The 101,130-nt window shown below is 33.4% G+C and overlaps 11 protein-coding genes, 1 long non-coding RNA gene and 1 other non-coding gene across 17 annotated transcripts; 4 read left to right on the top strand and 9 right to left on the bottom strand.

The window, feature by feature from the left end:
- Nucleotides 1-958: 958 nt before the first annotated feature.
- LOC122589573 (calnexin homolog) lies at nt 959-3,910 on the bottom strand. Its single transcript, XM_043761876.1, has 6 exons — nt 3,756-3,910; nt 3,505-3,574; nt 1,726-2,852; nt 1,552-1,623; nt 1,357-1,473; nt 959-1,243 (listed from the first exon to the last, which is right to left on the bottom strand). The coding sequence occupies exons 1-6, from the start codon at nt 3,861-3,863 to the stop codon at nt 1,136-1,138; spliced, it is 1,602 nt and encodes a 533-aa protein (XP_043617811.1). The 5' UTR covers nt 3,864-3,910; the 3' UTR covers nt 959-1,135.
- A 3,158-nt stretch (nt 3,911-7,068) lies between these two features.
- Nucleotides 7,069-8,925, bottom strand: LOC122588326. Its single transcript, XM_043760436.1, has 3 exons — nt 8,908-8,925; nt 8,656-8,807; nt 7,069-7,365 (listed from the first exon to the last, which is right to left on the bottom strand). Exons 1-3 carry the CDS (start codon nt 8,923-8,925, stop codon nt 7,071-7,073), a joined length of 465 nt encoding a protein of 154 aa, XP_043616371.1. The 3' UTR covers nt 7,069-7,070.
- Nucleotides 8,926-10,649: 1,724 nt separating this feature from the next.
- Nucleotides 10,650-18,788, bottom strand: LOC122589298 (pentatricopeptide repeat-containing protein At5g61800). Of its 3 annotated transcripts, none has more exons than XM_043761575.1 (2): nt 17,046-18,788; nt 10,650-10,985 (listed from the first exon to the last, which is right to left on the bottom strand). In XM_043761575.1, the coding sequence occupies exons 1-2, from the start codon at nt 18,541-18,543 to the stop codon at nt 10,783-10,785; spliced, it is 1,701 nt and encodes a 566-aa protein (XP_043617510.1). In that variant the 5' UTR covers nt 18,544-18,788; the 3' UTR covers nt 10,650-10,782. The 3 variants fall into 3 exon arrangements, 1 of the variants encoding a protein (XP_043617510.1); XR_006322249.1 differs by lacking the exon at nt 17,046-18,788 and adding an exon at nt 11,090-11,503 and having other exon boundaries at nt 10,897-11,010; XR_006322248.1 differs by lacking the exon at nt 17,046-18,788 and adding an exon at nt 11,090-11,503 and having other exon boundaries at nt 10,899-10,985.
- Nucleotides 18,789-19,113: 325 nt separating this feature from the next.
- Nucleotides 19,114-19,195, bottom strand: TRNAS-AGA. Its single transcript has one exon. It is a non-coding gene; the product is annotated as a tRNA-Ser (tRNA).
- A 4,422-nt stretch (nt 19,196-23,617) lies between these two features.
- Nucleotides 23,618-27,302, bottom strand: LOC122589507 (calcium-dependent mitochondrial ATP-magnesium/phosphate carrier protein 2-like). Of its 2 annotated transcripts, none has more exons than XM_043761807.1 (4): nt 26,695-27,302; nt 25,205-25,978; nt 25,040-25,130; nt 23,618-24,188 (listed from the first exon to the last, which is right to left on the bottom strand). In XM_043761807.1, exons 1-4 carry the CDS (start codon nt 27,116-27,118, stop codon nt 23,996-23,998), a joined length of 1,482 nt encoding a protein of 493 aa, XP_043617742.1. In that variant the 5' UTR covers nt 27,119-27,302; the 3' UTR covers nt 23,618-23,995. The 2 variants fall into 2 exon arrangements, with proteins under 2 accessions (XP_043617742.1, XP_043617741.1); XM_043761806.1 differs by having other exon boundaries at nt 25,202-25,978; nt 26,695-27,299.
- Nucleotides 27,303-28,251: 949 nt separating this feature from the next.
- LOC122589235 lies at nt 28,252-31,479 on the bottom strand. The gene is made up of 6 exons (XM_043761494.1): nt 31,386-31,479; nt 30,602-31,221; nt 29,853-30,102; nt 29,539-29,694; nt 29,203-29,445; nt 28,252-28,656 (listed from the first exon to the last, which is right to left on the bottom strand). Exons 2-6 carry the CDS (start codon nt 31,195-31,197, stop codon nt 28,522-28,524), a joined length of 1,380 nt encoding a protein of 459 aa, XP_043617429.1. The 5' UTR covers nt 31,198-31,221; nt 31,386-31,479; the 3' UTR covers nt 28,252-28,521.
- A 3,882-nt stretch (nt 31,480-35,361) lies between these two features.
- On the top strand, nt 35,362-43,450 carry LOC122588325. The gene is made up of 12 exons (XM_043760435.1): nt 35,362-35,504; nt 36,385-36,997; nt 37,313-37,562; nt 37,647-37,802; nt 37,885-38,127; nt 38,531-38,653; nt 38,915-38,979; nt 41,297-41,854; nt 41,928-42,177; nt 42,272-42,427; nt 42,559-42,801; nt 43,203-43,450. The coding sequence occupies exons 2-11, from the start codon at nt 36,417-36,419 to the stop codon at nt 42,769-42,771; spliced, it is 2,595 nt and encodes an 864-aa protein (XP_043616370.1). The 5' UTR covers nt 35,362-35,504; nt 36,385-36,416; the 3' UTR covers nt 42,772-42,801; nt 43,203-43,450.
- Nucleotides 43,451-44,150: 700 nt separating this feature from the next.
- Nucleotides 44,151-45,918, top strand: LOC122589959 (carbonyl reductase [NADPH] 1-like). Its single transcript, XM_043762288.1, has 4 exons — nt 44,151-44,348; nt 44,724-44,982; nt 45,131-45,325; nt 45,440-45,918. Exons 1-4 carry the CDS (start codon nt 44,233-44,235, stop codon nt 45,833-45,835), a joined length of 966 nt encoding a protein of 321 aa, XP_043618223.1. The 5' UTR covers nt 44,151-44,232; the 3' UTR covers nt 45,836-45,918.
- Nucleotides 45,919-51,697: 5,779 nt separating this feature from the next.
- On the bottom strand, nt 51,698-53,564 carry LOC122587341. 2 transcript variants are annotated; one of them, XM_043759477.1, is made up of 5 exons: nt 53,262-53,564; nt 53,087-53,145; nt 52,119-52,236; nt 51,942-52,037; nt 51,698-51,830 (listed from the first exon to the last, which is right to left on the bottom strand). In XM_043759477.1, exons 1-4 carry the CDS (start codon nt 53,498-53,500, stop codon nt 51,959-51,961), a joined length of 495 nt encoding a protein of 164 aa, XP_043615412.1. In that variant the 5' UTR covers nt 53,501-53,564; the 3' UTR covers nt 51,698-51,830; nt 51,942-51,958. The 2 variants fall into 2 exon arrangements, with proteins under 2 accessions (XP_043615412.1, XP_043615410.1); XM_043759475.1 differs by having other exon boundaries at nt 51,698-52,037; nt 53,262-53,563.
- Nucleotides 53,565-57,594: 4,030 nt separating this feature from the next.
- On the bottom strand, nt 57,595-61,349 carry LOC122586940 (probable beta-1,4-xylosyltransferase IRX10L). The gene is made up of 4 exons (XM_043758973.1): nt 60,977-61,349; nt 59,890-60,278; nt 59,239-59,480; nt 57,595-58,348 (listed from the first exon to the last, which is right to left on the bottom strand). The coding sequence occupies exons 1-4, from the start codon at nt 61,083-61,085 to the stop codon at nt 57,835-57,837; spliced, it is 1,254 nt and encodes a 417-aa protein (XP_043614908.1). The 5' UTR covers nt 61,086-61,349; the 3' UTR covers nt 57,595-57,834.
- A 9,728-nt stretch (nt 61,350-71,077) lies between these two features.
- On the top strand, nt 71,078-73,954 carry LOC122588641 (CRAL-TRIO domain-containing protein YKL091C-like). The gene is made up of 6 exons (XM_043760797.1): nt 71,078-71,536; nt 72,399-72,660; nt 72,738-72,774; nt 72,868-72,973; nt 73,505-73,615; nt 73,696-73,954. The coding sequence occupies exons 1-6, from the start codon at nt 71,348-71,350 to the stop codon at nt 73,810-73,812; spliced, it is 822 nt and encodes a 273-aa protein (XP_043616732.1). The 5' UTR covers nt 71,078-71,347; the 3' UTR covers nt 73,813-73,954.
- Nucleotides 73,955-81,928: 7,974 nt separating this feature from the next.
- Nucleotides 81,929-85,111, top strand: LOC122589228 (floricaula/leafy homolog). The gene is made up of 3 exons (XM_043761487.1): nt 81,929-82,418; nt 83,255-83,655; nt 84,716-85,111. The coding sequence occupies exons 1-3, from the start codon at nt 81,929-81,931 to the stop codon at nt 85,109-85,111; spliced, it is 1,287 nt and encodes a 428-aa protein (XP_043617422.1).
- Nucleotides 85,112-87,370: 2,259 nt separating this feature from the next.
- LOC122590100 lies at nt 87,371-88,193 on the bottom strand. Its single transcript, XR_006322403.1, has 2 exons — nt 87,825-88,193; nt 87,371-87,718 (listed from the first exon to the last, which is right to left on the bottom strand). It is a non-coding gene; the product is annotated as an uncharacterized LOC122590100 (long non-coding RNA).
- Nucleotides 88,194-101,130: the final 12,937 nt, after the last annotated feature.

Here is a 101,130-nt window from a genome sequence, read left to right as displayed (position 1 = left end):
CAGTTCGAATGGTGCCTTGTTTTTATGTATATGTTGTAAAAAGAAAAAAAAATAATTTCTGAAGCCTACTAATGCATTCTTCCAATTTCCTTCACTTTTCTGCAATTTTATGTAAAACAAGTTGCTATAAACTTTGATGTTTAACGTACTGTGAACCTCGTGCTAGCAGACTGATTGGGTGGTTACTGGACGGCATATAAGAACATTGAAGGTTATGGAAGTCAACTTGGCATGCTTTGTAGCCCGAAAAATGCAGTATATTCTTATGGGAAGTGATATTTGTACCACTGTTTTTGATAAACTTACCAAAGCTATGCATTACCGGTTTGTACATTAAGCTATAAAAGTTGTATATTGTGGTACACCAATCAAAAGTGGTGGTACGAATAACATTTCCCTATTCTTATTGGACAGATGGCGGTGTTACCTTACACTTGATAGCAAATAAGAACACCAAAGGTTAAGTAACTTGATGTACCTTGCAGCCCAAAGAATGTGTCACATCATAAGTAATGGAAATCGTTTCCTCCCATATGGAAAGCTTTCTAAACTTTTCAAAAGTCACATTGATTAATTAGCTATCCTATAAAACTTTATCTGTAGCACTCAGTTTTTGAGTTTAGATAACACAGTTTATGGATAAATGAGACACTTGGGTAGACCACTACAACTAATTAGACCAAAACTAGAAACTAAATGGATAAAGATAGACTAATCCATAAAAGACTCCGTAAGTAGTTAAAATCCTTTAAACCACCTATCAAACTTGATCCGTTCACCCCCTAAATCTGCCCAATTCCAAATCATGGCCAGTAAGGGTGGTCATACTGATCCTTGAAGGGAATCATTTCTTCTTAAGTTTTCTGTATCACTTACAATCTAGTTTCACATATGTCTAGAAATGATCATTTAGCTCAAGTCAGCAACAGCTCACACTGAAACAATTTGGGGAGGCATCTAAAGAACAACAGTTTTGTCAAATTCTTATTTTGATCAAGCCCTCTAGTTTATGTAAAAATAATCAACAAAAATGGGGAAAGAAAACAGCTTGTAGTTAAATGAACTCTTCAGCTGAAACTAATGCCTTCTACCATGAAGCTAATCTGTCCGCTGTCTCTCTTTCTTCTTGATATGATCAGCCGTCACGCCTTGTAATCCTTCTTCGTTGAGCACCTGCATCCTCACCTGTCTCAGCTGTTGACATCTTACTTCCATCTTTCTTTGGTGTCGCATTTACCTTTGCCTGACAAAATAACATTAGACGTTAGAAGAAGGTTAAGGGTTGATTTTGCTAACAGCGGTTTATATAAAAAAATGGAAGGTTTATTCAGTAAAAGAGGTTGCTTTGCTACTCACTACTTTCTTCTTGCTATCTATCAAGATCTTCAGCAAGGGACTAACGATGACAATAGCAAGTGAAACTATGATGCCAACTACAACGCTTGGTTTTTTCTCCGCCTCTTCAATAAGTTCCTTCAGAAATAGAAACTAAAGTTTCAAAAACTTGTGAGGAGAAAACAAGGAAAGCTATTAATGATTCTGACGACTTACAATAACCTTCATCTTATGGCCACTCAAGATAGGCAGATCAGCAATCTTGTATAGCACATCAAACACAGATTTCTGCAATATCGTAATGTATATTATGAAAAAAGTGTTAAAAGGACTGCTACTGATCAAAAGACGAAGAAGGTTCACAACGTTAATTTTGTTCGAGTGAATTACCTGGATACCCTTGAGACCATCAATACTTGCTGCTTGTTCCTCTGCTGTTTGATTCTCTTTCTCGACCAAAAACTTTGGCTTCCATGTCGCATCCCTGATTGATGCGGCGGTCTGCTCATTGCTTGCTATCAAAATGTTGTCAAACAAGATGCCATCTTGCATTGTCCATATCTCAATACCAATGGCAGCAACAGGCTCCAAGTTAGGCTTGTCAAGTTCAAAGTATTCTTCGTTTGGTATTAAACGAGCCTTCCAAATACCCATGTAATTAGGATTATCGATAAGAGGAGCATGCCATTTACCCTTGTAATTCGGGTTCCTCTTCATTGGTCTCTTCCACTCTCCACAACCTGGTGCGGTTTCACATTTAGGGTTGTCAATCTTGGGAGCCTCCCACTCCCCATCCTCCTCATCATCCCAATCTTCAGGCTTTTCTGCTTCTGGATCATCAATTTCGTCTGGTTCCTCATCTAGCCATCCTTCAGGCTTTTCGGCCTCCTCATCTAGAATTTCCATAGGTGCATCCTCATCCCAATCGTCGGGCTTTTTGGCATCCTTGTCAGGAATCTTTTCCCTTTCATCCCAATCTTTGGGCATTTTATCTTCTGGATCAGGAATGGTAGCTGGAGGTATTAATGATGGCTGAAAATCTTCATTTGACATAAGATTTACTTTCTTTTTCTCTTCTCCATCAATCAAGATACTCAACTCACTGTCAGGTTTCAATATGGCAGTGTATACATGGGTCATTTTGTCTGAAGGGACTACAGGCGGCATATTCAGATGGTGTTCAACATACTTTCCAGTTTTGGGATTCTTGTGATTTAAGATGAAATGGACTTTATTGGTGGCACCACATTTATCAGGGCCAAACATAATTGAGTAAGGAGATGTGTTGTCAAATTCTTTGGGAGTCCAGCCAGCTTCTTGCGGCCGCAGATACTTTAAATACGCACCGCCACACTCAAGACCGTTTTGAAGACGAGTTTCAAACTGCAGAATGGTTGTTTGATCGTTTAGGTTCACGGGTATGTCTAGTTCCTTCACAATTGCATACTTTCTAGCCTTCTCTGTAACAAGAAGCCCATAATCATCATGACCTTGGCTCTGTGAGTGGTTCCATACACCTGAATGACCATTGAATGAATAAATGACAATATTAGATAAAAAAAAAGTTATGAATGTTCATCAAAAATCGCTATTGAAAATCAAATTCAACATAATAACATTGTAAATCAGATGCCCGGGTCCAAATTCATTGCACACTTTTGAATTCAAATACGAATCAAATGATATCTAGACAAAACTATCTGAATATTTCTGTATCTAAATTAAATAACGGCGGAATGCAGATTGTAACTCAAAGTCCAAAATCAAATCTGAGTAACTAACGCGAAAACAAATCGATCATCACAATTTAAACACTAACTTGCATGTGCTCATATACATTAATTAACTGGATCTGCAAAATAAAATACAAAACTTGCATGTATAATAAACATATGTAGTAACACGTACAGTTCCCATTGAGTTTTAAAAACGTACATGCCTTAATCAGATTGCATATATATTATACATAGAACAGAAAGATAACATATATAGTCATGTCGATCGACAGCAACATTATTTTTTATAAAAATTTATATTCGATTTCAACAATGCATGTCATGTCACTTTTGATACAGCCAGACCAAAGGCAGGCCTGTGTTGATCGTTCGTTCTTCCACAAATAAATCAATAAATGAAACAGTTACATACAAAAGATCTTTTATACAGTACCTTGGTAGTCTTCATTTTCAGACACAATCCACCTATCTTCAAACGATTGATCAAACGACTCGTAAAACATCTAATAAAAAAACAAAAAACACAAATCTTTAATTTTCGATTAGAAACTAACATATATAAACCCACAAACACAAAACAACACACACACATTGCGCGCATTGCGTATTATTATTCATTCATATATGGATAGATAGGGATATATATATGGATCTGGTTGATCACTAGCTTAATTAGCTACTCACAGTAGTGCCGGAAGAAGCATGTATCTTGAAAGTGAAACAACCCATCATGATCATCAAAACTAACCAAAACAACTGCAAGCAAGACATTTTTCGTTCGTATTCGTCCATAATATAATTCTCTCTCTCGATGGATGAAGGACGATGAAAAATGTGGAGAGATGGATGTTGCACTTTGTAATTTGCTTATATACTTTGTTTGTTCTGTAGAGTGAGTGAACAAGTATTACTATTAATTATTATTATCTATACATATATACAAATTCATAATAATAAAATATGGATCTGGGTAGCCAGTTGATATCGAGTGGCGCGGAAATCAATCAATAAAAAATTGACACGTACATCACAGTCCGATATGAACGGTTATGATTCGTAGAATGCGCTTTGTTGAGGTCCACGATCATAACGGGTCGGTTTCATAGTAGTGAAATTTTCAGAATTTACTGTGTCGGTATATTTATTGTACTAACTAATTTGATTCGGTAATAAAATTAAATTAAACAATAAATACATATAATCTAACTTTTTAAAGTTAGTCCAGCTTAAAAATGACCTAAAATGCTACAACAGATTAAACATATTCTTAGCTAGATAGGCACTTCACTACGAGAATTGAGAATGGTTTAGTCTTATTTTAGATGAGGAGCTATTTAGGAGTTTTTTTTAATTTTTTTAATTTTTATAAATCTAACAATACGTTATACGTATGTTGTCTTATAACCCTTTCGACCAAGTTGACCTGTTTTTATAAAATGTAAATCATTAAGGGAGTGTTTGGTAGGAGAGAATTATAGAGAATGAAAATGTAATAGAGAATGGAAATAGTGAGAAAGAGAATGAGTATTTGGAAAGAGAATGGATTCCGTTGTTTGGTACCCACAAATAATGAATATATATAAAAAATAAAATTTTAAATAATAATACATTTATTACATATAAAATCTTCAAAAAAAAAAAAAATTTTTTTTTTCCATTCTCACCCATTCTCTACAAATATCACCCATTCTCTACAATTTGTAGTGAATGGAGAGAATGTAATTGATTCCTCTTTCTCCTTTCTCATTCCCTTTCTTCGTCGCAAACAAACATGGGAAGTCTTTCCCATTCCCTTTCCCCCCTTTCCATTCCATCATACCAAACACCCCCTAAGTTCAACCGCTATGTCTAGGACCAATCCGTATTTAGTATGATAGATATATTTGAGTATTTTTGTAGGGAGTAACTGTTAATTTGGGTTTAGTTTTCCCTTGGCCTACCCTTTTGTTTCAGGGTGGGGCCGCCCTTCCTCCTTCTAATCTGGCCATTTTCAATAAGGAAGAAACCCATAAACTAGGTCTATATCTAAGTGTTTTTGACTCTTGTTGAATTTTAACATTAGGGAATTATATAGATGTTTTTAGGCAGCCACTTATCAGTTAGGTGACGTTTGTTTTCGACTTAATAAATTAAGTCATGACTTAATCAAAAATACTTAATCCATTAAGTCATCAAATGTGTTTGTTTCTTTGACTTAATAAACAAAAAATAACTGTATTGACTTATTTCATACAGACATTACTTATCCATTCAGTCACTTAATTAATTCAGTTACTTAATGGTTAAAAAAACAAACAGGCCCAGAACACTAAAAAAACAATAATAAAAAGAGTCAAAGTGATCAATGGAGAAAAAAATTGGAAATATGGTGTTGACATATTCTAGTTAATTAAGATTGTGATATCAATAGTATTGGAAAAGTTTCACTAATGCTGACAGATACTAATGGGGCACTTAGACTGTATGGATGGAGTGGTGGCCCGACGCCACGACGCCACTCCTTGCTGCCTCACTGCCGTCCGCTACACCGCCCCTAGGGGCGGCAAATGTCAAAAAAATTAAATGCCGATCAATATTCATCACCTTGTAACCATGCGGTTTTCAAAAATTTGTATCCGTTACTAGCCGTACGTTTGAGGTTATTTAAATTTTTTTTATTTAATTAAACTTTTATAAATACTTCATACTTACTCCTCATTTTTATACTTCTGTCTTCCATTTTCTCTCTATATTTTTCAAATTCACTCATTTTACCTCTCTATAATCAAATGGCTTGAACTCGGTCCGAAGAAATAAATTTGGCACGAGCTTGGGTCGAGGTTTCTGACAACCTGTTGTTACGTAACTACCAAAAGGAACGTACGTTTTGGTCGAAAGTGACCTATCTTTTCTTCTCTTATGAAAACCAACCATCCACATATCGAAATTCAGATGCGGTGGCCGCTAAATGGCACCGCATGCACAATAACATTTATGATTTTGATATGATGTTCTACCGTGTGAACGCGGGTCACAACGATCAACATGGTGCAATGGCCGAGTACACGAAGGTATTTCCAAACAGTTTTCATCACGTGTAGGAGTGGGAAATGGTCCGCCATAATCCGAAGTTTAAAAAAATTTAATCGTTTATGTTGTAATGTTTAGAATAATTGTTTAGTTATATTGTATGATGTTTGCAATAATTTTAGTTGTGTGATGTATGAAAGAAATTAATAAAATTGTGTTTTCTTTAATTTAGTAATTTACAAGTTTTATTTTATAAAAGTTGTTAAAAGAAAATAAATCTAAAAGTTGCCTCAAAGGAGCCCCGTGCCTCACTTCAAGAAAAATAAGGGCCATCTCCTTGGAGAGACACCACCGTCCCTGTGTAAGGTGCCCCAATGCCCCCTCACTTCTTATAGTCTTACTATAGAATGTTAACTTCAAAGTTTCAAATTACCATTGCAAACCGTAAGAAATACAGTTTGAGTGGCAATGGCATATATGCCTTGCCTTGACACAAATAAGTCGCACGAGTTGACGGCAATATTAACTGTGGATGAATTGTTAATTTGATTGAATCACATCACACTACACACTTTGGATACTATGACTTTGCGAGTGAGTGAAGATAACAAATGATCCCAATTAGCCGAACGACGACTTCTACTCGGTCTCGAGATGAAATATTTATTAGTGTGTTTCGTATATGACCACTTCGTCGCATTAATTCAAAATATATACAAACATATGGGTGGATGGGCTTTTCTCTCAAAACCACAAAAAAGAAATAAACTAAAAAAAGTAGTAGAATACTCTCTAGAAACATCTGTCGATCTTCAGTGTTTGGTGGGTGGGGGCTCAACAAATGGCTTTTTCTCAACTTCCACTCCAACTGATTTCAACGACTCGAGTTGCGGCTTTGGGTGCCTGTTATTTCCATACACATTTTTCGTCAATTATGTAACCATCTCTAGCAATAAAATAAAATAAAAATAAAATAATACTCGTAATTAGTTACATGGCATATGTATCTCCACGGATAGGATCAGGCATGATCTCTTGGCGATCCGCATCTTGGACATGTGCAATCTTCCTAAAGAATGACTTTTTGATGAAGGCATCGGACTCTTGAGCCACCTCATCAGGATCCACTAGCTCCGGCACCGTCTCCCGTTTCGACTTCTTTACGTAGACATTAGGGGAGTGTCTTAGTTGATGTGTAGCCGTGAACACCCCAATGCTAACCGACATCATTATTAACCCCAGTGATATGTACACCGGTGCATACGCCCCTTTCACCGCAGCGGGCCTATCATAATTATTATAATTACATTATACCCCAAGTTAATACTAATTAAAATAAATCATACGATATAATCCAAATTAGTGAATTTCTATACAAAACTAGGTCTTCTATATTTAAAAATGTTGTTTTAGTTATATGAATATTTATAATAACTTTTAACAACTATACATTATTTAGGCATGTACATATAAATCTATATTATCATTAAATGGAAATTTTTACATTTATTGAAATAGATAAATTCAAAATATAACTCTTATTATTTATGAAAATCTCTGCATTTATATAAAAACATACGTTATCAAATATTCATCTTAACTATCACATATTATACTTCATGCAATACTAATGAACATAAAATGAAGTTAAAATGTAAATATAATGTAAAATCATAACGATCTTTTATTTTTTGCAAAGTGATATGTGACTTATTAGAATGTCATCACTCTTTCAAAGAAAATAGTTTCATAAAACTTACTTCATCAAATAATAAAATTTATAAAAGTTGAAAAGCTTTAATTAGATATAGTTAAAAACCAAATTCAAATTATAATTAGATTACAAAGAACAAACCTATGATTCAAATTACGTTGAATTCACCTAGTAATTGATAATAGTTTTTATAAAACGTAAAATCACCACCACGAAAAGGATAAAAAACTATATTACAATGTGTTATTTTGGATAGTAAAATTAAAAAATAAATAATTTGAAAACCAAATATTTTTTAATTTTAAAAATAGATTTTAAATTCATACGGTTTCTATTATAATATAAAATGTGATTTTTTACTTTTATTTTTGTAAGATTTTGTTTATATATAGATTTTATTTTTATTTAATTTAATAGTTTTAGATAATATAATTTTGTAGATTTATATATTGTAAAAAATATAGAGATGCCGACCTATGTGACAATTTTTAAAAATAGCTTTAAATTGTAAAAAGTTTTAAAATATTAGGATAACTATTGTTTTAATATTTATATAGATAGACCTATGTGACAATTTTTAAAAATAGCTTTAAATTGTAAAAAGTTTTAAAATATTAGGATAACTATTGTTTTAATATTTATATAGATAGATATATTAAGGAGATGCTAGCAAATAAAGTTATAAAAACTGAATAAATAATCTAGTGATTAAAATCAGTTCATCAAGAGGGGGGAATACCGGATACGTGTCTAAAATTAGTGTTTGTTACTTAATTTTTTATTTGCTAATTTATAGTATAAAAGTAATAAATAAAGGCTATCTTTCGATCAAAAATTAAGTAACATATGAATTAGTATTACTTTGGTTTGGGATATTGGTGAGTATAGTCATGATGATGATCATCAGCAGCTGCAGGGGAATAAGCCTTCATTTTTGGGCTGGTACTCCAAGTAGCAAATGTTGTCGTTGTTCCTCTTGGCCGCATCATCGTCATCATTGATTTCACCAAATTCTGCAAATTTTAAATTACCACCAACAATAATTACTAGTACTTTTATTTATGAATACTCGTTTTAATTAAGACCTTTTCTCAAATAATTAAAGTTACTTACAGTAGCTCTAAACGCCATTCTTTTTTGCCGGAATTTTATATTATGCGAATTTGTAAGTATGTTTAATTTTTTGGATAGTCCGTTTTAGGTTGGTTGTTATAGTACGTACAGATTAGAAAGGTATATATATGCGATGATAATATAATTTGTTGTTCGTCGTTATATGTTGTACATGGAAATGGAGGGACACGTAAATTCGAGAAGGGACAGGTGGCGTAGAGTGACTGAGTACACCGTTAAAGGTGGATAACTCTGGAACAACCACGTACGTCACACTGTGCCTTGATACTTGAACCAACTACCAAATTCATCAAAGGGTGGACCAACTATGACCAATAGATTATAATTCGTTTCATGAGGTCGACCCTTTCCGGCGAAATTAAAACGGAACACGACGATAGGAACTCTGTTGGTTTACAGACTTTAGCATCAAATGATAAGGTTGGAGATGCTCTATATATGATGATCAATAGCTCAATAAATCTAAGTTTACCATAGTCGATCGATAACCAATTTTTTCAATTTTACTCATACAATCAACATCATGACTTTTAAAAGTCAAAATCCGAATAACCAATTTTTTCAGTTTTATTACAAGTCAAAATCCGAATAACCAAGGCTACTTGTTATCGTATTCGATTGGTGTTTTACAAAACGGCAGTAATCCGTACAGTACCAATTTTAAGTCATATAACAACAAATATACATTAAAAATTGAAATTGCTACTCAACTATAACTTATATCTCGTTATTAAAAGTTTAATCGTTTTTTGATTCATTAATTTTTTTTGAAAGTTAGAAGCAATACCATTAAGTTTTTGAAAGGTTACACAAACCTATCACCTACAAGAAAACATTCATCAGTTAGGTAATAATGTTTTTTTTCTTTTTATATAAAAAGTGTATGTTTTTTTCTGTAGTTACTTGATGGAAATCCTAGGTATAATGAGTCTAATCTATTTGTCGAATACTTTCGTCTCTTGAAATATAAATCAAAGTTCAATCCTTGATAACAATATAATTTAAAATTATTTGATGTAATTTAACAACATAGTATATTTTCCATCAAAAAAATGAACAATGGAGTTTTAGTTAATCGAAAGGTTTAGAGTCTATGGCGGCCTATTAGAACTCTCTATAATTAAGCACTGCTATTTATTTTGAACATTCAGTTGAAATACGACATTAGCGATACCTCATTGTATCATTAAACATTTGATATTGAGTTGTATATGACATTTGCAGCCTTTTTGTACTAGTTAGTTGAAACTCTTTTAATAGTTTAACCTACCTATGTCAGTGTAATTAAACCGAACCATCTTTTTACATAAATTTTCTCTAACTAAAACCAAGATACATTGAGATTATTTCCTGGATGTGTAATAATCTATTAACATTTAGGTTGTGTGTTTATAGTTGATTCACACTTTGTTAATATGTGTTGAATTTGTTTTCCTTCTAAAAATTATTACAATTTTGTTAAGGATTCAGTTATTTTTAACAACCATATATTATATTTATATCATATTTACGTTATTTTTAAATTGTCTCATATATTCTTATGCTAAGACTTGAATTTGGTCTTTTTCGCAAGCGGCGTAAGTCTCTATACCAAGTGGGTTAGTCCCATCTTGGTGGACCGACCTGGTTATTTGGGTTTGGGATCAAATTGTGAATCACTAAGAAGGTTTTTTCAAATTCCGATTCAAGTTTTGTCCAATAAAACAATATTTCTCTAGAACTAGAAATAAAATTCATAAAGAGTAATCTAGCCATAGTTAATACATTTGAAGTTATAATAATTAAAACAAACAAATTAGAAAACACAAGTCAAAAACTGTGTTCAGTTATGAAACTATATAAGATATTACTGAATTACAAGATACAAAAACTAGTAACACCTACGATAAATATCATCAGCATATGATGATAGGCTTCAAATGATGCTTCACTTTTACGAGGGGTATGATTTATGGTTCCACCTCCGCTTCCCCTCCCCCCTGTTTGTCCCTTTGCTAACAATGTCATATCATTTCTCATGAATTCTCTGTTGTTATCCAATGTTGTAGTCTCTGATCCTTCATATATAGTATACCATAACATCTTACATTATAAAGTTGTTCATATGTTAATTTAACTTTCATTAAGATACTAAAAGAGAAAGCCTAAGAAGTTTAATTACCTCCAGATTCTTGAACTAAAGATAGACTTTTTGGACATTCAATCCTTGTGTTTTCAAGGGCTAGTCTTGATGAGATTTGGGTTGAAAGGAGGATTATGAATAAGCAACAAAGAATATTTAGCTTTGTTTTCTCCATGTCGGTTGGTTCACACTAGCTAGACGTAGATGCATATATAAGCTTAGATATTGATGGCATCTGATTCTATTTCTTAACTTTTGTCCTATGAGTTATACTTAAGAAAAAAGACACCAAATCTTGACTTGATTATCACTTCATTCTCAGAGTTGAAAATTTTATTCAAATTGGAAGTTAGAAGTCATTGTTAGGTTGCATTTGGTTCTCTTTTCTTTCTGGTTGTGAGGCATAAAATTGTTCTACTTCCTTTTATTGTTGCTTATCAACAAGCTACAAAGTGGGACATTTTTGGAAGACACCAAAACAAGCACAGAGAGTTTGTGATGAATGTAAGAGAATAGGATACCACTTTTTTCAAAGGTAAACTTGAAGCTAGCTATGAGTTTTGAGGAATAAGAGGTGTGTCTTAACTCTTAACAAGTAATCTTAAAAGATTTGTAAAGGAAGTTGTTAAAATAATTCACATTGCAAGCAACAAAGGCACAAAGTTGAAATGAAGTTGTTGAAACTTGATACGCGAAAAAGGTAACTATTAATATCCTAAGTAGGTGCTGGGCCCTATAACTAAATGAACCCCCATATTAGCCGCAAAAGGCAAGAATTTATATCCATATTAATTGGTGGTTGTTTTACTTGAGGATATTCTTCTCATTTTTCTTCGTGAGAGTTTGGTTTTTTGAAAAAGGAAATATTGTTTTGAGCCTTACCTTTGTTTCAAAAAGCCATTGCTCATAATCAATAATGCAATGGTTTTAAATCTTCACCTCTTTCTTAATAGAAATGTCTTGCCGCATGAAGTCTTCTCCTACACAAGCTAATATACAAGGTTCTATATTTGAATTTTCATCTTTAAGTCATCCTTTACATATCCAGAGTTTTCCGCCAAATATTCAATTCTCGTGGTATCAAACTTTTCTTCTGGTTTCTAAATCATATGTTGAACTGCCAAATTACCAAGCTGGATGATCAATTAAAGAAACTTTAAGATTTCTAAAAGATCTAAAAGTAATAGCAAAAAAATCAATAATTACTTAATAAGTATATTATTTGGCCATAATCTAGGTTTTGTTCATCAAATAATTTATTTAGAGAAATTATCACAAATTGTCCCTGTGATTTCCTCGATTAGCATTTTTGTCCCTCAACTTTTTTTTTTATCACTAGTCGTCCCTGTACTTTTCAATTTCATTGCCATTTATCCCTGTCAGCAACAGACGTCAAAAAAACTCCGTTAAACCCCTCACGTGCGTATCACGTGAGGGTATAATGGTCAATTTCGTAACCACATGGACTATTTGTGATAATGATATAAATCATACTTATACAAACACCCTTCTTCCTCCTCCTCCTTTATCTTGTTCCTTTTTTCAGCCACTACCATCATCATTCATTCTTTCTTCCTTTTAAATCTAACAACAAACCCACCAATAATTTCATACATATATACACATATTTCCTACATACCTTAATACAATAAAAATTTCTCATAAAACAATTCATCACTAATCATTTTGAATATCTCACAAATGCAATTTTGCTAAATAATCAGTAACAAAATGTGAACTTACACTTTCAATAATCAGCAATACCTTCATTTGATAAATAAATTACCAATCGTCATCCATAAAAAAATGTAGACCTTAATCATATGTTACCCCAAATTCACTTTTTTGATCCTTTCCTTTTACAATCAACTTTACTCGCAACATTTGATGATGATGACGATGATGATGAATCAGGTAAAAATTGGAATTGAATTTTGATTTGGGTTTCTTTCACACTACTGTAACTTGCAATTTGAATGGTGAAGGAGGTGAAGAAGGCACCGCCACCAGTAACTCCGTCGTCCGCCGCCGTAAATTAAGAAATACCTTTTGCTGGTGTTTTAGAAAACTAAAACCTAGATCGATTTTTAATGTTTTAAGCAAATGGGTATCGTTTTTTCGATGTGGGTATTGTAAAAGTTCCACCTTTTTTAGATGATTCGCCGGTGGATGTTAGTACGCCGGTAACTGTAATCAAGGAAGTCGCCGGAAAAAATGGCGATGAACAAGAAAAAGAAGAAGATATTAATCAAGGTTTGATTTCAAAATCACCTTTCTTATCAATCACAGTAAATTGACTAATTAATCATAGTTAATCAAACCTTGATTAATCACAGTGAATCAAACCTTGATTTCAAAATTAAGAATAAATAAGAATTTGCTTCCATGTTCTTGTTGGTTATGATTTGCACCTATTCAATATCAATGGCACTTCTTTTGCTTCTTTCAATTCTTTAACTTCATTTCTTTCATTGCATTTAAATGAATGTGGAGAGATAAGGAAATGGGATGGATGTTTTAAGCAAATGGGACTATGTTTTTGATATTATTGTGAAGAGATAAGGAGGTGAATGTAATTTATGGGGAAGGAGAAATAGTCTCTGTGGTTTGTTTTTTGTGTATGTGGACGATTTTACCCTCACGTGGCAAGCACGTGAGGGGTTTAACGGCTAAAAAGAGACGGACGTTTGTAGGAGGGATGGCTGACAATGAAATGGAAAAGCCCAGGGACACTTAGTGATAAAAAAAAAAATCCAGGGACGAAAATGCGAATCAAGCAAACCATAGGGACGATTTGTGATAATTTCTCATTTATTTATGATATTGATCTATTTATTATTATTTCTAGATTTATAAGAAATATTGAAGCTTTTCAAATTGATTATCCAGCTTGATTATTTGGCGGTTGAGCATATGATTGAGAAATTAAAGGAAAAGTTTAATACCAACAGAACTGAATATATGCGGACGCCTCTAGATATGAAAAGAATGTCCTTAAGGTGTAAATTCATGATAGAACCTTGTTTGATGTCGTGTTTTTGACTTAATTTGGGTTTTATGACTTTTTTTGATGGCTGTAATGAGATTTAGTTCCGTTAAATTCACTAAGGAAATTCATAAAACCAAAAATTAAGTCTGAAACATTACATCAAACTAGAGCTATATCTTAATCATAAAGAAATAGAAACTAAATCTTTACATTCACTAAGGTAATTCAGAAAACCAAGTTTGAAACTTCGAACAACCAAATTCTAATATCTTAAATCAGTTGAAATGAAACCTTCCAATTTCCTTGTTAAATTGTTGTTTATAGATACCGAAAATGTTACCATCTCTTGTGGTGGGAATCTCTTGCTCGGGATTAATGATGGAGTCATTTTGGAACCTCATGTCCTTCTTGAAGAATTCCCCGGAACCACTTATGTACAAGGTTTTATCATGTATTTTCACATCTAGATCATGTTTTTCGCATCCGGGAGGTCCACAAGATACCCACTTTGTTGGTAAAAAAGTTTTGGTGTGCTTTCTTAGTATCATATGTAGAAGTGCTACTTCACTAAGCTGAAGCGTCAATTTAGCAACCCTCGGAAATACTAACTTTGACCTAGTAGGAGAATCCCTAGGGTTGCTAAGTTGATGCTTCCGCATATGAAAACACATAAAGCACACCCGTAGTTTCTTATCAACAAAGTAAAGTATCTTGTGGACATCCTCGGATACAAAAAACATGATCTTAATGTGGAGATACAAGGTAAAAACTTGTATATAAGGGATTCGGGCCGGGAGAAGACTTCCTCGGGTGAGATATATCCATCAAGGAGGAGGTGAGGATCGCAAATGATTGCATTATTGATCCCGAGTAAGGGATTTTCGAGACAAGAGATGGACAACCGAAAGCAACATTTAATTTCTGGTATCTATAGACAAAAATCTTAAAATGAAAACAGGGAGGTTTCATCTCAAGTGATTTGGGAGATTCAAATTTGGCTATTTGATGTTATGTTTTAGACTTTGTTATGGAATTTCCTTGGTGGTTTTAATGAGATTTCTGTTTCTTTATGGTTAAGATATTAGCTCCCTATCAGATGTTATGTTTCAGACTTTATTTCTGAATTTCCTTGGTGGTTTAAATGAGATTTAGTTCCGTTTCTTTATGGTTAAGATATTAGCTCCCTGTTTGATGTTATGTTTCAAACCTGATTCTTGGTTTTATGAATTTCCTTGTTGGTTGTAATGAGATTTAGTTTTGTTTCTTAATGGTTAAGATTTTTTTTTAAGAATTTATGTTTAGCATGTTATCTTTTCCTATCAGTAAAGCATCTTCATTTGGATTCTCGTTGTGTCAATTAGTTTCCAAAATTCTTTGGATTTCAAATACATTAATCGCAGTCCCTATGCCAAGATATGCCCAAAAGATCGATCTTTCTTTTTCACCCTTTTCAAACTTTCAATGTCACTAATACATCTCACTTAGTAGTTGTATACGCTAAATCCATGTCAAATTTTGAGAGATATTTGAGATTTGGGCTATACAGATCCACATGCTTCAACGTCTTTGACAAGTGAACCATTGATCTGTCTTTCAAAATATTTCCCACATCTTCACCAACATCTTAATTTCTTGCTATCTCAGCTCCTCAATCACCAACCATTGTATAGGGTTGATACATCGTTTCTGTATGCTACTCATGATAGCCCCAAAAACCTACCTATCAGCAAGTACAGAACTACAGAACTACAGAACTATACAGATGGTCCTTTAGGCCATGGGTAGTCACACTTTGCTATACACGGATTTGGTGTTCATTAATAGTAGTCAATGTTGTTTTTTTTTTTTTTTCATGGTTTAGTATATTTGGATGGCTGTTACATTTTTTTTTTGTGTGTGTTTCGCCAATTTCTTTGTGGGGTATGTGCGTTCAGAGGTCTTAAAGTTTGGTTTAGATTTTACTCGGCTTATTGGAAATTTGGTTTTGCTTCGTCTCATTTTCTTCATATTATTGAGGCAGTGGGTTCTTTTGGTTACATGATTTTTAAGTTCCAAGTTTTTCCAATAGTTATCGAGTTATAGGGATTTAAATTAAAATGGATTTCACACATATATAGACACTGCATGGTTTGGTAATTCAACATAACATGACAACAGTTCACGTTTTTTTTTTTTTTCATTAGATAGATCATTAATCAAAAGTGTACATATTTAGTAGTAAAAGTGTAAAGCATGTGAGCAGTGTATAATTGTATATATCATCAATAAGGGTTTTTGCCTTGTTTCAAGTGATAGTCTCTATTCAATATCTATTTTCAAGTGATAAATATCTATTCTCAAGTACTGTATGTATATATGTTTACATTTATATTTATATTTATATCTGATTAAAAAAAGAAAACTATATATATATGATCTCGAGTCAATTTAAAGGTTTCTGTCACTTTTACAGCTTGAAGAGAGACTTGCACTCTATCACCTCTATCCTTGAGACACAACTTAATACAGATTTGATTGTATATGATTTGTGATAACAACTATTATGCCTCATACATTCTTTCTCTAAGCATGATGTAATAGCATTTCGGTATTGTCTAATTACTTAATAAAGGTGATGGTTATTGATTAGTGATTTCTTACCCAATGTTTTGAATGGGCAGATGGAACATTGTTTGACCATATATCTTATTAGGACTCTTTTATGGCTTAATACCTAGCTAGCATCAAAAGTCATTTGGAAGCTATGAGTTCCAGATTCATGCTTATGCAAGTACCAAAAACCAAAGCTTTCTATTAGGCCAAAACTTAATTGAAATCCAGAATAACAAAGTTAAAAGTATTAAAAACCTATTATCAACTCATCTATACACCGCCCTTTTATAATGTCCAACCCTGCTTATGTTATATATCAAATTGATTAACCCTAAAGTTGCATTTCAAATTGGTGTTGTCCAATACCATTTAAAACCAAATAAATGTCATCAGTTTGAGGATGCAAATCATCACCTGCTACAAACTCATGTGTAACACCATCTAATTGGATCGCACTGCAACCAGCATTCTTGTTCACTCTTCTTGAATCCCTCAATCTTCGTATTTTTGTTAGATCATCCCAACGCTTTGCATTTGCGTAAATGTTAGCCATGGTTGAATAAACTCCACCATCTTCAGGACTTATTTCCATAATATGCTCAGCAGCTTTCTCTGCAACCTCAACATTTCCATGAAGTCTACACCCTCCAAGCAAACTTCCCCAAACGAAAACATCACCTGACATTGGCATGTTTTCTATCATCTCCAATGCTTCTCTGATCAAACCAGCCCGCCCAAGTAAATCCGCCATGCATCCGTAGTGTTTAAGCTCTTTATGAACTCCATAAACAGCTTCCATTTCGCCAAAAAGTCTTCTTGCTTCATTGGTAAGACCAGCGTGGCTGCAACCCACCAACACACCAAGAAAGGTCACCCCATCTGGTTTAACTCGGTTCTTCAACATTTTACCGAAATAACTTAGTAACGTCTCACCATGACCATGCATAGCTAACCCAACAAGCAATGCATTCCAAGTAAACAAATTTTTATCATTGCTAGCTTCAAATATGCCCATAGCCGTCTCTATAGACCCACATTTAGCGTAAAAGTCTACCAATGCGGTACACAAGAACGAATCTACATGAATCTTACTATGTATAATATAATCATGCACTTCTTCCCCTTTCTCTAACTTTCCCAATCGTCCACAAGCCGACAGAACAGAAACCAACGATATATTATCAGGACGAACCCTTAAACAAATCATTCGATCATAAAGTTCCAAGCACTCATCATACTGTTTCATCTGCGCGTAACCAGCCAACATAGTGCCCCAAGTTGCTGCATCCCTAACACCAATATCCATCCTTTCAAACACACCACGAGCAGCTTCAACGTCCCCAGCCTTGACAAACCCATCAAGAATCACATTATACGAAACAACATCTCGCTCAGGACTTTCATCAAACACCTTATACGCATCACCGATACACCCACAAACGCAATAAACCCGAACAAGATTATTGCACACAAAAACATCCACCAAAACCCCAAACTTCAAAGCTTGGGAATGAACAGTTTTACCAACAGAAACCCTGCGAAGCTGCGCGCAGGCTTTGAGTACAAAAGGGAATGTGTGGGTATCGGGTTGGATTGATTTTCGGCGCATCTGGGTGAACAAAAAGATGGCATTTTCAGGGGAGGAAAGGAGGGTCTGGGAACGAATAATGGTGTTGAAACAAAAAGTTGATGGGTTGGGGATCAGGTTGAAAACGCAAAGTGGGTAACGGGTCGAAACGGGTTGGGTAACGAGTGAATTAAAAGTGGTGAGTAAGTTAATTGGGGGGAAAAGATGGAGGGAAAAAAGGCCTTTGGTGATGATTTGGGCATGGATTTGGTGGATATGTTTTATAGTTTTGCATTGGTGTTTAAAAATGTGTATTAGATCTGTTGTTTGTTTGCAATATATCATTGGCTGCTTATTTTTCTTTTAGTCTCATGTTTAGTAGTACTTAAGTTTGATCTTTTTAGGATTTGGATATTAAGATTTGGTTGTAGGATAAGATGTTTTTCTGTATGTTGGTCTCACCAATTGACAAACATCTAATATAAGTGGAGTAGTGTTTGGCTCATGTATTAGTCCTATATCCAAATCGATAATCTTTGGATTTGCAGATAATCTTGATTGGGGTTGAGTTTTCTATAGGAATGATTGATATGATTTATCATGGAATCACCATTTATTAGGATACTTGAAATCACGATGTTATAAGGTTTAACTATATAGATTGGTATGGCATTTGAAAGTGTTCTTTTTTTAATTAAAAAAAAAAAAAAGAGACAAATTGGTTTTTGTTTCGAACAAAGTAGACTGATTCACCCGAAAAAAAATAAATGTCGAGTATAAGATGGAGTTTGTTAGACGTCTTTAGGTTGAAATGAAAACAAAGAGCTTAGCCCAAAAAGGCCCATAACAGTTAACGAAATAAAATCCCAGTGAAAGATGCTAAATTGCGAAACTATTATATGTATTTATAAAAATCGTGGACGGCAGGATTCGAACCTGCGCGGGCAAAGCCCACATGATTTCTAGTCATGCCCGATAACCACTCCGGCACGTCCACTTTGATGTTTTTAAAGTTCTAACATATAGCTAATATTCGGGTATTCTGAGTTAAGTTAAGATAGAATAAAATTTAAATTAATTCAGTTAAAATAGGCTTTATACATTATGATAAACGATATCTTTACTAATGTGTTACTCCTTCCTTTTAATTGTATGCATATGATGATTTAACATGTTAATGTTAGTTATTCTTTCATTATACATCAAAGTATCAAACCAAGTGTATAAATAAATTAGAGAAACATATCATTATATTGTGTGTATATAATTAGGGAAAAACAACTTGTTAAATTTGGTTTTCTGATCAAACAAATAAAATTATACGGACTAATACAAAAGGAAACCATCAAACCTTTTGTAAAGAACGTGTCCTAGCTTATCCATTAATTTCCTTTAATCCATCATTGCCAACAATGTGTGATGTGTCCATGTAGTGGATAAGCCTTTGATTTCACTTTCTTTATCATGCACAAAATTTTCATTCTTTCTTTACTCACACACTTTTAATCCAAGAAAACTATTGAATAATGAAATGAAAAATGATTATTGTATTCTCTTCATCAATATCTTGTTTATTATAATAGTAGTTGTGGATGGTAAACTTTTTTTATATAAAAAAAGAGATTATTTTAGCCTCTTAGGTCAAGTGTTCATACATATAGGTCAAGAAGGAGTTGTGTCACCCACTAATTAGTTTACTCAAGACCCACACCAAAGATTCTTTCTTTTGTATCTTTCTATTGTAAGTGACGTGTTAAACAAAATATACAACTATGAAACCAAAAAAAGACAAGACGTTTCACGAGAAAAAAAAAAAAAAAAAAAAAAGATATTGGTGACAGGAGTGATCTAAGAAAGAGATCTCGAAAGCAAATGCTCATCAAGATTCTCTCTATGGATTGTTGATCAATAGTGATTAGTTATAACCGGAACTATAAATATATGAAACCGAGATAGAAAAATAACCACTTTATTTCTAGTTTTTAAAAACTATAAGAATTTGTGGTAAGCGTTGTATGTTTTGGTAAAAAGTCGCCACAGTCAGTCGGTCACACAACAATAACTAGTAAGAAGTTGGTGAAGACACTAAAGATTCTTTCTTTTAGATTCTTAGGCCTCTCCTTATAAAGACTGGAGTCTTAGAGAGTCATGACTGCCACATCAGCAGGACTCCTTCAAGGACTCTCCCTGCCTATAAAACAGCTTCTTCAGAACTTCTTCGTCACATCATCATTTCTTTTTTCATTTATTTAATTAATAAAACACCATTCAAATATAATAAAAAACCACATTTTATTAATAACACACAAATTACATTATTTAAAAATAAAAGACAACACAAAATTAATAAAACATAGCACTAGAAAAAAAAAAAACACGAAATACATAATCATTAAAATTATTCTTGGGTTAACATTAAAATTATTCTTGGGTTAAAATTATTCTTGAAGTTTTCAGTTATGTTGGTCCAGACACTTCTTTCGGTTCCTAGGTTAACATTTTCACCCTCTTGTATCTAACACCTGCATAACAAAAGATCTTCTGGTGTAGTCCACACTTGTTTTGGCATTTTGAAGCTGAATGGTTTGGAGAAATGAGTTGATATGGTGTTTTGTTGTTGATTGATTGTTGTAAAATGATAAGGTTTAAATAGATAAAAAAAAATAAAAAAATTAAAGTAGCCGTTGGAAACAAAATTTAAAAAAAAAAGGTTTTTTTTTTACTCGCTCGTACGCTCCCTTGGCCCCACAACGATTGTCTTCAAGAGTCCTCACGAGGGCTGAAGTGAGGGATGCAGCTTCCAGGACTCTCGCTACCAACAACGTCTTCCGTCTTCGGCTCGCAGGACGCATGGAAGACTCTCTTATAAGGAGAGGCCTTAGTTGTTGATAATAAGTTTCTTGTTATTAATAATTTATACACCACTTAATAACTCATCTAATATTATATAATAATCTTGATTGCTGAACTGACAGTTAAGCTAAAATTTCTTTTATTGTTGATGATAATGAGATAACTTCATGAAACAATGAAATCGAAACAAAGAACAAAAGAATTAAAGAAAGCCAAAGTGCATGTCTAACATATTCCGTTTTTACATTAGAAACTAATGTTTATAGATAATTTAGGTCAAAAAGAAAGATGTCACCCCACTAATTAGTTGGTTAAGACAAACATCAAGATTCTTCAATTGTGATTCTTGATTATGATGAGTTGGGTGGTCCAAACAACTTACACGTCTATATCACCTTTTCATTATTCTCCTCCATTTTGTTGCTAACCACTTTAACTTAATTGCCTTTCCCCTTTGTTAATCTTCTTTTAAGACAAACACTTTCATCACATCTTCATCTCAAATGATTTCTTTACTGTCGGTAGCTTTAAGCTAGATTTACTCTATAACACATTCTCTAGATCTCTCTAGCTACAAAGTATTTAGCTTTTTAGAGACCCAAAAAGAAGTACGAGTAAAAGATAAGGGTATGACAACTTTACTACCAGTGGTAATCACGTTTGCAAGAATAAGATTTATATATATAAATCTTTAGTGGTGCATGATTATAAGGCCAAATTTGAGAATAAAGACAATGGGGGACCATTAGGAAAATTCCATTATCGGCACGTACGGTCTCTTTCTCCTATTCACTAAATGACTAACTACAACCCTCGTGCTTATATATAAATATATATATATATATATGGTCATCTCTAAATGCAGACATAACAGAACCCCATCAAATATAGGCGAATCAAGGATGTGGCGAAAGAAGAAGAAGAAGAAGAAGAAGAAGATGGCAGTGACGATGATGACAAGGACTCGTTCCTTAAGTGCATAATAACAAAGCAATACCTTTTCTTATTTGATCTTTTCATGATCAAATGGATTAGGGAAAAAGGGAGGATAATATTAAGAGGCAAGTCATTCAGGCAAAGGGAAGGTGATGCCTTTCTTCCAGCAGTTTTCTTGAAATTGTTTTATGTTTGTATTTCTGTTTTACGTTTGTTTTAAGTGTGTTTAGATCATCGATGATCTCCTTGTAATTTGGCATGTTGTACTTCTAATTTGGTTTTCTGTGGTTGGTGATGTATTAAAATCAATCCATGTGAAATCATAGTTGTCTTCCTCCCTCAGCATCATTAACCAGCAGTTGTTTTAAAATTTTATCGAACTTGCAAAAACCTCCTTTGTGTGTTTGATTATGTGCATATATAGTAATCCTAAAGCCACGATCTTCCAAATGCAAGACATGTTTGTCCACATTACAAGTGATTTGAGCTGTGTCATGTTGCTCTTGCACTTTGGAGATGTTTAATGGTTGGGCCTTTTCAATTGTAAAAAAGTCAGAATGTATCTCAAACTCACCTGACTATGACATTTAGTCAGCCAGAAATTGATGGAAACAAAAGGTGGTGAAGCCTGTCTTGATGATTAAGCAAAAAGAATAAAAAAATAATAGGCAAGAACTACATGGAACACGGGCCGAATAGCAAGGGGTAGAGTGGTACACTACAATATAGAACAATGGTGTTCGTATACAAATTGAAATACCCAAATGGTTTTAAGACTATGTACAAACATGGTGTAGACGGAAGAAACTATAAGGTACAGTAATAGACAATGTGATGAAGCTGAATGACATCCAGCTGGGTCACACTCGTTCCTAACCGTCAGTTACAGCCTCTCTTGGTATTTAAGGATTATAATCATTTAAAAAAATCAGTTTATTGTTTAAAACTAACACACCATAAATTTGTTCAGATTAAGACATGACCAACAAGCTCCTTGATTGTTAAGATACCTTGACACCACAAGCAGACTGGTTAGACTATCAAAATATTAATCATTTACAAAATTTGTGTTTACCATGTGCATAATATTTTTTTTAAAAGAAATTGATGCTTTTCTATAAACCATACACCTCCTGGTCCTCTTTCCGGGTTTGTGACGGGCCATGTGAAAAAGTTCCCTTCAAGTTATATGGTATGTTAGTATGAAGATGCTTAGGTGGATCGTGGATGCACTAAAAGGGATTATTAATCTGATATAGTGCAAGAGAAAATTAAATATATATATATATATATATATATATATAATTTCAATAATGTTTTCAATTTTTAAAGTAATTGTTACAGTAAAACATACCAGTATCATGAATAAAATTTCCAGACAAGCTACTGATTTCTATGATTCATATGACTGTTAGAAATCCACTAGCTCATCTGGTGTTAAGCCAGCCACACATGCTTGAGGCTGTGTATCCACCATGGCAGCCTTTGGTAACCCTGTCAAAGAAGCTTGACAATAACATGAGCAACAAACTCGTTTTGCAGAACATCCAAATACGGCACAATCCAGCACCAAAATCTTAAATCAATATTGTTTAACGAACAAATGAATGAACGAATATCGGAGGGCCTATTTTCCTAACAATTGCAGATCATCCCATTGATATCATTAAGCTCAACGAATATCAATTACAAGAATGCAAATATTTCACAATTCAACATGTATTGATATCAGAAAAAATTAGCAAGTTGCATTCAACTTGCGCATGACCTAGTGTAAGTATACATGGGTCAATTATCTAGTCCCCATAAAATAGACAATCATGAATAAAGTATACCAGGAGGCAACCTCTCGCTACAAAACCCCGCTTGTTCTCCAAACGGGAAATTAATACCTATTATGTAACTCAAACAGTAGTCATTACTTCATCAACCCGTATCTTATTTTTTATTCTTATATGTCGTCATCGTCAGCATGTCATCAGCAGCATTACCATAATTTTATGCACAATCATTCAAGATCTAAAGTGTTTTTCATGGCTTCGTAAACCAAATATGTAATGCTAGCTGCTGGTACTACTTTGAGAAGATTTGGAAGAAGTCCTTTGTAGAAACCTCTTGCACCTTCTTTCTGATAAGTTTTCATGAACACATCAGACATCCCTTTGTAAGCTGTCGATCCACCAGGGGTTTGTGCTTGCATCCTAAAAACCACAATATCAAAAACCTTAATGATCCTTCAAACAAAGGGTGATAAATATTGGCAATTGTGAGTAGAGATGCCAAACTTGACGGGTTAGCAACATGTCAAATGTTAGTTCACCCAAAAATACGTTTTACCCAAAATTTTCTTTCTAGCCATCTTAAATTTATAACATCACAGAATCACAAACCTACGAACTTCATAACGGAAGTGAGCTGACGATCCTCCAAACATATGAGTGACAACTACTGACAACGTGGCACTAATAGCAAAAGGGGTAATTTTCGCCCAAATTGAAAACTGGGTCATAATCTGGCGTTTCTTATCAGGCTATTATATGGAAAACTGTGTTGACCCACTAGGCCACTAATAATTTTGTCCGATGATCATAGTACTGAATATAATTGATACAGACACTGACCCTTAACAATAATAGTGTAACTTTTTTTGAGCATTAAATAATTTTGAACCTCCTCCCAGCACACACACCACACACATATTGCCACTGTGAGTACTTTAATACTTTAGATACAACTATTGTTTTTAGCAATATATAATAAGCTTTCGAAATTGCAGAACACATTTGTTTTTATAAACTTGAAAGATAAAAAAAAAAGCAACTAAACACAGAACGATTTGACCTGATTTTAAAAAAAATGGCCCATTCTGACCAAACAATTTTGATCTGAACATGTTCCAACCCATTACCGAACATGACCCATTTCCCACCTCTGACTCGTACTTGTGAGCATCATGGGAATTGGTTTTAAATTTAATGCCCCAAACTTTAGACAGTTTGTGAGCTACTGGTATTAACTTCTAATGGCAAGAGGAAGGTGAAACCGATGTAACCTGGTCCTGACAACTTGTAGGGGGTATACAAAGGTGGCTCCAAGTGCTCCCGAAATCGTCCCACATCCCAATTGCACCAAAGGACCAGGTTCTGCATGACAATTATTAAAAGAGTTACATCGAGCACTATCACCAAAATTAAAGGAGGCTATAAGATAATACCACTGTCCTCGAGAATGTATGATCTTGACATATCCTTCAAAGTCTCATAAGCAGCTAAATCAATTCCGGCATAAGGAATAATTCCAAAAAGGGAAGGTACAATCCCTCTATAGAAAGCACGGGGTCCCTCTTGAACCCATATGTCCTTCGAAAGCTTTCCCAAACTAGGAACCCTCCCATGACCTGAAACAAAAGTCTGCAAACGAGTCTTCACCAGATCCATTGGATATATAGCAGTTTGTGCAACCGCACCTGCCAGACCACCAGCAATAAGCCGCCCAGAAGTTCCAATATCATCCTTCCCTTCCCCTCCAATAAAATTTTTCAGCAATTCATAAGTGTAAAACTTTATAGCACTTTCAGGGGCAACCTTAACGACATTTAATCCATTACCCCTAAAAAATGACAAAACCCTGCCTTCTTTCCACACGGTCTTAATTGCAGACGCAATTGAAGCATTAGAGGTCTGAACTTGAAGCATCACTTTGAGGCGATCAAGAGGTGCAGTTGCTGTCCGGGAAGCAGCCCCAGCAACCCCACCGGCTATCAAATACTTGCTCGCGTGAACGTGTTTATTAATGCCCGCCGGGATTACTGCTTGTTCTCCGATATCTACAAGATAAACCCTTTCCCAGTATTGGTAGATGTTTTCAAGAGTTGCTTCGTGAGGATATAGAAGAAGAAAATCTCTCCACTCTTCATAAGTTATGATTCCATTATTATCTTTATCAACACGTTCCACAAAGCTAGCTAGTTCATCATCATCAATTTCTATCCCTACAAACGAAAAACTGCCATGGCTAATAAGATGAAGACAACTCAATGAACTAGAACCCTTTAAAGCATCCGAACATTCATAAATTATAAGTAGATTAACCAACATTTAACATTGCTTTTTTACAACACATTATATGAAATAGACCAGCCAGATGTAGATAATCAGCTATTACAAACATGCTGCAGGTGTTTGGATGTGCTTATATTCTTAAAACTTGCAATAATCAAATAATTAGAAAGGACATATTTGCAGGAAGCTTCAAAATCACATGTTCTATCCACGCAAACACATACAAATCACTTCACTTTTTTTTTATCAGATGCTCTGCCAAACCTGTTCTAACTATTTGCATTTTTTGCAAACACATTAAGCTATATTTCACACTTTGAAACCTAGTTTATCAGTCACACTATCCTAATCAGTCTTTGTTGCAGCTACACCTAAACCGATCATTTCACATTTTGATCCCTAAATTATCATAATCAGGTTCACTGTACACAAACACGGCAATCAGATAATCACTTCCAATAATTATTCCCAAACAAACACATACAAATCCATAATGCAACTTAGCCAAAACACATTAGCCCCATTTCACCTATATCACTATCTACTCATATACATAAAATAGTAAACTAGATACAGCAAGCACACAAATACATATAGACACATATAAATGTGTGTATATATAAATATAAAATATGAAATGGAGTACCAGCTTTAAGAAGAGCATCAAAGAGTTCTTCAGGCAAGATACAACCGTTGTGTTTAACATCAATATCTTGAAAAATCCTATATAATTCAAGCTCTTTGAGATCCATGTATTTCCTGAACTCTTCATAATCAACTCTTCCATCTTTATTTGCATCACAAACCCTGACCAACTCTTTCGCATACGCCGGTATATGTAACGCCGCTAATCCTATTTCAATCTGTGCCGAATCTATATACCCTGTCTTTGATGTATCGAAGAAATTGAATAAACCTCTTAACCGTGACTCACGTTCTTCTTTCGTTTCTCGTGACGCTAATAACACGTGCTCTATTGTTACTGGTCCTTTTTTGTTCACCGGATTACAACATTCCGGCCGCCGGTGGTGGTGGTGGTCGACGGAATGTTTGATCGCCGATGACGCCATTATTATTTAATTAATCAACACTGACATATACATATATTGATATTATAGATATAAATATATATATATATATATATGGATTTGAAGGAAGAATCTTTGAAAAGGATTAAATTTGGAAGAAAAAAAAAAGAAGAGATTTTCGGGTCAACTAATTGGAAAGACCCGAGAAAATAGAGGGTGGCATAATGTAGAAAAGAAAACAGTTGAAGGAAAGAAAACACACACGCACAAACTTTTTGTGCGTGTGTGTGCTGTGAATGTGCAGGTGTGTGATGAGTTGGGTGTGAAACAGTGAGGGGTCAATTAAAAGGGAAACTTTTTTTATTATGAAAAATACTAATTGATTATTAATTTTAGAATCGTATAATATATGTATGCTTTTCAATTAAAATAGTTAATGTCAATTAGCGGTTGACAGGCATTTGAGCAACATTTATATTGTTATTCTTCCATGTTTCTTCTCTCTTTACCATTTTCTTTTTAAGTTGTTTTTTACTGGCCAGGAACCCGCATGACGGTATTGATGGCGACGGGTGGTGTCGATAACGACGGCGATTAGTGAAATAATGGCAAAGATGTAAAAGTAATCGATGTAAAAGTGGTAATATAGTTATTTTAAGAGTTAAAAGGTTTATGTTAGATTAGTGAAATAATGGACAACGATAGTTTGGATAAATAGAGTTGAAAGGTATTTTAGAGATATTTTGATTAGATGCAATGTATGAATTGAAAATGTATTAAAAAATAAATATATTTTTGGCTTTTTAAAGATAAAAAATTAAAAATGCACGAAAAATAATTTGCTTATAAAAAAGTAATTTTTGTAGTTGCCACAAAATTACTGAACTTACACGGGGTATGTATTACACACAATCCAATTCTTCCAACTAAACTTACATCTACTATTGTACTGTAAAAATCAATTGACCTTATATCTTGAAAACCTTTTCGACACAAATGTTAACATTGTCAAACCTTTTTTTTATTTACCTTTCCATATGTACCAACCGGCTACGAACATGATAATCGCCTTCTTTCTCATACCAACATGCTTATACAACTAGGTAATACCCTGCTAGTTTACTCCGATTCCGATGAATAACTAATTAAAAAGAATATGTAGCTCCAACTCCAAGTAAAATAATGTACATACTATTATTACGGAATATATATAGAAGTTTGATTCAACCTATACAACAAAATCATCATTCTTGATCTAATCTACACGATTACAGTGATAAACTGCGAACCAAACTTTATTTCATATTAGTGATATATCCTTATTCCTTATAACTTTTAACATACATACTTACGATCATAATTAAATGATTTAGTTTCTACAAACCAACAAGGCCAACATAGTATAGCATGCATCCCCATCATTTCAAATCAGAGAAGAAGGTTGATTAACTTGCAATAGACTGGTAGCCCTCCTCAGTTTGTTTGTTTCTCCGATAAGAAACTACAATAGCAGCAGAAATTGCCAATCCAAACAAAGCTATTCCCCAAAAGAAGATTGGAACCACCGACTGTTGTTGAGTCTGCAAACCAAATCCATGGCAGTTACGACATAGATAAAGATAAATTAAATGGTGCATACAAAGAGCCAGTTTTGATTCGTCGGCTAGTTATATAATCGAACAATCCTTTAGCTTCAAGGATGCTAAGCACCCTCTAAGAATTCTAAATGCTTTTTATGATGCTATAAAGATACTACTCGTATATACTAAGAATGTTGGTGTTATACTTCTAAAGTCCTTAAGTCCAGATGTTGATTTAAAACTTTTGAGAAAGCTGTGAGTATGACCTCGAATTAAACTCAAATTGAACCTCTTTCGTTTAAATGTAATATTTGTGAAAGCCAAACTTCTCTAGTCTCGGTTCTATGATAATTACAATATTTCTTTTTCATGTTAGAACAGAAATTACTTATTTGCTCATAATCAGCATAAGATATGTAAAAGGTATTACGCACAGATAACAAAAGATTAGACTAAACTTTTCGTCATTGCAATGATCAAATGACTGACAAAAGCAAATCAATTTATTTGCAAAACAACAAAATGAATAAAGGGTTGAAATCTTACTTGAATTGGATCATTCATTTTCAAAGAAGGCTCTGCAACAAGAATGTAGAAGAGGCCCATGACACCTATATGGCTCTTTTCGCTGCTGTAATTAGCCTCCAGAGTTAGAACTTCACCTTTGGATATCTTCACAGAACCTGGCTTAGGATAACAAGTCGACATTCCTACAATGTAACCGGCTTCATCTCCAACCCCATTTCCTTGCCCATAAATAGATTGAGAAGAGCAAATAACCCGTCCATCCTAAATAAAGTGAGGAATGGATTTGATGTTTGAGACAGGAGCCTATATATCTATACAAACATAACCCCAACTCTTAGAAAATCATATATTTACCTCTCCATACAATGCAGAACCTATTCCGCCACTGTGGAGGTGAGCAACACCATAAACGACATCACCAGAACTTGGAAAACCGGCATTTGACCTTCTAGTGCTAGTGAAATCATTATTAGTCACTCCAGTGGTAGATTGTTCAATATTATACTCAATCTGTACAAAGACAGTTTCATTACATATCAAGATTGTCAATAAGCTTAAGGAAAATTAACAAGGCAGATAAAAGTTTCAAAAGTTTTAACATAATTAAGTTGAACTTCCATAGGTCTATCAGTTTATGTCAAACTGTAAAAAGTGTCAAATTAACTTACAAGGCAATCATGGATTCCAGTGTTCTGCCATGTATCAGTGACGTCAAATATGAAGATTTTAACAGGTACAATGGAGTCACTCCAATCAACCCACTTAACAGTGTACTTCAGGTAAAGGTTTCGTTTAATGCTTTCGAGTCCGTTTTTCACTTCACATTGTGTTCCATCATAGCAACAGTATAACCCACCCTCATAATCTGGCTTCAGTGGACGACCATATTCATCCTCCGTTACATTATATAAGTGACATCTGCATTTCAAAAGCATTAACATATATAAACACCACATATATATATATATATACTACCTCCTGTCCAGTCCAACTTAGTGTAAGTTTTGCTTTAATACATTCCTAAATGGGCTTATTGCTTAAAAAGTAACATGATCTCTGTTAATCATCATATAGATTCCTAATTTCCATCTAAGTCGAGTTAATTATGAAACAAAAACTTGTTTTGGGTGGGGTCATTTTTCTTACATTCCAAAGTACAAACAGGTGAGAAACAACACATCAAATAGTTTGGCCGTGTTAGATATATTTTGGTTTTAAGTGACACCCAGAAAAGTTGTTACCCAATTAACAAAGTTATAACTTAATTACCTAGCTAATATATATCAAAGCGTTTGAAAGACGTAATGTTACCTTTCCATGAGTGAAAACCAAGAGAAATCAGACCAAACTAAAGTTATCTTTATTAAGCACGATAATCACTAACAAAACGCTTTAAACTAACTAAAAATCATACGACCTGCATTCGGTACATCCTTTGGCATCTACAGTACCACGAGTGTCAATTGCATGGATATTAACCAGCCATTTCTCTTCATAACCAGCAGGAACTTCAAGTGGGTTCCCAACTTCAATTCCATAAGGATCAGGAACATATGTGGACGTTTTTCGTGTTTCAGACCCCAATCCAAAAAACTGAGTCAGACCATTATTGCATACTCCAGAGTTCCCAGCAATGATCACATCCGATTGGTGAAACCCGAGTTTACCACCATTATTATAATTCGGATCTTTGATACCTATTCGTTGGTAATATCTTACTGCAACCCAGTGGTGGAGATAAGTTTCTTGAAGTGAAACAGGGTTCCCTGCTTCATCAACAACTTCAGCATTGAAACTTTTTAGACCGATATGACCTTTTGGGAACTCGACGTCGTAGTAGTATTTGTTGGACACGGATCCTGGGTGTTGGGTTATCTTAGGTGATAAATACACCATTGATTTCACCCCGTTTTGATCAACTGTCACACGAGCTTCAGAATTTTGAGCACATATTGCCAATAACGCGAAAACTAGTCGTACCAACATCAGACCTTGCTGACTACCAGCTAACATCGTTAACCCTCGACGTCAATTAATCTGTAACAGATAAAAAGTTATATACATAAAATATATACGATAACGGTTTCTCATGTAAAATCTTGTATATATACCATGAATGAAACAGACAACATAATTCTAAATAATAAGATCACCAAAAAGATAAATGATATATAAATAAATAGAAAAAGATCGAATTATACTTGCAAAGAAGGAGCTGAGCTGAGTGTGATCAAATGATAATCAGGGCACGTGAAATCTCTTTTGCGAAACATAGAATGTAAGAACTGATTGATATTTAAAAGTCAATGTTATAAGATAAAAACAATGGAGTGATGGCAGCGCTTACGCCACTGATTACAACGCTTGATTTTGATTTGTTGAAATGAACAAGAGAAAATGTCTTTATAGTTAGTTATAAAATTGGTACGTGGCTTGGAAAGAAATATATGATGAGAATGAAAGTTTTTTATTAAAATATATACTAATACTAATGTTTGTATTTGTTTGAATGTGAATGTAAGTATATGTGTGTGGCCGAATGGTGTCTCGTGAAAAAGACGAAATGAAGATAGATAAGAATCGACCAATTCGTAGTCGACGTGATTAGGAATTTATCACTCGCGCGTATTGATATTGTTGGGCGATGTCAATGAAATAACTAGGATATTTTATGAAACGGATATCCATGTAGACGGAACGTAGTTAAAAGCATTCATCCATTTATATCCATGTTCTTATGGAACATGTAAAAAGAGATATCTTTTTCTTTTTTTTTTTTCCTTTTTTTTAAGGTGAAATTTATTGGAAACTTCGTATCGTGATTTGACAACGGAAGGTCTAGCATATGTTGTCTTAATCGGGTCTGTGCTAGAAAGCTCCCTCGAAGTAGAAATGTCTATATTAAATACCCGATGAGGAAAACCCCCTACTCCGCCCGAAGGCACGACGATCAATAGGGGTAAACTCTGCCCCCTCAGACTTGAACATGGGTATACCTAAGCCAAACCCTCATAAAGGGACTTCCTTATATCCCCCCAAGGCTTGAACTCAAGACCTCATATATAAGAGGGTGATATTTTAACCATTGTGCTAATGCTCAAGAACTATATGTAAAAAGAGATATCTCAAAAATAATTTTATCAAAGCAAAACCACATCTTTAGATATGTAAATATGGAGGATTGTTCATATGAATCCTTGATTTATCCTCATCAATGGATGAGATTAATCCTCTTCTCCCTTCTCCTTGCCTTCTTCTCCAGCCACCGCCTCCTTCTCTACACCGGTGAGACAGCCGCATGCTACTACCTCCTTCTCCGGCGAGACAGCCGCCGTCACCACCACCTCCTCCTTCTTTTTCGACCACTAGCCAAGGTGCTGGCAGCAAGGGCGGAGCCCGTACCGTATCAAACCGCCACCATCTCTTGGATCATCGCCTATCAAATCCATAAGATTCCCATATGCGTCCCGTCGGAGATGATCGCTGATGTGACCAATTTATACCCATCGCCCACATCATTATTGGCCTATTTCCTATGTATTTTAAGTCGTTTTCGTATGCATTTGGCGCGTTTATGGTGTTTGTTAGTGTTTACAGGCTCTAAACAGGTTACGCGTTCATTTGGTGCAATTACGAAGGGTTATTGGCCTAGAAGTTGATTTGAATGATTGAGAGTTGATTTAAGTGGAAAAGACGGCGAAGCTCGGCTTGTATTCGAGATCGAAAGAAGTTTTTCTTGCACAAGCTATGACTGCGCCGCAGTGGATGGAGGCTATGCCCACTGCGCCGCAGCCAAATCCCACAGAATGTTATAGAACTAACCCCACTGCGCCGCAGTGGGGATGGCGATGAAGAGACTGCGTCGCAGTCAAGGAAACAAGAAACCAAGACATGGAATCAGACTGCGCCGCAGTGGAGGGTTCGTAAGCCCACTGCGCCGCAGTCACCTTGAAGTCAAAGTCAAAGCTACCTCACTGCGCCGCAGTGAGGGGATGCACATCTCACTGCACCGCAGTGAGTGCACGGGATCTAAAAGGTTTTGGACGAATTTTGCATCATTTTTTGAGAAGTATAAATAAGAAACATAACCCTAATTCCCAACTTATCAAAAATCTTTCTAGGAGCTGTTCTACAAGGGTTCTTCAATCTCCAATCAAGATAATTTCTTAGGCGGATTCGTTGAAGATTCACGAGCACCCATCTAGATCGCATCTACTTACTGTCTTGCAATTTATTTTTCATCAAACGATTGGTACATCATGTTTCTCTTGTATTTAAATTATTATTGGGGATTGATCATGAGTGGCTAAACGTTTAATCATCCACCTTGATGAAACGAGACGGATAATGTGATTGCAATATTTTTAATTCAAAAGAGTTTATTTAATTATCATTGTTCGTGATCTTGATGATTTTAATTCTTTTTATTAATTAATTTTGATATTGGTTGCATATAATTCTTCGTTGGTGGTACCAGTTGAATGTGTATGTGATTTTAAAACAGTTACTTGTCTATGAGTAATTATCACTAGTTCATGGTATGATAGTAAATATCATTTTAAGAAAAGATTAATTTTGTCAACGTGATTGATAGCGGTTGGCGGTACCACGTTATTGTCACATAGGTGCAATTGATAATTCGATAGTCAATAAAACTAATTGTTGGAAGAGTTGTCTTTGTTCTGGTGGTACCGGCTTGGGTAATTTAACTAGCAATTAGGTGATTTGGTATTTTGTTCACGGTTGGTGGTACCACGTGAGCACCTTAATCTTGTCACGATTATTTTTAAACTCTAGAGAATTTGTTCTTAATTAAATGCAATCACATTTGAAGTCGAGGGAAGTCAAGGTTGATGGCTTTTAATTATATTGTCTGAAGTTCTTTTTAATTTTATGCAATTTGACTTGCAAATCAAATTTTACTTTAGTTGTCAAGAGAATTTTCAAAGCAATACCCGTTTTCCAAACCATTTCATAAGCAACTAGTCATTTCCAATATATGAGAACGAACTCGGACTTATCTCTTAACTATATTACAAACGATCGGGTCCACTGCCCGTGAGTGCATAGTAGTGAGTTTTTAGGTAGTTCTAGTTTTATAAATTTAAAACTCGATTTTGCACATCAATCGCCGAAGATACTAGCGATGTCGCCGAAGATAATCTTTTCATGTGTAAGCTTAAATCTCATCCATTGATTGTTGTTGATTTAATGATTGAGATTAGATCCTTGGATTTCACTCAATTTCTTGGTTTCTTGTGAATACTACTCTGGAGATATGTTATAAAAAACTTCACTTTATAACTTTACTATGATCAGTATATACACCGTCTCATCTTTTTACAATCAAAAGTTGTTATTTTATATATTGACTATAGAATCAAGTGTTACATTTTTTCTAATTTTAAAAAAACAAAAGTCTCTAAACATAAATATTCTCAATGACAATACTTAAATATGCAAAAATTTTCAAATGAGGGATAAACATTAGGTGGGGCACTGAGTAGTTTACTCATCTCATATTCAAACCTTGAAGAAGTAGGATCTTCTTTTTCAAAAATTTAAATTTAAATCGATATCTACCCGTCGAGTGTTTTTTAGCACAACTCCGATCAAAACAACGTATAATTTGGACCAATGGAATTGGTTGCAGTATTTAACCTTGAGAATATCTTTTTGTATTCGAATCTCACTTTACCGTTATATAAAAAAAAACCCAACAAAAAACGTATAATTTACTCCTTCCTAGTTATATACAACGGTCTAGTTTTTCTTTATTTAGGTTGGGATTCGATTGCGACACTTATCTTTACTAACTTCTAAAACATTTGTTTTCTCTAATTTTTTATTCAAATAAGTATGTAATTGATAATTCCATAATCCATTTTATTTTATTCACTAATTCAAACATATGCACCTAAACATATAAATACTCTTAATAAAATTATGTATAATATACTCTTTCAACCTTTAAAATAACTAGTTCTCGTATATTACTAACTTTTACATAAAAAAAACTTTTACATTAATCTGTTAATCCTATGCATATTATGATTAGTGTTCATACACTCTATTATTACAGTGGTAATCATATGGTATATTCATAAAAAACACATGGTAACTAATGTGGTTCCCATTAATCATAGATCCTGGTGTTGTTGTTCCATGCTACACCACTAGATCACATCTTCCCCAAAATATATCTCACTTTTTTTTTTGGGTATGGGTACCTCAATATATTGCCTCGCTTCCAACAAATGGTTTGGCAAGGTTAGGCCGCCTCAAGTCGTTAAGTTCAAAGATTTCCATCGGATACTCAGGTACCCTTTTATTTCTGTTTTTATTAATTAGTGTATAGTTTTCTAGTTTAGTGGTACCCGTGTTGGCCTATCAACAATATATCTCTAACATATTATGCAGCAATTGGATTAACTAGTTTATTTTTTTATTTATATATGATAAATACTGTATGTATATAGTTTTGGATGATAAAATCTGATTACTGTGGGACCTTGTTTGAAAAAGTTAATCAGCTTAATTACCCATACAACTCCATATTAGTAGCTTAAAAGGGGCTAATGAATCTAAAACACATTTTCCTATCATAATCCCTTCATTCTTTCAGTTCGTATATATGCTTTGTACCAAGAGAACATTGAATTATAAAATAAAGACTAGAATATCTAAGGTAATCCGTGGTATTATCTTAGGTATGGCACGCGGGTTCGCCTCAAACTGTATGGCAACACTGCCACCAAGGTCATGGGTCGGCATCACGGGTTGTGAACCTTGCCTGAAACCGTGATGAAATTCGATGCTTTTGAGGTGTGCGAGGGTTTAAACGAGGGTTGGAGGTTTAAAAAAAGTAAAATTGAGGTGGCAACATGTGATTGGTAGAAATGAGTGTGGGTTGAGGGGCTGTGATACCAACACCCAGAATGCAATTCAGAAATGGGAATATATATGCACTATTTATAATATATCGCTAATTATTGTATTGTAATTTTTAGTTGTTACCTAAGGGACTTTGACCTACAAGTATTCGAGATAACCCTATAACCAAGATTTGTGGGTTCGTTGTGGACAAGTGTGTAGATATGTGGTGATACGTGTGTTATATTTGTCTTTCAAAGCAATATCCTTGATTAGTTAGTTGTTGTGGTATAACCAATATGAATGGAATTTTATGTTATTTTTTAGATTAATTGAAGGCAAGTGTCAAAGTCTCAAAGATGTCACTGGGAATTCGAGTGCCGGTTTTCTTATTAGCTATCCTGTTATTGGCAATGTGTGCTCAAAATTCTGAAGCTCATGTAACATTTGAAAACGGGTTGAAATCCATGGTGTATTTATCACCTAAAATAACCCTACACCCTGGTTCTGTCTCAAACAAGTTCTACTATGACATTGAGTTCCCAAAAGGTCATATAGGTATCAAGAGTTTCGATGCTGAACTTGTTGATGAAGCAGGGAACTCTGTTCCTCTTCACGAAACTTATCTTCACCACTGGGTTGCAATAAGATACTACCAACGTATCGGCATTAAAGATATAAAATATAATGTTAATCTTGGGTTCCGCCAATCAGATCACATTATTGCTAGAAATGGTGGAGTATGCAAGTATAGCCTTCCCCAGGTTTTTGGATTAGGAGCTGAAACGCGGAAAACATCCACATATGTTCCCGATCCTTATGGAATCGAAGTCGGTAATCCACTAGAAGTTCCTGTTGGATTTGAAGAGAGGTGGATGTTTAATATCCATGCAATTGACACTCGAGGCGCAGTAGATGCAATGGGATGTACTGAATGCAGGTATCATAATAAAAAATTATATATACGCCGGTAGCCTTTGGATCTGCTGGTATCATTTCCCCACTGCATATACTTTGTGGGCCCCTGTGGAGGACTTTTACTAGAAATAGGTCATAGGTTCAAATCCGTTCCAAATTCCACAAGGTGGTACCCAAAGTCAGGTGTTCATTGCCCGGGGCTGGTCCTTGGGGAAGGGTTGGTTGAGTCCAAAGGACCGCGTGGTTAGGGTTTCTTTGCTGATTTAAACCTTTTGCTAGAAAAACAATGATACAGACAAATAATGCAATATATGGTTTTATGTTATTGCTAATGCAGATGTAACTTATACAATGTAACAGAGGATGAGTATAGTCGTCCTTTGAAACCAAATTATGTGGGAGGCATTTTCTGCTGCTATGATGAAACACAATGCAAATTGAAAAACCATGTTGAAAGTGTGCAAAGAAACCTTTACTTGAAGTACACTGTTAAGTGGGTTGATTGGAGTGACTCTGTACTACCTGTTAAAATCTTCATCTTTGATGTCACTGATACCTGGCAGAAAACAGGAACCCATGATTGCCTAGTGAGTGATATTTTGACATTAAGTCATTGAGATCTCAGCATCTATATAGAAATATTCGTAAATAAGTAAAGGGTTACACTACAGGTCGAGTATGATGTTGAACAATCTACCGCTGAAGTCACTAATAATGATTACACCAGCACACGAAGATCAAGTGTGAGTTTTCCAACCGGCGGTGATGTCGTGTATGGTGTTGCACATCTGCACAGTGGCGGAATAGGTTCTGCACTATATGGAGATGTAATGCATACAATTTCTAGACTCGGGTTTTGTTTCTGTAGTTTATGTTCAATGGATGCTAACAAGTTTTAACTATATTCAGGATGGGCGGATTATTTGCTCGTCTAAGCCTATATATGGGCAGGGAAACAGTGCAGGAGATGAAGCTGGTTACATAGTTGGAATGTCCACATGTTATCCTAAACTAGGCTCAATGAAGATAGCTAAAGGCGAAATCCTAACTTTGGAGTCTAATTACAGCTGTGAGAAGAGCCATACTGGGGTTATGGGACTCTTCTATATTCTTGTTGCAGAGTCTTCATTAAATTTGAGTGATCCAGTTCAAGTAAGATTTCTACCCTTTATTTTTAATATTGGGACAAGCAAGTAAAAAATATTAGTCTTGTTTCTTAATTTAAAAATTTAATATTGCAAGTTCAGTTGTCCTTTTTATATCTTGTAGATACTTTATGCTTCCTAAATTTATTCTGGAAAATGTTTATACCAACATGGTTTGGGGTCAAATTATTCACAGTTTTTCAAATTCCAAAGTAATATATAAGAATTTCACGACACATGTAACATGAACATTTAGAGTACAAAGTCATCTTCTTAACATCAGTGTAACATGTTACGAATGGCTGGAGAAGAAAGTCTTTGTATGCAACATCTGTCTTTTGTTTTTGCATAGCATGCAGTGTGTTATATTTTAAATATATTTGTTGTAACTTCCTTGGATTGGTATGCAGATTCATGAAGAATCAAAAGTACCTATCTTCTTTTGGGGTGTAGCCGTGTTTGGATTGGCGATGTTTGCAGCTGTTGTAGTTGCATATCAAAGGAGGCAAAGTGAGGATGGCTATATTTCTATTGCAACTTGAACAACTTTCTTCTCTGATATAAGATGATCTGCTGCGATGCCACATGACTGGAACTGGTTGGTAAAACTATTAGTACATGAACATGCATAGGTGAAGAACTTGGGGATGTATCTCTATAGACATTAGACAGTACAATAAGGTCATTCATGTTAAATTGTAATACTATATGTTTTCAAGCCAAAATGTTCCTGCAAATATAAGAAAAGTTTATAAAAATGGTATTTTTGTGTAATATATTTAAATCTTTTGTAGAACCAGGGGCATATTTATTTGAATTTGCATCTGATAACAATGTGTGATACGTGTCTGCTAGAACAGTACATGGCCAATTAGTTATTAACATTAACAGTGCGAACAAAACAATTGCTTAATGCTAGTTTTACTGACAGAAACAATGTGCACACATGAATCATCTACATTAGGTAGGTACCGAATCCTAAATATATGCATGTAGACTGAGCTGTTAAACAACGGTAGTTTGCGAATTTCATGTTCAACCTTCGGATTTAGGTAACAAAATACTGCTTGAATACCTCTATATCAGCAATCATCCTATGTGGCCCAAATTTAGCTTAGTTGTCACTATTATGGGCAAGGAAACAGTCCAGGAGCCGAAGCTGGTTACATTGTTGGATTTCCACATGTTATCCCAACCCAGGTGTTGGTGTATGAATCTCTTTCATTTTGTGAGATCTAAAAGTTGTTGTAATTTCTTGATTTGGTCTACAGACTCATGAAGAATCAATAGGGCCAATCTTCTTTTGGCATGTACCGGTGTTTGGATTTGCAATTTTTGCAGCTGTTGTTGTAGCTGCTTATTGAAGAAGAAAGCAAACTGAGAACGGGTACTTTTCTGTTGCACTGAACATCTTCTTTCTTTCATTCAAGATGATGGAGATGCTCTGCATCATAAACCTTACTGTTCAATGACAACATATGCCTTGCGCATAAATATGTGAAAAACATAAGGGTGTATTACTAGGGAAAAAAATTCAGCAGGTCTAGTTTATTAGTGTAATTAATCTTGTTGATTATGTTAAGGATTATAGTATTGCAGTGATTATGTTAACCTCTGTCTTATTCAAAATTAATTATTCCAGTATCCGACCCATTTCTTTCTGCAAATATCCTGGCTGGCTGAAATTTCTGGTTACCAAATAGTTAGCTATCAAAAAAATGTGCAGTATATTATGACAAATGTAGGAAAAAAAAGAGTAGATAGATAGGAAGGGGATTCCCTCAAGTTAGACTAACATGATTAGTCATGTTAGGCTAACCTTGGCCCTTGGATGAAAATCAATGGTCAAGATTCAAAAATAATGATTGAATCTTAGCCATTGATTTTCAATCTAAGGGTCAAGATATCCCCAACTTAACTCAGGTTATAAAAATAACTTGAGAGAATCTGTCTCCGGATGTATATGTATAAATCCACCACAAACCTGTCACCGGACCACCATCCTACACACCACTAAACGGTAGTTTGATTTTTTTTTTTTTTTATCAACTTGACATGTTAATTCAAAAGTTGACTTTTGACTTTAATGATCAAATCTAATCATTTTTAAAAGCTTTTTCATAAAAAAAAAATACAGGGAAATAATGGTGAATAAACTCGCTCGTTATCGGACTGGTCCAACAGAAGATAACGTGGCATTATGGTTAAAAGGACATGGAAAACGTCAAAACGATATAAACCTTTGACCTTTGTTTTCATGTTGCATGTGTCTCGCTACTTAACTAACGGAGACAATAAAAAACTAAAAGGCAAAGTTATCGTTTGCAAATTTGTATTCTCTTAATACTAAACAAAATTATAACTTTTCAAACCAGTTCTAGAAACTAAAAAATCACATCATCTATCTATCTTCCATCTTTTTTTTTTTTTTTTTTTCATCTTTAACAGCACTTCGTTCTTTTATAAAGTGAAATAATAATGGAAAGAACATAATGATTAAGAGAGTGACAGTTACCAATAACACTTATTTAAATACTCTTTTTGATTGTTCAAACAAAACATGTCATGGAGTCATGCATTGGTCACACACTTCACACTACTCTCACAATAGTCAACTTTGAGATCTGATTAATTTTAGTTTCAGCTGTGTTTCCATTGCTTGTCTTATCTTATCTCACTATCATATAAATATATAATATCATATATATGTATAGATTTGTCTATGAGTCTATCTATATATGTGTGTGTTAATATTGTTGTATCATCATATGATCATATCACAATCAATAAACAAGCTCCCCCAAAAAACCTACAACCATTCTGTCACTACTTTGGATTCTCTCTTGTGTATTTTTGTCGACCTTTTCCTACAACCGAGCATCGAACTTACTCGAAAAAGTTGGACTCTCGGTATGTCTTACTTTTGGTTTTTTATTAATGGTATTCTGTAAAGTCTGCTGATCTGATCAGATGTGGTTGTCTCTTTAATCTGCATGATATATTGTCTTATTTGCGTATACTCTTTCACTTTGTATATCTGTTTGAACAAACAATGTGAAAATTTTACTATTAACAAGTAATATTAACATATGTAAACACATAAAATTTTTAGTTTTTATGGTAGAGCCGAAATAAGTAAAATTTCATTTTCTTTCATCAGATTAGTTAAGTTGAAGTAATCAAGGATCAAAGATGTCACATGGTACTCAAGGTTTCGTGTGCTTGTTAGCTTTTGTGTTATTGGCAATATGTGCTCAAAGTTCTAGAGCCCGTGTGACAATTGAGAAGGGGGTAAAATCCATGGTGTATTTATCACCTAAGATAACCTTACATCCGGGTTCTGTTTCAAACAAAACATACTATGATATAGAGTTTCCGAAAGGACATATTGCTATAAAAAGTTTCAATGCTGAAATTGTGGATGAAGCAGGGAACCCTGTTTCGCTTAAAGAAACGTATGTCCACCATTGGACTGCGATAAGATACTACCAACGTAAGGGCGTTAAAAATCTTATTATGGCTGGGAATTCTGGATTATGCAAACAAGGTCGCTCCCAGATTTTTGGAATGGGTTCAGAAACACGAAAAACATCTACATATGTTCCTGATCCTTATGGAATCGAAGTGGGTAATCCGCTTACGGTTCCTGCTGGTTATACAGAGAAATGGATGTTTAATATCCACGCGATGGACACTCTTGGTGCAGTGGATCCAATAGGATGTACTGAGTGCAGGTATCAATATGATATCGAATTTGTTACAGAGTCTAGCATATAGTTTCTGATAACTTTTTCTTAAAAAATGCAGATGTAACTTATATAATGTGACAGTTGATAAAGATGGTCAGCCTTTGAGACCGAATTATGTGGGAGGGTTATTCTGTTGCTATGATGGAACACAATGCAAAGTGAAAAATGGGCTTAAAAGTACTAACAGAAACGTTTACTTCAAGTACACAGTTAAATGGGTTGATTGGAGTGATTCCATAATACCTGTTAAGATCTTTATACTTGACATCATGGATATCTGGCAGAACACAGGAATCCATAATTGCTTAGTAAGTTACTGAAACTTGATTAACACCTATTTAGTATAGTTTCCACGTTTTGTCTCATCTTGATGATCAATTATTAAAATGTTAAACCTTACAGTTTGAATATGATATTAAACAATCTACCACTGGAGCTGGTACTAATGACTCCATCAGCACTCGAAGAGCAAGTGTGGGTTTCCCAATTGCTGGTGACGTCGTTTATAGTTTTGCACAACAGTACATAGGTGGAGTAGGTTCTACTCTATATGGAGAGGTAAAGTTTTTCTATATTCATAATCGTATTGTAACTGGGTTTGAGTCAAAAGTATCTAGCACAAGTAACATATAATTTTTTGTTACATATCTGCAACACAATTTAAAGCAAATAATGTTGACTTTATGCAGGATGGACGGGTTCTTTGTTCGTCTAAACCCATATATGGGCAAGGAAACAGTGTGGGAGATGAAGCTGGTTACATTGTAGGAATGTCAACGTGTTATCCGAAACCAGGTTCAGTAAAGATAGCCAAAGGTGAAAACCTAACTTTCGATTCTAACTACAGCAGTCAAAAGAGCCATACTGGAGTTTTGGGCCTCTTCTATCTTCTTGTTGCATAGTCTTCTTTGAAACTCAATTATCCGGTTTAGGTAAGAATTCCACCCCTTATTTTTAGACTATTTGAGTATCACGACAATTAAATTGACACATATGTCAAGTCTAATGTTTGAAATTTTGTTAGATATCTAAAACACTTTTCACAAGTTATGTTGGGCAAATACTAAGATAAGTAGTCCCTTTGTCCACAAAAATAACAGAACATCTATAGTTTGACTTCAAGCCTTCAAGGTAATGAGGTCAAACTTAATGCGTTACAATTGACATGGATTTCACTATCTTAATCTTTATCTTATCTCGATATCTTGATTTTTAATATAATAAAAGAAGGTTGTCCTAATCACTAATTAGCCAATCATAGCCTTCTGATTCCTCACATTAGCCTTTGCTTATGTCATTAAGTGTAATTTTCTTATATCTGGTACGTCTGCAGATTCATGAAGAATCGGGAGTAATGATCTTTTATGGGATGTAGCCATGTTTGGATTTGTAATTTCTGTCACTAATGAAGTTGTATATCGAAGAAGAAAGCAAAGCCAGGATGGGTACCTCTCTATGGCAACTTGAGCAACTTCTTTCTGTGATTTTGAGATTACAGTTGTTTGACTTTAGTTTTACAATGAATGTGTGAAAGTCATACAAAAAGGTGTATTACTACTATATAAAGCTTGGTTAAATTTATCAGTGTCCTCATGTAGTTATATGAATGATGAGTTTGTAATATTCGTTCCATATCTTATGTTTTCACATAATAAGTAGCAATGTCCTAATATTACAATTTCTTTTTAGTAGTTAGCTTGTTGATAACAGCCCCCTTACTATTGTTAGCGTTTTTGCCATTGGGATAATTGTTTAAAAAATAACTTTGTAGGGTCTGATAAAAATTGTGTCTGTGAGACAACTTGGCAAAAAATCGTTCTTAGTAGTGTTGAGATTATGCCCAGACCCACCAAGCTCGCCACTTCCTTATCAGGTAAGCGATGAGGGGAACCAGTGACACAAAGCGACAAGACACTGCATATGGTTTTTGAAGGCAAAGCGACGAGCACTGTCACTTACGAGACCATTGGGAGCCCTCTTACATATATTGAGAAGAATGATTGTGGCCCATACATTTTGTTACTTGGTAATTTCAATTGGGCTCTAAAATAATTATCGTAAGTTAAAATCTTACGGAGTATATTGTACCATAGAAATATTTACATATATTCATGTATCTAGTAAAAATAGAGCATATTCACCGGGGCATTGCATGGATGTTAATGGTTGCATGAATAGATACCTTGTGATTCTCTCATCCTCAAATTAACCTCCTTTCTTCTCCCTCAAGAATACAGGATTATATGCATATTCATATTCGAGATTTGATTCCACTACTCTCTTTCTTTTCTCTCGTGAATTGTATATTAAATGCAATTTTATAATTGAAAGTTGATTCGATTTCATCTGATCTGATCAATGCAATGGCAGATTCTACAGAGAAACCAATGGATAAAAGGGAGAGAGCTAAAGAACGTAGAGAGAAACGTCGTCAAGAGATCTCTCTAATTCGATCTATTCCTTATTCAGATCACCAGAGGTATAAGTGCATTTCTACTTGATTCTAGTTAGATCACATAGCCATTTTGATTTATCGGGACGTGTAGGAGAGTGTATAGAGGACAAATGGACAATAGAAATTAAATATTAGTTTGAATATATAATTGCTTCCCATAGAACTCAATTTTTAGAAAAATTGTTGGTTTCATTTTGCTGGATTTGTTTTGCTACATTTTCGTATAATTTGGATCTGGTGTTTCTCTCTTTTATCTAACAAGTTCATGCATTAAAATAGTATGAAGGTAAAGGTAAAAAAAAAGCTATTACGTTCAGTTTTCGTATATGATGTGCATGTTTTGTCAACTTATCTATGTGCACATAGGGTAAATGTTGATTCATAATATGTAAACATTAGGTGGTGGTCTGCGGAAACTATAGCTGTGGTAACCGGTGCAAATAGAGGAATTGGATTTGAGATTGCTCATCAGCTGGCATTGCAAGGGATAACAGTCGTTCTTACATCAAGAGAGATTGCTGTTGGTGAAGAATCAGCAAAGGTCCTACAAGAAGGCGGCTTGAAAGTGGTCTTCCATCAACTGGATGTTCTAGATCAAGAATCAATCGATACCTTTTGTGCCTGGATAAAAGAAAACTATGGTGGTATAGATATTCTGGTAATAGCAGCAATTGTCACACCTCTTTTGATAGTTAGAAAAATAACTTTTTGAACTTGAACATTTAATTCAAAAAAAAAAAAAAAAGAACAAAGAAATCCTTTCTATAGGCATTTCTTGTAATAATCAATGCAAACTACTTGTGCAGATTAACAATGCAGGATTCAACCATAATGTCGGGTCAGAGAATTCTGTTGAATTTGCTGATAAAGTCATCGCTACAAACTATAATGGCACCAAAAATATGATTAAAGCCACCATCCCATTGATGAAGCCTAACCCTGCAGGTGCTCGAATTGTTTCAGTAAGCTCGAGACTAGGAAGACTTAATGGCAGGAAAAATGTATGTGTAATCTTTCGTCTTTCTCAAACTATATTAGCTTTACTAGATTATTTGTTCTTATGATTACTACTTATTTACAATGCAATACATTTAATTAATGAATTTTGATATTAGAGAATTTCTGATGATGAATTGAGACAACAACTAGAAGACCCTGACTCAATAACAGAGGAGCTAATTGATGGAACAGTGAATAAGTTCCTGGAACAAGTGAAAGATGAGAGTTGGACCTCTGGAGGATGGCCTCAAAACAATACAGACTATTCACTGTCAAAACTTGCAGTGAATGCATACACAAGGCTGGTGGCCCGGGAACTTGCAGATCGACCAGAAGGTGAAAAGATTTACATCAACTGCTACTGCCCAGGTTGGGTCAAGACTGCCATGACTGGTTGGGCAGGTCAGATTACACCTGAAGAAGGAGCTGACACAGCAATATGGCTTTCCTTGCTTCCAGATATGCGTATAAGCGGCAAATTCTTTGCTGAAAGGCGTGAAATACATTTCTGATAGTAGTCACCTTGAAGTATGCCATATACACCTTCCTTGACTAAAGAGCATTATACGTGAAAGCTAAATTTGATTTAATGATCCTACTTTTTGATCTGTAAACTTTGTAGATGATTTGAGAAGAAGAAACTTGTTGGGCAATCAGAAATGTTTGTTCTTTCTGGTGTAAAAATTATTGTAACACTTAGAAGTGTCATTTTCTATTATTTAGACCTCGTTTTGTATGTGACTATTGGAAAAACTTGAAATCCATTGTAATCCCTATAACTCGATATTATTGGATAAACTTGGAACTCAAAAATCATGAACCAAAAGGACCACTGCCTCCACAATTTGAAGAAAGCCAACCAAACTTTAAGCCAGCTGAACGCATACCCACAAAGAAATTGACGAAACACTAAACAAAAATGAAACAGCCATCCGAGTATTAAGGTCTGAAACACATCAAAGAACGTCTGAAACCAGAAATTAAGGTCTGAATCACATCAAAGAAGGAGCAAATATCTTAAAAACTGTCAAATTTGAATCAGTACCCACTAAATGCACTTGACGACATATCTCCCAGTTTTCTTTTCGAAAATTTTGTCTTTATCAACAAGAAATGTAGCTTGAAGTTGTCCATGTCTTGTCTCGAAATGCCCCTCCTCCGGATCAAAGATGCAATCATTCGGGACCTTTACCTCTTTGTTGATTGAAACATCTTGACCCAATAAGTCCTTCCGGGCGCCAGTAATGAACAAAGTTCGTTCTTGGATCTCCACTTTAAGATCATCCTTCTCATAACCGGGAACATCCACCAAAAATACAACTTTGTAAGGAAGGAACCTTTGCTCTGCTTTTGTTATTTAGGCAACTTAATTCTTCTAACTTAATGTGTTTTCATGTTTATTAGGACCTTGGGTGCTACTTGTTGATGAAGCAGGGACTAAAGCTGGATTTATAAGAAGATGAAGCTTTGGACTACTGAAGAAAAAAGATGAAGAATAAAGGGTGTCTTGTGTAACTTTGTGGTCTATATATGTAACCTTAAACCTATGCCTAGGTTATCAGTCATCCCCTAACATTCTTTGCGCCTCTTTTTTAGCCGTTATAGTATTTCTCTTTCTTTCAATCAATCATGTAATCGTTTTGGGGATCTGTTCAAATTTATCTTGTAATAACTCTTTTTATTTCTATTTTAGTCATCTAGCTTCTTCGTTAATCATGTGTTTCAAGCTTTGTTTCAGTTTATTTATCAAATCTTCTGTTATTATTATCAAAATCTATATCAGCTTCAACTAATTTTATCAGCTTTCTCTGTTATCAAATGCTCAACAGCCAGATCACTCAGCTGGAGGATCATTGAGGCCAGTGTCCGGATTTCTAAAAGCTCTAGAAATAATAACCATAAAAATCAATATTAAAGCATATTATTCAATGAAAAAAAATACTCGTAATCCAAGAATCACATGATAATAAAGAAACACCTATAAATTTTGTCATGTCATCTTCGGTAGAGGCTAGCATGGATTCAAACTTAAGCTGCTGCAGAGCATCGATGTGTTCTTTTCTTAAGCTGCTGCATGATTTCAAACTTCGGTAGAGGCTAGAAGGGGTTGAATTTGCAGAGAAAGTAAAAGAACGGGATGTCACCTTTTGAGCCATAGTAGGGAATCCACATCTGAGACTTTTGGCAAACATTCTGGTAGCCATTTAACTGGAACAAAATATTCAACAATTTAGATCATTACCAACTATGATTTCGAACTCTATTAACATTGTTTATGAAAAAATAAAAAAAAATTTCCAATTGAGTATTTATTATAGCTAACATAACATATAATGGTAATAAACACTGTCTCTCTTTTTCGGGGTATTTATATGCGGTAAGTATATGGGAACACTCTGGTCCCATATACCATCTTTGTACCAAGAGCGCATACTGCATAAAACTCATGTCCGGTAAGGAGGGATGGCAACGGGTCGAGGTTAGGTAATCCCGGACCCGATTACCAAATATTCGTCCCAGACCCAGACCCGATAAGTCCCCGTTTACGTAACAACCGTTGGGTAATAGTTTCCCCACAGATAATCGGGAATCCATTAAATTATTTACTACTTTGAAATCTTTTTAGTTACTAAAAAATTTTACGCGAAATATACAAGCAAAGTAGTAAATGAAGAATCTACTGTGGGGATACTATACGTAAAATATATATTGAGCTAACGTTCACAGACATTTCAGTAGGTTTTTGTGCACTTGGTGCAATGACATAATCAGAGAGTGTGGTTAAATTGAAAGTAAGAACAAGCATCTTGTGTAAAAAATAGTGCGGAGTATCATTACGTAATGCCATATGGGTAGATGGTTTGGGGCGAATTTTGAGTGTATGGGTTGGGTATGCGGGTTTTCATCTAATACCATCCCCGGACCTGAACCCACAAAGAAAACTAAAACTATCCTCATACCCGGCCCTAGACCCGTAAATCCAGACCCGAACTAGAAATGTCGGGTTTTGGATTTCTCCATTGGAGACGTCTTTTTTTTTTTTTGTCACCCCTACCGTTAAGTCACCATTCTCATATATGGATAACATGATATAGTTTTTCCATTTGCTTGACAGGTTTTGAAACTATAACCCCCGGTCTTCATTTGTGGACACATATGATCACACGACGGTGATATGGTTTCACCCCATTGCTAGTTTGCTACCGTCTCTCTTTTTCCCAAAACAGATAAGTGGATTGATGTATATCAACTTTATATTAACATATTAATGTATATTACAACTTAACAACTTCTGACAGAAAATATACTCACACACTTACACAAAGCGTTTTGCTCTCTAACTTTCTGATTACTTGATTAAAAACAAAAGGGATAAGTATCTTGTAATGTAACAAACTTTGAACGAATGTCTATAGTAGGAAATAACTAAAGTTGTGTGTATTGTATGTAAACACCTCGAAAATAATGTTTATTGTATGTAAGAAAATGTATTCAACTAATTAAAATCAGACAAGTGGCACCCCTATATGGTTGTCACATATGTTTTCTTACATATAATAAACATTTTGTAAAGTTGTTTACATATAATACACAAAACTTTAGTTATTTCCTACTATAGACATTCGTCCAAAGTTTGTTACATTCCAGGAAACTTAAAATACAGAGACTTATATAGGAAAAAACCAACGTGCATGTCTAGAACTATTGTTGGAATATGATCACGTAAAATGAACGTATGTCTGAAAAGTATTTAAGTCTACAGGGTCACACCTCAACGTGAATGTAACTATAATTAATTAATATATTACATGTAATTTATTAATTAATTTGATCACGAAAAACTAATGGTCGTCTATTAAATGTTAATAGTTAACGGTACTTAACTTACGGACTTAACGGAGGAGATAATTGTGATTGGATGAAAAATTAAGAAACCCTCTAGAAACTTCCTAGAGGGGGACGACCAACATTAAGGGTTTTTAGAAAACCCTAAACTTGTTTTTCAAGTAAATCTTTAGCTATAAATACAAACCAATTCTTAAGGTTTTTTACACACAATTATTAAGGTTTTCTAAAACCCTAAAATTCTCTCCTCCTCTCTCTCTCTTGGCTTCGGCCGATCCTCACAAACACAAAGGGTTTCAGGTTTTGTTTGGTTCGTGTGAAAGGGTATTAACAAAGGGTTGTTTGTTCGTGATCAAGTACTAGCATACATACATTCCAACGTTATGTGTGCAATCGTAGAGAGGTTAATTTAAACCTTTTTCTTGCTTTAATCTCTCCAATTTAAAATACATATTCTATACTTGGTTAATTAATTAAACTGCATAAATCTTATCTTTCGTTGTACGCTTTATGATTTAATTTAATAATAGTTATATAACCCAACTAACTATGTTACCCACAAGGCCACAAACATAAATTACTCCAAGTAAACATAAGAGTCGGTCAAATAATATGACCACTTCCTGATGCCAGCTACTTGATAATTAAAATACTGTAACTACTAAAAACACAACCAAAGTTCACGTGCATTATGATAATTAATTTCAACATATCAAACTAACTCCAAACTCCAAAGTATCCAGTTTGACTCCACGATTATAGCAAACAAGAACGTGATAAAACATTAAGACGATGTGTACTTATGCACAATAAATCGAAAGAAATCCAAGAAAGCTGGCTATGCAAAGTTATGAATCCAATACTAACTATTTAGGCTAGATGCAAAGGTAAACAAAGCTTTTCCATTCAGTCATCCTATAAAGTGTGCATGTTCTGTCGAACTATGTTTATGTACATAGTGTAAATGTCGATATATTTTATGTAAACATTAGATGGTGGTCTGTGGAAACTATAGCTGTGATAACTGGTGCAAATCGAGGAATTGGATTTGAGATTGCTCACTAGCAGGCATTGCACGGGTTAACAGTTGTCCTTACATCAAGAGAGACTGCTGTTGGTTAAAAATCAGCAAGGGTCCTACAAGAAGGCGGCTTGAAAGTGGTCTCCATCAACTCGATGTTTAGATCAAATATCAATTGACACATTTTGTGCTTGGATAAAGAGATTACGGTGGCAGCACTACTCACACCGGCCTCTTTTGATTGTTAGAAGGATACATTTTAAACTCGAACATTAAATTCAGAAAAAAAAAAAAAAAAAACTCATGCACCATCCTTGCACATCATTCACAAGATATAGCTTCTCCACTTGCCTTTGGCAATTAAGTTTTGAACCTGTGACATGCAACCTTCATCTTTGGGCCCATGTGATCATATGGTGGCGAAAAAGATGTGTACGGGTCAAAAACCGGCCCGAACCCTACAAACCCGTGACTCGCAGATGCACCAAAACGAGAACCGTCACCCGGCCAGTTACCCTCTCGGGCAGGTCGGCTCGCGCCAAATGTTAAAACTATTTTATGTTTTACTAGCTAATTAACCCGGGTTTAACCCGGTCATCTCAATCAAAGTTTTATAAAAGCGCATTTTCGCCACCGAAGTTGCGATAGTCTAAGAGCACCCGTCTCCTCAAAATAGTATATCTTATAAGTTATAATTAGTTTATTAACTCGCATAATATGTGAATAATTAAAAATATGTTATGATAATATTATTTAGACGATGAAACTTATAAGACAATGTATAATTTATTAGAGTTTTTCTCTAAAAAATTAAAAAATATATATCTTTAAAAAAAAATTATAAAATAACAAAAACAAAAATGCAATAAATTTTAAGAATAAAAGTGTTTATGACACATAAGTAAATTAAAAAAAAAAAAAACTTAATATTAAGAAATAATTTAGATGTGACAAATAAGCAATATTTATGGAATGATGATGTCACAACAATCATCTTTTATTTAATATAAAGATAACGATTATGTTTATATCTTGATATTTATCGAGTATAAATATATATTTTATATTTGTTTACAATTCGGTCATTTATTTGGTGTATGCAATGAAAATATGGATAACCTCAACTAATAACTTCTATCACCTAGGTTTTGATTTAACATGGGTTAAATGGGTCAACAGGACCAACCTATTTATTAAGTGGGTTCACTTTAAGTTGGGGTATATGAACCCGCCAAGCCGTTAAATCAAACACGATACTATTGCCACCCGTACTATAACCATATCAGATTCAGATAGCAAAGATTTATGGTGCATATTTTCTGATATAACCGATTTCTTTTGCCTAATACAGTAACACCATAGTATTAGTGATGGAAAAGGAACATTTATAGCATATCTAACTTATTTTCAAATAGACAATAGCATAGTTCACATAACATCATATTATTTTTTAAATCCACATGTATAGTTGTTACATATTAATATATGATATACAACAACAAAAAACTGTCGGAAAGTATGATATTTTACATTTCAGATATGACATGTCCATCTTTTTTCGTAACAAATATGCTCGTCACCTAAATCGGACATTGCTCTAAAGTATTTATAACTGGGTAAATCATAATCATATGAGGTTCCTGGATGATAGCCAGATTGTACAAAATCAATGAGATCAAGAACAGTTCAAAGAGGCAATCAGAATCTACAAAAAATGAAATAAGAATACAACAGTTCCTCCAGCATCGCACCTTTCTTTGGAAAATCACTAGAAAGCGCTATTGAGATAGAAGTACAAGCCAACAAGTGCTACGGCCCCAACTGCAATTGCTATTGGCAATGCTTTCCTGGAAAAAAAATTAGAAAATTTTGATGAGTGTTGGTTCTTAAGTTCTCTGTGTGTGTGTGTGTGTATGTTTGGGGTTTACCCGATGGCTTCATCTCTTTGGAGTTCAGCTTTCCGGGCCTTTCTAACATCCGTTGAATTAGCATTTTTAGTCACCGGAGGTGTGTATTCCCTAAACCTTCTTTTTGGGGCAGCACAAACTGCAATGGTTTATACATTTAATACCAATAGAAAAGAAAGATATATGGATCCATGATATGCATAACCTATGTGCGAACTAGGTATTGTACAAGCTAAGTATTTAACTCCGATTCAAGCAAATTGTAACTTGAATCCTAGTTAAATACTTGTTCATAGATGACCTTTTATGGTCCACAGGTGGCAACTTTAAACCATTTACTTATGAACAGGTTGATTGGGGTCCTGTATGGCTTAACTATCACGAGTAAAATACTAGCTAAGAATGAAACAGGTTGACGGGTCGTACTAACTCGTTGCAAAATCTATATTAAAGGCATAGAAGCTCCAAAATCATTTTATTAAAAATAAAGAGTGATCAGATTCGAAACCAGTTACTAACTGAAAAAAGCCACAATTTTTACCAGAAACGATTCATATCAACTCAACACGATTTCACGCATGACAAAAGTACCCCTTTGACTGACTACACGACTCATCTAACCTACCTATGTTCCACTCCTATCTCTACATACCCATGTCATACCACACGATTCACATGTTTCAGTCCTAATTCGGACTTGAAGCCACAACGATTAACCTAAATACCACATCATTCATAGTAATGGGCAATTAACATCTGCAACACTAGTTTACTGTAACTTGAATAAAATTAACTAGAAAAACAACATTTTTGCCCCAACTCATACATGTACATATGTAATCATGGGTCTAACAAGTATAAAGTAGTGATCATTGACTCTATTAATTTATCTTATTACAGTATTTAAAATCACAACAATACAGAATTACAAGTGACAAGTAAATATATATAATGCTTGTATTTAAAAATATTACGAATTCATTTCATACCAGGGCAAAAGTACTTATCAGGAAGCTTCTCAAATGGGGTTTTATCATTATATATATACCTGCAACACTCATCCAAAAACATACACACGTACACAAAATTTCATAAGAAAAATATAATCAAACAAAATTAATACACACAAAAAGTGGGTCATAATAATTAAATGAATTACCATACCCGCAGTCACGACAAATGTAAGCTTGCTTAGAGGCAGCTCGCATAGCAAACTTGGGTGGTATTGAAGCCTTGTGACGAGGAAGCAATAACTGAAGAGACGGCGAGAGATAGAATGATGAGTTCATAATCGATAGATTGGCCGGGCGACGAAGGCCTGCATTGCTGCCACCTGTAGCGGCAGGAGATATAGAAGATGATGATCGGGTAGTTGGTAGCCTGAGTGGCGTTTGGAGAGCCATACTTTCTTTTTGGATGGATGGCAGGAAGGAGATGGATAAGTATATAGAGATATAGATATAGATTCATGTACTGTATTGTCACGACATTTGGGTGGGTTGGATAAAGCGTGGAGGCCATGCTCCCCACACAATTGAATGTGGAAGGGGATTCTCTCAAGTTCTCCCAACTTGATTAAGATTTTGATCCTTAATTGAAAATTAATGGTCAAAATTTAAAGTTAATGATTGAATTTTAGCCCTTGATTTTTAATCAATCAAGGGTTAAGATCCTCCCAACTTGACTAGTCAAATTGGGAAAACTAGTCAAGCTGGAAGAACCGGAAAGAATCCTCATTCATTGAATGCACATCTTTTAACTTTTTTGCTTTCCTTGTATTTGAGTTTTTCTTGTTTGTTTGTTGCTTAGTTGACTTCTTCTACGTATATGTTTCTTTAATAATCCTCTTAAAAGTTTTACATTTATTATTAACCGAAAGGAATCAATTTAACAATATAATGATACTTCCACTTTCAATTCTTCTGAATTTTTAAAAAGAACTTTTCTAACTTTGAATCGAAATAATTGTGTTTGTGTTAAATGACATTTGATGAAACTTATATCAATTAATAGTGTTTTTAAGTATTTTCATTAGTATAACTTTTTCACCAAGTCTTATCTAACATAATATATATATATATATATATATATATATATATATATATATATATATATGTACGAGACATAAATCAAAAGAATGTTGTCTAAGTGACTTTCATTGTTTTGAAACGGACCTGGATTTAAGCAATGCTTTTACAGGAACCCTTTTTATTATTTCAGTTTACAATTCCAAAGGAATGTTGTCTGACTTTTTGTTTTACTTTAGGTTTTTCATAAGAAAACAAAAATTTAATTATTACTATTACTCGTATGTTACAATGGCGGAGTGGAATTGTAATGTTGGGGTAAGATTTGGTTCAAACTTCATAGCCAAATGCTATTTTCATTTTAGAATAGCTAATTAAACCCGGGTTTAACCCGGGTCATCTAATTGAAAACTTTACAAATAAAAATACATAATTATCTATATTATTTGTTCATACATCATTTGTTTAAAAAACTCCAACGATAACACTTTGTTTAGATATTTAAAATATGGGGTTAAAAGAGTATCATATAAAAACATGAATTTAGTTAAACCTTATTAATAGGGAGATGACATTACATTAACAAAATTAGTATATATCAAGAATTCATGTAAGAAAATATTGAAAAGCCATGTAAGCAAAAGATGATGTCATAACAATTTTAATAAACTATGTTGTCTTAAGCAGGTCCACGCTAGACAGTCCTCTCACTCAATACTATGTACGAGAAAAACCCCTTTAATAGGTCGTCCAAAAACAAGACTATATATTAAGAAGAAACTTTGCCTACTCAGACTCAATTTCGTCTCCTTAAATCTGAACCCTCACAGAGGGACTTAGTTACAACTGTTTATTAACCAGTGGTTTAATAAAATTATATCTAACTTATCTAATTCAATTTTAATAAGATATATATGTTGTCTTATCCATAAAACTACAAGGGTATTCACATAAAGCAGCAACGGTGGTAGCGAAGGTGTCATGGTGGGGTGCCGACTAATGACGACAACAACGACGGGTGAAAATTCCTTATAAATTGCTTTAGAATTAGTATTTTAATTTGAAAAACTTATAGTAATTACTTATCTTGATCAATATGGACATGCTCAAGCGGAGCTTAACCATACTTTTGCACTTCAATCTATATTAACGTCTAATTTATGATATGTAATTATTCGCATCAATTTTTACCGTTGTTTTTATTATATACATCATAGAAAAATCACTAAGTAAGATATAAACGTGCAAGGGGTATAAACTAGTAAATATATAATATAAAGATAAGTTATACGTAATAAATTAATTTTATAAGTAAATAATATTGGGGGCTCATTGTATTGTATCTATATAATAAACTAAACGGGGTAAAATGGAATAATTTTCCTATATACACCCACGGTAGGGATAATTAACTAGGCCGTAAATTTTCGACATATTCATTCTATGGGGAAAGCAAAGAGAAGTAGGAGAGCGATCGGCCGCCCCTGCCCACAGCAAGGAAGAGATGTCACACGAGACGTTCCGGAGGAGCTGATCCAATATATTCAATCACTGTTGCCCGTAAAATTAGAAGCCGCTCGCACGTGCCTTGTGTCAAAGTCATGGCTACACGCTTGGTCTACCATCCCTACCCTCCGGTCAGCATGAACAAATTAAAGATCTAAATACTAAATTATAGGAAGTTGATCAGCCGCACTCTAAGAAGGTATCGTCGAGAAAACATACCCATTGTAAGTTTTGATCTTCACTTTGACGTCTACGGCCGAACAGATGTTTATCTGACCCATAAATGGGTCCGCAAAGTAGCAGCTTCTAGTAAAAGCTCTACTCTCAAGGAGCTTTACGTACCTCACGCTCGCTTTTCCTTATCGTGATTCGTATACGTTGCCAGATGAGATATTTTCCCCTGAAAACCTGCATACCATGAGTGTAAAACAAGCCATCGGCATTAGGTTCAGCACCAGTCTTTTCATGCGGACCTGCAGCTTCAGCAATAACAATATCAGAATTAGGTGCGTGAACCTCCGGATATTAGAGTTGGTTAGAGTCCACATAAGCGAAGAGGTGCTTGATAAGATATTCTCTACTTGTACCTTACTTGAAAAGATCAACCTTATGTTTCTGAACAAATACAAGACCCTCAAGGTTAAAAACGTCCGTTGTCTTCAAGAACTGAAAATTGCCCCACGTGCTGGATGTGGTATTCTGGAACTCTCTGATGTCCCAAGTCTTCGCTTGTTTGATTTAAACTTACCAAGGGTCGTGTGGGAGAAGCGTCTATGGGTCAACAAAGACTCATTCGGAAGCCTGAGAGAATTATTTATAGGTGGTTTGGTCATTGACAACGGGACATATTCACTTCCAACAATACCTTCCCCGTTCTCGAGATTTTGACCCTTCATATTCACCGTAGCGACCTGAAAATCTTGGATGTCACTTGTCCTTCCTTGCAGAGATTTGTCACACGATTCCAGCTGATAAAGATAGAAATTGTGATACAAGTTTGTTCTCCACGTTTAGTTTTTTTCAGTTACACAGGTGAAGGGATGCCAGGTCTCTCGTTTCCAATCGTTGTTCCTAACCAAATTGTACTACGACTGGAGCTGGAGGATCCCGTTGATCTTTCTTTTTTTCTTAACATGAGGGGAACACTCAACTTGTCAAGCAACTTCAAATTCATGATAGAAAGTTGTTCTGAATCTTCTTTGTTTACTCCGCCATTTAGTATAGGTGATGTCAGACTAAGGGTCACGTCTCCGGCTACAAATGTTCAAAGACTCACATTTCATTCAAACTTCCGTTTGGATCCCTCACCATTACCAGATGCCTTTTTATCGATTTGCCATCCCAAGTACGTAGAGGCATATGGTAGTGATACGATTCCTACAGTCATCCGTTGCCTAAGGAAGCTAATCCCAAGGAGGAGGGTGGTGGAAAAGAAAAGCCAAAAGGACTACTACTACTACTGTTGGTCACACCTCAAAGATGTTGAAGGAAGAGCTGGTGGAACTCCGACAAGTACCTGGATAAGTGTAATTGACAGGCCAATTCCTGATAACTGGGATTCCGGCTTGTTCAGATTCATTTGGCGTTAAGTTCCTGTAGAAGCTGCTCATCCACGAGTATATAATTTAATTTGCTATTTAAGTTGATTATCTATCTAAGGTATTTTATCTGCTTGGATACTTTTAAGTGAACATATTTGAAGTTGTTGCAAAAGAATTCATGTGTTAAAATTATTATACTTACATAATCATGATGTGTGCTTATAATAGTTACTTGGTTGTAACTTTATAAAGTTGTTTTGAGCCGTTGTACAATACTACAGGTCATCACAAATATGATAAACAAAATACTAATGATAAACAAATATGATAAGGTAATTGAGTGTCATTTAAAATTTTCACACAACCTTCCCTATATATATCAACATGTACCTACAATGTCATTCATGCCTTCACATCTTCCAATGATCATCAAAAGAAATACATTATGTCAACTATGAAAGAATAAGAAAAGAAGGAAGAGTCCATAATATTTGATCATATCGCTCAAAATCAACTACATTATACAATCAAACAAAATATACCCCAAAATCCCCGCACTGCTAAGAAGGACCACTAGTACACATGCCTATAAATTTCAAGAGTTCAATCCATGCTTTCGCTCATAATAAACATTCTCACAAGTCAACTAAAACATACTATGAGCTACCATGGTTTCAGATCAGCTAGAGGACCTGCAGTCCAATTTAAGACCTTCTCGCCTTTCCTCAAATAAACACTCTTATCATGAGGCAGCTTACGGGCAAGACCGTTCAAGATTTGATGGAAAGCATCACCTGGTTGTGCAGGATGCGGGAATAACATGGCTTGTTTCATCGAAGGATTAGCAAGTAATCTCTGCTTTCTCAATATAACTTCTGTTGGAATTGATGTCAAGATGGTGTCTAAATTAGGAACATCTTTTTCATCCACATAAACTCCAATGTCTTCCCATGGAATTGCATCAGCAAAAGGCAAGACAATGTCATCTGCTATGATAACTGGGATGCAACCAAATATCACTGCTTCAACAAGTCGTGGACTCCATGGGGCCCATCCAAGTGGACATAAGCAAAAAACAGCTCTCTGCATGTCTTCATAGTATGTTGTTGGATGTTCGGTTGAGATGTCAAAGAGAGGGTTATCTTTGAAGTTTTCCCACACAGCTGCTCTTGCTCCTCTGCAAGATCAGAAAAAGGACGTTTTTCATACCAATGCACAAAGACAGGAGATAAAAAAAAACTGCTGGGATCTACCAATCCTTTAGATGTCTATTTCTGTTGTGTAAATCGTCAGTTATAGTACACTACTAGAGGTAGAAAGATGGGCAAGGTGGGTGGGTTGAATAGCGGTTGACTTTTGTATCACAGGACAAGCAGAATTTATTGGAAGCATAACAATTTTGTCAGATTTTCAAGGAAAATATGAACAATTATTGCATAAACTATTATTAAAAAAAACAGTATAGATGAAAAAGCTTTATGTGAATCTATAAATGAAACGATTAAAATGGTTATATGCTTTAAAAATAAACTTTGGGCGGCTTCCAATATGTTTGACCCATTATGCTTTTATATTTGACAAATGAGATAAAACAGAACCAAAACCAACCCATTAAATAAGTAAACGGGTACAGTTACAAGACCCATATTCCTTCCGTGGACATCAATATACGAAAGTAAGGTGGTACCTCCGGAAATTTTATTAATCACAACATAAATTAAACCTAATGCACTTATATTTTCTGATAACAGGTTAACGTGGTTAAAATTTAAGAGAACAGCTAAAAAGAACACATTGAATGGTTTAAAAGTAACCCAAAGTTATTAGAAGTGTTAACATTCTCCTAAATTGCTTAGTCAAAAAAAAAAACTGGATCACTATTCTAATAATAGCTTTGTAGCCATATTTATTACATGAACACTAATGTTATATATGAAATTCAAAAACTTGTTGTCTGGGTCAACTTTTGTATTGAAGAACTCCTAAAAACTTTACCCATTACTGATCCATACAACCATCTCATTTTTATTATGCACGGGTGGTTTTAAGAATACTGCAGATCCATACCTTGCATAATAACCACCTTCAGGATCGTTTCCAACATCATAAAACAAGCCTCTGAAGTAGACAAAGATGGATCGAGGAATGCTTGGAGGGATCAAATGAGATTGCATCTTTTGAGGAGGGGCATATGGTGGCACCGTGATTGAACCATCTTTTAAGCAAACATGATTTCGTTGCCCAAAAGTTTGAACCAAAGTAGCTCGTTGAAGAAGTGGAAGAATCCCTCTCTCAATAGCCTTTTCTTCCTATAACAAGACCATAGTTTAAGGGAATAAACACAAAAAGAACATTTTAAAACTTCAAAAAAGTTAACTTAAAAGATTTAACTAAAATGAAATGGACCAAATGGGTCAAACGGTGTGAAAGTCATCCAAAATGTATTCAAACCTTCTGAGATGCTCTATCAAAAAACTTCTAGATAAATTGTAATAGGCAGTAATATCGTTTTGTAGTCATATTTAACATTGAACAAGTTAACTATCTATAATGTTACTCCGTATTATAAAATGTGTTTGAGGCCAGCCTGACCCAACCCCTTTTGAGCCACACCTTAACAAATTTCCGGAATAGACCCTAACCCACATTATTATGTGACCATCCCACGCATTTTTCCACCCTAATTGACAATATAATAAGAGAGTCCAAAATTCATACTTGATAATGAAAACAAGCACCAAAATCATGTGGTACAATGAAGAAGTGATCAGCGCCTTCAGTCCTATTCCAGTAAGGCCAATTAGAAGAAATAAGTTGAATTGCACTTCTCATCATACGTGGTGATTTGAAAGGTAACGGCAGGCCATTTGGTGTTAGGTCACAGGTGGTGTAAACCGGGGTATAAAACCAATCTGCTTCCTCAGGATTCAGAGTTCTAACAGGACTTGATAAGAGGAATCTATGCATATAGATTTCAGCAGCAAACATATGGTTGAGACATCGAGGGTCCTTTTGTAAAATTTTCTTGTTGTATTTACTCGGTAGCTCATAAACAAAAACTTTCAGCCTTCCAACTGGATCATCTTCCAACACATCACCAGCGCTACCTATATCGCACACATTGAAGTAGAATTAGCACAAAAACAATGATTGATTACGGATCATGAGCATCACAAGGACATCCAACCTCAAGTTGACTACTTGACTAGGTGTGTGAATTCACGTTTTGAACTTCTTATCACAATATACTTGACTAGGTGTGTGAATTCACGTTTTGAAGAAATTTATTTTTCAAGCTCAAATTGCTAAGATGGGTTAACTGAGTACATGTGACTATTACTGATAATTTTCATAGTCCATTATACATAATACTATAGCGATGAAACAGGTGCACTATCTGCAACAATATTGATTATCCTATGCTACGTATAAACATTAAAAAAGAAACTTCTTTTTAACCATGCTTAAGTGTCTATTAGTCCTGCCCTACCTCACACCATTAATTACGAAGTGACAATCAATGTGGGTTTACAAAAAGAAGACATTACTAAACAAAAATGTACTATTCAAACCAAAAGCAAATAACAAAAGGAATTAAAGAAGCATCAAGCCAATGATTATGTGGTAGCATACTAACACATGAAGAAGTTAGAAATCACATCAAATCCTAGCTAATGGGATGTCAGATCAATAACATATACTAAATTCAAATAAAACCCTAATCTTCAAATCTAGCCTTACTTACTTCCAATCATGAATTTACCAAAAATCCAACAAACAAAAAGAATGAAAAAGGAAAAATTACCTGAAATTCTTTCAGTTTTTTGACCTTTACGAAGCTCAAAAGCATCAAGATTCAACATAAAATCAGCAGATATAAGCGCCAAAACAAAAACCCAATTCCAAGTTCCCATTTTTAATAATGGGTGTACTTCAAAATTCAAATCCAAGAACAAGAAATGAAAAATGAAAGGAAATTATTTACTTAAATGGTTAGAGAGAGTTAAAGAGATAGTTGAAATGTCATTAGACAAAGTAGTTGTTGGGGATGAGAGAAAAAGACCCTTTTCTTGTAAATTAAATTTTTCAAATTAAAAATTGAAGGATCTTTTTATAGATATAGAAATAGAGATAGGGGAGTATGTGAAAATTGCTTAAAGAAACAGGGAAGAAGGAAGAAGAAGATGAAGAGAATAAGGAAGCATCTAAAAAGGTTGGTTTGGTTTTGTTTGGCTATCAAAGCTGTTACATTTTATTTTCTGCTAGCTGTTGTAACATCTTTATACATCATTAAATTATTAATTACACAATGAGCAATGAACTAATGATACTGAGATATAAAAATTAACTAAAGTCTTTAGAAAAATATGAAAATATAATCCGTTAATTTTATTTTGATCATCTTTCAAATTATGCTAGATATCATTATCACATGGATAAGGTGATGTTTAAGACTTTAAGCCATCTTTTAAAGTAATTTATAGAAATATTATGGAACCTTACATAACTAGCACGTTACCTGCGCAATGCGGCGGTGGTCATGACAATGTCGTTGTAGTGGGGGCCAAGTGTTGGTGGTGGAGACGGCGTCGAGTGGTGTGAATAATTGATGTAAATGGTTAATGAAAATATATTAAAAAATAAAGGATTGATAGTGTAAATTAATCATTAATGTTATAGAGTAGTGTATGTTGAAATATTTTAAGAGGTACTAAGTGAAAATACTACATATTTTCAACACTTCCATAAATAAAAGGGGTTATTTCTTTTATAATATAGTATAAATATTATGGGTTTTTTTTATCATAATTTATTATTTATACAGTCATAAGTATGTTGTATGTTGAGTTCAATGATATTCCTATCACACTAATTTATACATATGCCACAAATATAGAATACTCACAAGTCTGTCTATTGATGGATTTATTGTTGTTGTATTGTTTTTGTTACTGATATTGTTTGGATAAGTTATTGAAATTGTATTATAATTATATGGTATAAACTTAATTTTTTTTAGCTCAATTTGGCTCAAACCTGTAAAGTGGTAAAAACCGACTAAACCAAAACAAAAAAATCCAAACCGAAAAAACCGAAAAAATCAAAACCCAATGGTTTTAGATTCTATAGCGGTTTGGTTTTCGGTTTTAGTCAAAAACCGATCCAAACCAAACCGTACTCACCTCTAAGTTACAAAATCAGATATTGGTAAACATGGGTGGAGATCTCATGTATCTTTTGCTTTGTAGCGGGCCTTGGGGCTCTATCCACACTTTTTGCTCAAGACTCTCTCTATAAATTCATTTGTTATAAGCATCTTGACTGGATCGGTACACTTTTATAGCATTTCGAAAATGATCGACTCTAGAAAGAGAATTTGGAGTTGGAAGTGCAAAATGAAGACTTATGCCAGTTTTTTTAGCTTTGTTATCGAGTCTCGGTAAAATACTAAACCAATCATCGAGTTATTTAGATTCTAGCATTGCAAACAACTTGCGCATACTTGTATGATTCAGTTTTGAGTATTATTGTTGTTTTTCTTTCGATTTAAAAAATAAAGCTTAAGCTCAAAACAACCAAACCAATATACCACACTAGGTCAGTGGCAACAATCACATTGAAAACCATATCATACCTACTAAATATCCAATAACGAAAAAGAAAGAAAAAAAACCATAAATTTGAGACTTGAGAGATGATAAATTTACAATACAATATAAAAAATTTGAAGAACTTTACATCATATTATATGTGGTATGTTTATCATTTTTTTCGAAACGCTCTAAAGGTGTACATCATATTAAAGGTGTACATCATATTAAAGGTGTACAAATATGAAAATACATACAATATAAAAAAAATTAATAATGTTTACTTTATCATTTTACAATGGGAAGTGATCGGTGAAAGAATTGCCACATGGGATTCGGGGTCGGCATAAAGCGTCCATAGAATAAAAACGATGTTGAAAACTTGAAATGGCTCGACGGCCTTGGGCCGAAATTTGAAGCAAATTGCCAAGTTGCATTTTTACGATGTATGGGCCAATATATCAGGCCTATATCTGATTGTTCTATTATAGAATGCACCATGAAGGATGGGCCTTGACTGTTAGGTTAACTTCGAGGTTCTAGACTTCTAGTCTTACAAAACAGAATTTGTAGAGAAAAGGAATTAATTTTTAAATTTCCAATTCAAGGTTATTTATGAAGCACAAAACAAATGCTCGAAATACAATGCGTAAAGACTCGGTTCAACTTGTAAGAGAGACTAGAAATGTATCCGCACAATGCAACAAGGTAATTAGTTGTCACAATACGAAACATCATGGGGGATGACGGTGTTGTATGAGAAGTACTAACTTGGCGTCCATGATTTATAGGATGGGATAACCACATATGATGCCTTTAAACTTTTGGTATGTCCAGGTAGTTAAATTGTCTAATAAATTAGGCTTGTTTAGGTTAAATCGGCTATATTAGTTGATGCAGTGCCTTTTAAATAAAAAAAGTTTTGCTAAATGCAACCTTAAGTGATGTAGTTAAAAGGCATTAAATAGTTGTATACTTACCATAAAATTCAGAGGTGATCTTTTAATATGGAAGGTACAAGTTTTTTACGCACGTTAAGCGTGGATCCATTTAGGAAAACGTATGTTAAACCCTCCACCACGAGTACTCCACACCTTTCAAAGAAAAAATTAAACTTACAACTAATATTAAAGTTTAAGTTATTTTCTTTTACGGCCAATTAAGCCAACATCGCGTACTCAATGTCTTAATAGCTAAAGGAACCCACCAACCGACTAAACCCCAAACGCACGTAGCTTTGAGCTCAATTAACTCTACATTTTGAGCAAACCACCCGTCTGAAAGTCCACTAATGATATCAAAGTGGTGGCCAAAACCGTGACAGTCTTCTTTCATTTAAGTGTACTCCTACTTTTACAACCCACATTATTTTTGATCTAAAATCTTACCATTTCATTTTCATTCTTTTCTCAGTTAATCAACCCGACTTCAATCTGGGCATGTTAATTAAAATTTTAAAATTATAAAATATATTAATATATATATATATATATATGATGTTTATACTAAAGCATTATGACTTGATATAAATCTAATAATTCAACTAACACAATAACTATATAATTAATAAATCACTAACACAATAATAATTTTTAAAATAAAAATGACTACTGCATTAAGTAAATTAAAAAAAGACAAATATTATCTAAGAGAGATTTTTTTTTCTTTATATAAATAATTGATTTGATATAAATCTAATAATTCAACTAACACAATAACTATATAGTTAATAAATCACTAACACAATAATAACTTTTAAAATAAAGATGACTACTGCATTAAGTAAATAAAAAAAGACTAATATTATCTAAGAGATAAAAAAATTTTCTTTATGTAAAAGGCTTTTTCTATTTTATAAATATGACATCATAATTAAATAAAAAAAATTTAAGGTGAACTATGAATTTGCCACATCAAAAACTTTTTAAAACTACTTATAGAAAACAATATTATTTTATTATATAGAGAGATTTTGTTTATTTTGTTTGTAAAAGAAAACCATTAAAATCTTATTTTATTTATTTCATTTTACTACTTAAAGTTTTACAACTTCACTCTTACCAATTGTTGTCAATTTTATTCCCACCATATCCGATATTATTATTACAGCCTTAATAAATATGTATATCATTAGTCTTTATTTTCTGAAGGTCACTACCGTTTTACATCAAATATTCATATACATTTAAATTATTTACCTATGTCAGTTGACGTCGTCACCCCAACCAAAAGTTGCCCCTGCCACCATTACCAATCACAACCACTATACCGTCGTCACGTTATGCGGGTTTTTTTCTAGTTCTCTTTTACTTTTTGATTATAAGATCAGTACCGTTGGTTACCCATAATTAGAAAAAGTAGAGTTGGTGCAACTACATATCGGTATGCCATGTATGAGGATTAAAACTAAGACGTCTGTGGAAGGGGTTGGTTTTTGGGTTATCTAACAAATGGACCATCATTTTGGCAATCCACGTTACATATTTCCGACATATTTATTTTGCTAGTTATATACTGTAAAGAGTTGTTTTCATATTATGAAGTGATTGATAAGACCTAGTGATTAGATATATACTCGATAGAAAGGAAAAAGAAAAATGATCACTATTCAATAACCTGGCTCACTATAATTGCATTTGCATATACAGTACATGCATACATATATTTATTTTTTTTCCTGATCTATAATTTCAGTTTTTTTGAGAGTAAAAAAACAGAATGGCAAATGGTTCAAGTTCACGTATTACCTATATTATCTTATACGGTTAAAAGTTAAAACTACCACTATGTAACGTACTTTTACAAAAAAAATTATTTTGTATATGATTTTTTTTTAACAAACACATCAATGTACTTATAAAATGATTCATGGTCATTTTATAGTGTAATTTTTATACTTCGTTGTACATTGTACGTGTACTCGTGGTACACAATGAGTCAATCACGAGTAACACACAATAGTGTGCACTCAGTGATCACACTTAATACAACTATATGAGCCCATTACGAGCCAACCACAAAGGTGCTGTGAGTGGTCATACATTCATACGTCTAGGTAATGTAATCTTTTGATTTTACAATTTTTTAATTTAGATTTAAATGATAGTACTATTGTTTTGTTAATTTTTTTAACGTACTACATAATTACGATTACTACATACTCAATTCCAGACTATACACCATTCTCTAACAATATACTTATCAAAAACTGGAGATAACTATGAAAATCATTTCCTTTGATTAATTCTACACCTACATTACTTCAAATGAATGCCCTTTTTAGTTTTTTAGCTAAATCTATTCAGATCTAACTTATTCAAGAAAAAAAAGTGAGATATAGAAATATCGTTAGATTATGTCACTGGTCGGGACTTCAATACAGATACCATCTATACGATATATATAAACAAACTACCGCTCAAAATTTAACACTCTACCTTTAAAATCTCTAATTTACCCTTTTAATCTATACTATCATCAAACACTTTATCCCTGAAATTCCAAAAATACCCTTAAAAAACGTTATGCGTATCCCTTCTATCTTTCCTCAAGTTGCTCACATAGTATACCAAAAAAACACACATGCGTTACTGAATTTAATAATAAATCAACATAAATAATGCTCACTCTAAAACAACAACGGTGGTTTGCACTTTCAGTCAGACTAAGAAACACTTGAGTTGTATCATACATTCATGTAATAATACGATACCACTATTTAACCATCGTTTTTTACCTATGCTCCGCCGCAGCGCGCGGGTACAAGACTAGTACTAAAATAAAATCATTTAATTTGATTGCATTATTATGCCATATTATATATATATATATTATATATATATATATATATATATATATATGGCTACCATAGCCAAGAGAAAAAAATCATTTTAAAAGTAGATCTTGACCATTGCAAATATAAAGAAAAACAATCTAAGCCCTTGAAATAAAAAGTCAAAGTCATGGTTTTATAAATATAGAAACTTGGTCAAATTCCTGTATAGTCTACGTGATTGACCATTAAACATAAAATTTAGATTCAAATTTTACTAATACATGGAAAGTATATTATGAGTTTATGTTGTCTTGAGTTCATAATTTTGCATTATAGATGGAAATAAAATTTCGGTGAAAGAAAAGAAATAAATTATTCAAAAGTTCATGCTAATCAACTTCACTTTTTATTATTATTAACTACATTGGTGCCTGCACAATGCAGCGGCGGTAACGGCGACGGTGATGGTGTAATAAGTAACGTAAAAGTAATTTTATTGCGGTCGAAGATGTGATGAATTGTTGCGTGAGATATGAAAGGTGGGAGGAGGGGGAAGAATTTGAGTTAGGATTTTTGCTATGTGTTTCTGCGTGAAAGAGAGATAAAGGTTGAATATTTTTTCAGGGCATTTTAGTCACAATCTATAAAATATAAATAAAGATATATTAAGATGGAGGGTAAATGTATTATTTCAAGTTTTTAAAATTAAGGAGGTGAAGGGGTTTGTTTTATAAAGGAGTATAGATAGTTTTAATAGTAATTGTGTTTTTTAGACAAAGTTTCTTAATGGTAATTACCTAAGTGATGGTGTAATTAGTAACGTAAAAGTAATTTTATTGCAGTCGAAGATGTGATGAATTGTTGCGTGAGATATGAAAGGTGGGAGGAGGGCAAGAATTTGAGTTAGGGTTTTTGTTATGTGTTTTTGCGTGAGAGATAGATAAAGGTTGAATATTTTTTAAGGGATTTTAGTCACAGTCTATAAAATATATATAAAGATGTATTAAGATGGAGGGTAAATGTATCATTTCAGGTTCTTAAAATTAAGGAGGGGAGGGGGGTTTGTTTTATAAAGGAGTATAGATAGTTTTAATAATAATTGTGTTTTTTACACAAAGTTTCTTAATGGTAATTACCTAAAACTATTAAAAACTTTAAATAAAATTAAGTAGATATATATAACTCGGTTTCGAGTATTGGGTTTTTTATCTCAAGGGGTTTTCCATGAGTAGTGGTTGGAAACTCAGCAAATCATTGATTAAAATTGTCTCCAATACGTCTGAATCGAAACTAACATTACAAATATATAAATGCCCAATCTTCATTAATATCACATTTAAGTCTAAGAATGACAAAAATACATGCATCTGATGGAGAATGTGTTACTCAAACTCATTTTAATAGGGGAATCTCTGAGTTGACCGAAGGATGGGTACGGGTATAAAGATGTAATTTCATTCCCCGACGAAGATGGAGACAGAAATAGAAAACCATAGATCCCCGATCTCCATACCCAAACCCGAATAAACTATATATTTTTAATAAAATCACATTATGTTGTTTAAATTTATTAGAATCACTTAAGTATAAAACTTCTTTATTTAAAACTTTGTATGTATGACACTTTATATATCATTTATATAATTTTTTTAATATGGAATTTAACGTAAGATTATTTTATCTATACTACTATATAAAAATTATATACCCCAAGTTGAAAAATTTACATTTTTAGGACATGCGAAATTATATATGTATATATATATATTGTTGGTAGAACATAGAGAAAAAAATCATTGTAAAAATAAATCTTGACCATCGAAAATAGCTAACTAATCAATCCTAGCCATTCAAATTATAAGTCTATAAACATGGTAACTTTCAAATTAGATTAAATACAACAGTTCAACTAACGGAAGGGACACGACAAAACATTTATAAAGTTTAAAAGTCAAATTACAAATAAGGTAAGTCTTAAATTATATTAACAATGCAACTATATAAAGACACGGCATTTCTTATTAACCTTTGTCAAAATTCCTAATTAATACTTTCTATCTTTATAAATAAGTGGAAGATATTTTCCATAACATTATAAATACCAAAAACTTTTTCTTCTCATTTCAAATCATTATATTAATTTTCTAGCAACAACATGAAGATCGAATGTTTATGTATTTTTAATTTCATATTCATCATAAGATATTATTGTATTATATATTTATAAATATGTTGTTATTCATGTATTTTTATAGGACTTTAAAAACATCAAACACTTCAATACTGACAAGAAAAATGAAGTTTCATTTCACTTGAATGACGACATCGACTTGAAGAAGGACCTCACCTTTTCAAGTAATGAGGATTCGAAAAAAGAAAGCGATGATTCATTGACAAGGAAGCGAAAGCGTGAGGCAAACTTGGAAGCAATGAAATCGCACGAGGTTATCGATGTTTTAAGATGTTAATTTTATATATATTCCACGTTTCATTTATTTTATACATTTGTTGTTTTGTTTGTAGCCTCATTTAATTACAAGGCCACATCTACAATCGAACCCATGACTTTTGTCTTTAGAGACAAAGGCTCCAGCTACTGACCCAACCCAGATGGTTCATAAGGAAAAAAAATGATTGCTTTTTCTAAACATACAAATTCATACAAGTAGCCTAGAAGTACTTCATAGTGGACTATTCGTTTATTAGTTTGGAGTATTACGAGAAGACAAACTAATTATCATGTATAAATATTTAAAAAATCACACTTTATTAATCACAATTTGACCACCTGTAATAATCACACGGATTGTTATTACAGATAGTTTATGCTAACTAAAAAAATTTCCATGCTGAAGTTTATAGCTAAATGAGAAAAACAATAAATGTTTAAAAAGAAAATGAGGATAAAAAATGGGTATTTTGGTGAAAGAAAAAAAATAAAGAATCAAATGTTCATGCTAATTGGTACTAATAGTCACCTCAATTTATTTGGTGTTAGTGCCTTGCCGTGATACATCTATCATCTCAATTCAAAAAAAAAATATCAACCATAGATCCATGTTAAATTCAATTATAAAAAAAAAATTTCTTTCTGAAAAGCTAATACTACATCATTCTATTTTATCCCAAGAATTTCCTCAAATGTCTATATCAATCTTTCAAAATCTTTTATGTTATTTTAAAGATCTTGATTGATATCAAACTTGCATTCAATATTCATATAACATAAAATTTTGGATTTTGATAATATAAGTAGGTACAAAATAAAAGATATTAAAATCGGCAACTAATGATAGATTAAATCAATTCCATTTATTAATTGATACTATACTATATAGTAACTGATAATAAAGTCAATAGGTTCGGGTCAATGGTTTTGGGTTGGCGGATAAAAATTTTCAAACCTAACCCAACACACTAGAAGTTACTTATGAAAACGGATGAACGTAATAACGGTTCACTTCACCAAATGTCGACTTAATTTATAATGCACGGGTAAATAACTTTACATAGAACAACTACTAGAATAAATATATAAATATAACTATAATATAATTATAACGAGTTTAGGCTAATGGGTTCGGGTTGGTGGGTTAAAAATCACAACCAAGATCTACGAGCCCGTCAACCCGAAGCCAACAACCAACCCAAAAGAAATCGAGTTGGCAAGTTAAATAAGTTGGTGGGTTGATTTCAAGTCACATGGGTCGGTGGGTTGGCAGGTTAAATAGTTTGGTGGGTTGATTTAGATAATATGAGTTAGTGGATTAACGGGTTGATTTCACTAAAAATAGGTTGTAGGTTGTGAGATCAGATGAGTTGGTAAGTCAACCTATTAAAATTGGGTTAGGGGTTGATCTTTTAACCAAAAATGTCAACTCGACCCAACCCAAAAAACTCAAGTTGACAGGTTAACATATCAGAATTCAAACCCTAACCAAATTTTTGGGTCGATTTCAAGTCGAACTTCGGATAAGGTCGAGTATTGACAATTTTAATACTTATCAAACCGACTGTATATATTTTACATCAAAAAGTATACAAGATTTAAGACTTTATTTTAACATACACTCGATTTAATACAATTTTGTATTTTGGGGTAAAAATTATAAGGTTTATTTGATAACCCGGTCACCGATCGGGTATTAATCTAGTTTACATTCAGACACTCACTTTAATGGCTTTGAATTGAATAATTAAAACATTCATGACGAATGTAATATTTCCCGGTAAGTAACTCCATATATATCCCAATTGAGGGATAATTAACATTAACATCGTTGTAACTAGAGTCTAAATAAAAAATAATGTAATTATTATACTCTAACTAATCAGTTATAAAATACAATATATTTTAACAATTACGCACTTTTCGATATAACAAATTTTCATTTTTTTCTTATTACATGTACTTAGCTTATTGTATATATTTGACCATATACTTATAAGTCTTGATTGGCAGCCGATTGACTAAAGCCATATTTTGTTATATATAGAGAGAGACGAGAGCTTAAGTTTATTCAATAATGTTCGAAGGCTATTGAAGTCAAGTCACATGTGTTTAATTAAGCCTCAAGGGTCCACCACAAATTTCATTTCGTAGTCTTTGCCAACGGCCAGCCGGGCCAAGTCATAATATGTGATGGGTCTGGTGTACATTGGTTGTGGTACACTAGGCAGCAGCTAATCAAGAATTCAAGTCGGTCTCACTTTTGTACATTTTTTCTTTTTAACTTCACATATATATAGATACATATATTTGTAGCTATAGAAAAAATAGAGAGAGCTTTAAACAAGTGAAGTGGAAAAGATGGAAGGGAAATTATCAGTGGTGAATCAGCAAAAAGAATGCAAGATCATGTATGCAGAAAAAGAGAAAAAGATAGAGTGTGTTGGTCTGCAGAATAATAATGATATTGGAAGCAGTAGTCATGATCAAGAGCACAAGAAAGTTGTTCAAATGAGAGCTTTACTTGAAAAAAATGATCCCACTTCTAAGGTGACTCTTTTTTCTCCCTCTATCTCTCAAAACTCACACACACACATACACATAGTAAAATGTTATGGATCAGAACAGGATCGAGTCTAGAGTGATGGAAAAGTTGTTTAGATTCTATGAAGATCATGATATTGTTTTATATACGTATATATTTTCCATCATATATATGATGTGGTTGAAAACTCTTAAAATATTACTCCCTCCGTCCCAATTTAAATGTCATAGTTTGACATTTGTGGTCTTTCATGGTTAACTTTGACCGTATAGAATTTTATTTGTGTTATGTAATACTTGATGTAATATATAAGAATCGATTAAGTTTTCAATGTATTTTATAATGATATACCTTTCGTCACGTATTATAAAACACAAACGATAATATTAATGATCAAAGTTGTGATAGAAAGACTTTGATAGTCAAACATGGACAATTAAATTGGGACGGAGAGAGTACTAAACAGTTGGGTCATGATCCAAATTTTCAGGGAGAAAAGTCTATATGCTGACTAGTACTGTTAAATGTGTGAACTTTGACTATAAAATATTATCAAATCATGAAACCCAATGACAAGAATAGTATTTTTGCACTTTATTTCTGGTCATGGTAGAGTCCACAATGGCTTGTTTGCAGCTTGAAATATTATAAAGTTAGGTTTGCCTTTGGTGGAATTTCAAAAAATTCATAAATTAGTCAAAGATTATATTAATTGGGGCCTGTGGGCTGCTCAAATTATATTTGACATCAGTTGAAAGACACTAAATGCATGACATATGGAATTTTTTTAGTAATTGGTATACTCAAGGAGAAACTAAAAGCTTTAAAACTGTTTTTCAAAATTATTTGACTTGAGATGTATTCCAGGATTACGATGATGTGACGCTAAGAAGGTTTCTTCGTGCCCGTGATCTGGACATTGACAAAGCTTGTACTATGTTTCTTAAATACATGAAATGGAGGAAAACGTTTACTCCAAATGGACCCATTTTTGCATCTGAAGTCCAAAACGAAATAGCACAAAACAAGATGTTCATGCAAGGAACGGATAAAAGTGGACGCCCGATTGCAATTGTGTTTGGCGGTAGACATTTCTGCAACAAAAAAGGCGGTCTAGAAGAGTTCAAACGTATGCTTTTAAACTTATAAGTTTTTGATCAAGTGTTTTAATATGCTATTTTTTGATCAAATGCAATTGAATTGCAGGATTTGTGGTCTTTGGGCTAGACAAATTATGTTATAGGTACTGTTTTTTCATTCTTTTTTAGAATCCAGCTTACACATTCTAAATTTAGATAACGATAAATAATCAAATATATCAAAATGGTTATATCAGGATGACGCCGGGACAGGAGAAGTTTGTGGTTATTGGAGATCTTCAAGGATGGGGATATTCGTGTTGTGATATTCGTGGATATCTTGCAGCACTGTCTATCTTGCAGGTTTGCAAGCCTGTTTTGTAAAACTTATCATCTTTTATTTTTAATAATTTATATCAAATTTGCAGTGGCGGAGTTAGGGAATTTGTTCGGGATGGGCCAAATCAACAATAATAAGTCAAAAGCCATATAAAACCAATATATCAAGTTTAATATACATATGTTGCATGTTAAAAAATCGAAGTACAGAGTGGGCCACGGCCCATCCTACACCTAAGGTGGCTGCAAACTGGCATAGAAAACGAGTTCTACCTAAACAAAGTTGGAAAGGTCATGTTAAGCTGCTGGAAATTCATCATATTTGTGTGATTATAACAATAACTTACCAATATCGTGGCTGATGAAGGACTGACTTGTACTAGTTACCAGACACACTTGACGAACAACCCTCACATAATTAAATATGCACCTAACCACCACCGGCCTCGCCCCTTTTTCTCTTCTAATAATAGCATTCATTAATATATACTAGCTAAATTGGGTAAGATGTATATATCAGGTGGTTATGTATCACTGTATTTACGTTTATGACAGGATTACTATCCAGAGAGGCTTGGGAAAATGTTTATAGTCCACGTCCCTTACGTATTCATGACCGCGTGGAAGATGGTTTATCCCTTTATCGATGAAAAAACAAAGAAAAAAGTTAGTCCTTTTTCTATGAAGTGTGAGCAGATTGTATAGAACTATAAAACTAATAACAATAGTATCTATTTATGTTACAGATTGTGTTTGTTGAGAACAAGCAACTAAAATCGACGTTGATGAAAGACATTGACGAGAACCAGATTCCAGAAACTTATGGGGGCACTCTTAAGTTGGTTCCCATCCATGAAAACTGAAAACCAATGTGTGTGATTCTCTTATTAATTATAGCTATATATAGCATCTTAAGGCTTAAGCTGAACTATGGTGTATCAAAATGATGATGACACATTAACTGATTCATATATATATATATATATATATATATATTACTATTAATCTGCAAGTTTGAAAACTTACTCTGTTGCGCTATATATGTAACTATGGAGTGTATTCTGGACTGATAAGGGCTAACATAGCAATAACAGGCGATCGAGTTTAAGTTGGATCCTTTTTTGTTTTTGACCAAACGCCCCTAGACAAAGTCTAGCAGAATATCATTCACACTGTGCAGGTGCATGTGTGTGCAAAGTGTTAACTGCCCAAGTGTTGAAAATCGAATAACTATACCTGTACGGCTGTACGTATGCTATTTGGGTTGTTCGTTATTATGTAGTTTTTTAATCCCGTCTTTGGGTTACCCATTTTTTAAGCCCATATATTGACCTTTAGAAAGCCCATCTTTGGTTTGCCCATTTTTTAAGCCCATATATTGAACTTTAGAAATCCCATCTTTGATGAAATTTGTCATGTTGCGAACTATATTTGCCTATTTGGGTTATATCATTGTATATTTGGGTTTTCAAAGCCCATCTATATATCATCAATTTATCGTATGAAAGGGCAATACGTCCAGTTTAGCTATATATTTCCAAACCAAATTGATATGTTGCTCCTGTAGTCCTGTTCGATTTGCTGGTAATAATGATTTAGAACATATCATATTACACAAGTTTCTCCTTGTCAGATTTTATAATATGGTTGTAGTATCACAATTTACAACAGTCCTTAAAATTAAGATGTCCATGGCTTCAAACCTTGATAGATTAACATCTTGGTTGTGGGCTTGTGGCCTAAGAAGTTAATCGAAAATAGTCACGCAGATACTAAAGTTAAGTGGCTCACATTCGAGTCAACAGCCGTCTACTATAAGCAATCCGAACGGAATAAATATCCTTTTCTATTTGATTTTGTTTCAAAAACGTTGAAAAGTTAAGTGGCCTAACAAAAGTAATCTAGCTTTGTCCTATCTTCTAACTATATCATTTGTCACATCTTAATATTAGAATGATCATTATCATAAAACAATATTAAACAAAACAAAACTATTATGCAAAAATTTGAACTTGGGATATCTTCAGCTGTTAGCGAACACTTTTTACCACTAGATCACTAGTGAGACAATTGTGTATTACTAATTTGCATATATGACACATATCTTTAGAATTTTATTTTTTGGCTTACTAATTTAAAGCAGGATGTGCCTACAAGGTGTAATAGGCTTAGATTAGCATGCATGGTGCAAGTTGTAAAAGTCGTCTTAGCAATCAGCTAAGCCGCCTTAATTTACAGTTATTATTGGTTTATTTATAAAGCTAACCAGGGTAGATTACCCTTTACCCAAAAAATTTTAAAACAGAATCCATTTTTGGATCCGGTCCAACGATATGTACCAACTCACCGTTCGTCGCATTACACGGGTGCCCTCTAAATTTTTTCATAGAAAGAAAGTAAAAATTTTAACTTTTTTATTGATAGAGCAATGAAAAGATCAAAAGAGAATGATTCATTAACATTCATATCCAACCAATGTGAAAGCTTTAGTTAGGGGTTGGGGGGGAAGCAGTTTCAGTGGGGTTTTACTCCCTCCGTACCCAACACTCAATAAACCTCTACATACCCATCTCGTACACTGTTCCCTGTCAGTGACGTGTCAATCTGTCATTGGCCACTGACTCACCATTGATTCTTCCCTACCCTCTGTTGACCATGTATATTGCACCACCCTCCTCCTCCTACACCATCTTGTCTTCTGCCCTCTGATTTCCTGCACCCTATCTATCTATACTCATCCCTTTTTCTTTTCTATAACTTTTATTTTATAGGATTAATCACAAGAAGACTAACGTCCTTTTTTATTTGTACACGGTTTCCCATTATACTTTTTTATCCGTACACGGTTGCCCATTATACTTTTTTATCCATGAGTTTCACCCACAAACTTTTTAATTTTGTACATGATTAACCATTATCTTCATACATGCTTCTCTCTCGTATACATTTCTTCATATCTAGTTCTCTCTACAAAAAATACCCAGATCTTAAAAAAAAAAAAAAAAACAAATTAACGTCAACCAAATTTTATTAGAAAAAAACCCCATCAATTTATCTGCATGAGATACACAACATATACATTAACCCACTTATTCACATAACTCAATCTTTCTAAATGAATCTTCTAAATCCATGCTCCAAAAGTATACGGTCCAAATAAATACAATTTGATATAACAATATCTGTAACAAATTTGTGTTGCTATCCAATAATAAATTAGAAAGAATCATTGTAAGGCAAATCAAATCCAGCCATGGGGATCAAGATGCGACCACACCAACACTGCCATCAAGATCCGGCCACATACAAATCACCACTAACCCTAATTCAACCACTCAGATTTTCATCTCCAAAGTTGTTATTCAGCCATATAATCATCGATTCATAATGGTTCATTCATCCCTAGTCTAATTCGAACAGCCACCTAATCGATTCTTAAAGGGTTTCATGATAATTTCGAATTGATGGGGGTTTAATTAATCACATCGTGTTACTGGTTGTGAGTCGTCATTATTGAGCATATTTCTAGTTTTCTTCTCCTTGTGGTGTGTATGTGAATCGACATATTGGTTGTTTTGTGGATTGTGGAAATTTGTTGATGGGTTAGATGATATGTATTTTTTTGTGAATTTGAACCGATTGATTGTGTGAATGTGTCGGTGATTCTTTTCGACTTGTTTGCTTGAATGTGATATATGGATCGAATATATGTTTTTGTGAATATTTGATTTGTATGGATTTATGCTTACTTGAATTATCATTTTTTTTCTAGTAGTGAAGATCTGGGTTTTTTCATTGTAGAGAGGGAAAAAGGTATTAAGAAATGTATTCGAGTGAGAAGCACGTAGGAAGATAATGATAAATCCTGTACAAAATTAAAAAGTTTGTGAGTAAAACTCATGGATAAAAAAATATAATGTTCAACCGTGTATGAATAAAAAAGTAAGTTAATCTTATATTTTATCGATTCATGAAAGAGGTCACGTTACTTTTTTTTTTATAAGATTTCTATCCAAAACTTATCTAGTAATATTATTGCTTTAGTTATTCATGTGATATATAAAATCTTTAACTTTGAGTATTCTCCTTCGGGTTCAATTAAAAATTACACTTTTGAAGTCGTAACAACACGACCAACAAAACATTGCATAATGAAAGTTTTATTATAATTTAACTAGCTAATAAACCCGGGTTCAACCCAGGCTGCTTAATTAAAAAGTTAAAACAAACAAATATATAGACTTATGTATGGTTCAACCTTGTTTACTTTTTTCGTTTGCTGGGAGGGGGTTTAGGGGAGTTCTTACACATATCGCTTGTAATTGTTGGATTTCTGCTTGGTTGTATGCACATGAACATGTTTATAAGGTTTAAATGCCCTTTTTACTATGTATTGTCCATTTTGCGCTAAAGTGTGTAATGTGGTGTCTGTTATTCTTCTCTAATTGTAATGTAGTCAGACGATATTCGACCGACATGTATGGTTACTAAACTTTTTACACTATCTATCTTTTGTCTCTTTTTGGCCATAAATCATTTTGGAAACAACCTTTGTACCTTCGTGTAGGGGTAAGGTTGTCTACATTCTACCTCCCCCAAACTCGACTTTTGCCGGATTGGGTATCGTTGTTGTTGTATGTAATTTGTTGTTAATCTATTACGAGTATATTTTTTGATATGGAGATGCAATATACTTATAAAGATGAAAATTAATATATAAACTGATTAGGGTGATTAAAAAGTAAAAAGTAACTAACATAAATCAATGATAGATATAAAATTAAAATTAAGAGCTTAAGAAAAATAATTTGTAAGAAAATAAAGAGCTTAAAGAGTTTTTGAAAATAAAGAAAATCAATTATGACATTATAAATTTGTAAAAAATAGCTTAACAAAAAATGTTACCATGTCACCTAAGGAAAAAGTTCTAGAAACAATTCTCTTTTATTAATATAAAAGATGAATGAATGAAAAAGTTAGGTTACATTACCTTTTTTTTTAAATAAGATTTCTAGCCAAAACTTATACTAGTATTTTTGTTTGCTAGCAAATAGTTACATTTATAACTCACAAAAAAAAATACCATTTATCTACTTACATTACAATTGCTTTAAATATTCATGTAATATATAATGAGATTGGTAACGCATTGATAAAATCTTTAACTTTGAGTAATCCTCTGCAATGCGGGTTCAATAGACCATAATTAAAGTTGTATATAAGCCAATATAATGACTATAGTCTTAAAATTAATTATTCCACTCCTGCTCTATAAATATCATCATTAAGAAACAAAACACACAAGGATAAGATCTAATACATGAATATCATCATTCAGAAACAAAACACACAAGGATAAGATCTAATACATGAAATTGCCCTGTATAAATGATATTTATGGTAAACGTATTATCTTAAGTTTATAGAAACTAGCTAGCTACGAAAGAAAATATATAAACGTGCATTTCCAATGCAAATTTTGAGAATTAATTTTTTTTTGAAAAGTGAGAGAATTAATTAATACTCGTAATATCACGCATGTAAAAATTAATTGGCTCAAAGACCTTTCTTTTTTCTCCATATACGAGAGGAAGTACCCGCGCGTTGTAGCAGTAAGATGGTGGAGGTGATAAATCATAGAGTGTGATAGCCAAATGTCTTAACCGTACGGGTTCCGTCTTCGAATTTAAAAATTCGTCAAAAGTATATCGAGTGACATCTCTAATGAAAGAGCATGAAATTTTAAGAACACTCATATAATTTTGATAATTTATCGATGTACGGTTTTTGAGATAAAAGATTTTGAATTAATTGGATGAATAAATGATTTATAGAGGAGAAAAAAAAAAATTATTGGTTGAGATTTTAGAAAAGAAAAAGGATAATATATTTATTTTAGATAAATATAAAATTGATAGAGGAGCATTTTAGGAATGTAAATATTGAAACTTAAAATTTAAGTAAGGACTTTTTGTTTTATAATATTTCTCCATATATATAAATTAAAGACTAACTTGGCCCAAACTTACCCAAGTGTTTTGATCAAACTTTTTTGTGTTGTGTACTGATTGTAAGAAAGTCTTCTAACACTGCATTCTTGAGTTTTTGTTTTAAAGAAAAAGAAAAGAAAATGTAAGAAAATTGATCTTTTTGCATTCTTGAGTTTGATCTCTTACAAAAAAAGAAAGTGTAAGCAAGAAAAAGTAATGGTTTTTACATTCAAAAACTTTTTTGGCAATATGACCTGATTTGGATGGAAAAGAGTTTTTCCCTATCCTGTCTTCCCCTATCTAATCTTATCCTTTCTTTTCTTTAAAAAAAAAAACTCAAGAATAGAGCGTAAAAGTTTTTTATGATTAAGGGTGGAGTGCGTATAATAAGTTTTGGATAATGATAAATCAACCTAATTGGTGTACCTAAAGATGTGCCTAATTGTAACATGGTGACATGTGGAAAAATCAGGGGGCAAAATTAGGAGAGAAAATTAGTAGAATCCATATGTCAAATTCTTAGGTCATGTTTGGTTCACAAAATTTGATGGAATCTGATGGGATTGGAATTGAATTCCATTCCTTAGTGTGTTTGGTTGGTTAAAGATGAAGGAGTCGCATTCCGTTGGAATGTTAACATTCCCTCATTTGATGGAATCTCCATTCCTTGGGGATGGGGGAAGGAATCTCATTCCATCCCTCACTTAAATCTTCAAAAAATCAAAAACATTTCGTCAAATTCCATTCCTTCATATTCCAATTCCTTTGAAAGATTCCATTTCTTCCAAAAATATTCCGCGAACCAAACGCGTCCGGTCTTAGGCATATCTTTAAGCACGCCAATTAGGTTGATTAATCATTTTTCATAAGTTTTTAATGAATGAATAAAAATGAGTGGAAAATGTTTCATTATTTAGTTTGGTGAATATAGGATTAGTGGGGAAATGAATGATGGAGAGAACAGTGGAAGCAGGAAAGTACCATATGGTGTCATAGGTAGCATGAATTGAATTGAAGAAAAAGATGGTATTCATGGGATTGGATGGACAGACAGGATACAAAAGACAATTGAATTGTTGATCTGATAGTAGCACTCTCTACTATTCATCCAAGTACAACCCTCCCTCAATACTACACACTTTAATTTAATTAGTTATTTATGATTACTTACATATTTCTTTCTCACTTCAAGACAAAAAACAACCCAACTCTTGAACACCCGATTTACCTTTCATCTTATGAAAGAACCATGATTAAGCTCTTGCACGTTGCTAAAACATTTTCAGTTAACGATATATATTTTAGTTAATCAATTGATCATAGATCAACTTGTAACGGCACCTTGTGATCAACTCATAAGATGAAGACTAAAGTCACTGGATCAAATCTTGTCAAAGGCAAATGGAAAATATATCTTGTGTTTCATTTGTGAGAATGGTGATGAATCGGACATGAGTTCAATACGGTATGCGCTCTGTTACCAAGATAGTACATATGGTCAGAACTCAAGGTTCCCACTTTCCACCAATTTACTTTTTCAAATAGGGAAATGATTTATCCTCCTAATATAATAACCTAAAAATCCTCTTAACTTTTAGATGAAGACATGTGGAAAAATCAGGGGGTGAGATTAGGAAAGAGAATAAGTGGTATCCACATGTCACCATCTAACGCTATTAGGATAATTTTTAGACTAATTTATTAGGAGGATAAATCATTTTTCTTTTTAATATTTACACTGATATAATATGAAAAAAGCATTGTAAGGATATGAAAATTTTATTGGGTAATATAAAGAGATAAACTCATACATTTTACCTTTTCAATTATTAATGCTTCATAATTGCATCAATGTAACACTTAATTAATTATACACCGACCAAAACACTGATGTTATTCTGCTTTCTTACAATTTGGAGTAATTACAAATATAACCTTTGCAATATTTAGATTGTTAAATTGATATGAACCATTATGTATGTTGGTATTTGAAGTCTTGTTAAGTACTTGAGTATATCTAACACAGTCACGAATAATTAAGTTACATTGATCTAAGAGGTAGCCCGGGTTATGATTCCGCTAAATTCATGTAGTTAAAATTTTTTGAAAAATAATTTATTTTTTATTGGTGTTACAGGTCAAATAAATATGAGATACCAGTCTTGTAACCAACTTTAAACTTTTAAAACATTTTTTTATCAATAAAACTTATAAAGATGTATCTGTATAACTAAATGATAAAGAAAAACTACTAAAAATGGCAAAAATTCTTAACATACATTAAAAATAGCCAAATATCTGTTAAAAAATGTTAGAAATCGTAAGAATTTAGTTACTATTGTTACTTTATGCCTATACAAGGTTAGTGAAAATATAAACTGTGGTACGGGTCACTTCCGGTTCTGGGTCCGTCACTGAAGTTGCACTCTTAGCTCACTCGTGCGGTAATACTCAGACTGTATGGTATCAATCGGTTCTTCCCTTGATCACTTAGGTGATTCGATTTGGGTATTAATCGATTCAATAAGGTTCTGTATTGAATATATACCATCCCTAGATAAAAAAACATAATAACATTAGAAATATAAGGGGGTCCATTGAAACTTTTAAGGAACATGAAGAGTGAAAAAGAACAATAGCCAAAATTTGTTTGCAAAGGTAGCTTACTTTATTTGCACCGTACAAATAGTAAAGTCCAATTTGGTGTAGTTGGCCTTCAAAGGATCCAATACAGTTGGAACCGTATAGTTTAAATCCAACACGTTTTTTCACTTGTAAAAGAAACAAACAAAATTTCATAATTCAAAATCAAAAGTTACACGAAAATAGACATATATTATATTCACATCACGACAAAGGGCAATATTGTCATTAAATCAATAAAACAGTTGCCTTTAAAATGCCTACATACCTCCACACAAGACAAATGCAAACTTCATCATCATCAAATAATATTTTTGCATGTTTGAGAAAGAATTAAAATCAAAAAATGGACCATGACTCACTCTCGGCAAACTTGTTTAAGTGGGACACACGAGTCACTTTAGCTCAACCAACGGCTCGTATTTACGAACCCATAGTTCTAGAACAGCCACCACAGCCAACAACCATGGCTATTGTAGCAACTTCGGCTGGGAATAATAGCATGGGTGGTTATTTGGCAGTTAGGGAGAGTAGTAAGGATCTTGGTGGGCTAGAAGAGATGTTTCATGCTTATGGTGTAAGGTACTACACGGCTACTAAAATATCGGAACTTGGGTTCACGGCCAACACTTTGTTGGACATGAAAGATGAGGAGCTTGATGAAATGATGAATAGTTTGTCTCATATCTTTCATTGGGAGTTGCTTGTTGGGGAGAGGTATGGGATCAAAGCCGCCGTCAGGGCCGAAAGACGCCGCCTCGAAGAGGAGGATTCGAGGCGGCGTTACCTTGTTTCGTCGGACACTAACAATACCCTTGATGCTCTTTCACAAGAGGGTTAGTATTATTTATTTTCCATGCATTCATATTACTTTTTCATGCTTAATTATTATAGATATTAAGTTATAGTATAACTTATATATATTTGAAATAATGCAATCATATATGTTAAAGAGTTCATTTAGTTGAAAAGCTAGAAGCAGCCCACTGTTTTATTCAAATACTGTAGATGTGTTAATTTGGATCTTTCTGATGGCTTAATTATGACTCTTATTTTTTTCAAATTAAAGTAACAAGTCAAGAAACTTAAGCTCATTCTTAGACTTCTTAAGGATACATTAAACTAATTAATGATGAGTTGAGACAAAATGACAGACAAATTAATGTTAGAAAACCATCTTTTCTTAATTATATGTTTCCAAGATGAACATCGATCTCTATTTATGAGCATTTCTTCTATCAATAAGCTTAGGCAGTAGTCTTTGGTTTTATACTTTTATTTACTTAGGTGTTTATTTGCTAAATTATTACCTATTGTTACAACAAATTAATACTAGCAAGTAATAAATCGAAAAACTGCTTTTCTCATGAGTTTTCAAGGTAAACATATAAGCATTTGGCGGCAGATTTTAGATAATTATTATATTGGTTACCAAAGTGACTTATTGCACATGAAGTAGTCGTATACCCAAATCGGAAATAAAGTTTGAAAATAGAAAACTACAACAGTAATTTATGTTCCCGTCCCTTTCTATTTTTTTTTTTTTTTGATAGTATACATTAATAATAGCAGCATATATAGTTTTGTAATATTAATGGAAAAGAAAATTATTTTTTGAAATATCATATTATAAAGTACGTAGTTTTAAATGATATGTGATAAATTAATTAAGGTTTGTCTGAGGAGCCGGTGCAACAAGAAAATGAGGCAGCAGGAAGCGGTGGTGGAGTGGCATGGGGAATAGCGGCAATGGGAAGTTGTAGAGGAGTAAAGGCAAAGCATGGGAGTGAACGAAAGAGTAAGAAAGCTATAGCTAAAGTGAGGACTGGATCGTGTTCACAAGCCGGTGGAGGAGGTGATAACTTTGAGAACGAAAGTGATGATGAACCGGATAATGCTGGTGGAGTAGAGAGACAAAGGGAGCATCCGTTCATCGTGACCGAGCCAGGAGAGGTGGCTCGAGGGAAAAAGAATGGACTTGATTACTTGTTTCATCTATATGAACAATGCCGTGATTTCTTGATCCAAGTTCAAAGTATTGCTAAAGAAAGAGGTGAAAAGTGTCCCACTAAGGTATTATCTAGCTAGCTTGCATACTCTTTCCACTTTTTATGCTTTTCATACATATATGAAGTTTATGTTAACAACAAGTTTAATTATCGATATATATGATCAAACTCATCAAAATAGAGATGAATGAATGAATGTTCTGATTAAAGTTTATTATCATCCATCCATACATGGATTACATATATAGGATCTTGTTTTAAAAGTTTTTCAAAGAAGCCTTGAGTTATTGTTGATACTTTATGTCATAGAATAAACTATATATGGTTTCACTTTATCAAACATTTTTATTTCTTGGAAAGCTTCATGACTAAAGTTAATCATGTAACATGTATTCGATGCTTGCCAGCCAGCTTTACTTTTAAATTTCCTAACATTAGCTTTAATTTTTTTTTGTGTGTGATTTTCTTTTTAATTATTGTTATTAAGAATGAAATAACATGTTGATTCTTTTGGGTGGGCGATTATGAGTGAAGCAGACTTTTGTTTTTCTTATATATAACCCGAATATGAAAAACTTCATACATTTATCATTTTTTTTATCATCTCCAAACTTAAATCATATCATGACAAATGACAAGCTACAAGTAATGTGTTAACTTTGTACTAGCCGTGAATGAGTTTGTGTATATATCTAGTAATATTGAATAGGAAGAAACAGAAAGAGAGTAGGATAAGTATCAAAACAAAAAAATATAAATAAATAAATAAATATGGAAAGGGTAAAGAAGTGATGATTTGAGTGTAGTCAGTGTCAAAGATTTGTGTTGTCCAGTAAATTTAGAGAAAGTTGTGTGCAACAAGAGAAAGATAGTGATGGAGTCCCAGAATATCATTCACTCACATCTCACAGCTCTCTGTATCTGTTCCCTACTTGACACGTGTTGTACGGTCTGCAATTTATCACCAACACTTTAATTTTTTCCTTTTGCTTTTTCAAACCCTAATTAATTCACGTGAGTTCAATTTAATGTTTTATGTATAGGCCCAACTTAAGTTCATTACTATATTGTTGCTATATTTGACCAATTGTAACATTTATGGTATTGTGTTGGCTTTTGTCTAGGTGACAAACCAAGTGTTCAGGTTTGCAAAGAAGGCAGGAGCAAGTTATATCAACAAGCCTAAAATGAGACATTATGTTCATTGTTACGCGTTACATTGTCTTGATGAAGAGGGATCGAATGCGCTAAGGAGGGCTTTCAAGGAGAGAGGAGAGAATGTCGGCGCGTGGAGGCAGGCTTGTTACAAACCGTTGGTGTCGATTGCTGCTAGACAAGGTTGGGACATTGATGCTATATTCAACACACATCCACGCCTGTCCATCTGGTATGTCCCAACCAAATTACGACAACTTTGTCATGCCGAACGTAGCAGTGCTGCCAATATTGTAGCTGGAACTGCTACATCGGTTACCCTTGTTGGCAGCGGCGGTGGCGGTGGTGGTCATTTGCACTTTTAGGTGATTTGATTGTTCATGGATGTTTGTTTTTTCTAGGATAATTAGAAGTTTAATTAGTTTTTACATTCCAAGCAATACGTACACTGAATGATCGTTGTAGTGGTGTTTGTGATGCATCGGAGTTATGACATATTTGTTTGTTTAACGTCAATGATCATTATTTATTGTGGAGTTAAAAAATTCATTTTAATTTGGTTCATAAGAATTCCATTCCACTTAAGAGAATACTATACGAGTAAATTATACTTTTCGTTCATGAAGTTGGCACGTTTTTCACTTTTCGTCCCTTAAGTGAAAAAATTATAATTTTGACCTTAAAGTTGACATATTTTTTCACTAATCGTCCCTCGCCAAACGTCGTTAAGTTTCAGCCGTTAAGTCGGACACGTGCAAAACACGTGAGGGACTGAAATTGCAAAAAATGACACGTTCAGGGACGAAAACTGAAATTTACTTTTCTGTTGTCATCATCTTCATCTTCTCCGGCTGACTTTCGTCGGAAAATTCACCGGATAACTTAAAATGCCGATATCTCACTCGTTTCTTCGAATTAGACCACGAAACCACCACCAAACTTCTCAAAATTAATTTCGCATGAATCCTAACCAAAAGATTTCAGATTCAACAGTTGCCGGAAAACTTAAAATACCCATAACATGGATTTTGAGCAATATTTCTGTACGATTTAGCTTGTTCCAAGAATGCAATATTTCTGTTTTCGCAAATAAGTCCATGTTGGATTAGATGTACGTGTTCCTCACTAAGACACCAATGGTGTGCCTCATTTATTATTCCATAAGCTCTGCACCAAAAAGAAAAGTACAAAATGGGGAGAGACCTTCATGTGGGTTTGGTTTTTGTCAATGAGGCAAAGACATAAGATCGAAAAATTACAAATATATATAAAAGGGAGCAAAGAGGAACGAAAGGACCAGGAGGCCTAACAAGCCCGGACAACTCAATTATTTCAGATCAAAATTTTCGATCATCGTCACCTGATTCTTAGTTTATGTAATAAAAGTTCAAAGCAATTTACAGTTCGTCATTTGGTTGATTATAACTCTTATTCTATATTTTGTATAGAAACTTTAAATCCGTTGTTCGTGAAATCCTAACGTCGAAATCTCATTCTGAAAGTTGTTACAAGTTTACTATTGATTCAGCTAGTATTGTGTTAAGTTTCATAGCGATTCGTTACCTTTCATTTTTGGCGATTTAGTTAGATGTTAGTTTCATCGTAAGGTTTTCGATATAATTTACTGGTCAATCGTTAAGGTTATTAAGTTGTTACAATAGTTAGATTAGTAGATTGAGGTACAAAGAATTCGGATGTGACAACCGATTCATTGGATCTCGTTTCGGTTATAAGTTATTCGCACTCAAAGTTGCCAGTTCGTACAAGTTCCATGCTAGTTTGTTGCTTTTTTTGGTCAACTGGGTCTTGGTTACAATTTCATTTATGATGCTTTTAATTTACATTTCATGAAATATCAACATTTTAAGATTTTTTTTGTTAGGATTCGTGCGGAAATTAATTATGAGAAGCTTGGTGGTGGTTTCGTGATCTAATTCGAAGAAACGAGTGAGATATCGGCATTTTAAGTTTTCCGGCGAATTTTCCGACAAAAGTCAACCGAAGAAGATGAAGATGATGACAACAGAAAAGTAAATTTCAGTTTTCGTCCCTGAACTTGTCATTTTTTGCAGTTTCAGTCCCTCACGTGTTTTGCACGTGTCCGACTTAACGGCTGAAACTTTACGACGTTTGACGAGGGACGATGATTGAAAAAATCTGTCAACTTTAAGGTCAAAATTGTAATTTTTTCACTTAAGGGACGAAAAGTGAAAAACGTGCCAACTTCAGAGACGAAAAGTGTAATTTACTCATACTATACGCTATAAAATATTTATCAGGAAAGTACGAGGATGTAAAAAAAACCTTTCATATATTAATTTTTGAATAAATAATTGAATTCCTATATTTTTTTTAGAGTTAAATGTATGGATCGTCCCTGTGGTTTACACACAACATCACTTTTCGTCCATATGCTTTCATATTATCAACCGTCATTCTTTACAGGCGGATAAGGATCAAGATTGGTCCTTTTAAGATAACGGCAGTTAAATGCCTTCCGTTAGTGGGTTCACGTAACTTGCACGTGAGGACACTTATGTCTTTTTACGCATACAAAGGACCAAACATGATATGCCTTTTCCTACCTCTTGCATTACAAAACCCAAAAACTAACTCGATCATCATCATCAAATCTTTATATTTCTCATACACACACGATACACATCCTCAAATCATAATCATTAATCAATTTTCATTAAAACCAATCTCTAGATCCCATTAAAGCATAAAACCCATCAACTAATTTCATCAAATCCATCCCCAATATATAAAAATGCTAAAAGTGAAAATTACATATATATGCTCCAAGTTGTAGCCGATTCGTATGTGATGGTGTAAAGTAAAAGCTTCCTTTGATATCCATTTATGCAAACTCCACCATATTATCGGTACATAGCTTTATAATTAAAACCAAAATCCTATCAATCTAACCAGCATAACATCACTTCTAATCAACTCCACTAGCGAAGATTCTGCCATTTGGATGTGTATGAAATAAAGTTTCAATTGACTTTATTTTTTCTTAACCAAATGAATTTAATGATGAAATATTGTAATCCATGCCATAGAGAAACAAACCTTATAACCAGGACAAACACCACCACCAGTTGACCACAACCGTCGCCACCGGAGACAATCACCACCACTGCAGTCAACCACCGGAAACAATCCACCTGCTGACCACAACTGGCGCCACCCACCTCTGCCCTAAACCGCCGTCTCCCACTTTTGCCCCAACCACCGCCACCCACATCTGCCTAGTAGCTAGTACCCACAAGAGCTTGGCTTGCGGTTGTGTAACGAAGTGGAACACTAAACCTGCGGCTGCTGTTCCACTTGATCTCGTTCAAACACCCGCAAGATCTGGATTTCAGTATGTGATGTATGTTCAAATCTGGGTTTTGATTTATGTTATGAGATGAGATATATAGATTATACAGATAGAGATAGAATATAGATTAAATTTGGATTATGATGATATATATATATATATATATATATATATATATATATATATATATATATATATATATATATATATATATATATATATTGCGGCGGTGAGATGATGGAGGTGATAGGTCATAGAGTGTGATAGCCAAATGTCTTAGCCGTACGGGCTCCGCCCTCGAATTTAAAAATTCGTCGAAAGTATATCGAATAACATCTCTAATGAAAAAGCATGAAATTTTAAAAACACCCATATAATTTTTATAATTTATCGATGTACGGTTTGCGAGATAAAACATTTTGAACGAATTGGAGGAATAAATGATTTATGGATGAGAGAGAAAAAAATGATTGGTTGAGATTTGATGAGAGAGAAATAGTGTTTGGTAATATATAATTGATAAAAGGGGCATTTTGAAAAAGTAAATGTTGAATTGAAAATTGAACCCTATTTTATAGATATAAATGATAGAGATATTGATTAAAGTTTGAAATTGGTTTTTAATTAAATAAGGAAATAGATGGATATGAAAATGATGATAAAATCTGACTTAAATTGGAAATGGGTGGATATGAAGATAATGTTATGAAGATGATGAAGAGGAAGGAAGAAAGAGAAACAATTTCTTTTTATTATTATTATTATCAAGTTTAGTCTTTTATGGGCAAAAAAGACGCGATTACCCTCACATGTAGGTTACATGTAGAGGGTTAACGGAGTCCAGCAAACGTCCGTTATCTTAAAGGATTAATCTTGACCCTTATCCGTATATAAAGGACGACGACTGATAATATGAAAACACAGGAACGAAAGTTGATGTTGTGTATAAACCACATGGACGATCCGTACATTTAACTCTTATGTATTGAAAATTTGTAATTTTTCACCTAAATTGAATGCCTAACAGTCTTATATTTACGACCTTTTATTTATTATTAACAGGGGTTATTAATTATAAATCCAATCCAACTTATCATAAAACGGTTGATTTGTGTAAAATTTATTCTTTGTATAATCTATATCGATTGTGTGAGTATATCAACCAAATTAAACTCATACCTTTGCATTTGAATAATCTAAAAACCTGTTACAAAAAAATAATGAATTTTTTAAATTTGAAAGGTAGACTATAATATTGTTGCTATAATGTGTTCAAGAATAAAATTATTTATTAAAAGCAATTACATCGTAAATAGATATATTTTAATTATTAATCAGTGGACTTGTTTTCATAATAATGATTATACTACTATGTAAGAACAAATAAAATCAAGGAATAAAGTATATAAAATATATTTCATAAATAACAACATAAGTTTAATTTGAATCTATAAAACATAAACTGAAAAAGTTAGTTTCTAAAAAATAAATAATTTATTAAATTTGAGTAAGAGATAGAATTTATTATATAATTAATACTATAAGAGTACCCGTGCAACGTGACGGAGATAACGGCGACAGTTTGTGACGAGAGCGATGGGTGGAGGCGGTAGTGGCCGTAACGATAAAGGTGTGATTATTGGTATAAAGAAAAGAATAAAGATATTAGGGTTGTTTAAGCCTAAGAGTATTTTGGCTATAAAAAAATATTGAATTTTTAAAATAGGAGAATTCAGTTCACTTTATAAATGATTATAAACGAGAAAAAGGTACCCGTGCGTTGCGACGGTGATGAAATGGCGGCGGCGGGAACGGGTGGTGGTGGTGAGCGGCGGTGGTGGCGTCGGCGCCGGTGAATAGTAGAAGTTATTGATGTAATGTGGCTATGATGTATGGTACATCATGGATTATAATGTGTATTAGGACAAAAGAAAAATGTGAAAAGTGTTAAAAAGTAATTATGAGTATTTTAGAAATAATGAAAAAATACTTAATTTCTTAATCCAATATGCTTTATAAGGGATTATAGATAAAGATAAAGGTAAATTTACCATATATACACAAAACATGATATTTTAAATAATATAAAGTTTATAAGTTACACACAATTTGTAGCCAAACAAAATTTATAAAATATACTCGTAGGTTATAAAGATATAACCTCAATCGTTCATCTATTACTACGTATTTAATATAAAATGCTGCACCCTGTTAAAGAGGTAAGAAAAAGAAAACGGGTATGCCATCACCACTTTTGGTTGCAACTATTAGTGTGAAAGTAATTTAGATATAAATTGTCAATAGATAAGGTCTTTGATTTTGGAAAAATTCATTTGGGTTTGAGTCTTATTTCTCATATTTGTGGCTAGTGAGGGTGAATTAATAATGGTTTTTCAAAAGTCATGGTTTTCAAACATACATGTAATTTAAGCATAAAAGTAGGATATAATGTCGTTTTAAGAAAAAAAAAGAAAGATAATAATTCTTGTAGACTTTGAAATTTAATGTTTAAAAAGATAAAGCAATTTTTGTTGTTATATCTACAATGAGAGGTAGAGTTTAGTACATTTTTTGTTTTCTCGATCTGCTAATTTGAGTAATTTCGATATCGACGAATACAAAAATAAATTATATTTTATATGGGCCAAGCCCATTGGACTATACATTCGTTTTCCGGGATCTTAAATAGTTAAATATGATGACGGATGTACTGTTTGTTCAAAACTTCAAATGCACTACAGTACTACACCAAATACTATTCCGCTGAAAGGGAAACAATCAAATAAACCCCTTCGAAAATCGGATTATGAAAGCAAGCACTTTGAATTGAATAGTTTTCTTTCTAATTTTGCAACTATCACCCTATGATACCTATCCATCTCATCTTTGTTGTAAATTTTTAGGTTGTTTCAAGTTTCAACCCATGTGGCCATGTTTAAGTTTTAGTGTTTTACCAATCGAGACTTAATAGGTATGCCTACAAAGTATTGGATGTTCAATATATGTATTATGATTATTTTTTTTTAATCTCTTCTCGTCTTTACTTATATGTTTTCACTATATTTTTTAGCCGACTATTAGAGTCTTAGGCTTACAGATTACTCCAACCAATTATTTTTCATAGATAGTTTCTCTTCGGTATAATACATAGTCCTTCGGTTTGTTTCAAAAATTTAGGCATTTTATGTAGTCGTTGGTAGACGGTGTTGAACCACGAATCTTTGATTATGTTCTGAAAATTCCTTTTCAAGAATCACGAGTCGAATAATTTAATTAAATAGAATGGTCCTGAACCAATAAGCTTTTTAAGACAATAAGAAGACGATTAACCAAATATTCTTTAAGAAAGGTCATCATCGAACATTTCGTTATCGACAAGTTGATTAAAACAAGGATGTTAAGTATTCTCCTCTATTTAAAGCCAAATAACGTTATATAAACTAATATGTTTATAAAAATTTGAATACAAAATGTTCGCATCCACGCCTAAGTGATCATTTTTTGCACCCATCTCCGATTAGGCTGATCAACCATGATCTGAACTTAATTAATTAACGTGTGCCAATGTTGAGTTCTTGGTCACGTTATATATATAGCTCATTATTAGTTGGTATAATATACTTATTGTCCATCACATGTGGTTTGTAAACCATGAATGCCACCATTACACACCATGAAAGTCCGTTGTGGCATGTGCGTAACCTCCCTGCATCAATTCGTTGGCTATGGCAAACCTTATTTCAATGTCGGTATGTTGTTAGATAATGTATATATATACTAGAGGATTATTAGCACAATACGTAGTGAAAGTATTTTAAAAGATAAGATATTGGTTGTGTAGATTAATTCATTAAGGGTCCGTTTGGTAGCGATAAATTCAGAGAAATGAAATGAATACAGAAATGAAATCTTTGAAATCAGCTGAGAAATGAAATCAACTATTTTGTTTGGTAATAACAGAGAAATGAATATGAGAAATGAACAAAAATCATTTTTTGTGTTTAGTTAAAAAAAATCTTAGAAATGAAAACAAAATCTAATTAGAATAACCTCACCATTTTATAAAATCCAAGCCTAATAAATGAATATGCAAGATAATTACAAACGTGATGAAATCGGAATTCATACAAATTTAGAATAAAATAAGAAAAAATCTAATTAGAATAACCTCACCATTTTATAAAATCCAAGCCTAATAAATGAATATGCAAGATAATTACAAACGTGATGAAATCGGAATTCATACAAATTTAGAATAAAATAAGAAAAAAACAAGTAAATTTCGTCTAAACAAAATACATATATGTTCACCTAATACATTAGCTTCTGAACAAGATAATCTCAACCCTCATACCCTCATGATAGCTAACACTAAAAACAATGCTGCATTTGTTCACATTTTTAGTTAACGTGAATAAATTAAAAAAAAAATCACACTTTTGTATGTGTAAAAATAAATAGAAATAAAAGTGTGTAGAATTTTCTCCACACTAAAAAGTGTATAGAACTAAAAGTTCACACTTTTTAGTATGGACTTTCATAACTATTTTGTAACATCTCATTTGTCCACGGTAACTAAAAGTTAGCGTGAACAAATAAGATGTTACAAAATAATTGTGGAAGTCCACACTAAATAGTGTCAACTTTTAATTATACACACTTTTTTGTGTGGAAAAAATTTCTACCCATTTTTATTTCTATATATTTTTACACACATAAAAACGTGAATTTTTTTTTTAATTTGTTCACACTAACCAAAAGTGTGAATAAATGCAATATTATTTGTAGTGCAAACATTTTTTGTTCTCTTTGTTAGTTGGGAACTTTGTAGCAATGAAGTAACAAACCCATGGTGGTTCGAACGACAAGTTTCCAAGAAAGGAAATTATCTCATATAAAATGAAGTAAGCGTAGATCTGGATAAGAGAGTAAAATCAAAAAGTTGAAAAGGTAATCAGGAAGGATGGTAGAGAAGAAGGGGGCAAAATAAGGTTGAGGTTTGTTTTCAAAAACTAACATCTCGGATTTTATCATTGCCAAAGCTTTGTAAAATGTGGTTGTTGAAAAACAATTAAAAAGAGGAAATAATTGTGTTGAATGTGCTTTGCACGTGAGTTGTTAATTTATATCCTTTTTATTTTAGGTTTAACTAATTTCTCAGCAATGAACACATAGAGAGAATTTTTTTCTTTAACAAATCTCATTTCTTCTCAAAATGGAAGGAAATTAAATCAATATATGAAGTAACTTATTTTTCGAGAAATCAATATCTCCGTGTCTCCTGTTTCTTTTCTCTAACAAACAAGTGAATTTATTTCATTTCTATTTCTTTGGGTCCATTTGAATTTATTTCATTTCTATTTGTTTGGGTCCATTTCCTTTTACCAAACACACCCTAGGGTAGAAGATCAATTTGGCATATATCCCTTTTTTCTAACTTTTCATCATATCTGGAGTTACATCAAACATGGAGTATTATATAAGAAAGTTAAATATCATGATCCAGAAAGAATCTCATATAGAGCTCGTATAGAGTTAATATGTTGCGGCTCAACCATGCTGAAACTTCCTTCATGAACAGTACTAGAATCGCATTTAAACCATTCATCGGAAATTTTAGTTCCTTTAGAAATAAGGTTACAAATGATCATTGTTGTTTATGATATGTGTATCACACCTTTTCCGCATAAACCAAACACTTCAATGCCTTCTTACTATATATTGTTCTCTAACTAATCGGCCACTTGTGGACATCTCTATTAATCTTTTCCACAGTTCACTTCTATCCAAGTTCTGCCACTCAAAATCCATAACTTTATAGAAAAAGGCAAGTCAAAGTCAAGAACAAATGTTGAGTGGAACTAGCAAGGACAAATGACCAAAATAGGAAAAAAGTTTAAGCCATGATACCAAATGGGCCGGGGTCCTGATGATAAATGATTGGGGATATGATTCGTTGGTTCACTTGTCCCACCCACTCACTCCTACATATTCGTTACACCATGAGATGAATGTACATGCTATTCTACTTCTTCGATCTTCATATTTTCTTTTGTATAATTCTTTATAAAATTCATTATTTGAATTGAATTTTGACATGTCCATTTGTGTCGTGTGCGTGACTTGCCACTCATTTGTTGTCACTTGGCAGTTATGGAAAAGCTTATTCCAACGTGGGTATATCGTTAGGTAATCATTGAAGAAGGTCACACTATATATTTTTCTTTTGGCACGTCGTTCATTTCTATCCAAGTTCCCTGGCATGCTACTCAAAATCCATAACTTTTTAAAAAAGAAAAGTCATAGTCAAGAACAAAAGTTGAGCGGAAATGGCTTGGACAAGCATTGACCAAAATAGAAAAAAGTTCAAGCCATGATACCAAATAGGGGTATTATTCATAGATTCGCTTGTCCCACCCAGGCCACTCAGTCATATTCGTTACACCATGAAATGAATGTTTAATATACATATACTAGTTCCTTATGTTTTCCTTTCCTTTGTATAGATGATCATAAAGTTAGAATTCATCATTTGACAAGTTGTAAATAATGCATTGTTTTTGATGAAAAATCGGCAAATCAACAATAAGTGCGACACCCAAGATCATAAGGTGACTATAAATATATTAATGTATTAGGTATTTATAAATAACTTGATGTATTAACACTCCGTTGATAACATTTTTAAAATAAAGACGGTGAGAACACTTAAAAATATCATTTTGATGTATTAAAAGTCCATAAAACTAACATAGTGCATAATTAATTATCATTATTTAAGTGTTTAACAACACATTGATCCGTCAAAATCGAAAAAATTACATTTTTAGTTGGATGTATAATTTTGATGAATATGCATCCAAAATGGATACACAAAACAAAAAACATGATTTTCTCGATTTTGACAGACCAATGTGTTGTTAAACACTTAAATAATGACTAGCACGGTACCCGCGCTATGCGGCGGTGTCAGTGGGGACGACTGTTGGTGGTAGAGGGGAGTGATATAAATAATTGATGTAAAAGTAATTGATGTAAAAATTTAATTGAAATATTCTAAAAGATTAAGTACTAATAATGTAATATATCATTAAGGGTATTTGATGTGCAAAATCGAGTCTTAAAAATATAAAACTAGTTTCACCTAAAAACTGACTACTACGCACTCACGGGAAGTGGACCCGATCGTTTGTAATATAGTTAAGAGGTAAGACCGTGTTCGTTCGCGGGGATTGGTTTGAATCAATTGTTTAGTAAAGTAGTTTGGAAAACCTGGTGTTACTCAAATCTCCTTTTTGACAGAAAATAAAATTTGTTTTGAACAAGAACATAAAATGAAGAGAACTTCAGACAATATAATTAAAAGTCATCCACCTTGACTTCCCTCGACTTCAAATGTGATTGCATTTAATTAAGACCAAATTCACAAGAACTGACAAGATAATCGTGACTAGTTAAATACTCATGTGGCACCACCAACCATGAACACATCACAAGATCACCTAAATTACTAGATAAATTACCCAAACCGGTACCACCAGTTCCAAGACAACTTTTTCCAATAACTAGTTTGACTGACTATCAAATTACCAATTGAACCTATGTAAAAATAACGTGGTACCACCAACCGTTATAATTTACGTTGACAAAATTAATTCTTTCATTAAAATAAAATTCATTATCATACCATGAACTAGTGACAATTGCTTATAGACAAACAGTTCTTTTCAAATCATATATCAATTCAACTAGTACTACTAGCGAAAAATTAATACATAACCAATATTATAATAATTATTTAAAAGAATTAAATCACCAAGATCTCAGAACAACGGTAAATAAAAATCAATCCTTTGAATTAAAATACTGCAATCACATTATCCCTCTCATTTCATCAAGGTGGATGATTAAACGTTTAGCCACTCATGATCAATCCAAAATAACAATTAAAATAGAAGAGAAACATGATGTACCAATCGTTTGAAGAAAATAAATTGCAAGACAGTAAGTAGATACGATCTAGATGGGTGCCCGTGAATCTTCAATGAATCCGCCTAAGAAATTATCTTGATTGGAGAGTGAAGAAACCTTGTAGAACAGCTCCTAGAAAGACTTTTGATCATTATTTTCGACCTAGGGTTTTTGTTTATATACCCTCTCCAAATCTGATGCAAAACCGACTCATCTTTTGTTTTCCCGTGCACCCACTGCGGCGCAGTGGGGTTGATCCTTCCTTCACTGCGGCGCAGTGAGGTGAGATTGACTTTGACTTAATGGTGACTGCGGCGCAGCCCGAATCTGTGTCCTCCTTTTCTTCTTTCTTGACTGCGGCGCAGTCCTTCTGTTGCCATCCCCACTGTGGCGCAGTGGGGATAACTCCACTAAATTCCGTGGGATTTGGCTGCGGCGTAGTGGGCTAGTGCATCCCCACTGCGGCGCAGTCAACACTTGTACAAGGCAACCTTCTTTCGATCTCGTATACTTGTCATGCTCTGCCGTTTCTTCCACTCGAATCAACCTCCAACATCATAGATCACCTCTGGGCCAACAAGTCCTCCGAAAATGCAACAAATGAATGCGTAACCTGTTTAGAGCCTGTAAACACTAACAAACACCATAAACGCGCCAAATGCATGCAAAAACGACTTAAAACATATAGTAAAATGGCCAATAACGATGTGGTTATGGGTATAAATTAGTCACATCAGTATTTTAGACATTTTCCCCCATGTAACTTTCAACATGGGGGTTATTCTTTTTATAATATAGTATAGATAATTAGCTATATACTATGTTAGTTTTATGAACTTTTACTGCATCAAAATGTAGTTTGTAAGTGTTCTCGTCGTCTTCTTATTTTAAGACTGTTTTTATTTGATTGTCTCTCTCTCTATATATATATATATAAACACTCCGGTGATAACACTTTTGAAATAAGAACGGTGTGAACACTTAAAAACATTATTTTGATGCATTAAAAGTCCATAAAACTAACATGGTGCTTAACTAATTATCATTATTAAAGTGTTTAACAACACATTAATCCGTCAAAATCTAAAAAATCACGTTTTTTTATGCATCCATCTTAGATGCATATTCATCAAATTGATGCATCCAATAAAAAACGTGTTTTTTCGATTTTGATGGATCGATGTGTTTTATAATGATAATTAGTTATGCACTATGCCAGTTTTATGGACTTTTAATGCATCAAAATGTAGTTTTTAAGTGTTCTCATTTTAATTTCGTTCTTATTTGATAGCCATATATATATGGGGATGAGAATATAAGGCTGTTAGGTACCTAAGCTTAGGTGTGGAACACTCACATATTGTTTTTTTAATCCATAAAATTCATGGGGGCCCAAGCATTTATTCATTAATCAAAAAAATTAAAAAATTTGTATGTAAGGGATTCCACGCCTAAGTTTAGGTATCGGACAACCTTATATTCACTTTTCCCATATATATGGGCTTAGTATCTGTACTGCAAATGTACAGATCATGGGAACTGTCTCTCTCACATGGGGGGGGGGGGGGGTGATTTATTGAGTGCATCTTGTAAATTTAGGGGGCTGGGGGTATTGGTAAATTGGAAAGAATACTCTTATCCTTAATACCATTATGATACCCGTTAATTTCACCCTGAGTTGTGCCGGTAAAATACTTTTATTAAAATCCACACATGCTAGGAGTTGAACCTCCGCCAAATAGGTTTACATGTGTAGGTTTAAGTTTTGGAAGTAATAGGTAATTACTAGTATATTTATATGTGATAGTAAGTTGTATCCTTTTTAGTTGTACAAAATAAGCTAAAATACAATCACGGAGTACTGCTATCCTAGAGGAAAATAATATTAAGGGGCTGAAGAAGTAATTATATTATTCGAACTAAAATCATATATTTAACAGCTAGTAGAGAACTATTCTAAGTTGTAGACTCATTTGGATAGAAAAAAAAAACACTACAAATAATGTTACATTTGTCTACACTTTTAGTTAGTATGAATAAATTAAAAATTTTGTCATGCTTTTATGTGTATAAAAATATGCAGAACTAGAAGTGTGTAGAAATTTATCCACATTAAAAAGTGTGTAGAACTAAAAGTTCACACTTTTTAGTGTCAACTTTCATAATTATTTTGTAACCCCATTTGTCCACACTAACTACTAACTAAAAAGTTAGTGCGGACAAATGAGGTGTTACAAATTAATCATAAAAGTCTATACTAAAAAGTGTGAACTTTTGATTCTACACACTTTTTAGTGTGGATAATTTTTTACACACTTTTAATTTTACATATTTTTACGCACATAAAAGCGTGACAAAATATTTAATTTGTTCACGCTAACTAAGAATGTGAATAAATGTAATATTATTTGTAGTGAAAGGTAATGAAGTGTGTGTGGTGTGTGATGCGTTCCAAAAGAGAAGGGATGGAAGGATGGAAGAAGGGATCGAGCACAATCCAATTCCAAGTAATTTTGAAGGGATTGAAGGTGTTATTTGAAGTTATGTCAAAAATGTTTTGAAGTGAAAAACACTTATTTTTTAACGGTCAAGACTTCTAGTCTAACGTGTAATAATGGTCTAAACATGTTTGACTTATCTTGGTGAAAAGGTTTTCATAACTCATAAATAACTTATTATAATAATATCAGTGTTTTTGAAGTGCGAAATAAAGGTTTGAGTATATATATACACACAAAGTGGTTTTTATTTAAAAAGGACATATTTAATGGAATTTTTTAATGAATTTTTATTAACTTTTAAGCTTTTCTTGTTAAAAATTTAGAAAAACTTTTATGTAAGTCTTTATTTTCATTAAAATGAAAAACTTTTTTTCAATAGATTGAATTCAAAGATTCCAACACATTCTCTTTTCGTAGTTTTACTAATTGAAGCTATTTAAAAGATTAATAAATAATAAAATAAAATAAATATTTGAAAGTCTCAAAGGTTCTTTTTTACTTAATAATATTAATAATTAAAAGTTTAATTATTCATTCAAATTTAATATTTTTTTTATTTAATAAACGAAAATGACCATTAATTACTTATTTTTTTTAAATATATATATACATTTTTTATACTTCAATTTTTAAATATACTTAACACTTTCTTTTATAAAAAAAGTAATACAGTTAAAAGAAACAGACCTCTCATAAGGGCATTCACAATGATCATTTTTGAAATGATTTTTTGTCTAAAAAAAAGCGTAAAAATATGTTAGAGGTTTATAAAAAAAAGCTTTACATACAATGGTAAAGTAAACTTTTCAAAGTTTGAAGATAAACAAAGTAATATTTTTTTAAATGAAAATATTTGTTGATAAGCTTGGTATCAATTAATTTATAGGTTCCTACTTAAACTTAGGGAGTTAGGGGTCATTTTTTTTAGTCATTAAGTGCTGAATGTATTAGGTAACTGAATGCATAAATGATGTCTGAATGTATTAAGTAAAAATAGGTAATTGACGGTTATTTTTGTTTATTAAGTCAAGGAAATAACATAAAATTTGTCTTAATGCATTAAGTTCTTAATTATTAAGTTTATTAAGTAAAAAAAGAACAGGGCCTTATTCATGTACTATAATATTTGATTTTAATCTTTTGAAAACGGTTTATCAGTGGAGGTAAAAAAAATTTCAAAAAAACCTCTTGCACATTCTTACATTATTTTATTTTTTTTAAAAAAAGAGTTAATTGCAAGATTCGTCCTTGTGGTTTACACACTTTCATAGATTACATCCCTCTCTAAAGTTTTTAGTCAAATACACCCAAACTATCAAGATTATTTGCGCTTTACATCCATGTCCCTAATGACGTCAATAACTCTCCGTTAAGTCACCTCACATGGCCCCCACGTGAGGGCAGTATTGTATTTTCTCACCCCCCCATCAAACCTACTCCTTTTCTCCTTCTTTACGTATATATGTATTTTATATCCATCAGATTGATATATAAAATCAATCTACGCACAAACCAAAAAACCCTTTTATCTTCCCCCCCCCCCCCACATTTCTATCAGATAGTTCAAAACAATAGCAAATCATTCAATGATAATAAACGTTCAACCTTTTAATCAAGTTTTAACTGTTTAATCAAATTTAACAATGGTTGAAAGTTCTTGGTATATCCGAAAAGATGATTGTCAAGAGTTGAAACTAATTAAAGTGTATGGTGAGTTACGGTTACTCTTTCATGATTTTTTTTCGCTTTTTTTTTCCGCTTTTTTATCGTTTTTTTCACTAATCTATTTATTTATCTTTTTTTTACAGGTGCAAACCCTAATTTCTTTTCTTTGAAAATTCATCATGGTGGTATGTTTACCAAGTCTCCTGGCAGGACTTACATCAATGAAAAGGTTAGTTTCGTAGACATGATTGATGGTGATCTCTTTTGTACCTGAACTAAACAGCATGATGGAAGAATTGGGGTATGTTGAAAAAATTTCAATGTGTTTCTATTTTAGGGCACCAGATAGTTATAATATGGATGTTGGAATTCATGCACTAGCTAATGATAATGATGTTTTAGATTTGTTGAAGTATATTGCTTTTGTAAAAGTTCTTGATGTCTACACTGAACAAATGGAAAAAACCTTGGAAAAAGTTGTTCAAAAGACAATTTCAAACAAATTACCTTTTAAAAAGGCTTTATTTAAAGAACATGGCAATAACACTACTAATGATGACCCTTTTGATGATCCATTCTTCACTGAATTGGTTGAAAATGATTTTGGTGGTGACGGGGGGACAAATGTGGAAACTGAGGCTGAGGGTAATGAACATAGTGGTGATGACAGTGGTGAAGATAGTGATTTCATTGCAGACGATGTTGTTGATAAGCATGACTATGAGGTTGATATGACAGACTTTAAGAATAACATTGATGAAGAAGTAGAGTGGATAGGTTGTACAGATAATCCAATTAGAGTAAGTGAAGCACCAATGGATGTTGAAAGTTTAGACCTTGATAAATTTGATAGTGGGTCAGACTCAAATGATGATGATCCAGCTAGGAAGGAAGCTTTGAAAAGGCTGCGGCAAGA

The sequence above is a fragment of the Erigeron canadensis genome, chromosome 2 (assembly GCF_010389155.1).
Source record: "Erigeron canadensis isolate Cc75 chromosome 2, C_canadensis_v1, whole genome shotgun sequence".
Taxonomy (NCBI): Eukaryota; Viridiplantae; Streptophyta; class Magnoliopsida; order Asterales; family Asteraceae; genus Erigeron; species Erigeron canadensis.
This window is presented reverse-complemented; position numbering and strand designations above follow the sequence as displayed.

Excerpts from the sequence above, each read along its gene's own strand:
- LOC122589573 (XM_043761876.1), bottom strand. The coding sequence starts at position 3,863 with ATGGACGAATACGAACGAAAAATGTCTTGCTTGCAGTTGTTTTGGTTA. Across the intron at positions 1,474-1,551 it reads GCCATAAGATGAAGGTTATT|GAACTTATTGAAGAGGCGGA; the intron begins GTAAGTCGTCAG and ends CTATTTCTGAAG. Across the intron at positions 1,244-1,356 it reads TAGATAGCAAGAAGAAAGTA|GCAAAGGTAAATGCGACACC; the intron begins GTGAGTAGCAAA and ends TTATTTTGTCAG.
- LOC122588641 (XM_043760797.1), top strand. The coding sequence starts at position 71,348 with ATGGAAGGGAAATTATCAGTGGTGAATCAGCAAAAAGAATGCAAGATC. Across the intron at positions 72,974-73,504 it reads CAGCACTGTCTATCTTGCAG|GATTACTATCCAGAGAGGCT; the intron begins GTTTGCAAGCCT and ends CGTTTATGACAG. Across the intron at positions 73,616-73,695 it reads ATGAAAAAACAAAGAAAAAA|ATTGTGTTTGTTGAGAACAA; the intron begins GTTAGTCCTTTT and ends TTTATGTTACAG.
- LOC122586940 (XM_043758973.1), bottom strand. The coding sequence starts at position 61,085 with ATGGGAACTTGGAATTGGGTTTTTGTTTTGGCGCTTATATCTGCTGAT. Across the intron at positions 60,279-60,976 it reads AAAAACTGAAAGAATTTCAG|GTAGCGCTGGTGATGTGTTG; the intron begins GTAATTTTTCCT and ends TGTGCGATATAG. Across the intron at positions 59,481-59,889 it reads GTGCTTGTTTTCATTATCAA|GAAGAAAAGGCTATTGAGAG; the intron begins GTATGAATTTTG and ends GTCTTGTTATAG.
- LOC122589507 (XM_043761806.1), bottom strand. The coding sequence starts at position 27,118 with ATGGCGTCATCGGCGATCAAACATTCCGTCGACCACCACCACCACCGG. Across the intron at positions 25,979-26,694 it reads TGATGCTCTTCTTAAAGCTG|GGATAGAAATTGATGATGAT; the intron begins GTACTCCATTTC and ends TTTCGTTTGTAG. Across the intron at positions 24,189-25,039 it reads CTACAAGTTGTCAGGACCAG|GATGCAAGCACAAACCCCTG; the intron begins GTTACATCGGTT and ends TGTGGTTTTTAG.
- LOC122588325 (XM_043760435.1), top strand. The coding sequence starts at position 36,417 with ATGTCACTGGGAATTCGAGTGCCGGTTTTCTTATTAGCTATCCTGTTA. Across the intron at positions 38,654-38,914 it reads AGGATGGCTATATTTCTATT|AACCAGGGGCATATTTATTT; the intron begins GCAACTTGAACA and ends AATCTTTTGTAG. Across the intron at positions 38,980-41,296 it reads GATACGTGTCTGCTAGAACA|TAATCAAGGATCAAAGATGT; the intron begins GTACATGGCCAA and ends GTTAAGTTGAAG.
- LOC122589235 (XM_043761494.1), bottom strand. The coding sequence starts at position 31,197 with ATGTTAGCTGGTAGTCAGCAAGGTCTGATGTTGGTACGACTAGTTTTC. Across the intron at positions 29,695-29,852 it reads CTGGAATCCATGATTGCCTT|ATTGAGTATAATATTGAACA; the intron begins GTAAGTTAATTT and ends GTCTTTGTACAG. Across the intron at positions 28,657-29,202 it reads AAATGAATGATCCAATTCAA|ACTCAACAACAGTCGGTGGT; the intron begins GTAAGATTTCAA and ends TTTGGTTTGCAG.
- LOC122589959 (XM_043762288.1), top strand. The coding sequence starts at position 44,233 with ATGGCAGATTCTACAGAGAAACCAATGGATAAAAGGGAGAGAGCTAAA. Across the intron at positions 44,349-44,723 it reads CCTTATTCAGATCACCAGAG|GTGGTGGTCTGCGGAAACTA; the intron begins GTATAAGTGCAT and ends TGTAAACATTAG. Across the intron at positions 44,983-45,130 it reads ATGGTGGTATAGATATTCTG|ATTAACAATGCAGGATTCAA; the intron begins GTAATAGCAGCA and ends CTACTTGTGCAG.
- LOC122589298 (XM_043761575.1), bottom strand. The coding sequence starts at position 18,543 with ATGATATATTGCAAACAAACAACAGATCTAATACACATTTTTAAACAC. Across the intron at positions 10,986-17,045 it reads TACACATGAGTTTGTAGCAG|GATCAGAGACTACAACATTG; the intron begins GTGATGATTTGC and ends CTATATATGAAG.
- LOC122587341 (XM_043759477.1), bottom strand. The coding sequence starts at position 53,500 with ATGGCTCTCCAAACGCCACTCAGGCTACCAACTACCCGATCATCATCT. Across the intron at positions 53,146-53,261 it reads TACATTTGTCGTGACTGCGG|GTATATATATAATGATAAAA; the intron begins GTATGGTAATTC and ends TGAGTGTTGCAG. Across the intron at positions 52,038-52,118 it reads CAAAGAGATGAAGCCATCGG|GAAAGCATTGCCAATAGCAA; the intron begins GTAAACCCCAAA and ends TTTTTTTTCCAG.
- LOC122589228 (XM_043761487.1), top strand. The coding sequence starts at position 81,929 with ATGGACCATGACTCACTCTCGGCAAACTTGTTTAAGTGGGACACACGA. Across the intron at positions 82,419-83,254 it reads TGATGCTCTTTCACAAGAGG|GTTTGTCTGAGGAGCCGGTG; the intron begins GTTAGTATTATT and ends AAATTAATTAAG. Across the intron at positions 83,656-84,715 it reads GTGAAAAGTGTCCCACTAAG|GTGACAAACCAAGTGTTCAG; the intron begins GTATTATCTAGC and ends GCTTTTGTCTAG.
- LOC122588326 (XM_043760436.1), bottom strand. Across the intron at positions 7,366-8,655 it reads CACCAATATCCCAAACCAAA|GCCCGCTGCGGTGAAAGGGG; the intron begins GTAATACTAATT and ends TAATTATGATAG.